Source organism: Phocoena phocoena, chromosome 10 (assembly GCF_963924675.1).
Source record: "Phocoena phocoena chromosome 10, mPhoPho1.1, whole genome shotgun sequence".
NCBI classification, from domain to species: domain Eukaryota; kingdom Metazoa; phylum Chordata; class Mammalia; order Artiodactyla; family Phocoenidae; genus Phocoena; species Phocoena phocoena.
Genome location: NC_089228.1, coordinates 36276016 through 36413223, shown reverse-complemented (window position 1 = coordinate 36413223; position 137208 = coordinate 36276016). Strand labels below are relative to the sequence as shown.

The window sequence follows — 137208 nt, the reverse complement described above, 5'->3', positions numbered from 1 at the left end:
GACAAAGGCGGGAGAAGAACAAAGGTGTCCGAATGGAGGAATGGGCCCCTGCTGACCTCTGGGTGCCGCAGTCTGGAGCGTCCTGGACAGAGTCTCCTGAATGGAGGGCAGGTCCACTCTGGGGCGGTCCAGGCTCTGAAGTGTCAGCCTGAGGTCAAGGGGAGAGGGGATGGGCTGTGAAAGCGGGCAGGGGTCCCCTTCATTCTGCTGAGACTGACCACACATCGGGATGCCACTGTCACTGTGTCTTTGGGGGAGGGGATGGTGGATGGGGTCCAAAGCCTGGACTGAGAACTGGGTAGGGGAAGTCCCCTTTTAGGGAAGAGCATTTGGGGCCCCAAGGGAGGTGGGGAGGATGGTAGGCACAATGGGGAAGAATGAAGGGAGTGGGGAAGCAGGGGATAGGGAGGGGGTGAGTTGGGAAGGAGGCTGCAGGGGGCGGGTCCAGAGCTGCAGCCCCTTAACAGGCCCATCTAAAGCAGAGGCCTCCTGCACATCCCACGATTCTTGGGCTGCCTAATGCAGACCTAATGAAGGATGGAATAATGAACCACTTCCTGCTGCTCCCTCCTGCTGCTAAGTGCTGCTGTGACAGGCAAGGGCACGAGGGAATTCCGCTTGGGCTTGGGCCGCTGCGGCACAAGTCTGTGTTAGTGTTGTGAGGGGCAGGGGAGGTAGGGTGGCCTTGATCAGAACCATCCTATCCCTCTCTAGTCCCAGGCGCAGCACCTCGGGCTGGTCCAGTCTCCTCCCATGCTCAGAGGCACAGGAGGCCGTCCTAAGCTTATGACCAAGGGAAGTTCCCCTTCTCATTCCCACTGGAGACTCCTTATAGAAAGTCCAGCACACCAACATGCTTTGGAGAGCAGGAAGAGGGGAGGGAGCTGTGGGCTTGCCTAAAGCTGTGACAGGGAGAGGAGGAGTCAGCCTCCATCCCACCCTGCGTGGAAGGGTAAGAGCTAGATGCCCTTAGACTCTGCCTAGCCCAACTCCCTCCACCTCCTCAGGGAAGCTGTCCCAGCCCCACCAAGGAGGGCCACATCAACCGGGCTGCCACTGTTCCAGCTACCTCCTCTCGTAGCCTGGAATCCCATAAAAGGAAAGGACCTCCCTCCCTCCCTCCCTTCTTCCCTCCCTCCCTCCCTTCCTTCCTCCCTTCCTCCCTCCCTTCCTTCCTCCCTTCCTCTCTTCCTTCCTCCCTTCCTTCCTCCCTTCCTCCTTTCCTCCCTTCCTCCCTTCCTTCCTCCCTTCCTCCCTCCCTTCCTTCCTCCCTTCCTCCCTTCCTTCCTCCCTTCCTTCCTTCCTCCCTTCCTCCCTTCCTTCCTCCCTTCCTTCCTTCCTTCCTCCCTTCCTCCTTTCCTCCCTCCCTTCCTCCCTTCCTTCCTTCCTTCCTCCCTTCCTTCCTTTCTCCCTTCCTCCCTCCCTCCCTTCTTCCCTTCCTCCCCCCTCCCTCCCTTCCTTCCTCCCTCCCTCCCTTCCTTCATTCCATTTACTTCTAAATAAATGCAAATTTACAGAAGAATTGTCAATAAGAATAGTGTAAGACACCCATATACCATCTAGCCACATCGGCTACTGTTAATATTTTTCCTCACTTGCTCTCCCTTTCTATATATGTATTTGCTCTGTATGTGTGCATAGTTATATGTATTTTTTTCCTGAGCCATTTGAGAGTAAGTTGCAGATGTCATGGATAAAAGGATGGTTTCTTATCTGTTTCTGTCTCCTGGAGCCAGTGTAGGGGAGCCCAGACCATGTTGTGTGGAATGAATGGAGGCCTGGGACAGGCAATGAATGAGTGCGTATCGTCTATTGGGAGCATGAGGCCTGGGAGCTGGAGAGACTTGGCCGAGGCTGCCTTGGGAGTTGGGCCTGTCCAGGGCTAGGCCTCACGTTCCTCTTGTTTTTTCTTTCCTCCAGCCTGGGAGGCAGGGAGCCATTGCCCACCAAAGTGAGCATGTGGTGTTTGCCGGGTGTGGAGCTGCAGCATATGTCTATGGAGGTGGCAGCAGGCGGGTGGGGTGGATCTGGGAGAACAGGGATGCCCACACTGAGGCACCTGGGCACACTCGCCAGACTGGGCACTGCTTGGCTCTGTTGGGTTTGAGAAGACTCAGCTCTTGGAGGCCCCAGCTACAGTGCTGAGGCCTCAAACTCTTGCCTTTGGGACCCTCCCCACAGCCTCATGAGAGACAGGGCAGGGATGGGGGCCCTCGCTTGACAGCTGGTCCATGGTGATAGACTTAGGGAAGGATGAGGGCTCTGGTCATTCTGGACACAACTGTCCCTGACACAGGGCTGGCATTCCTTCTGGTCCCTCAGTACCCCCAAATGGGTTGGACTCCCATCTGGGGCCGTCCTCCAGATGGCTGCTCTCTTCTCTCTCCTAACCCCAACCTGAAGGTTATGGTTAAAAAGTTTGGCATTAAAAAAAAAAATCACACCTTGAAAGATTATCTGATCCCTGAGGCCCTTATGTCCTCTCTCACAGTTGAGGTCCTCCTCCTCCAGGAAGCCTTCCTGACTTCCTCAGGCTGTCTTCCACCTTACATGCCAGCTCTGTTTATTCCTTTGCTGGCTCACACTGGTGCTGTCCCCTGGGCCTAGGGCTTTGCTCGGTCATCAGCCTTTCTCCCTCCTGCTGTCCCAGGCTGGGCATGTAACTATTGTCCTATATAGGTGGATGACAGTGGCTTGGTTAGTCCTTCCTGGACATTGAGTCCCTCTGATGCCACTGTGCCCCGTATATCTGAGATTCCACAAGCTCTGGGCTGGCTGAGGTGGGGGGTGGGCAAGAGGACCCACTGGAGAGAGGTAGAAGGTTATTTAAGACCACTGGCCTGTCAGGGCAAAGGCAGGCCTCCAGCCTGGATCTCTGACCACCTGTCTAGCACCTTCTGCTTTCTCCCCTGGAGCATGGGCAAGCCTGTCCAGGGCAGCGGCCGAGGGTCCTCCCTGAATCCCACCTGGGTGACGGCAGGACCTGCAAAACTGAGGGAAGAATGCCCCCCCTCCCCCCCGAATTTATTAGCCCCAGCCCATCCATGTGAAAGCCTAGGGGACACGGGCTTCCTCTCACCCTGCCCATCCCCCCGAAGAGATTTCAGCCAATTAGCACATACAGTATTTACTTAATTAGGGTAATGACATAATTAGTGCAAGTTGGGCTCCATCACATGGCTTCAACATGCAATTATGAGCCGTCAGCGGGAGGCAACATTGTGAAAATGCTCATTCAGTTTTGGTTCCAGCATGGAGGCCACAGCAGCTGCCTCTGCTTTGGAGGCAGTGGCCGCTGTGTGCGTGAGACGCGGTGACTGTCAGAAGCTGACAGACAGGCGAGGACAGAAGAGTCAGCAGGAGCAGAAAGGCAGTTTCCAGGGCTGATGGCATCCCTGACCAAGCCTCTCCCATCACAGATGGGTACTGCCATCCCCACAGCCAGGGCCCTGGCTAGGCTGGTCTGGCTGAGATCGGGGGCCCGGGCAGTCTAGGCCCCTCTGCCCCCAGGTTCTCTGCCTGAAATACTACCATTAGCCGGCTGTCTCTTCTCTCTTCAGGGTTTTGATGCTCACACCAGCCACTAGCCTATTGGCCCCTCAGAGTGGCTCTTCGAGGCCACAGACTGGAAGGACTGGATTGATTACTGCTATCCTCATTGGACTTGTGGTAAACTGAGGCTTGGGGCAAGGAAGGTGTTAGATCTGATGGTGGCAGTGCTGCTGACCCAAGAGGCAGCCCAACATGGCCAGACACTCCTCGAGCCCAGGCAGCTCCCCCTCAGCTTCAGGAAGGTCTCCTGCCCCATGGCTCTTTCCCCTAGGAGGGGGCAGGGAATCACTGGGGGACCCCCAGAGTCCTGCTCCCTCAGCCTCCCCTGCACTCCCCACCCCCTGCCTCCTTCCACAAGGCCAGGAGGTGGGGCCCTGACCTGCCTGAGACCATCCACAGCCTTCCCCTCAGTGAGTCTCACAGCTTTCCTGGGCAGGGGTCGGGGTGGGGGGTGGGGGGGAAGGAAGTGAGGGAAGATGGGACTCAGTGCCACCATTGTAAAGATGGGCAAGCCGAGGCTCCAGGGCCTCCAAGAGGTGCTGTTAGAGCCAAAATCAGGTCCCAGCAACTCTACTTTCTGTCTGGCTGGGTCACCTGGGCGGATTCTCTCTCTCAGGCCTCAGTATCCCTGTGTGAAGGGAGAGTCTATGATTTCAGACATCCTGACACTGTCCAGAGTCCCCAGGGAGGTACCTAAGGAATGTGACATATTTCTTCCCTCTCTCCAAATTATGTCGTCATAGTTGTCCCTCCTCTTTCTGTCCCACCTGTGCCCTGCATGCGGGTCAGGCCCCTGGGGAGACAGCTCTGACTGGCAATTCCAACTGCCCCAGGCTGGGCCCCCTGCCCTTCTGAACTGGGGAATCCTGTCTGGGAGGCATGGGCTCTGGGGGCCATCCCAAACCTTCCCACTCAGTGGTGCCCCCTCTTATAGGCAATACCCGCAACTGGCTGGACTTAGCTTCCATCCAAGCCCCTCTCTGGGTCTGGAGGCATATGATCAAGGTGAGGCCAACTTGTTTGCTAATTGCTGACTATGGGCCAGCCACCTTGGGCCTGGTTACTGGGGTTAAATGGGGAGCAATGGGCAGGCAAAGATGAGGGTCACTACCTCCAGGAGCTCATGGTCTCAGGGTTCAGACAGACCCAGCCCCAAGGAGTGTCCTCCAAAGGGTAGGCAGAGATAAGTGCCAGGAAGAGCCAAGTTCAAACAAGCAGAGGTCCCAACCCTTTCCCTCACCGGTCAGGAGACACGGCACCTGCAGGGCCTGGGACAGGCAAGAATTTCAGTTCACAGAGGATGTACTTCAGATGGTAGGACCAGTGTGAGCAGAGGCTGGGAGGCCACAGTAGGATGTGGGGATGTCATCTTCAGGTGTGAGGTGTTTGGGTGGGTTCTGGGGAGCTCGAGGAAGGGGCTGGGGACTCTGGCTGTTTGTGGGAGGGTCAAGGCATTCCCTCAACATCCATTCAACAAAAAGTCCTTACTATGTGCCAGGCACATGTTCTAGGCTGGAGATTCAATAGCGACCAAGATGAAATCCTTACCCTCGTGGAACCTATACTCTAGTGGGAGTCAGGAAAATGAGAATAGTGTGGTGCATGGGCGATGCAGAAGATCCTAACAGGGCGATGTGCTAGGGCTAGGGGGGCCCGGGTGTGGCTTCAGCCCCAGCTGAGGCAGGGTGGCCAGAATGATGGGGCTGGGAGAGGGGCGCTCTTCCTGCGGGTCTGGCTTGTGTCCCCTGGCTCACCCCCACTCGCCAACTTTCAGTTTTGAGGTTCACTCCTGGCCTGCAGGCATAACTCCTGGGTGTCCCTTCTGCAGGGAGAAGAGGTGGCTGCCACCACCAAAGCCATCCTCCTGGTCCCGGGCTCTTCCATGCCAAGCACATTAGGGGATAATTAAGTAAAAATAGGCCTTCTGAGCAGTGTAGCTCATTAAGGCCTAATTAAGTTAATTAGTTCCAGGTGTGGGTGGTGAGGCTCAAGTGAGGCAGTCGCTATTTGCTGTAATTGCATTTTCACAGCCACAGTGGTGGCAGTGGTAGCGGTGGTGGCAGAGGCCGTGGCTTCCTCTGAGGCCTGGAAGCCCGCCAGGAGGTCCAGGAGGCTGCCACTGAGCTGAGAGGAGTATGAAGCAGCAGAAGGCTGGCCCGGGACCACCCACAGAGAGCAGTAGCTGGAGTTTCAAGGTCAGCCAAGCCCAGGGAAACCTTCTGCCCTCTCAAACTTGCTTGTTCTCTGCCCAGGGGTTGGGGTTGGGGTTGGGAGCTGTACAAAGCCACCAACAGGCATCCCCCCTCCAGCTGAGCAGCGTGGGTGCACCGCGGCTGGACCTTTGGATTTCCTCACACCCGTGGTGATCCCCAGGAAGACTGTAAAATGGCTTTGCTGAAAGCGAAGATGTGGCTCAGAGGCAGTGGGTGAGACCTCTAGGAATCCACCTAAATCACCCTCTCCCTTCGGCATAAGGCACCAATTCCTGTCCCTTTCTGGCAGATGTGTAGCTGTTAGAGATGCCCCCTCTTTGCAGTTCAGGGTAGGGGGGGGCACACAAATCTGGGGCCTCGGCAGAGGACCTGCTGGCTCAGTCAGTCTCCTGCCCTGGACATCTCCCCGAGCCCACTTCCTGCTCTGGCTTCTACACCCAGCTGACCCCGGGGACCTGCCTGTATAGGACAGCCCTCCCAGCCTTGGCCACACTCTCATTCATTCATCCATTTGTCTCTCGGTCACTGAGCATCTCCTTTGTGTCAGGCAGCAGGGCTGGGGATGCAAGGCTGGGTGAGACAGGCTGGACCCTGCCCCATGGTGCCTTTGGTCTCTCTGAGGAGGCAGACACACACACACACACACACACACACACACACACACACACATATATGTGTTTTTTCTTTTTTCTTTTGGTTGCACTGCATGGCTTGTGGGATTGATCCTGGGCCTTTGGCAGTGAAAGCGCAGAGTCCTAACCACTGGACTGCCAGGGAATTCCCAAGGCAGACATATTAATGGTCATGGCTACACAGTTTTGTCATGGCTGTAGGAGCACAGGGGTGCTTAACCCAGACCTGGGAGGAAAGATGCCTGAGCTGCAGTGAATATGATCCAGGTGAGAAGTGGGCAGGCACCTGATTTTTACCAGGAACTAAAAGGGCCTCTCTCTGGCCAGAGGGCAGCACAAGGTGCCAAGCAGGGAGAGGGAGGGGCCATGGAGGGGTCTAAGAAGGGCTTCTGGGTAGGAGGAACTGGTAACTGCTGGCTGGGAGGCCAGGGAGGTGGTGCCCAGGGCCATGGCTGTGGATCTGGAGAAGAGGGGATTTGAGGGATGTTTAGGAGTAGAACTGATGGGGCTTGGTATGAGGGGTAGGGAAGGAAGAGCTGTCAGTTCCCTAGGGAGGGGACGTGGGAGTGGGACTGAGCTCTGAAATGTCCCCACAGGGCTGGCACTAGGATGAGACAAGTCAAGTGCATGGGATGCAAAATTTGGGGTACTCACTCCCAGTCTTGTGTTTCCACCTGTGCCTTGTCCCTGGTCCTCTGAAACTTCTCACTAAAACAAACTTTGGAAAGTGGAAGCCACTCCTGGAGATGAGAAAACAGGGGGATAGTCTGGGCAGCGTGTCCCCCTCCATCCTTCAACCCCTACCTGGGAGGTGCTGCCTTCTCTGCACCCTCCAGGACTGGGGTGAGGCTGGGATGGATACCTTAGGGTCTCACATGCTTTGGACAGGGACTCTGTTTCCATCCTGATGCCTGAATAACGGGTATCCCATCCAGCTTCTCCTTGCATGCCTCTCATGACAGGTGCTCCCTGCCACCTGGATAGCCCAGTCCCTTGGCTCAGGCCATTGCACAGAATGTTTTACCCTGAGCCCAGATCTGCCTTGCACTGTGTTCTGTGTTCTGCCACCTAACAGTGGCCTCAGCTATGCCCTCCTACCCTCTCCCACCCCTCAGGTGGGTCTGCTGATCCCCTTTCCCAAGCTTAACATTTCTGAGCTTCAGTGTCCTCACCTGTAAAAGGGGAAACAATAATAGCCACCATCTTCCAGGGCTGGTGTGAGGATTAAGTGACATGATGTATAAACCTCATGACACATTCTAGTTCCTCAGTAACAGCTTCCTAACCCATAGTGATAATAAATAACTACAGAGGTGGACATTGTCCTCCTGCTGGCATGGGCCACCAGTGGTGCAGCCTCAGCCCAGGCCCCAACACCCACCTGATGGCCTCAGGTAGCAGACTCTGCTATCGCCCCAGCACATCCAGCACAGATGCAGAGCTAATCCCAGAGGAAGATGTTCACGGGAAGAGGAAGTGACATTTTCTTGAGATGGCCGTGCTGTGTTGAGACGTGGGGTCGGGGCCCTGCTGTTTGGAATCAGTTCTCTGCTCAGTGTTCACTGCATTGCAGGAGAGCCCAAGACCCTCCCCTGTGGCCCTCTGCTCGTCAAGTCTCATTCAGGGGGATCAGTGGTGGCTGAGGAGGGGGGGTGCAGACCCACCCTGACTGAGGTGTCTGCCTGGAGGTGTCTCTGGGGCACATCCCTAGACCCTGTCATGTCTGTGGGGCTGCCCTGGTGGTGGGTGTCTGTCCTGAGCCTAAGGGGCCTGCAGAGAGAGCCCTGAATCCCATGGAAGGTGGAAGACCCTACAGAAGCTCACACCAAACCCTCAAGGTTGTGCTGATCATTGTTGGGGTGCCCAGACTCCTCCCACGAGACTGGGGTGGTAAGCCTGGGGCAGGGGCTTGTAGGAACTCCTGGCTCCTCTCAAAGATCAGAGGAGCCAGCCCAGGAAGAAAGGACAAAAGTTGCTACGGCCTAGTCTCTAAAGCCATCCTGCTCCCCTTCTGTGCCATCCGATGCCTGGAGCCAGGTCCACATCCCAGGAGCACGCTCTGCTTCTCCTCGGGGGTTCCCTGTTGAACATCAGAACTTGTCTCTAGGGGATTCCTGTAGATTTAAGCAGTGGTCATGCTCTCCAAGTCTTGGTGACCTGGGACTTTCAGATTCCTGTGTGAGGCGGGGAGTGCGCCACAGGGGAGGGACCACAGGTGCAAAGGCCTGGAGCAGGGTGGCAGGGTGGACACATGGGGATGCCAAGTCCTCTGGGCAGGCCGAGGTGGTGCTGGGAGTGGAGGATGTGTGATGTTTGTGGGGTGGGCATGGAGCCTGCTTTGTGCAGAGTGCACCTTGCTTCATTCTCACCCCAGCTGTGGGTGGGAGGGCTCTCCATTACTCTCAACACCCCTTGATTTTACAGACTGGGGCTCCAGGAGGAGAAAGGGCTTGCTCATGGTCACACAGCTGGTGGGGCCAGGGTGGCCACAGCCTGCTCCCAGCCCTGTCCAATCCTGGTGGCTAGGCTCCTCCCCATGGGGGTGTCAGGAGAAGGGACAACTGTGGCGCTTGATTTGTTGTTTGGCGTGGGGGCCTAAAGGCTGGAGGTCCTGGATCCCCAGTAGGCCTGCCTCTTCCTCTTGCTCTCTGTGGCGTGATCCAGGCCAAGGCCCAGCTTGGCTCTGTACCTTGGTTTCCTCAGTTATACAGGGAGGTCATCAAATTGTTCAGCCATGGTGCATCAGTGGAGAGGGGTGGTCCATTTATAGATGGGAAAATGAGGCACAGGGAGGGGACAGGAGAGCCTGGGGCCCTGGTCACTCTCAGGCCCACAGACTCAGCCATGAGAGTGTGGTCAGTAGCCAAGGGAGGAAGCTGCAGGGGTTGATGGCCAGCAAACCCAGCTTTTCCAGTTTCCTTTAACGTGCCCTCCAGTCCCCTCTGCCTCGGGTTCACAACTCTACCCCAACTGAATGTGTCTGGAGGCAAGGCCCCTTTCTCTCCACCCCCGAATTATGGCTTGGTCACAAAAGCTGGACCATGACCAAACAAAGGGACAAGGATGAAAGTGCTGGTTGTCATGGCAACCTGGTGGGTTGCTGGGACCCAGGGGAGGGGCTTGGCTGTGTGCCTGAGCCCAGGCATCTGGACAACCTCTGAGCATGAGCCAAGGTGGCCCAGGGGCTCACAGAGATGCCCCTCCTGCTCAGGGCCCACAAGAGCCGGGTGAACAATGACAACATCACCCCCCACGGTGGCACCTGCTCCCTGGGCCTCCCCTGGTGGCCCCATTATCCTGCACCTGCTGCCCCCCACCACACCTGCTCCCCAGCCCAGGCATCCTCCCCAAGGCACTCCCTGCCCATCCCCAGGCCCAGCTGCCTGCTCTGAGGGCCACTCAAGAGGGCCTGTGCAACCGGGAGGGGTAGCAGGGACGGACGTCCCTGGTCAAGGGCAGGGGGTCCAGCTGACAAGCCAGCTCTGCCTTACCAGTAGCATGTATGTCCATGACAAGACCTCCACTCCAGGACCTCAGTCTGCTTACCTATAAAATGGGAGCAACCATTCCTGCCCTCAGGGTCTCCAAGAGTAAGTTCCCTTCTGCTTGGAAGGAGATCTGAGGCCAGGATGTCCCCAGAGCTGGGTCAGGGTGGACAGTTGGAGAGAGAAGAGGGAAGGGGGTTGTCTTGGGTCACACTCTCAGGGCCACCTCTGTTAGACCACGTGGAGACCTGAAAGCCTCCTACACATTTAAGAGTCACTGTGTAGAGGTGGAGATGACATTTCCCAGAGGCCCATCATGGGTACAGGGGAACTGGGCAGGGGACCTATCAGTGCCAGGTTCTTTTTTAAAATATATTTATTTATTTACTTATTTTGGGCTGCATTGGGTCTTTGTTGCTGTGCATGGGCTTTCTCTAGTTGTGGCAAATGGCGGCTACTCTTCCTTGTGGTGTGTGGGCTTCTCATTGTGGTGGCTTCTCTTGTTGCGGAGCACGGGCTCTAGGCGTGTGGGCTTCAGTAGTTGTGGCACACGGGTTTAGTTGCTCTACGGCATGTGGGATCTTCCCAGACCAGGGCTCGAACCCGTGTCCCCTGCATTTGCAGGCGGATTCTTAACCACTGTGCCACCAGGGAAGTCCCTTGATCAGCTTTCCACGTCAACTTAGCTTTTGGAGTAGCTTTAATCGTCCATATGCAGTCAACTGCTTGGCTGGGTTTTGTTTTTTCCTCTTGTTCTACCTGAGTAGAACACACTATTCTGTCAGATCCTGACAGCTCAAACTGGCGATCTGGGATGGGATTTAAAATACCTCAGTAAGTAAAGTCTGGATCTGGAATAAATGAATATTTTGCTCAAAATCCCAGTCCTTCAAGTTCTTCATCAGAACTAAACTTAATCCACATGAATCTCCCTGTTGATCTAATTAATGGAGGGCTTTTCACACCACAGTAACAATCTATAAGTGGAGAGAAACCAAATGGCCCATCTTGAACTCCCAAGTGATCAAACCGACATTCAAATGATGGTTCTATATAATAATGTTTATCAAAGGTCAACTCTATTCTTTGACGTGGAGCAGCTTCCAAAATGTAGATGCATTCCTTGTTTGGTGGATATGAGTCAGGATAATTTGGTGAAGGAAAATGACCTCTGTTGCTGGTTCGAACCCAGATGCCACACTGGGTTGCAGGAATGTGCTTGATTCCAATATTTTGTCCATCTTGGGTCTTTTGGGCCCAGTGCCAGGTTCTTGAGTGGCTTGTTAGGAGTATCAGGGAAAGAGGACACTGGGGCAGGGACCCTCCATGAGGAAAGGATGGCCTGGGGGTCTCTGGTGATCCAACAGCCAGTTCAGGTGGGGACACTGAGATCCTAGGAACGATCTGTATCTGGCTCTCTGATACCACCTCCCCGGCAACCGGATGGTGGAATGGAGGAGGGACAAGGGGACAGGAGGAGTGGGAAGCTCCGCAGGATGCCCCTCCCCATCCTGGAGAGGGAAGGAGATGCCTGTGGTCACTGGTCTTTGTGTCGTCTCCCCCTTCTAGTGTCTCCCTACACCCTGCAGCCCAGCCCCAGGTTCCCATCCTACTCTGCTGTGACCTTGGGTGAGGCCCTCTCCCCTCTTGCCACCTCAGTTTGCCGACCTGGAGTGTGGGAGCAGGTTGCCGAGGAGACTGCCAGCTCCAGCTGCCGCCCTGGGTTTTTGAACACCCCCAGGCCATCGCCACTAAGATGGAGAGGTGTGGCCCCACCTCTCTGATACAAACTTGAACAAACTTATTTTTGCTGACCAGTCAGAGTTTCTTTTTCTTTTTTTTTAAATTTTTTAAAACTGAAGTATAGTTGATTCATAGTATTGTGCTAATCTCTGCTGTACAGCAAAGTGACTCAGTTATATACATATAGACATTCTTTCTTTAAATATTCTTTTCCATTGTTTTATCACAGAATGTATATTTTTAAAAATATTTATTTATTTGGCTGCATTGGGTCTTAGTTGCAGCATGCGGGATCTTCATTGCGACATGCGGGCTTCTCTATTTGCTATCACAGAATATTGAATATAGTTTCCTGTGCCATACAGTAGGACCTTGTTGTTTATCCATCCTATGTATAATAGTTTACATCTGCTTATCCCAAACTCCCTAGTCCTTCCCTCCCCATCTCCCCCTTAGCAACCACAAGTCTGTTCTCTATGTCTGTGAGTCTGTTTCTGTTTTGTAGATAGGTTCATTTGTGCCTTATTTTATTTTATTATAACACTAATTTATTTATTTACTTATTTATAGGCTATGTCAGGTCTTAGTTGCAGCGCGTGGGCTCTTTGTTGCGGTGCATAGGCTCTCTAGTTGTGGCACGTGGGCTTAGTTGCCCCGCAGCATGTGGCATCTTAGTTTCCCGACTAGGGATCGAACTGGCATCCCCTGAATTGCAAAACGGATTCTCAACCAGTGGACCACCAGGGAAGTCCCTGTGCCCTATTTCAGAGTTCACATATAAGCGATATCATATGGTATTTGTCTTTCTCTTTCTGACTTACTTCACTTAGTATGATAATCTCTAGTTCCATCTATGTTGCTGCAAATGGCATTATTTCATTTTTTTTATGGCTGAGTAGTATTCCATTGTGTATATGTACCACATCTTATCTATCCATTCATCTATTGATGGACATTTAGGTTGTTTCCATGTTTTGCCTATTGTGAATAGTGTTGCTATGACTGTTGGAATTTCTTACACACTTCCTCCCAGAGGTCTGGCAAAGGCAAAGCTCTTGCCAAGAATGGAGGTATTTGGGGTAGGGTAACAGTCCTGGTGTACCTCAGACCATTCTGTACAGGAGGCCCAGGTTCAGGGCTGGGCAAGATTTGTGTTCTCCAATATGCAGATGGAAAAACTAAGGCCTGGCAAGAAAAGAGACTTGCCCAGTGAGCCAGCTGCAGAACCCAGGCCTCCTGCCCTGTTCATAGACCTTTTTAGAGGTGGGGAAAAAGTCAGAATGGCAGTCTGGTCCCCAGACTCAGCAAACTCAGGCTCCCAGGAGGGGTGGGATGGGGGTACCTAGTGGGTCACAAGGCTGAGATGATGAGGCCACCCACCCTACAAAGAGATCATTCCACCGATGCTCAATGAGCTGCTTGGGGCCAAGGGGAAATCAGAGGCGCTCAGAGCCTAATTACAATAAGCAGCTTTCTGCAGCTCCTCAGGCCGCACAGAAATGTCTTGTGCAAGATATCACTGTCTTGGGGCTTGTCATCTGGAGCTTTGGCCCAGGCATTTAGGGACTGGTAGGAACAACTCCTGGCTGCCACTCCCGGTGAGCAGACCTTAGCATCCTGGACCTTGTTCACTGGCGTGGTCTGGAATTGCAGGTCAGAGGGAGGAGGTAGGCTGGGGAAGAGGGTGTAAAGTGTGATCATGTGCAGCTGGGCAGATGTTGGTGGCCACCATCTTCAGGGTGATGGCCTGGTGTGATTGCTCTGTCTCCTTAGCATTTCCTATGGGTTCTTGCAGGAGTGATGGAGCTGGCAGGACTGTTGGGAAAAGCAGCACCCCTGGTCCCTACCACACAAGCTCATCTTTCAGTTGGGGGGATGCAGCAGTGACCATTGCATGATTGCCTGCTGAGTGGTACTGACTATGGTCCCCTGAGGAGAATGTGAGCATATTCTGTGGATTGAGGCAATCAGGGAGGGCTTCCTGAGGAGGTGTAGCTTGAGATGAGATGGAAAGTGGTAGATAAACCAAAAGAGGGAGGAGATTCTGTCTGCGAAGCTCCACATGGATGTAGGTGGGAGTGGGATTGGACTGGGGGCTGAGCATTCATGGGTGACTGGTCCTCAATCCTCCAACCCCCCAGGAACTCCTTTCCACTCTTCCTCCCTGAGCTCTGGGCTTTCAAGGTATTGTCTGTCAAGCTGACTGTGTGGATGAAAGGAGAATTAATTTGTCTCCATTTTTATTCATCAGAGAAAATGCTGTCAGAGCTGCTGAGGCCAGCTGGCCAATGGCAGAGAAGGGGAGGATCAGGGGAGGCCTGGGGAGAAGGCGTGCCTCAGACCTTGCCTGGCTCTCTCTCTGATACCCTCCATGCCTGTGACTTGGTTTCTCTAGGCAGCAGCTCAGAGCTCCTGGCCTAGCAAACCAGAGAGAGATCCTGGGGTTCAAGAGGCCAACTGGGGGCAGGTGGAGAGCAGGTAGCTCCAGCTACCCTGTCTGAATGCCTGTCGCCCTCCGTTCTGGCTTGTCAGCCACGTGAAGGGCCCATTCTGCTGCCTGTTCACACAAGGCTTTCATCTCTGCAGCTAGTAAAGCATTCCTCCGGGCCTCAGTGCTGCCAGCAGGAAGGCACAGGGGAGAGGGGAGCCCAGGCCTGCCATGCCCCTCAGACCCCTGGTCCAAAGGCATGGGTCTGGGCCAGGGTGCCCTAAGCAGTCTGTCTGCCCAAGTCGTCCCCCACCCCACCCCCCACCCCGCCGCCAACTCTTTCAGGAAGCCAGTTTCTCCCCATTTCAACAAGAGCAAGACTGGCCTCCCAGCTCATATAGGGCAAAAGACTGCCCTCCCACCACAGGAGGGGTAGGAGCCCAGGGTGGGGTCATGGCTCAGCCCCCTTGTTCCTCTCCCAGGGAACAGGTAGGCATGGTGACTTATAGGGCAGGGCAGGAAGATCAAAGCCTGAACCCATGCCCTGCCATTGCAGAAGATGGCATTTGAAAGTAGGCACTTGAGACTCAGGAGAGCGGGGACTGACCCACAGTCCCCTGCTGAGGAAGGAGGCAGTCACATCCACTGTCCACACCTGTAGAGGGGCAAGGTGGAGCTGGCAGGGCTGCTGGGGAAAGTAGCACCCACTGGTCCCTGCCACTCAAGCCCACCTCCAGTTGAGGAATACAGCAGTAACCATTGCATAGTAGAGGATGAGTGACTCTGTAAGCTAGATCTCCTGAGAGTGGACCCTTTCCACAGTGGCCAGTCCATCTGTCCAGAAGCCATGGTGCCTGTGATGTCACCAACCCACTGTGTTGCTTGGCAACTTTCCAGGATTAGTGCTCTGCCCCGTCATCCCTGACGTCCCCCCATGGGCTGATGTTGCCTTGGCAACTGGATGGGTACTGCAGCTGTTTGGACAGCTGTACCCAGTGTGGGAAGTGGCAGGCAAAAGAGGGGAAGCAGGTGCCTCTCCACAGGCTGATTGGGGTACACAGCCTATCTCCAGACCTATAGAGGAGCCAAGCTGCCCAAAACAGGGCTTTGGGGATCTCTGTCCCCTCGAAGAGCTGTGGCCATTCTTGCCTTCAATCCCCCTCATGCTCTTTCCTTCCTTCTGCTATGGTCACCAAGTACCTATTGTGTGAATGCCAACAAGAAAAGCAAAGTAAACTATGGTTCAGGCTCAGGAAAGGTTTTATCAGCATTGGGTCTTGAAGGATGAATAGGAGTTGGCCAGGAGTGGGAGTTGGTGGAGAGAGATGTTCTGGACAGAGGAAGCAGAAGAAGTCAGTGCAAAGGCTGAATCATTATCTCTAGTCACAGCTTATACCCTGCCTCTGGGTTCTTTGTGGCCTGGTCTCTCTGGCTCTCTCCCACTTAGTAGACATTTTATGGTAGGGACAACGTCCAGTTCAAATCTGGACACTTAGTCCCCAGCACAGGGCTGGCACCAAGTCAGCATTACTAAAATGTCAAATAAAATCGGGCATTTGCATAATGAGCATCAGGTCCTACCACCTCCCCCAACACTAACCTGTGTTACCAAGCCTCATTTTCCCCATCTATGAAATGAGGCCAATTTTGAGAAGGCTCTGAGCAGGGATTCTCAGGTTAAGGTGGAGTGATTTTTACATTTTCTTTGGTTTGTAACCCACCTCTTTTCCTTATAGAAAAATGGAAAGACTGGTGGGTAGAGTGGGCATCTGTATACCTTCAGATCCCCTAATTATCAGCATTGGACCACTTTTGCTTTATCTCCTCTCTCTATATAGTTATCTATGTATAAATTTTGCTGAACCATGTGAAAGGAAGTCCCAGCAGCAGACATCCTGACATTGGTCCTTAAATTCCTTAGTGCACATCAGCTAAAACAAGGACAGTCTTCTGTATAACCACAGTAACATTATCACATCTGAGAAAATTGACAGTAATATCCAGGGCAGGAAGGAGGATCTAAGCCTGAACTCATGCCAGGTCTTGGAGCAGATGGGCACCTGGCGGGGGCGGGGGAGGTTCATCCACTGCCCACCCGGCAGAGGGCTGAGGTGGAGTTGCAGCCCGGCTATGTATGTATGTGTGTGTGTTTAAGCTGAGCCTCCGGGGGAACAGAAACGACCCTTTCCGGTAAATTTCCCCAAGTTTTCTTCCCACGTTGTTTACATAGCTTTGTTTTTTTAAAAACAGGATTCAATCAGAGTTGTCGCACTTTGAAAACAGCATTTGGCTGCTTTGTCTCTTTCTCTAGAAAAGTCTGGGAGGGGAGATGGATAATGGAGCCTGGATTTGAAAGCCTAGACGGCTGACACTTTCCCGCTGGCCCCCAACCCGCCGCTCGGAGGTGGCCCAGCCCTGGGTTGGGGAAGCCGCGTGAGTGAGTGGGGGGGGGAGGAGCCAAGTCAGGAATGTGTAGGGAGGCTAGTGCAGACCAGCGGAGGTTCACTGGCGGAAGCTCCCGCCAGCCTTGCCGGATGGTCCCGCCCCTTAGCAACGGTCCCAGCGTCCCTCCCTAGAAACGGGCAGCCGGACCCCACAACGTGTGCGGTGGAGCCGGTAGGTCGGTGGGCCCAAGGGATGGCGGGGCAAGCGCCTGCAGGAGGACCTCCATAAGTCTCAGAGGGCAAATGCACAGAAAGGAGGACGCCCTCCCGGCCCCGGGTCCACATCCCTGTCCACGAGCCCCCGTGCCGTTTCTCTGCCTTGGCCTGTGGGAAGGGAGTGGGGTGCACTTTTAAACAACCTTGCAGATAAGTCCCATACTGACCACACCCCATGCTGAGAGTGTAGCCCTCTCCCTGTCCTTTCCCATGCAGGGAAAAAGCCAGGATTCTGGTCCTCATCAGTTACCAGTGTCTCCCCTGAGCCCGACCATGTCCAATCTTCTTAGTCCTCAGGGTCCCCATCTGTAAATTGGCAGAGTACTGCTGCATCTGTCTCACAGGGCTTACAGAGATCAACTTCCTTCCTTTACTTACCCCATTCATTCATTCTCACAATCATTCACCACTTTCTAGGCACCTACCATGTGCCAAGCCCATGCCAGTCCCGTGCTAGGTGTCGAGGTTCCAGAGATCAGTGTTACTTGAAAATTGCTGCATTTGAGCACGAACAGAATATGTGAAACAGATAAGGGTGCAGGATCCTTGTTGAATCAGGGGTGGGTGGCTTAGAAGCCCTCCTGCTTAGGCACTCACCTTGCAGAACCTCAGGGCTCCTTGGCACACAGTTTGAGAACCACTGTTATGGTGCTAAGGACAGTGATCTTTGGGTCAGCCAGAGGTGGACACCTCAGTTTCTATTCTGGTTCTGCCACTTCTTCGCTGTGTGTCTTTTCCAAGTTTCTTGACGTCTCTGGATCTTAGTTTCCTTGTTTGTGGATTGGTGATTCTGGTAGTACCTGTAGTGAGGATCAAATACCCTTGTTCATCTGTGTCCATCCAGCCCAGTGCCTGGTGGGTGGTCAGGTCACATGGGGTTGAATGTCAGTGAATCCAACCTGAAGCTTCCTCTGATGCAAACCAAAATGGCTACCAGGTGATCTAACTGGGTCACGGTGTATGATCTTCTTTATGTGTTCTTGGATTCAGTTTGCTAATATTTTGTTGAGAATTTTTGCATCTATATTCATCAGAAATTGCCTGTAATTTTCTTTTTTTGGTGGTGTCTTTGTCTGGTTTTGGTATCAGGGTGATGGTGGCTTCATAGAATGTCTTTTGGGAGTGTTCCCTCCTCTTTTGGAAGAGTTTGAGAAGAATCAGTATAAGTTCTTCTTTGTATGTTTGGTGGAATTCGCCTGTGAAGCCATCTGGTCCTGGACTTTTGTTTGTAGGAAGTTTTTTTGTTTTTAGTTACAGATTCTATTTCATTTCTAATGATCAGTCTGTTCAAATTATCTATTTCTTTTCAATTCAGTTTTGGTGGTCTGTATGTTTCTAGAAAATTGTCCATTTCTTCTAGGTTGCCAAATTTGTTAGCATATAATTATTCATAGTATTCTCTTATGGTTTTTTGTATTTCTGCGGTATCAGTTGATATTTCTCCTTTTTCATTTCTTATTTTGTTTATTTGGGTTCTCTCTTTTTTCTTCTTGGTAAGCCTGGCCAGAGGTTTGTCTCTTTTGTTTACCCTTTCAAAGAACCAGCTCTTGGTTTTATTGATTTCTTCCTATATTTTTTAAATGTTTTATTTATTTTCTCCCTATCTTTAATATTTCTTTCCTTCTGCTGACTTGAGGTTTTGTTTGTTCATCTTTTACTAATTCTTGTAGGTGGTAGATTAGGCTGTTTATTTGAGATTTTTCTTGTTTTTTGAGGAAGGCCTGTATCTCTATGAACTTCCCTCTAAGAACTGCTTTTGCTGCATCCCATAGATTTAGTATGGTTGTGTTTTCATTGTCGTTTGTCTCAAGGTTTTTTTTTTTTTTGCAATACGCGGGCCTCTCACTGTTGTAGCCTCTCCCGCTGCGGAGCACAGGCTCCGGACGCGCAGGCTCAGCGGCCATGGCTCACGGGCCCAGCCGCTCCACGGCATGTGGGATCTTCCTGGACCGGGGCATGAACCCGTGTCCCCTGCATCGGCAGGCAGACTCTCAACCACTGCGCCACCAGGGAAGCCTGTCCCATTGTCTTTTTTAGTAACATGTTGTTTAGTCTTCATGTAATCATTTTTCCTCATTTCTTTTCCTATGATTGATTTCTAATGCCCTTGTGATCAAAGAAGATGCTTGAAATACTTTCTATACTCTTAAATTTGTTGAGGTTAGTTTTGTTCCCTAGTATGTGGTCAGTCCTAGAGAATGTTCCATGTGCACTTGAAAAGAATGTGCATTTTTTTTAATGTAATGTCCTGAAAATATCAAGTCTAACTGTTCTATTGTATCATTTAGGATCTCTGTTGCCTTTTTAAAAAAAAATTATTTATTTTTTATATTTTTTGCTGCGTTGGGTCTTCGTTGCTGTGCACGGGCTTTCTCTAGTTGCAGTGAGCAGGGGCTACTCTTTGTTGTGGTGCATGGGCTTCTCATTGCAGTGGCTTCTCTTGTTGCAGAGCATGGGCTCTAGCTGCATGGGCTTCAGTAGTTGCAGTGTGCAGGCTCAGTAGTTGTGGCAGGCAGGGCTTAGAGTACGTGGACTTCAGTAGTTGTGGCACATGGACTCAGTAGTTGTGGTGCGCAGGCTTCAGTAGTTGTGTCACCTGGGCTCAGTAGTTGTATCTTGCAGGCTCTAGAGTGCAGGCTCAGTAGTTGTGGCTCATGGGCTTAGTTGCTCCGTGGCATGTGGGATCTTCCCAGACCAGGGATCGAACCCATGTCCCCTGCATTGGAAGGTGGATTCTTAACTGTTGCAACACCAGGGAAGTCCCTTCAAATACATTTTCAATCCCCTTTCTTTTCCTTCTGGAATCCCTATTATGTGTAGCTTGGCACACTTTATACTACCTTATATATGTTTTTAATTTGGCTTTGTGTCTACTGTTTCTCTTGAGACTTTTTTTTTTTTAGTTATCTATTTTATACATGTTGGTATATATACGTCAATCCCAATCTCCCAATTCATCCCATTCATTTCCATTATTCTATCTTCCAGATTACTTATTCTTTCTTCTGCATTATTTATTCTGCTATTCATTGCCTTTAGCTCAGCTTTTGTCTTGGCAAATGAATTCTCTAATTTTTCTTGGCTCCTCCTTATAGTTTCTAGTTTTCTAGTCCCTTTTTTAACAGTAATCTGCATTTCTGTTGATAGCATTTCTTAATTCCTTCAGTATTTTCATTACCTCCTTTTTAAACTCGGTGTCTATAAGACTGAAGAGGTCTGTTTCATTGTTTATTCCTTCAGGGGAATTCTCTTGGTCTTTTAACTGGTGGTGGTTCCTCTGCTTCTTCATTTTGCTTATATTTCCCTTACTCCGTGTGTTCAGGAGAAACAATTATCTGCTATAGTCTTGGAGGGCTATTTATATGTGGGAGCGTCCCTGATAGCTTGTGTGGGTTTAATATTTTTTTGGCATGAAGGTTGTTTTTGGTTTGAATGCTTGCCATCTCTTTCCTCAGGGTGTGCTGGTCGTTATCCCCTTGATAGGGGGTATGCAGATGTACAGCCCCCGTGCACGCTCCCAGGAGGGTGGGGACAGAGGTTGGCTCCCAGTGGCGGGACCCTCATTGGTGGTGGCCATGGCAGGCCATGTGCTCCCTGGAAGGAGGACCCTCCACCTACCCCTGGAGTTCGTGTAGGCGGTGCCCTGCCACCACATAGTGAGCCTGGGAGAAAGAAGCTCCTATGGCGGCCCGCCCCGTCTCCTCACAGGGGCAGCCCGCAGCCTTGCCTCTCTGTCGGGCCCAGGCTTCGTCCCTGGACTCCCTCGGTTGTGGCAATCACACCCTGGCCCCCTCAGGCTTTCCTGACACAGCCAATCCCAGTCCTCTCCCTGGTCTGACCTCCAAAGCACAAGCCTCAGCACCCAGCCCCCACCCCCGCCCCCGCCCGCCTCAGTAGATGAGCACCTCAGGCTGGGGAGTGCCAGGTGATGGCCCTGACCGTCTATGCAGATCTCTCTCCGCTTTGTCGTTGCTTGCTGCGTTCTCCCCCAAAGCTCCCACTCTGTCCAGGCTGATCTCCTCACCAGTGAGGGTACTTCCCAGTGTGTGGAAACCTTTCCTTTTTCACAGCTCCCTCCCAGGGGTGCAGGTCCTGTCCTGTTTCCTTTCTCTCATTTTTTCTTTTGTCCTTCCCAGTTATGTGGAGATTTTCTTGCTCTTTTGGAAGTGTAAGGTCTGCCAGCATTCAGTAGATATTCTGTGAGGAACATTCCACATGTAGATGTATTTTTGATGCATTTGTGGGAGAAGGTGAGCTCTACATCCTACTGCTCTGCCATCTTGATCTGATCTCCCTGACTAACTTTTTTATTTTTGCACCAGCATTACACACAAACCTCTTCTTCCTCATACCCTTTTCTAGTTTCTTATAGTGCTCCCCTGACCAAGCGTTTCCCCTGGTGGTGCATTTTGAGGTGGCCAAAAGCAGCAGTGGCTTGGCAAGGGCTTGCTTGCTGCACAATAAAAACTCTGCAAACCCTCATCCTCGGGATGTGCATGCAATCCAGTGGTGCATCTGTTTTTCCCTGTGGGGAGACAAGAGGGTGTCAGTTTCATTAGCTGAGTTGATCCTGAGAGCCAGGGTGTGGATGAATAGCTTTCTTTTGCTGGCAGAGGTATCTGTGGGCCAACAGAGGGTCAGGGTCCCTCTCGGGAGGTGATTTAGTCCTCTGGCTCCTGGGGTAAGGTAAGGGAGATGGGCATGGGTAGGGAGATGGGCATGGGGGATGCAGGGCATGGCTTCAGTAGTTGTGTCACATGGACTCAGTAGTTGTGTCTTGCAGGCTCTAGAGTGCAGGCTCAGTAGTTGTGGCTCATGGGCTTAGTTGCTCCGTGGCATGTGGGATCTTCCCAGACCAGGGATCGAACCCATGTCCCCTGCATTGGAAGGTGGATTCTTAACTGTTGCAACACCAGGGAAGTTCCTTCAAATACATTTTCAATCTCCTTTCTCTTTCTTCTCCTTCTGGAATCCCCAGCCCCACACTGGGAAGAGTCAGGGCAGGGCTTCCCTGGTGGCGCAGTGGTTGAGAGTCCGCCTGCCGATGCAGGGGACACAGGTTCATGACCCGGTCCGGGAAGATCCCACATGCTGCGGAGCGGCTGGGCCCGTGAGCCATGGCCGTTGAGCCTGCGCGTCCGGAGCCTGCACTTCTGGAGCCTGTGCTCCGCAACGGGAGAGGCCACAACAGTGAGAGGCCACAACAGTGAGAGGCCTGCGTACCACAAAAAAAAAAAAAAAAAAAAAGTCAGGGCAGTCCGGCAGGACTGGGTGGGGTGGGGCTGGGGTTGGGGGAATGGGGGTAAGGGGCACTGAGGCTGCAACTGGATGAAAGTTATTTTGGAGAAAACCAAACAGAGCTCTTCACTGAGTGAGTGAACTCTGGGCCTCCCTCTTTATCTCCCCTTGTGAGAAGCCAGGCCTTGCTCTGTAACACAGGGAAGAAGGGTGGGAAAGTACAGAAGGATGCACGGGGTTGGGGACATCTATAGAGTGTTCAACCTCTGACTCTGGGGTCTCATTTCTCACACAGCTTCTAGGGAAGGCCCTGCTGTCTCCTGTCAGGACCTTCCTGGCACTCTGTGTCTGTTCAGATTAGGAGAGTACTCCCTCCCTCCGTTATCCATGCCTGGGGGCTGGGGCTTGTTGTGGGGTGGCAGACTAGGCATCCCTGTATCCTGGTGGCCTTGGGGGATGAGCAGAGGTTGGCAAGGGCCCAGTGACACCAGTATCTTCTAGGAGCTCTGGCTGGGACATCACCCTGAGAAGCAGCATGGAGCAGCAGCCTAACAGAGAAGGCCACAGCCCAGGAAGGACCCCTCAGGGCCCAGAGTGCAGCAGTACTCCTGTGGGCCAAGAGTGTAGTCTGAGAGACCTGGAGCGTAACCTGGGGAGCATTCTTCAGGGACCAGATTCTGGGTCGGAGAAGCTTCCTCCAAGCCCTGACCCCAAGACCCCACCTTTGCACCTGACTGCAGCCCCACCCACGCCCTCAGACTTGGGGCAGCCCCAGAAGTTGCCCCTGACGGGCACTGATAAGAAGTACCCACTGATGAAGCAGCGTGGGTTCTACTCTGACATCCTCAGCCCTGGAAGCTTGGATAAACTTGGGGTGAGTGTGGCAGCCATACCCTACCAAGCCTGAGCCTTCCTTGTGGGTTCTTTTTGCCCTTTCTTCCTTTTATCCATCCATCCATCCACCGATCTGTCTAGCAATTTTCCACCCACTCACCCATCTGCCCATCCTTCTGCCCATCCATCTCTGTCCATTCATTCAACAATTCATTACTGAGCACCTGCTATGTGACAGGCCCTGGGCTAAGCCCCGGTGACAATACACCAGGATTGTCATCCATATGCCTATTGTCATGGGGCAATGGCTTTGGTGGGGAAATACTCCCTCCCCCGGCCCCAGCTCTGGTTGGGGAGGGGGTCCTGGGACAAGGTGGTGTACTGCTGAGATTTACAAGATAGGTATGAATTTGCTGGGTCAGATAGGGGCTGGGGGGAGTGTTCCAGGCAGGGGGAACAGAAGATACAGAGCCTTGAGATCCCTGACAGAGGCCATGGCCCACATGGAGGAGGAGAGTAGAAGTAAGAGGAGAGAGATGGAGGGCAGGGGAAGACGGAGAAGGGATATAACTAGGGGAGAGTTCAAAGAGCCCTGTGCATCCTGGACAGCCTTAGGATGGTTTTAGGCAGGGGAGGGGCCAATAGAGATAGGGCGAGGACCCATTGATACCCACTGTGCCAGAGGTCCCAGAGTGCCCTTGGCAGTGGAGGAATACACAGAGACACCTGCAGGCCTTACAGTACCTCTGTCTTGTGGCTCAGCCCCTGGACACACACCAGGAGTGTTCTCAGAGTGAGGAGGGGGACTGTGCACGACCAGAATGGGGTTGGGCCAGGGGAGTCCCAGGTGGCCACAGCTTGTCACCTCCTGTGGCCTCTGAATGAGGAATTGTGCAAATTCCTCTTCACTGATTCTTCCTCATCCCTGTCCCTGTGCCCCTGGGATGCTCCCTGGTGGGCATGGGGGAGACATCTGGCCTTGGGGGCCCTACCAGATCCTGCCTGTCCTTGGGATGTTTACGCTCCCTCAGGGCTATGGGGTTTGGTTTCAGGAAGTGTGTCGTGGCCCCTTCACGAACCAGGACCTCCTGCGGCAGGCCAACCTTGACAAGTTCACCCCAAGAGGTCAGTGCCCAGGGGGCTGGCTGGGTGGGTGCCTTTAGAAGCAGGGCCTCTGGCCTTAGGGAGATCGTCTCCTCTTGGCTGAGGATTTCAATCTCCTCAACTGTGAATAACAAGAAACAAGGTGCTTTGCAGGGGCCCAGCTCATGGTGAGTGCTCGGTGAAGCACAGCTGCTTAATTGTGACTCTCGGCAGAGCTGTGTGTGACAAGGGCACCGTGGTGTGGTGGGGCTGCTGAGGGCCAGGTCCCCAGTTCCCTCTGCCTGGCTGGGGACAGTAGGACATTGACATGTGTGTTTTCTGGTACGTGGAACGTGGGCTTGGAGGAGGTCAGGACTGTTGTTACCTGGCTCGGGCTGCAGCACCTAGAACAGGGCTTGGAGCAGGAAGGTGCCCAGGATTTCATTGCCAAAGAGGGGAAGGAAGACACTCCTCTCAGGCTCCGTGATGAGTCTTGTAAGGTGTGGGGCAGGTCTGCATGGCGCAGACCAGTCCCCAGTATCAGAGGGGAGGAGAGGGTGGCTCCAAGAAAGGCAGCGAGCTGGTTGGGGCCCTGAGAGGCAGTGAGGCCTTGGGGGCCCTCCTGGCTGGCCAGTGGGCAGGACGCCCTTTCGATCAGGTCCAGAAGCTCCATGGTCCCAGCTGTCTGCCTTTCCACTCTACCCCCAGGAGAGGCCTGGCTCTGTGCTGGCACTGTCCAGATTTGTCTTCTTGAGACCCACAGTCCTCCTGGGGGCCTGTGAATCCCCAAAAGTGGCACAGGAAACATCACATGTACATGCCTCTGTGCAGTGACCTGAGGATCCAGCCTATTGTGGTCAGCAGTTTCACAAGTATCTGTGGCCCAGAAAATGGTTACAAACCACAGATCAAGGGCTGCAGGGGAGCTGGGAATGGGGCTCCTGCTATCCATGGCAGGGGCGGGGGGCAGGGCTGGTCAGCAGCTCTGCGGCCCCACCCAAGTGAGGAAGAACAGCCCGGCAGGGTCACAGGGTGGCGGCAGTCAGGGCTAATGGCCGTCAGAGCTCTTGGCAGAAGGCTACGTGAAGGCCTGGGAAGCCTGCCTAGGGCTCCTGGACCAGCAGGGGCGGGGGCCAGGCTTTGCTGTCCTCACCCTGGCTCCTTCTTGGCTCCTGAGACGCAGGGCCAGGCCCAGGAATTCATGATCCTGGGTGTGGAATGTGTTATGGATCCATAGGCTCAAGAGCAGATGATTAGGAATCTGAAAACTGCCCCTGGGCCAGACCGTTTTGGTAGCGTGGGGTTCCCCAAGCACCTGACAGCTCTGGTAAGAGAGCCGACTTAGCGGCAGGTGGATGGCCTCTGCTCAGCCTCTGGAAGCTTCTGTAGAGCCCCAGTGGGTACCCCCAAGGTAGACCCTCCTCTGGTGTGACTGTATCTTGACCCCAGAGACGTGAGGCCCAAGGAGGGGGTTACTAGGGCCTCCCAGGGGAGTTGTTCGGATCCATCACTGAGCTGTCCAGAGCCCACCCAGGTCCTGGGAAAGGTGGCTCATCCCCGAAGCACTTTCCAGCACTCCCGTCCCTACCACTATGGTCTTGGCTTGTCTGAGACTTTCCTTCCCATTTAACATCCTGAGTCCCGGGAAACTGGAATGTCACCCTATCAATGGGCCTCTCTTCACCAGCTCCCTTGCCCTCAGACCTGGAATGGAAGCCTGTCTAAGGAGGTGTGGCCATTTTGTGACTTGAGGGTCCCCTGGGGGTGGGGTGGTGGTGCCACCCACTCCTACAGTATCCAGGATGTCTTGAGTCTGGAAACAGTCCCAGTGAGTGAATGGCATTCAGACCCCGAGATGCTTGGGAGGGCCTCTGGGGTAGGGATGGCAGGAACCCATCCCAGACATGCAGGGAGCTACCACTTCACCTTCCTATCCAGCTGTAATCCTCACTGGTAGTTTGATTCAGCATCTGGCTTGAGCAAAAGCCGCTGGCACCAGGGCTGTGGGCAGAAAGGAGGGGAATGGTTGAGCATGCTGGCTCTGGGCAGGGCGAGCAGGACCAAAACAGACCTTCTGGAGGCCCTTGTCCTCCAGGCTCGTGACCCCTTGGGAGCCCGGTGCACATCTGGCTTCTCACTGCCACAGGCCAGCTCTGAGCTTCCCATGCCCTGAAGCTGCATGCCTGGTACCTGCCTAGCACTGTGTTTTGGGGGTGTTGGGCCCCACCCTGGGCCCCTGCAGCTCCTGCCCCTGCCCCTGCCCACAGTCAGAACCTTTGAGGTTCCTGAGGACTTCGAGGAGCGCCTGGAGCATCAGCACATCGGGTGTACCACCAAGCTGCTCACCCAGACTGACTTCCCGCTGCAGGCCTACGAGCCCAAGGTGCAGGTGCCCTACCTGGTGCTGCCGGGCCAGTGCCCCCGCAAGATTGAGATTGAGAGGTAGGTATGGTTGCGTGAGCAGTGGGAGGGCCTGCCCTCTGGGAGGTGGCATCCACCCACCTCAAAGAGTGAGGGATAGTAGACAACTAGGTGATCATCCTCATGGCAGAGGTTACTAAGATGGGTCTGTGTGCAAGTGTTCAAATCTTCTAGCCCTTTGGTTTCTTAATAAGAACAAGTTGCTTTCCTTGCTGTGGAATCAGGGAGGGTGACATTTAAGTCAACGTGGTGGAACTGACAGGCAGGATGCAAGGGCAGTTGGAGCCCAGGACACCAGCCCCAGCCACCATTCCACTTCCTGATAAGTCCCAGAAGGGCAGAGGGCCCTGGAGGGGGTCACTGGGCCACACCCCTACTGCCTCAACTCCCTGGGCCCTTGCTGACCCCCATGAGACACCTCACACGCACCAAGCTGTCATGAGATTTCCTTGTCTCCCTCGACCAGGAGGAAGCGGCTGTACCTGAGCCTGGACATTGAGCAGCTGCTGGCCAGCGAGGGCATTGACTCCGACAAGCTCATGCCCAGGCACCCAGACCCCCACCACCCCCAGACCATTGAGCAGGGTCATGACCCGCTGTTCCCCATCTATCTCCCACTGAAGGTGAGTCCAGCTTCCACAGAGGGCCAGTGGTCAGGAGATGGGGGTGCAGGACTCCAGCAGAGGGATCAGACTCAAAAGGGGATCCCATGGCAATCACAAGCACTCACTTGTCAAACAGGACAACTGCATAGTCAGAGTGCTACCCCCACTCCTGGGGTTTCAGGCATCCTAGGCTGGGGCAGGAGGGGCCCCAGGACCCCTGGGACGCTGATTCCCTGCTTCTTCCCTGGGAGCCTGGGAACCCTGTGTACATGAGCTCTGTCCCCACCCCACCCACGGGCACCAAGAAGCAGCCCAGTTGGACTGTGGAGTAGTGTTCAGGCCTCCCTGATTACTGCGTCTGGTGTCACTGGGATGGGGAGACCTGTGGTGGAGGAAGGCACCATTGTAGCCCCTTTGGGGTACCAATGGGGAAACTGAGTCCAGAGGAGAAAGAGGGAGCGTAGCCTGCCCTGGTTTTCACCCACTTCCCTGCCCTTCCTCTCCATGGTCCTGAGTATCTCTTGCCTGGTGGTCCCTATGGGGAGACAGAGTTGCATATCACCCTACTAAAGATGGCCTTCTGACAACCTGAACTTCCATTGTTTCTGAGTTTGGATGGGTGCTCAAGAAAACCCAAGGGCCACCACTTCCCTTGGACCTGAGCTGGGTGATCCTGGCCAGTGGTGGGGGAGAACCCATATCCTGCTCTGAGTCCCCAGATACCCCTCTGCCTGAACCTCAGTGTGGCTTGGTTGGACAGGGTTTCAGAGAGCCAGACTCCACAGACCCCTGTGAACAGCAGAGGAGGCACTCAGGCCCCTGGGCCCCAGTCTTCAGCTTCTGCATCTGGGGAGGAGCCTACTCAGGCACCCCTACCCTCTGGCATGCCCAGCCCACTTGGGTCCACCAGGGGTGAGCCACCTGCTCCCAGCATCTACTGTTTTCTTCCAGGTATTTGACAATGAGGAGTTTGACTGCCGGACTCCCAGTGAGTGGATCAACATGGGCTTGGAGCCAGGGTCTCAGAACAGGAAACCTGTCCCTGGAAAAGCCCTCCTGCCCATCAATGACTTCCTGGGGCATGGTGAGCAGGGCCAGCAAGGGCAGGGGGACAGTATCTTGTCTGCACCATCCTGTCCTGGCAGCCCAGCCACAGACTCCTAGACTGCCCTGGGGCCTCAACCATGGGAGGTGGAGGCCCCACCTTTTGAGGCCTCCCAGCTGGGATACAGGCCAGTGGGCTGGCCGCATAGAAGGAATTGCAGGGACCAGGGATGACATGGGTGGGTGGGCTGCGGAAGGGACAGCTGGATGGTGTCTAATGTTAAAAAAAAAAGGCTTTGATTTATTGGCAATGAAAAATATGCAAGCTTATTAGGCATGTTCAAATGTGTATAAGGGGCACAATTCAAGCCGTTCCATCCTGTGCCCCAGAAACCACATTGCTCCACCTATAACTGTGGCCTCTTGGCTTTCACTTCTGCATGGACAACACACACACTGTAACACACTCACACTCACATACTTGCTTTCAAACACACACGTTCATAAGCCCACTGTCACACTCACCCACCATCCCTCACACACACACACACACACACACACAGCTGTACTCATATGCAAATTTTAAGCACACAAACACACATGCCTACTGTCACCCATTCACAACCACTATCACACCCACATACACATCCCCACACTGATGTTGCACAGACTTGCCAAATCTTGCCCTTGTCTGTGTCTGCCCCTCCTTTGGCCCCAGGTCTGCCCTGGGGGCTGTGGAAGGTCTCTCCAGTTTGTTGCTGTCTGCCAGGCTAACCTTCCACGGTCACCACCCTTGCCTGCCACCATGGCTGGCATGACTGCTCTCTATGTAGGCATCCTAGGAAGGTCTGTGTTATGAGATTGGAGGTGGCTGTCCCCATGTGCAGGGTGAAGGCCTCTCTGCTCCCTGCCCAGTGCATGGATATGCCGCTGTGTAGTGGGGAGTGGGCCCAGTGGGCCAGCGCCCAGGCGGGAGATAGGATTGTGAGAGCCATGCTGGTTTTCAGACTGCTCAGCCTCCAGGGGGCCCACAGCGAGTCCGTTGTGCAAGCTGTAAGTTTATGTTTCAGTTTAAAAACATGTAAATGCTAGAATCAATTTCTTTGAACTAGATAAGAAACCCAGAATGTTCCCTTTACTTTGGACTTAATTACAAAAATAATTTAACTCAATTGTTCCCAGATCTCCAATTCCTGGTGATAAAACCAGAAGGTTTGGGGCTGTATTAACCTTAAATGTACCAGGTAGTGGCTTCCCTGAAGTGCTTCTGCTTGCACTGCTTCATATGGGCCCTGGCCCTCGGTGGCAGCACTAATGGTGGAGCGTTTCTGCCAGACCTCTGCTTTCTGCTAGGGGCTTCTTGTGACATCTTTTCCTTTAAGCTGAGTCAAGACAAGGTCAGCATTTTCAAAAAGGAAACTAATTAGGAAGAGGAGGGAAAAGCAAAACAGAGCCAAAGCTGGTGAGGTATATCCCACAGCAGCCTCCTTTACTTATCTACCTGGCATCAGTCAGTGGGAGCATTTCTTTGGAATTCCAGCCTGGAGAAGATGCATACACAATATGACTTTAAGCTCTGTGAGACACACAAACAAGGTAACAAATCAGAAAGGGCCTGGGGCAAAGGTGCTATTTTAGGCAGAGATGCTTCTACAAGGAGAAGCCACTTGAGCAGGGAACAAGCCAGCATCCAGGTGACCTGGATGAAGACTGTTCCAGGCAGAGGGCACAGCCAATGCTAAGGCCCTGAGGCAGGAGCAAGCTACAAAGTCATAGGAATAGCCAGACATCCAGTGTGGCTGGAGAGGAATGAGTGAGGGAGGCAGTGGCAAGAGGTGAGCTGGAGTAGTCAAAGGCTTTCAGCCCAGGGAGAGGGTGGGAGGCCCATCCTGGCCAAACAGCCCCTGAGGCTCACTTTGAGGCCATTGCAGGGAAGCAGTCTTCTACCCTGCCCTGCCCTGATGGGAGCAGCCCCGGGGCTCAGCTGCTACATGCAGCCTAAGGGCTTCCCTCGGGCCTTGAAGAGGTCCAGTTCAGATGTGGTGAGCTCTACACCTAGATCCTCAACAGGGCTAGACAAACAAGGACTAAGCAAACAAGCCCCTGTTTGCTTGGGGCTTTCCTGCCTCCTGTCCCAGCCCTGCTGGCCTGTGTCTCTCTCTGCCCTGATGGAGTCATGCAGAGCATCAGGGCAGAGAGACCTGCCTGGTTCCCAAGAGTCAAGCTCAGCTGGAAGGAAGTAGGCTCCCCACTCTGCTGCAACCAGAGGGTGGGGGTCAGCATGGTGGGAGAGAGGCCAGACTAGTGACCACTGAGACCTTTCCTAGCATCCACTGCCCACATGCAGGGGCCTTTTCCCACCCTATGGCAGGGAGCACTGATGGGCACCCCTCCTGTTTCAGAGGACCCCAAGAGTCAGAAGCTGACGTACAAATGGTGCGATGTCGGCGTCCTGGACTATGACAAGGAGAAGAAGCTGTACCTAGTGCACAAGACGAATGAGGATGGTTTGGTGCGAGATGAGATGGGGAAGCCCATCCTGAATGGAGGGGTAACGGCTGAAGGTACGAGGTCTCTGCCCCTGCCTCAGGCAGACCCCCAGCTCAGGCCCGGCCTGGCCTGTGACTGAGGCCAACCCCTGCCCAGGGTATAGCCAGCTCGGGTCTGAATGCCCCCTTGCTCTGTTGTCCTGGGGCTGTCTGTCCCCCAACCAGTGAGAACCAGAGGACGCATCACTCAGAGACCCCAGGAAGGGCAATTGGCCATTATTTGATATGCCAACTCTGAGCAGCTGGCAGTGCTGCTTTCAGTGTCATCTTGAGAAGGAGCCTGAGGCCCAACAATTAATGATATCTGCCCTGGGTGTGGCATCAGGAATGGGCAATTGAATGGCCACCCCTGTATAACTCCTTGTCTGTACACAGCTTTTTACAATTTACAAAGCAGTTTCACATCCATCCATGACAACCTGTGACGTGGGCAGTTCAGGGAGTGTTGTCATACCCATTTCACAGATGTGATGGGGTCACTTGCTCAGAGCCGCCATGCATCAGTGGCAGAGCCAGGCTGGAACCCAGTGCTCCTACCCAGAGGGCCCCACTGCATGTTCCTTTCTCCCTCCACCCGACCCCAGGAAGGCCACCCCTCCTGATCTGCCAGTACTGGGTGCCAAGGATCCAGCTTCTCTTCTGTGCTGAGGACCCACGTGTGTTCACACAACGTGTGGTCCAGGCCAACGCCCTGCGCAAGAACACGGAGGCGCTGCTGCTATACAACCTGTATGTGGACTGTATGCCCTCCGAGGGCCAGCGGCTCATCAGTGAGCAGAGCCTGAGCAAGATCAAGCAGTGGGCCATGAGCACACCTCGGATGCGCAAAGGGCCCTCGTGAGTACCTCCCCCAGACCCTTTCCCACACCAGAGCAGCACCTCCTCCAGGGAGCTGTCCAGTGGAAAAGTAGTGCTGCCCAGTGGGGGAGGGGGGATGTTCCCTCCATGCTCATCTGTTTGGGGCTGTCTTGCCCACTGCATTATGGATTTCTTGGGCCCCAAACAATTTCTTGTTCATCTCCAGATCTCTCATATCAATATGGACTCATGGATTCTTAATTTTATTCCAAGGGTTATAATCTGTTACTACCATTTTTAATTTTGATGCTCAAATTGTCCCAGCTTTGGCCAGTGGGAGCCTCTTCAGGCTGATTCCTGTGTCCATTTGATATGTTCTTATTAGTCATTGAGTATACTTTTACTTTCTGGCACAGCAAGAAGTTCCAGGTTCATCTTACTTTCCCAGACCCAGCCCTGAAATCAGCTGTTTTCCCAAGGAACCCTGGTTCCTCTTGGTGGGGAATGGTATTTAGAAGCTAAGATTTTGACATTAAGATGTGCTCATTGCTACTGGGAAATCAATACTTTGAAGTCCTTAGAGCAGATAGATCTAAGATATATGCGTTATTTATTTATTTTATATCATATCATATATTCTTTAAACTTTTTTTTAAATTTATTTTTGAGGCTTCCCTGGTGGCACAGTGGTTGAGGGTCTGCCTGCGATGCAGGGGACACGGGTTCGTGCCCCGGTCCAGGAGGATCCTACATGCCGCGGAGCGGCTGCGCCCGTGAGCCACGGCCGCTGAGCCTGTGCATCCGGAGCCTGTGCTCCACAATGGGAGAGGCCACAACAGTGAGAGGCCCGCGTACCGCAAAAAAAAAAAAAATTATCTTTGACTGCGTTGGGTCTTTGCTGCTGTGCGCAGGCTTTCTCTAGTTGTGGCTAGCAGGGGCTACTCTTCATTGCAGAGCACAGGCTCTAGGCGCTCAGGCTTCAGTAGTTGCAGTGCGTGGGCTTCTCACTGCAGTGGTTTTTCTTGTTGCAGAGCACAGGCTCTAGGCACACAGGCTTCAGTAGTTGCGGCACATGGGCTTAGTCATTGTGGCTTGCGGGCCATAGAGAGCAGGCTCAGTAGTTGTGGCACACGGGCTTAGTTGCTCCGCTGCATGTGGGATTTTCCTGGACCAGGGCTTGAACCCCTGTCCCCTGCATCGGCAGGCGGATTCTTTTTTTTTTTTTTTTTTGGCAGGCGGATTCTTAACCACTGCATCACCAGGGAAGGCCCTCATACCATATATTCTTATATTACATTATGTTACGTATAACCTCCATGCACATGTCTTTATCTATTATATATCTATCTGTTAAAAAACATGAGTTCATACTGATATCTTCATATTGACTTCAAACCACAGGGCTCATTCTCACTTGTACATATTTGGTACTTCTTTTTCTAAAAGAAAATTGGCTTTTATTCCTCATAGTATATTTACTTATTTGCTCAGTCCTGGAATACACAGAAAGTAGTTTCAATTGCTTAATCCATACCCTTCGGAGGAAAAACTTTACAAAGTAATCTTTGATATTTGTTTAGTTTTCTTTTTCTCTTTAAAAAGAGAGGGGGTGCTTCCCTGGTGGTGCAGTGGTTGAGAGTCTGCCTGTCGATGCAGGGGACACGGGTTCGTGTCCCGGTCTGGGGAGATCCCACATGCCACGGAGCAGCTAGGCCCATGAGCCATGGCCACTGAGCCTGCGCGTCCGGAGCCTGTACTCCGCAATGGGAGAGGCCACAACAGTGAGAGGCCCGCGTACCGCAAAAAAGAAAAAAAAAAAAAAAGAGAGAGGGAGTATATAGTCCAAATACTATGTTCAAAAGTTACTTGGTTTAGTTCTTCCCACCCTGCTCAGTGGGATATATTCATTTGATGAATATATATATAGCTTGGTCCGTTTGTTTTATAAATATAAATAAATATCTGTGTATATATATAGAAAATACATGTAAAATATACATATAATATGTGTATTATATTGTAATATATACATATATATTGTTATATATTACATTATATATAATATGTATGTATAAAATTTAGAGAGACTATATATATGTAAATATTTCTTTATGTGTATAATATATACACACATATATAAAACATACTCACTAATATATGTTACTCAAAAAGGTATACTCAGAGATTTGTCCCTCTTCACTCTCATTCATTCTATCCTATCCACATTTCCCATCTTTTCCACTCTGTTCCCACTCATAGGTAACCAATATCACTAGTTTCTGGTTTATTTTTTCTGTATTTCTTTTTGCACAAATGATATTTTCATGTATATTTTCTTATCCCCCTTCTTACATGCAGGGTAGTACACTATAGATATTCTTTTTATTTTGCCTTTTTCATTTACAATACATCCTGGGAATCAATCCTTATCAGTTCACTGAGTCTTCCTTCATTCTTTTTTATAGCTGCACAGTAATCTATTGTGTGGATGTTCCATGTATCATGGTTTATTCAACCATTCTCTAATACATAGACATTTAGGTAATTTCCAGTAGTTTGCAATTACAAACAATGCTACAATGAATAATCTTGTGCACTTGTATATTCATATTGATGGAGGTATAGCTTTATATAGTGTATATTCTGAGAAGAGGAATTGCAAGGTCAAAAGATGAGTACTCACTGTACTTTTGTTAGGTATCACCACATTTTCCTCCATAAGGATTTTGCATGCCCACCAGCAATGTGTGAGCGTGCCTGTTTCCCTACCCCCTTGCCAAGAGTGCGTTGTTATACAATTTAATTTTTTGCCAGTCTGCAAGGTAAGTCTGTAAGTATTATAAATGAGGCTGAATGTCTTTTCAATCTTTTCATATGATTAAGGACAAGTTTTATATCTTTTTGTGACCTGTCCATATTTTTTGCCCATTTTTTTCTCTTAGGTTTTTGGGGTATTTTCCCTCTAATGTTATGAGTTCTTTATATATTAAGGATATTGGTTCTTTTAAAAATTAATTAATTAATTAATTAATTTTTGGCTGCGTTGGGTCTTTGTTACTGCCCGCAGGCTTTCTCTAGTTGTGGCGAGCGGGGTCTACTCTTCGTTGCGGTGTGCGGGCTTCTCACTGTGGTGGCTTCTCTTGTGGAGCACAGGCTCTAGGTGCGTGGGCTTCAGTAGTTGTGGCATATGGGATCAGTAGTTGTGGCTCATGGGCCCTAGAGCACAGGCTCAGTAGTTGTGGCGCACAGGCTTAGTCGCTCTGCGGCATGTGGGATCTTCCCAGACCAGGGATTGAACCATGTTCCTTGCATTGGCAGGTAGATTCTTAACCACTGCACAACCAGGGAAGTCCCAAGGATATTGGTTCATTATCTGTGATGTATGTTGTAAATATTTTCTCCTGGTTTGTCAGTTGTATATTGACTTTTCTTATAGTAATCTTTGCAATATAACTTTAAAAGTACGTAAACAGTTTTATTAATCATTTCTTCTATTGCATCTGGATTTTGAGTCATAGTTAGAAAGTCCTTCCCTATATTGAGGTTTTCTTCTAGAACTTGTATGGTTTCATGTTTTTGCCTTTTATATCCTTGATTCATCCTTATGTATGGTATGTGGTATGGATCCAATTTTATCTTTTTCCAAATGGCTAACTAACATTTATTAAATGGTTTATTATTACCCATCAACATTTATTGAAACCTCCATCTATGACACAGTGATTTGAGAGGCCACCTTTATCATACACTAATTTCCATGTGTACTTGGGTCTATTTCTGGATTTTCTGTTCTATTCCATTGTTCTGTTTGTCCATTTATGCACTCGTACTACAGTTTTTTTTTCTATAATTTTTTAATAGATTTATTTTTATTTATTTATTTTTGGCTGCACTGGGTCTTCGTTGCTGCGTGCGGGCTTTCTCTAGTTGCAGTGAGTGGGGGCTACTCTTGCAGTGTGCGTGCTTCTCGTTGCAGTGGCTTGTGGAGCACGGGCTCTAGGCACGCAGGCTTCAGTAGTTGTGGCTCGTGGTCTCAGTAGTTGTGGTGCACTGGCTTAGTTGCTCTGTGGCATGTGGGATCTTCCCAGACCAGGGATTGAACCCGTGTCGCCTGCATTGGCAGGCGGATTCTTTTTCTTTGTTTGGCAGGCGGATTCTTAACCACTGCGCCGCCAGGGAAGTCCTCGTACTACATACAGTGTTTATTTATTTATTTATTTATTTATTTATGGCTGCACGTGGGCTTTCTCTATTTGCGGTGAGCGGGGGCTACTCTTCATTACGGTGTGAGGGCTTCTCATTGCGGTGGCTTCTCTTGTTGTGGAGCACAGGCTCTAGACACGCAGGCTTCAGTACTGTAGTATGCGGGCTCAGTAGTTGTGGTGCGTGGGCTGTAGAGCACAGGCTCAGTAGTTGTGGTGCACGGGCTTAGTTGCTCCGTGGTATGTGGGATCTTCCCGGACCAGAGTTCGAACTCGTGTCCCCTGCATTGGCAGGTGGATTCTTAACCACTGCTCCACCAGGGAAGTCCATTACAGTTTTTTTATTTTTATTTTTTTGCGGTACGTGGGCCTCTCACTGTTGTGGCCTCTCCCGTTGCGGAGCACAGGCTCTGGACGCACAGGCTCAGCAGCCATGGCTCATGGGCCCAGGTGCTCCGTGGCATGTGGGATCTTCCCGAACTGGGGCACGAACCCACGTCCCCTGCATCGGCAGGCAGACTCTCAACCACTGCGCCACCAGGGAAGCCCCTACAGTTTTAATTATAGATATTTTACAGTAGGTTTTAATGTCTTGTAGGGCCATTATGTATATGGTAAAATATACATAGTATAAAATTCACCATTTTAACTATTTTTAAGTGTACAGCTCAGTGGCATTAAGTACATCCATATTGTTGTCCAACCATCACTACCATCTATTCATAGAATATTCATCATCCCAAAGTGAAACTTTGTACCGATTAAGCTATAAGACCCATTCCCCTCTCCCCCAGCTCCTGGCAACCACCATTCTATTGTACTTTCTGAATTTGACTACCCTAAGTACCTCATATGAGTAGAATCATACATACTTATCCTTTTGCGAATCCTTCCTTCACTTAGCATAATGTCTTTCAGTATCATCCATGTTGTAGCACATGTCAGAATTCTCTTCCTTTTTAAGGCTGAATAATATTCCATTGTACATATATACCACATTTTGTTTATCCATTCATCTGTTGATAGACACTTGATTGCTCACATCTTTTGGCTATTATGAATAATACTGCTGTGAACATGGGTATACAAAGATAACTTCATGTCCCTGCTTTCTGTTCTTTTGGGTATAAACCCAGAAGCAGAATTATTAGATCATATGGTAATTCTATTTGTTGTTGTTTAGTTTTTGTTTCATAATCATAAACTTAACTCTGTAATCCAGCTAGACTTGGAAGGGGATAAGGAAAACTTGGAACCCAAAAAACTGCAGTGAGAGCACAAAGATTATAGGCTATCATGAGCAAATGAGAGAAGGAATGGTCTGGTAGTTAAGATACAATACAAGTCAAATTTATTAGAGTTATCCACAGTCAGAAATGGTGAGCTTCTTGCTGGTCTTGCCAAACATGGACCCAAAGCACTCCATGGTTTTCACAATATTCATGCCCTCTTTCACCTTGCTAAAGACCACGTGCTTGCCACCCAACCACCCAGTCTTGGTAGTGTAGATGAAAAACTGGGAACCATTTATGTGGGTCCACAATTTGCCATGTACAAGATGTGAAGACCCATATGCTTCAGAGTGATGCTTATTATCAAATTTCTCCTTGTAGATAACTTGCTGCCAGTGCCATTATGGCATGTGAAGTCACCACCCTGGTACATAAACCCTGGAATAGTTCTGTGAAAGTAGGGACCTTTATAACCAAATCCTTTCTCCTCAGTGCTCAGAACACTCAAGTTTTCTGCTGTCTATGGAACTTTGTCTGCAAACAGCTCAAATGAGACATGGTCCAAGGCGACATCAACAGCGAATGTCAAAGAACGCTGTGGGGTTGACCATGGTGGGGTAGTGCAGGGTGGCTTCGGGTGGCATTGGTGGTGTCGGCAAAGCCCTATTTTTAATTTTTTGAGAAACCACCAACATGTTTTCCATAGCAGCTGCACCATTTTACATTCCTAGCAGCAGGGCACAAGGGTTCAAATTTCTCCATATCCTCACTGACACTTTCTATTTTCTGGTTTTTTTTTCCCTTAGAGTAGCCATCCTAAAGGATGTGAAGTGGTATCTCCTTGTGATTTTTATTTGCATTTTCCTAATGATTAGTGATGTTAAGCACTTCTTTTCATGTGCTTATTGGCTATTTGTATATTCTTCTTTGGAGAAATGTGTATTCAAATTCTTTTGCCTATATTCAAACCTAGTTGTATTTATTTATTTAGTTAGTTAGTTATGGCTGTGTCGGGTCTTAGTTTTGGCACGTGGGATCTTTCGTTGCAGCGCATGGGCTTCTCTTTAGTTGTGGCACACGGCCTCTCTAGTTGTGGCGCACGGGCTTAGTTGCCCTGTGGCATGTGGGATCTTAGTTCCCTGACCAGGGATCTAACCCGTGTACCCTGCTTTGGAAGGTGGATTCTTAAGCACTGGACCCCCAGGGAAGTCCCCAGTTGTTTTTTTGTTGTTGCGTTTTAGTTCTTTATAGACTTTGGATATTAATCCCTTATCAGATATGTGATTTGAAGATAGTTTCTCCCATTCCATGGGTTGCCTTTTTATTCTGTTGATAGTGTCCTTTGTGTAACTAGGACACAAAGGTTTTCATTTTGGTGAAGTCCAATTTGTCTATTTTTCCTTATTGCTTGTGACTTTGTGTCATGTATAAGAAATCATTACCAAATCCAATGTCGTGAAGCTTTCTTCCATGTGTTCTTTTAAGAATTTTACAGTGTTAGATCTTATGTTCAGATCTTTGATCCATTTTTAGTTAAATTTTGCATATGGTCTTAGGTAAGGGTCCAAGTTCATTCTTTTGCATGTGAATATGCAGTTTTCCCAGGACAATGTGTTGAAAAGGCTGTCTTTTTCCCCATTGAATGATGTTGGAACCCTTGTTGAAAATCATTTGACTATATATATATGAGGTTTTATTTTTGGGCTGTCTTTTCTATTCCATTGGTCTCTCAGTCTGTCTTTATTCCAGTACCACATATTTTGATTACTGTAGGTTTGTAATTAGTTTTGAAACTGAAAAGTGTGAGTCTTCCCACTTTGTTCTTTTTCAAGTTTGTTTTGGCTATTTGGGGGTCCCTTGAGATTCCATATGAATTTTAGGATGAATTTTTCTCTTTCTGCAAAAAAAGTTGTTGGGATTTTGATAGGGATTTTGCACGCTTATTTCCTCATGTGAGCTTTAGTATCAACTTGTCTAGCTGTATTTTTAAAACACTTGGTATTTTTATTGTGATAGCATTATATTTTTAAATTACCTTAGGTATAGCTGACATCTTTGGGATCCTGAATTGTACTATCCAAGAACAAGGAATGTTTGTCCATTTGTTCAAGTCTACTTCTGTATCTTTCAGTAGTGCTTTAAAGATTTTTTCATATAGGTTTTGCATATTTCTAAGTATTTTATCTTCTTTGTTGCTATTATAAATGGGCTTTCTCTACTCTTACATCTATTGATTGATTTCTTTATGCCAATTTACATCCTGTTACCTTCCTAAAATCATTTAATGTTTGAGTTTATCATTGATTCTCTGGGACTTTCTAAGTGCACACTATCTGTAAATAGAGATAGTTTTACTTATTATTTTCCAATTCTTATTCCTCTAATTACTTTCTCTTGTCTAATTGCATTTTCTAATACCTCCAGTACAATATTGAATAGTAGTGGAGACAGTAGGCTTCATTACCTTGTTCCTAATATTAGTGGAAATACCTCTAGTGTTTTTGCCCTAAGAAAAATGCTAGCTTTAGGGTTTTGTTTATTTAATAATGTAGCTGTTGATTTCTATTTTCTTAAATTTTTTTTTTGTCATAGGCTATTTAAGTACCCGTGGAGATAATCATATGTTTGTCTCCTTAGATCTATTCACATGGTGAATTATATTAATTGATTTGCTAATATTGAGACAACCTTGCAATCCTTTAATAAATCCCACTTAGCCATGGTGTATCATTTTTTTTAACATCTTTATTGGAGTATAATTGCTTTATAATGGTGTGTTAGTTTCTGTTTTATAACAAAGCGAATCAGTTATACATATACATGTGTTCCCATATCTCTTCCCTCTTGTGTCTCCCTCCCACCCTCCCTATCCCACCCCTCTAGTGTATCATTTTTAATGTGGTATTAGATTTTGTCCATTAATATGCTATTTAGAACTTTATCATTGATATGTGATATTGGCTTGCAATTTTTTTTGTATTTCTTTATACAGGTTTGAAGCAAAGTTATACTTGCTTCATATAAAGAATTTTGACATTTTCCATCTTTTTCAGTACTCTGGAGCAATTTATGTTGCATTGGGGCTGTGTGGTCATTCTTTTGTAAAACCATTTGGACATGGGGCTTTTCTATAACTTTATTTTTCTACAGATATTTGATCTTTTTAAGCTTTCTTTTTTCTAATGGAGTCAATTTTGGTATACTTTGTTTCTCTAGAAAATTATCCATGTTACCTAGTTTTAAAAATATATTTGCAGGGCTTCCCTGGTGGCACAGTGGTTGAGAGTCTGCCTGCCGATGCAGGGGACACAGGTTCGTGCCCCACTCCGGGAAGATCCCACATGCCGCGGAGCGGCTGGGCCCGTGAGCCATGGCCGCTGAGCCTGTGCATCCGGAGCCTGTGCTCCGCAACGGGAGAGGCCACAACAGTGAGAGGCCCGCGTACCGCAAAAAAAAAAAAAAAAAAAAATATATATATATATTTGCATAGACAACTCTTGTTGTCTTGCTTTGTATGTTGCTTTTGAGACATCTGATGTCAAAGTCCCCTTCTCTTGTAAGTTGTTTGATTTTTTTTTGTCTTGGAGACCTTGGAGAATTTTTTTTTTTTTCATCTTTAAAGTCTAATCATTTTACTAGGGTATGTTCTAGAGTTGATCATTCCGATATTTTTTCCCAAGTACACAATGGGCCTTTTAAATGTATAAATTCAGATATTCTTTTATTTCTGGAAAATATTCTTGAATTGTAGTTTTTTTTTTTTTTTTTTTTTTTTAAACATCTTTATTGGGGTATAATTGCTTTACAATGGTGTGTTAGTTTCTGCTTTACAACAAAGTGAATCAGCTATACATATACATATGTTCCCATATGTCTTCCCTCTTGCGTCTCCCTGTAGTTTTAAATATTAGTTCTGTTCCATTGTTTTGTTTCTCTTCATCAGAGACTCCATACTATCTATCTATCCATTTATCTATCTGTTGTGTTGCTTCTTCTTTGTCTGTTTCTAATTCAACTACTTTTTGATCCTTTTCTGTTCTTTCTTTTTCTAATTTTCATTCTCTTGGTTTTATTCATGACTTTCTTAAATGTATTTTATTAACTTTTTAATTTGACTGTATTATTCTATGGCCAACTTGTAATTTAGCTTTCCTTCATAGGATAATTTAGTTTCTTCCATTTTTTTCCTGAGTCCAATTAAATATCATTTCTTTTCTTCCTGTTATTTGCCTATTTCTATGTTTTATTTTTCATATGCCCAAATACTTTGAAGAGATTTACTTTAGTTTGAAGTGTTGTGTTAGTTTTCTTCTGCTTTGTCTTTTTTTGTGGGGTGTGTGAGAATTTTCATCAATTAAGGTGTTTTTCTTTTTCTTATAGTAGCTTTATATAAATGTAGCCTTTCACCTACCTATTTCATTGATTTGTAAGGATTTACAAGATTTATAGTCCCAGGGCGCCCTCCTCTGTTAGTACAGCAAACTGTTTTTCTTTCTTTCTTTCTTTTTAATAAATGGTCATGTAGGGGGGCGGGTGTTGGGGGGAAGGGTCATGTGTCCTCCAAATTTTTTGTTCTCTCTTGCAGGACTCTACTTTTCACTTTTGTTTCTTTCTCCCTCACCCTCCAATCTCCAAAGGATTCCTCTTCTTTCCTTTTACCTTCCCCCCTCATAAGTCATGCCTTTCAGAGAATCCTACCTTGAACGCATGCAGCTAAATCCCTTCCTTTTAGTAAGTGCTGTGATTTACCAGGACTCTTGTTTTTGCAGTTAGGAGAGACTTTCTCTTTCTGGAAGGATTTTAGGTCCATATGGGGGCTACCATACACCACTCTTCTGCACAGTTTTTCCCAGACTGCCCTTGTTCTCCATGAAGGCTTGCAGCTGGAGTGTGAGTGAGAGTGCACTGGGAGTTGATGTTTATTTTTCTACTTGAAGATAATGTGAGTTTGGACATTCTCTTTATTCTAGTTATGCTAAAGATGTACGTTTTGGGTAGTGCTATTTGTTTTTCTTGCTTTTCTTTTCCTCTTCTCTTTTTTTAAAAAGTATGCTGGGAGAGTTGAATTGATGTGGCCATCATTATCATGGTTGTCCAGAATTCCATTTCTTGAGTTTTATATCATTTAGAGTATCTTTGGCTATAAATTACAAAAATGCTTGGCTCAGATTGGCTTAGAAAACAGGGAAATTCATTTCTTTACATGTAACAAGAAATCTGATGCAGGACATCTCAGGCTTGGACCTCAGGGCTCTGTCTGGTGTCTGCTGGCTTTGTTCTCAGGGAAGATGGCAGCAGCAGTTTCAGAAGCACAAGGTCCAGAGTCCATTGACTCCTGCTGTGGATTAGATTCCCTAGAAATAGAGCCTGTTTCAGGGATTCATGTACAAGTGATTTTTTGGTGCAGTCCTCTCAGGAGAATCTACAAGCAAGTGAAGGAGGCAGGATAAGATGGAGGAAGCATCTAGGCAGAGGTGGGGTTTTAGGAGAAGCTAACCTCTGATCCCACAGGGAATTCTGGAGCATGAATGACACCACAGAGTTTGTCCTGAGGTTGACAGGACAAGGGGGCTTGATTCTATATCTCTGCATCAGTCACTGGTCAGTCACAACTGGGTCCTGTAGCCACTCCTAAACAATTACAGTGGGGACCCAGCCCCACCAGGATCGACGTAGACTAGTTGAGATATACCCCTGGAGCTGGGGATGGTTCATCTTCCCCTGAGTCATGTGAGAAAGGAATAAATCTGGAGCAAAAGTGAGGTGCAGTTAGGAGGCAATGGATATCCATCAGGCGGCCAGCCACGTGTGTGGCAGGTACCTATCTTGTGCCAGGACTGGGGCACAGTGGTGAGCACCCCCAACAAAGGGCTCTCGGTCTAGCCAGGAAGACAGGCAGTGAGAAAGCTGGGTGTCTGGGTTCTGATGGGTACTGTGATGACAGAGCAAGGTAAGGGAATAGAGATGTCTTGGAGGGGCTGCTTTACATCAGGTGGTGAGGAAAGGCCTCGCTGGGGTGAACATTTGAGCTGAGGCCTGCAGTGCAAGGGGAGAAGAGGATTCTGGTTGAGGCAACAACGGTGTCGAAGCTGAGAGGTGGAGACACGTCTGGGGGATGTGAGGAGCAGTAGGGGGTTAATGCAGCCGGAGTGGACCAGAGAGGGCGCTGTAGCCTGGGAGACACTGGAGACGGAGGCCGGACGCCATGAGGCAGGCACAGGAGTTAAGAAGGAACGCGTTCACGGGCCTGCAGTGTGAGAGGAGTCAGGGAAGGGCTTTGAGCAGAGGATCGGCTTGACCATTTACATGTTTAAAATATTTTTTTTTTTCCTGCCAAGTGGAGAATGGGTTTTAAGGGGGCAAGAGGGGGAGGCAGAGAGGTCAGTGAAGAATGGGAAGCAAAATGGGCAGACTCAGGGACTGATGTGATCCTGGGGGCGGGAGGTGGCATAGAAGAGGCACGACGGGTGCTGGTGGCTGGGGGCCAGGTAGGAGGTGTGCCCAGGAATGCAGAAGGGATGCCCCAAACTCATGTCCCCAGAGCCTGGGGCCCAGCTGGCCCACAGTGTTGTGGTGGGGGGGTGGAGCCCCCCTGATTCCGCCTTCTCTGCTCCACATGGGCAGGGTTCTGGAGCACTTCAGCAGCCTTTCGAGAGAAGTGAACCTGGACTACGAGCGCAGCATGAACAAGATCAACTTTGACAAAATCGTCTCCTCCAAGCCCAAGACGTTCTCCTATGTGACCCTGCCTGAGAAAGAGGAGGAGAAGGTGCCCAAGCAAGGTGACGCTGGCTAGACAGAGGCAGGCCCACGGCCACCCACGGCCAGAGCCCCTCCTGCCCCTCCCTCTGGGACCTCCTCTGTCCCCAGCATTCATCACCTTCTTTTCCTACCTGTCTGGAGAGCTGGGGGTTGGGGTTGTGGGGGTGGGGTAGAAGAAGGCTCTTTGATTTATTATTTTTTTAATTTTAATTTTAAAATATTTATTATTTATTTATTTATATGGGCTGTGCCCGGTCTTAGTTGTAGCATGCGGGATCTTTTTAGTCGTGGCATGTGGACTTCTTAGTTGTGGCACGCATGCGGGATCTAGTTCCCCAACCAGGTATCGAACTTGGGCCCCCTGCAGTGGGAGCACAGAATCTTACCCACTGGACCACCAGGGAAGTCCCCGAAGGCTTTTTAAAAAATAGTAGTCTGAGCAGTGCAGAAGTGGCAAGGTAAACATGGACTAGGAAAGCAATTGTCCAGAAGTGGATGAAAAGTGCTCTGATTTTCTGACCTAGGGACATGCAGTCCTTTTCTTCCTCCAGTAGCAAGAGTAGGTTGGCACTGCTGCAGCTCCATTTGACATGTGGCAGACCGAATCTCAGAGCTCCTTGCTTGGAGCTCTCTGATCCCTGCCCCAGCTTCCATGTGTGTGAGGTACCCAGGAAACTGGGGTGGGGTGCAGACCATGGGAACTCCCAGGGGCCTGATGCCCACGTCTTCCTTTCTTGGTGCTCCAGGGCAGGCCCCAGATGGGCCCCAGGGGTTGTGTGCAGGTTGGCTGGGAGGGAGTGAGGAGGGAGCCCATGGTTCTCACTCACCTTCAAGGGGCCTGTGATCCAGAGTGACCTGGAGGGAATTGGTTTACCCACCCCAGAGTGGGCATTTCACTGTGGAGCCTTGGGGTCACCCAGGTAAGCCATGGGGAAAGAGGGGTTCCAGGGACATGGGTGTCTCTTCCAGGGAGGAGGCAGGAGTTGTTCCCTCCATCAATACCTGGTAGATCCACCCTGACCCCTGGTACATCCAAGGCCCATCTGACACTGGCCCTTGACCCCATCCCTGCAGGTCTGGTGAGTGTCCCCCAGTACCCATTTCAGGAACAGAAGGCAGACTTCACCTTCGTGTCCTTGCTCACACGGTCGGAGGTCATCACGGCCCTCAGCAAGGTGCGGGCTGAGTGCAGCAAGGTGACCGCTATGTCCCTCTTCCACTCAAGCCTCTCCAAGTACAGCCGCTTAGAGGAGTTTGAACAAATCCAGTCACAGACCTACTCCCAGGTGCGTGGGCATCCAGGGCACAGAGGGTGATAGCGGGCCAGGGCCTCGGAGCTGATGGACACAGACAGGGGCCCTGGGAAGCCCGGAGTTGATCAGCCGAGAGCCCCTGCTTTCCTTAAAACCAGGCCTTGCCTCTTCCTAGACCTTGCGGGAAGCTGGGGTGGGTGCCAACCGGGTGTTTCATCTTAGAGAGAAAAGGAAAACCAGGCTGGGCTCCCTTTCTAGTCCTTTTCCATCCCAACACTGGTGGCCTCTGAAGCAGACTCCCAGTCTTGGAAAGGGGAGCAGGAACCCCATGCACCCCCATATCTACCTGAGCATGGGAGTGTGAGGGGGAGAGGTGCAGCCTCATGGGAGACAGGCACCAGTGGGCCCAGGAGGAGAGCTCCTTTCTGCTCCACTCTGTGCCTCGATCTCTCTCTCTCTGCCTCATTCTCTGTGTCTCTGTGTCTCTCCCTTGGCTGGAGGGAAAGCCCTGCTTTTGCTGCCCCTCCCTCCCTCATCCCCCCACCTCCAGAAGCCCTGGTCCCTGTGGGTCATAGAGGGTGTTGGTTGGCAGGGCTTGGCAGTAAGTTGGGGTTGTAGGGAGATCCCTTCATGGTCATCTGAGTCTGGAGAGTGCCCGAGCATGGTGGCTGTGGGCAGTGCGCCCCGCAGGCAGCCACGTGATGCCACCTGTGGCCACCGCAGGTGCAGATGTTCCTCAAGGACAGCTGGATCACCACGCTCAAGGTGGTCATGCGCAGCAGCCTGCGTGACATGAGCAAGGGCTGGTACAACCTCTACGAGACCAACTGGGAGGTGTACCTCATGTCGAAGCTGCGCAGGCTGATGGAGCTGCTCAAGTACATGCTGCAGGACACGCTGCGCTCCCTGGTGCAAGACTCTCTCTCCAGCTTCGCGCAGTTCATCAGCGATGCCTGCTGCAGCGTGCTCGACTGCGCCGACGACATGGTCTGGGGCGAAGACTTCATAAACAGCCCCTATAGGTGGGGCTCGGCTGGGCAGAGGCACCTGTCGACACCAGAGCTGTTCCTTGTCAGGTGCCGGCGGCTAGGGCGGTACAGGGTCAGGGGGCCAGGCAGCCAGGGGCAGGGTGCCCAGCACTGCTGGGTCCTGGACACAAGGGTGGGCCTGGCTCCTGCCCTGGTTGCTGGGAAATGTCCCAGCAGCTCTGCCTGGCATGTCTTCTGGTGACTTCCATCTCTGTCACTGAGTTCCTCAGTTGAGAAGTGTTTTTTGAGCACTTGCCATGAACCAGGTGGGGTTCTAGGGGAACAAGAGGGGTGCGGCCCCTGCTCTCACATGGGCACAGACAGCAATCAAAGATACAAACAGATACAGTTATTGCTGATCTCGGCAGGGGCTCTGACATATCCAGGAGAGGGGACGTTGCCAAGCGGGTCAGGGAGGAAGTGGCATCTGAGCCAAGAACTGAGACAGAGGAAACCAGCCATGAGGGGATGGTGGGGAGCGGGCACCAGCTGGAGGGCCTGGAGCCACGGAGGGAAGAGAAAAGTTGGGGCCGTCATGGAAGGAAAGGCCAGTGGCTATGGCTGGAGAGGGAAAGGCAGGGAGGGTTGGTCAGGATGACTCGGGAGAGGTTGCGAGGACCAGGCCAGACCATATAGAGCCTCCTGCGGTCATGGTTGGGGGCTGGATTTATTCTGATTGTGGTCAGCAGCCATCAGAGGGGAGTAACAATCCAAATTATATTCCAAAACCATGCTCTGGGTTTGTGAGGATGAGTGAGGCAGAAGAGAAGTGAGACCAAGGCTCTTACCATTGTCTAGAAAAGGGGTGATGGGGCTGGGTAGGGCAGATTTGGGGCAGTGAATAGGCCGTAGTGCTGGGGAGAGGATGTGTAGGAGGAAGAGGGCAGGGGAGGAGACCAGGCTGACTCCTGGGGTCCACTGAGCCCTGGTGGGAGTCAGGGAACATGGAATGTCTGAAATGCTCATTTGAGGTCAGGGTGGTTGACAATCCAGAGTGCGGGGGAGGCTTGGCTGGGATCTAGGCTTGAAGGTCGTTGCATGTAGTGGGTGTCTGGAGCCAAGGATGGTGGGCTCCCAGGGATAGCATGGACGCCACAAGTGCCCAGGGCCTCTCCAACCTTCCCTGATGACCTCAGGACTGCGTGGAGGTCGTCCTCCCTCTCCCTGGTGCCCATGGGCCTCTGGGCAAGTGGCAGGAATGGAGGAGCCTGTCTGGTTGGTGTGGGTCTTTCTCTCTGGTAACTTGGAGGTTTCTGGGAAGAGGGCAGAGGCAAGTCTCGTGCATGAAGAAGCTCCAGAGCCATAATGCCGGCAGCAAGGGAAGGGACTCGGCTTCCTGTGCGCAGCCCTCTTCAGGCCCCTGCCCACAATCCACCCGACCACTGTCCCTGCAGGCCCCGCAAGAATCCCCTGTTCATCGTGGACCTGGTGCTGGACAGCTCAGGGGTGCACTACAGCACGCCGTTGGAGCAGTTCGAGACTTCTCTGCTCAACCTCTTTGACAAGGGCATCCTGGCCACCCACACGGTGCCCCAGCTGGAGAAGGTACAGCGGCACTTATGCCAGGGTGCTGCCACAGTGTCAGAGCAGTTCAGCTTCATCATGGCTGGCAGTGTGCTCAGCCCTTTAATTCTTGAATAGCTCATTTAGTCCTCACCACAAGCTGAACTGGGTACCATTAACATCCCCATTCTGTAGATGAGGCTTGGAGAAATTTTGCCCAAAGTCATATAGCTGCTAAGGGTCAGACCTGCGATTGGAACTAGGCTCACTCACCCACTCCTGCCACAGCCATGTCTGACCCAGATCCCATCCAGCTCCTGACCTCTCTCTTCCACTCAAGATGTAGACAGAGACTGACCTCCACTCTTGGGACCCCTTCTCAAAGGTCCTCATTTGTCACCACAGCACAGCCTGCTACCCCAGGCCCCACAGCTGCTGTAACTCCAGTCCCCTCTTCTGTCCCTTGCTGGTCAGTCAGAGACATCAGTGACCTGGTTGTCCTGTTGGCCTTGAGCTGAGCCAGGCAAGGTAGAGGAAGATGCTGTCCCTTGGTGGGCCACCTGGGCCTCCCGCCTTGTATTAGTCCACAGCCTCATCTAAGAGATGTGGCAGCAGACCCTCTGCCCTGCCCCCACCATGCTGTCTATGCTCGGCCACGCTGCCGCTCACTCAGTCTTTGGACCACACTCCAACCCTTCTGCCCGCCTGCCCTGTGGCTCATCCAGCTCTGTGCGCCTTCCCACCTTGCCCCACAGCTGGTGATGGAGGACATCTTCATCAGCGGTGACCCCCTGCTGGAGTCGGTGGGGCTTCATGAGCTGCTGGTGGAGGAGCTGCGGGCCGTCATCGCCAATGCTGTGTGCAAGGCCACAATCCCACTGCAGGCCTACGCCAAGGAGTACAGAAAGTACCTGGAACTGAACAACAATGATGTTGGCACCTTCCTCAAGTGCGTGGGTGCGTCAGAGTGTGTCTGCCTGTCTGTGTGACCCCCACTCACCCTCTCACCACCCTCTGCCCCTTGTGGGTGCCCGCTGTCCACAGGGCCTTCCAGACGCAGTGCCCGTCGGCTGAGGAGGTGCGGGAGGTGGTGCTCACCCACCTGCAGGAGAAAGAGATCCTGGACAGCTCGTTGCCCAGCATCATCATCATCGGTCCCTTCTACGTCAACGTCAACAACGTCAAACAGAGCCTGTCCAAGAAGTGCAAGGCCCTGGCCACTTCCATGCTGGACATCCTGGCTAAGAACCTGCACAAGGAGGTGGATGATGTAGGTGCCCACCTGCCCGGGCCCAGAGACCGCACCAGCACACACACCGTGCATATGTAGTGAACTCCCATGAGTGAGGCTCAGGGGTGTCTGCAGACATCCAGGCCAATGGAAGGGTCTGGAAGTCACCCTGCCTCGACCCTGCCTGGGGTCATATGGGAGGTCCCAGGAAGTGGGGGCTTCTATCTTTTCCCCTGGACTTGTAAAGAGCTGGGAACCCCTCACAAAGAACACCCTGAGATCATCATTTCGCAGAGCTGAGGGTGTGCAGGTGCAGGCGGCTGGGGAGGGGGAAACGCACTGCGTGACCTTCAGCTCCCCAGTGTGCTGGAAGGGAGCATCTCTTTTCAGAATGCACCGTAGGATGTGGTGGGGTGGGGGCAGTTCCCTGTTGGGAGATACTGGGACCAAGAAGGAGGAGCAGGCCCCTGGGAAGGCAAGGGAGGGGCACACGGCCTCCCCAGCGCCCTCCCCCTCCTGCCAGATCTGTGAAGAGTTCCGCAGCATCAGCCGCAAGATCTACGAGAAGCCCAACAGCATTGAGGAGCTGGCTGAGCTTCGTGAGTGGATGAAGGGCATCCCCGAGAAGCTGGTGGGGCTGCAGGTGAGGTGGGTACACGGGGGGCTGGGGGCTGGGGACAGGCAGGGGCTGGGAGAGCAGGAGCCGGGAGGCTGGGAGTGAGGTAGACACACAGGGGACAGTTGGCCTCGGAGGGTTATGAGGCTGGGTGCACGATGCAGATTCAGAGCTATGCTGTTTGGGCGGTCAGGAGGGCATGAGTGGGGGGCTGGAGTTTGGAGGTGTGGTGGCCCAGGCCCTTGGAGCCCTGAGCCCAATGCTAGCACCTCCTCCACCACCCCAGGCCTCCCCTCTCTGGAAGAGGGCACCCTCTCCCAAACACCCAACCACTTTGGGGAGCCTGGTCCCAGTTACCCTCCCACCTCCCAGGTACACATAGTTCTCATCAATGCCTATACATGCAGGATCGGATTGTGAAGGTCATGGACGACTACCAAGTCATGGACGAGTTCTTTTACAACCTCAGCACAGATGACTTCAATGACAAGTGAGTGTGAGGTCGATCCTCAATCCAGGCGGGAGGTGGGGGAGGAGGTGCTGAGCCATGGCGGCTGCAGGCTGTGCGGTCACACGGCTCCACGTGGGCCAGGGCCACGTGGCCAGTGGGGCAGAAGGAAATCGTTTGGCCCTCTTGGTCTAGGGACCCTGCTGCCCCCCACTCTGTCTCCATTCTCTATCCCATCATTGGCCTGACACACACATGTTCACTGGGCCTGGGATCCCCTTGTTTGTGGTTGAGGCCCTTGGGGGTCCTTGGGAGCATGGCGAGAAGGCAAAGCCCAGCCTGGTGGGTGGTCCCTGGGGAGGAGCACTTGTCCCCCCCCAGCTCAAGAGCCTCATAGGAAATAGCCTCAGGTTGGGACTGCCTTACTGAGGCCAAGAGACCCCTTGCCCAGCCTGTCTTATAGCCTGGGGCTGGCTCCAGGTTGCCAGGGTCTGGGAGAGACTGGCACTGTCTCCTGGGAACCTTGCCCAGGAGCCCTAAGTCACCTGCTTTATGGGACATCCTGGTGCTCAGGGTGGCCTCCCCCACGATCTGCAGCCCAAGGCCAACTGCAAGCAGAATCTCTGAAGCCCACAGGGTCACCAGGTCAGCCAGGCAGAGGGAGTTGATATGAAGGAAGCTGGTCTGGTGGCCCTGTCTGGTCACCAAGGAAATGCAGGCCAGAGGCTGTCACTTTGCCTCATCTGAGCCGAGGCCCCTTACAGACCTGGGGAACTCAGGATCGCTTCTCTCATTTTGGACACCATTCCCTTCTTGTCCTGTCACTGCTCTGGGCACATTGGGTGTGCATCTCCCTGGAAGCTGCCCACAATCCCAGGGCGGGGACTGCTTTCCCTGCCAGGCAGCCCCACACTGCAGTGGTGGCAGTGGCTGCCTCCAGGCTCACTTCTACCTCCCGGTTGCCTAGCCCCGGCTGCTCCAGCTGCCGTCTGGATCCCCCATTCTCCCCTTCACCCTGGCCTGCACACCCCATGATTTCAGTGTGACATTCCCCCCCATAACCCATCCCTTCCCCATCCAGATGGGCTGCCAGCAACTGGCCTGCTAAGATCCTCGGGCAGATAGAGATGGTACGGCAGCAACATATGGAAGATGAGGAGAAGTTCCGCAAAATCCAGATCATGGATCAGAACAACTTCCAGGAGAAGCTGGAAGGGCTGCAGGTGGGGCTGGGTTGAGAACACACACACACCACACACCACACACACACACACACACACACACACACACACACACACGCGCACACACACACACACACATACACCCCACACAGCTCTCCAGGGCCAGGACTTGCCCCTTGCAGTCAGGAGGTGCTGTGTCAATGTTTGCTGGGCGAGTGAACAAGTAGCTAAAAGAATGAACTGAAAGGCCAGAGAGGTGCCTGGGCAGCAAGTTCCAGGAAATTTCAGAGTAGCAAAGAGCCCCAACCCCTCTGTTGTGTCCTCATGGGCACTGTGTCTCCATCGGACCTTGCTGTGTTACCTTGGGGTGGTCAGCTGCCTGTGATAGGCCAGGAACCTCTCACTCCAGGAGAAAGTCCCCTCAGAACTGGGAGATGTTGATGCTCTGGGGACCTCAGTTTCCCTGGGTGTGCACAGGGATGCGTGGGTATAGGTGGGCCCACAGAGGCATCTGATCCCTTGTTCCTTGGCCTGCAGCTGGTGGTAGCTGGCTTCTCCACCCACGTGGAGATTGCGCGAGCGCATGAGATTGCCAACGAGGTGCGCCGGGTCAAGAAGCAGCTGAAGGACTGCCAGCAGCTGGCGATGCTCTACAACAACCGCGAGCACATCTTTGGCTTGCCCATCACCAACGTAGGCCTCCTCTGGGCTCACTGCCCCCCAGCCCTGAGAAGGGCTCGAGGAGGAGCCCATGGCATTTGCGGCCACGTCTGGAGCCAGCTGCCAAGTAGCAGGGCCCTGGCATTTGGGGTGGGGGGGCAGGACTGAGCAGGCTGCAGAGAAGAGCTTACCCCCGTCTCCTGGCCCCTAGGGCGAGGAGGCTGCCTGGACCCAAGCAGGAGGCTGGAGGCTCAGTGCAGGCCTTGCTCAGCCACTCAGAGCCCAGAGCCCATGGGGGGAAGGAAGAAGGGAGGCCAGGCCTGAGTCCATGGGGACAGGATCAGGGACAGCAGCCAGGAGCAAGGAGGGGCCCCAGAAGGAGCATTGTGGAGAGAGACTGGGGAGCACCCTGACACAGCCCCAGCTTTTCTGCCCCTGCAGTATGACAAGCTCTCCAGGATGGTGAAGGAGTTCCAGCCCTACCTGGACCTCTGGACCACAGCCTCCGACTGGCTGCGCTGGTCGGAGAGCTGGATGAACGACCCCCTGTCAGCCATCGACGCAGAGCAGCTGGAGAAGAACGTCATCGAGTCGTTCAAGACCATGCACAAGTGCGTGAAGCAGTTCAAGGACATCCCAGGTAGGCAGCCCAGCCAGCCCGTCCCCTCCTTCCCTGCCTGTGCCAGCTGCCTCTCACTCCTGCCTGCCCTGCCCGGCAGCCTGCCAGGATGTGGCCTTAGACATCCAGGCCCGCATTGAGGAGTTCAAGCCGTACATCCCGCTGATCCAGGGGCTACGCAACCCTGGCATGAGGACCCAGCACTGGGACATGCTGTCCAATGAGATCAACATTAATGTCAGGCCCAAGGCCAACCTGACCTTCGCCCGCTGCCTTGAGATGAACCTGCAGGACCACACTGAGAGCATCAGCAAGGTGGCCAAGGTGGCTGGCAAGGAGTACGCCATCGAGCAGGTGGGCTGCCACCAGCAGGCCCGCCCTGCCCCACCCACATGCTGCCCAATGGTGTGGGAATGTGACAGTATGGGGCCCCATTCACCAGGCCAAGAGGTTGAGGTGCATCCTATTAAGTGCGTTAATAATGCATATGAAGTGCTTGGCATGGTGTCTACCACCCCTATTATTATTCAGTTATTCCTCTCAAGTTATTCCTCTCTCAGGAAGGTGCTGATAGCATTACCTCATTTAACAGATGAGCAAATTAAGGCGCAGAGAGGTTCAGCAATTGGCCAAGGTGGCATAGCCAATAAGGGCTGGAACTGGGACCAGAGCTCCTAACCAGTGCCTTAGCTGCCTCCCAACATGCTTGTTCATGCATGTTGTACACATACACCACATGTGAGAGCGAGTCAGCCTTGGATTCCGATGAGGGTCCATGGGGGATTTGTTGACCAGACAAGCTGAGAGTTTGCTGAGGGGGCCTGAGTGAAGATCATGGCCGGGTAGAACCTGCCCTTCCCCGCCCAGTGCTGCTCAGTGTGGGCCGGCTCTTTCCCGGGACCCAGCCTTGACTCGTTCCTACTCCAGGCGCTGGACAAGATGGAGAAGGAGTGGTCCACCATCCTGTTCAACGTGATGCCCTACAAGGAGACAGAGACCCACATCCTCAAGAGCCCAGATGAGGCCTCTCAACTGCTTGATGACCACATCGTCATGACCCAGAGCATGACCTTCTCGCCCTACAAGAAGCCCTTCGAGCAACGCATCAACTCCTGGGAGAACAAGCTGAAGTTGACCCAGGTGGGCCCTTTCTGTCCTCCCCTCCCCCATCCCCCCACCCTCACAGCACCCTGTCCCAAGGCTGCTCTTTATGGTGTCTGGGTGGGGCTGGAAGTGGTGGAGTGCCTTGCTGAAGGTTTGCACAGCTCCTGGCTCTCTGCCAGTCCCCTCACAAAGAGGAGGGGGACTAGAATGGGGCTCTCCATCTCAGGTTCGGCTGCTGGAGGAGGCAATTCAGAATGTGCCGGTGGGGCCAGTGTTTGGTCCAAAGCTGCAGCTGAGGAGGGGCATGAGAGCTGCCAGCAGACCCCCAAAGTGATGCCTAGGCTTGGGACAGCTAGGACCTCCAGTCTCAGGACTTTCTGGGCTGGACACCACAAGGCCCTGAGGCTCCTCAAAGTCCCCTCCTACTCGGCCCTGAGCTTCTCACTCGCAGCTTCTCACTTGGAGCTGGCTTGGGGTAAGAGAGCCAGGGCACTAGGGACCGCTGCTCTTTGGGGCTCTCAAGGCCAGTGGCCGGCCCTATCTGCAGAACCCTGAGGTCAGTGCCAGGGCCAGGCCTACTGGTATGATTCTGACAGCCCCATGCTGGGAGCTGTTCAGAAACTTCCAGTGAAGGCCAGAAGCTGAGCGAGGAGGGCCTGCCTGTATGTTCCTTGGGTCACCCAGAGAGGCCTGAGCTCATCAGCATTGTCCCTGGGTCTCCGTCCTTTGCTCACACTGTCCTCTCTACCTGGAGTTCCATCTCCTCCAGGGCTCAGCATCGAGCGGCCCTCATTGATTCCCCCACACCTGAATGCAAGGTATTCCCATCGAGGCCCTTGGTCGGTGCCTCTTACAGAACCCATCACACACACTGGGCCCTTGGTGATTCAGAGGCAGAACTGGCTGTTTAGAGGATTGTGGGCTCCTCAAGGGCAGGGACCACACCCTCCTCTGTTTCCTCTGGAGCCCACATGGACTTGACCTGGGCCTGACACAGGCTGGCCACAGCACACTGTTTCATGAAGAAGAGAATGAACAAATGAATGAATGGGTTTGCACTGATAGGAAATGGCAAGAGATGAATTTGGAAAGGGGAATCTGGAGGCAGAGGGGAAAGTGGCTTGAAGAGGTCTCACTCTTGGACTGATGTTTCACAGAGTATTTTAGGGGATCTCAAGCTCAAGTCCCAGTACACCTCAAAGAATCGAGGGGTCATAGACCCAGAGTCCTCCCAGGAGAGGAGACTGGCTTGGTCTTCCATGCACTGGGCTCTTTCCTTGTTACTTTAGGGTTTGCTAGTTGGGGCGTGGTTCTCTCATAGGAAGACTGGCTCCCCTGGCTCTGTTGGAGGATTGGGCATCCTGTGGGGGCTTTGCGGTTTCTCTGGAGGGCAGACATCCATGCAGCCTCTTTGCTCCCAGGAGTACCGTGGCTGACAGCGCCATCTAGAAATTTTCCCGTGGACACTGGCTCTGGTGCCCAGTGCTCTGCCTAGAACTCTAGTGGGATAGAATGTCTAGGTCATGGGGGACAGGACCCAACTTGGACCCCAGGCCCTGACAGTCCATGCCCTGTCCAGGAGGTGCTAGAGGAGTGGCTGAACTGTCAGCGGGCTTGGCTCTACCTGGAACCCATCTTCAGCTCTGAGGACATCAACCGGCAGTTGCCGGTAGAGAGCAAGCGCTACCAGACCATGGAGCGGATCTGGAGGAAGATCATGAAGAATGCCTACGAGAACCGGGAGGCGAGCTCACCCGGGGATGGGAGGGGGAAGCTGGGACTACCGGGGAGCCTCCTGGTCTTGTCTCTACTGAACAAGAAAGACTGGAGGACAAGTCCAAGGCTTTGGTCTTGGCCCGTGTCCCCCTGGGTGGGCTCCCCAGTCTTGAGAGACATTCCTCAGAAACACAGCAGTTGATGGTTTTCCCCTTGGAGATTTTCAGTCCACAGTAGTATTTTTATTATTTAATTAAATTAATTAATTAACTTTATTTGTGGTACGCGGGCCTCTCACTGTTGTGGCCTCTCCCGTTGTGGAGCACAGGCTCCGGGCACGCAGGCTCAGCACCCATGGCTCACGGGCCTAGCCGCTCCGCGGCATGTGGGATCTTCCCGGACCAGGGCACGAACCCGTGTCCCCTGCATTGGCAGGCGGACTCTCAACCACTGCGCCACCAGGGAAGCCCCACATTAGTATTTTTAAAGACCCTGACAAGTCCTACAGCAAATCAAATTACTTGGCTTTGGTTAACCCTATTTATTTTGATCATAGACCTCTTTTCTGTGGGGCTGACAGGGGTGATGGAGGCAGCCCCTGGCTCGGGGCAATTTTCCTGCCCCCGTTTCTTCACGGGCCCCACTGAAGGTCTCTACGTGGCAGGCATGGGTCCTCTGTGAGCCCACCTTGCTGTTTCCCAGTCAGACCGCTCTTACTTCCAGTTTCTCTCTGACCCGGGCCATCCAGGTGATCAATGTGTGCTCTGACCAGAGGCTGTTGGACAGCCTGCGGGACTGCAACAAGCTGCTGGACATGGTGCAGAAGGGCCTCAGCAAGTACTTGGAGACCAAGAGGAGCGCCTTCCCCAGGTGGGCACCATTGGCCCATGCCCACTCTGTCAGTGCCTGCCCACGAGGCTGGGGCCCCAGTGCCCCTCCAGGCTGGGGTGCAGGGATGTCAGTGGTACTGGGGCAGCTGGGACCCAGTGGCTGCCTGACCCACTCCCTCACCCCTGTTCCCCTGGCAGATTCTATTTCCTGTCTGATGATGAGCTACTCGAGATCTTGTCCCAGACGAAGGACCCCACAGCTGTGCAGCCCCACCTACGCAAGTGCTTTGAGAACATCGCCCATGTGGGTAACTGGGCCAAGGGCTCAGGGCCAGGAGCACTGGGGCACCTTCCCAGGGAGCACACCTCTTCTCTCACCTCAAGTCTCTTTAGCAGGAAATGAGGTGGCAAGTGAGATTCCTGGCTCTTAGAGACATACCTGGGGCCTGTGGGAGGAAGGTCAGCTGCAGAGCCCTTGGCTCAGGGTTGGGGGACCCTTGCTCCCAGCTCACCCAGGGGATCCCTGGCCCCTGCCATACACTGAGGTTCTGGCTAGGCTGAGAAACCCATGAGGACAGAGGCTCCTGACTCTCCTTCTCCTCATCTTCGTCTATGAGGGAGGCCACACAGGCTTGCGCAGGAGGGGGACATGCAGGGCAGGCTTAGTCCCCTTCCCCAAGTGGGCTGTGCCACAGCTGGGGACAAGGCAGTCCCATCTTGCCCACAAGCAGTCAGGGAAGGCCCAGCCAAGGTGGAGCTCTCTTCCAAATGTGAGAGCCACCTTCTGAAGGTGGAGGGCACAGGCAGGGTCAGCGCTGGGGCTCTGGTGGGCAGGGCTTCTGGGCACACTGAGGGTAACCCCACTCTTAACTGCCCCCTGCCCACAGCTGCTCTTCCAGGAGGACCTGGAGATCACACATATGTACTCGGCAGAGGGTGAGGAGGTGCAGTTGTCCTTCTCCATCTACCCATCCAGCAACGTGGAGGACTGGCTGCGGGAGGTGGAACACAGCATGAAGGCCAGTGTGCGGGACATCATCGAGAGAGCCATCAAGGCCTACCCCACAGTGAGCCACGCCTCCCCTCCCAGCACAGCCTCCCAACCTACTCGTTCTTCCGTTTGCTCCTTTCTCAGTGCCTCTGTGCTCTATCACGGGGGCTGGGCTACCTGTCTACCTCATCCTCAGTCAGCCAGAGTGTCTCTGGGGGCAAAGGGTCCTTGGGGCCCACTCAGGGAGGAATCTGAAAACAACCTCTAAAAAGTGAGAGTGGCTCCTAGTGATAATCAGTTGCTGTGGTTACGTTTCGTGCACTCACTGTGTGCCAGGCCCTGGGATGGGACTTCACCCCCATTACCTCTCTCAGCCCCACAATCAGTGGCTAGCCTGGGTGTTAAGCCTTATCCTACAAAGTAGCCGAGAGATGTTTCCTGCCCAAAGGGCATGTGATTCATAGGTGGCAGTCAGGATTTGAACCCAGGACTGTGTGTTCCCCAATCCTGGGCTCCCACCCCTCTGCTTCCAGGTCTCCTCTGCAGAGGAAGTAATGACTCTGCCCAGCCCTGAGAGGCCCAGAGCTTAATGGCTTCTCTGCTTTCGAGGTGGAATTAACAACCTGAGACCAGAAGCACAGATGACATTTAAGGGAAAAACAGTGTGCAGGGTCGGGGCTGGCAGCTTCCTGGGTCAGCCCCGTCTGTGTTATCGTCCCAGATACTCAGGACTCAGTGGGTTCTGAACTGGCCTGGCCAGGTGACCATAGCCGGGTGCCAGACCTACTGGACCATGGAGGTGGAAGAGGCTCTGGAGGCCAGCAACCTCAGTACCCAGCTGTTCCCCCAGCTTGCCCGGCAGGTGAGACTCAAGGGGGTCACCATCTGCTCCCCACAAACACCCCACACCCTGGGAGAGCCCAGGCCTTCCAGGAGCTTTGTTGTGTACTGATCCTGGAAGAGGCCTGTTGTTGGAGCCAAAGAGTAGAAAGTCAGACACCCTTGAAATGAGTGTCTCATGACCAGCCACAAGTGGGAGGTATTGGGGCTCTGAGGGGAGCTCTGAGGACAGGCGGATGCCCCTCACCCTAAGGTCACAGTGGGAGCCTCCTCCTGAAGCCCTCCTGGGCTACCCCGCAGCCTGCGCTCACTCTGTGCACTAGCTCCTCACCACACTCCTTCCTCAAGCTCCTCGCCAGGCCCCACCACCTCACCTGGCCCTTGACACCATAAGCTGCAGGGAGGCAGATGCCATGCATGTGCCTCCATTTTTATCACTTCCCTGCCAGACTTCCCATGTGACCAGTGCCCTGCCTGCCCTCCCCCTGCCTGGTCACTGCACCCCACCCATCCCAGACCATCAGAAGCCCCCAGAAAAGAGGGGTGGTTCCTGGTGGAAGCCCACCCTCTGAACAAGGGAGGGGAAGCCTGCCTGCAGTGTGGCCCTGCCCATTCCTGATGGTGTCCCCTGACTCCTGCAGCTCAGTGACCTGGTGGCACTGGTGCGGGGGAAGCTGTCCCCCATGCAACGAGCTGTGCTGTCAGCACTAATCGTCATCGAGGTCCACGCCAAGGATGTGGTGAACAAGCTGATTGAGGAGAAAGTGGTCAGTGTGAATGACTTCGAGTGGATCTCACAGCTGAGGTGAGGAGGCAGGCGGTGTGGCCACGTCCAGGGCCAGAGCAGCAGCAGGAGGGGTCAAGGGATGTGGGGAGTCAACTACAATAGGGTGGTCCCAGCCCTCGGGGCCCTGGGGCAAGTTGGGCGCCTAGATGACTTCACTCCCCAAAATAACCGCCTCTCCCCTACCACATACCCTGCACAATGGACCGTGGTCCACATGGCCTGGGAACCTATCTCCCTGCAAAACCAGGTACTACTGGATGAATAACAACCTGTACATCCGGGTCGTGAATGCCAAGTTCATCTATGGCTACGAGTACCTAGGCAACAGTGGGAGGCTGGTGATCACGCCCCTCACGGACAGGTGAGTGCCCCCCTCCCCACGTACCCTCCCACACTGGGCCCCTCCCTCCAGTTCTGACTGGCCCAGGAGTCCAGGACCCACAAGGCACAGTCAGTCCATCAAAGGTTAGTAGCTCAGCTTTCGGGTTTAAAACTGGCTCTGCCTGTCATGGGCTGGGCGACCTTGGGCAGGTGGCTCAACGCCCCCTATGCCTCAGTTTCCTCTGCAGCTTCCTCAGGGTGGTTATGAGAGTTTTGTGAGCTGATGTGTAAAGCTCTTAGCACCTGTGTGGTGCTGGGTAAGCATCTAATGGGTGTGGGCTTTACTGATTTTATCAGTCAGATCCTCCTTTCAACACGAGAGAGGAATTGATTTTGAGAGAAACAATGGGCGAGTCCCTTGACAAAGTGAACACTTCTCTTCTAAAGCAATCAGTTGTTTCCTCTGGCTGTCTGTATTTAGTAGCAGCTGGATTTTCAAATTGGGTTTTGAGGAAAGGAAGGGAAGAGTGGCCACAGGTCAGCCATCCTGGCAGGTCCCTGAGCCAAGCGCTGCAGGGCCATGGGGTGGGGGAGCACTGGCCAGGTGGACGAGGGCTCCAGTCCTGACCCTGGCAGCCAGGGCTGGGCCTGCCTGGGGCCCTGAGAACAGGGAGGAGCAGGAGCTGCCCCTCCACAGGGCCCAAGACGGTGGGGGATGGGGGCTGTCTCTCCTCATGCCTTTGGAACTCCTGAGGAAGGTGCACAGCCCACACCCATCTCCTCTCACTCCCACAGGTGCTACCTGACCCTGACTGGGGCCCTGCACCTCAAGTTTGGGGGTGCGCCAGCTGGCCCAGCTGGCACAGGGAAAACTGAGACCACAAAAGACCTGGGCAAGGCCTTGGCCATCCAGACCGTTGTGTTCAACTGCTCTGACCAGCTCGACGTCATGGCCATGGGCAAGTTCTTCAAGGGCCTAGCCAGGTAAGGCTTGGTGTGCAGGTGGCACAGACAGGGCAAGAAGGCTGAGCTCTCCCGGGACATTGCCGAGAGGAGCCTCACGGTTTGGTGGAGGGGAGGGGATGGGATAACAGGAGTCAAAGGCTCGGCCCCTGGCGGCCACTGGGACGGGGTGGTGGGCGGTGGGATTGTGGCTGAGCTGACAGAGAGCGCCACTGAGGGCTTCCTCCCCAGCAGAGTCAGCGGGGGCCCCTGGAGGTGCCAGGTGGCTCTGAACTCATATCCCCCCTCAACATTCTCCCCTCAGTGCTGGGGCCTGGGCCTGCTTCGATGAGTTCAATCGCATCGATATCGAGGTGCTGTCTGTGGTGGCGCAGCAGATCACCACCATCCAGAAGGCACAGCAACAGCGGGTGAGCCTCCCGGGGGCCACCCCTGTCCACGCCCCCCGCAACTGACCACGTTTTTCCTTCAGCTATACCCGTCCCGCCCATGCCGCCTTACAGCCCCCCACACTGGTGGGGTGAGAAGCCAGGTGCTCAGGCCTGCCCTAAACCCAGCCTCTCTCATCTCACAGGGGACTGGGGTCCCCCCAACCCCAGAAGAGCTGTCTCTGGGGGACTTCTGAAGCCAGTCGGGGAGCCCCATATCCTTACCCCACTCTGGGTACAGCTCCTAGGCCAAGCTGCAGTAGATGAAGCGGTCCCTCCCCACATCCTGACCGTTATGGAAAGTCCCAACCATTTGTCCTTCTAGTTTTGTTCAGGGTGGTCAGAGGTCTTCTCCTGGGGATAAGAGCTGGGAGGCTGGCAGGTGTCCCAACCCCAGTAAGGCGTGGGTCCTAGTAAGGGCTGAGTTTGCCCAGGTCTAAGGAGAATCAGTGTTGGGAAATGGGGGTGGAAGAAGATATGTGAAGGGAAGGGGAGCGGGACCTGGGAGGCCACGGGTAGCCAGTGGGATCAGAGGTCTTAGGCCAGATCCTGAGAGAGGAGCCAACCCATGGTCAGGGGTCCAGTCCAGGCTGACCAGTTATAGTCAGGACAGGGACATCAAGAAGGGATGAGGGGGAACATCCAGAGGATGGGGCAGGTGAGCCAACCCCTCCCTACCCCTGTAGGTGGACCGCTTCATGTTTGAAGGTGTTGAGATCCCACTTGTGCAGTCCTGCGCTGTGTTTATCACCATGAACCCGGGATACGCTGGTCGCACGGAGCTGCCCGATAACCTGAAGGTGAGTTCGGACCTAGGTTTGTCCAGGAGGCTGCTCAGGGTATTGGGAAGCACCAGAGCTGTGGCCTGGGCTCAGAGATGCTAAAGCACTTATGCAAGTACACACAGCTGCTGGATATCAGGGACTGTGCTTCCCCATCGCAGCCCTCCTGCCCAGGGGCCCTGAAGCCCACCCCCAGCCATGGAGAGGAGGGCCCAGGCTTGTCCTCAGGGCTTGGGAGAAGGTAAGGGGCAGGTTCAAGTCAACACAAAGGACCGGTTTCTAACGGGCAGAGGGATCCACTCATAGGGGCATATAAGCCTCAGCTGTGGTAGGCGCAGTGGAGGGAGGATCCAAGCGTTGGTGGGGGAGGAGGGCAGTGAAGCTTCCTTCAGAGGACCAGACAGTCCAGAGAGCAGGTGGTGCTCTGGGAGGGGAGGTTGGCCTCTCCATTCACACGGACACCATGTGCCCCAGGCACTGTTCCGGCCTGTAGCCATGATGGTTCCAGATTACACCATGATCGCTGAGATCTCCCTCTACTCCTTTGGCTTCAACGAGGCCAATGTGCTGGCCAAGAAGATCACGACCACCTTCAAGCTATCCTCCGAGCAGCTCAGTTCCCAGGTGAGGTCATGCCCTAACCAGGTTCCAGGGTCTGAGAGCTGCTGCCTTCCCCTAGCAACCCTAGGAGATAGGTATTACATCCCCATTTCTCAGCTGAGAACACTGAGGTCCTAAGTAGGCAGGAGCCTGGCCAGGCTCATGTGGTGCACAGGGGGGCTGGAGCAGGAGCCGGGAACAGATGCCCACCTGGGCCAGTTCAGGTGCAAGCGAGGGTCAGCCAGTAAGAGACCAAGAGCCACACAATCCAAGGCTGGATAGCAAGTGCACCTAGGTCTCGTGGGACCAGAGTGGGACAACCAGCACCCCCTCCACCCGAACCTCCCAACACCAGGGCCTTCCCCTCAGTGAGCTGAGCCCAGGTTCTAGGGCACATACTGTTGGTATAGGCACCAGCACTGGCGGATGAGCTTTCCTGTTTGACTCCAGTCTCAGGCAGGCTCCCCCTTTGCAGTGGCAGAGATGAGCCCTAGCTCTGGGCTTACATGGTCCCAGCTTAGTTTCTTAATGGTTCCAAAAAAGTCCCTGGTGTCACCCTAATGGGCCCTCTTTAGGTGACCTGCTCATGTATGAACACCCATCACTGTGGCTTGGGAGACCATACTGCCTTTGACCAGGTGGGGCCCACCAAAACCCATGGGCTAGAGGAGCATTCTGTTACTGGGAAAAACAGCAGCTGTCCACAGAGTGCACCATAGGTGCCAGTGCCTCCACACACCCTTCTTTCTAACCATCCACTTTCAACAATGTACCCCCTCAATAGAGCAGCTATCCCCACATTGTTCTGGAAATGCAATCAACCCTTCCCAAATGCTGATGACCCAAAGCCAAGCCCAGTCTCTTCATCCAGCTCCAAGTCCAAGATTTCTGGGAAATGTGCTGGTCTGTGGGTCAGGTCCAGATGTAGCTTCCTGGTCTGGCACCATGAGGCAAAATGATAAGTTTAACTATTTCCAACACACCTGCTATATAATGGAGAGAAACAGAACCAGAGGCAAAAGCGGGGAAAGCCAAGGTAGTACGGCCGAAAGGGTGGGTCTGGAGAGATATGATGAATGTTAGAAGGAAGCTTAAAGGCCATCGAGGCAAGTCTGCTTGTGGCACAGATGGGAAACTCTTTCATCCCCTTTTGAACAAAACTTGAGTGCCTCCCTGCCCTTGGCGCTGTGCTGGGACTACAGGGATTGAGCCATGACCAAGGCAGACTCCTCACTCTCAGGGGCCAAGAGGCAAGCAGGGGTGCAGGATAGGTAACCTGGTAAGGGGAGTGGGCCACTGGGGCAGTGAAGTAGAGGGCACCACAGGAACCCAAAGTGGGGTACCTGGCCCAGGCTGGGGAATGCAGGTGGGTGCGGATGGCCTGCAGGGGAAGTGACACCAGCTATGAGCTAGGCGATGAGGCACGGCCAGGTGTCAGGTGGGAGACAGTGTTCCAGACAAAAGACCCAAGAGGGACAATGCTCACCCACACCTCCTCCTGTATGGTGGTGACAGGATCACTATGACTTCGGGATGAGAGCTGTGAAGACTGTGATCTCAGCTGCCGGGAACCTTAAGCGAGAAAACCCCAGCATGGATGAGGTGAGCTGCATCCAAAGAGGTGTCTGGGGAGTGGGGCTCTAGGGAGGCTCTGGAGCAGCTAGAGGGGTGTCTGACCTGGGCCTCTGCTGCAGGAGCTGATTTGCCTCCGGGCCATCCGAGACGTGAATGTGCCCAAGTTCCTGCAGGAGGACCTCAAGCTCTTCTCTGGGATCGTGTCTGACCTGTTCCCCACCATCAAGGAGGAGGTGACTGACTACGGCATCCTAGACGAGGCCATACGCAAGGCCTGTGAGAAGAACAACCTCAAGGACGTGGATGGTGAGCCCCTGGCCCTACCGTCCTGTGGTGCCAGAGGAGGGCTGGGTCCAGCCCCCCCAGGTTGCAGTCCAGCCTCAGGGTCCTTCCCGCCTGGCCAGGCATGCGGCAGGCTGGGGCTCTCTGCCCCTATCTCCGCTGGGACACTTCAGGTGGTGGGAGTCTAGGGAAAAACTCTCCTTCACTCTCACATCAACACTTCTGACACCAGATGTATGGGGTTTTACCCCACGCTCATCAATTCTCGAACACAGCTGTGTTCTACAATTCAATTCAATCCTGACATTAATCAGAGTTAGCATAGACCCCACAGGTTACGGGCTCAGTCCCACAAGACTGCCCCCACTTCAGATACTAGTCACAAGTACTGGCTCCCCAGGTTACCCACAACCTCTGTCCTATTTGGCTACAAATCAGAGGTTCCCATGATCCCGCCCCCCTCCGGCTTGATCATTTGCTAGAACAGCTCAAAGAACTCAGGGAAACACGAACGCTTGCTGATTTATTATATAATAAAGGATGTGATAAAAAGGATACAGATGAACAGCGGGATGAAGAGATACATAGGGCGAGGTCTGTCCCTGTGGAGTGGGGGTGAGTCACCTTCCCAGCCCGTGGATGTGTTCACCAATCCAGAAGTTCTCCAAACCCTTACTTTTGGGATCTTTTTCTGAGGATTCATCATGCAGGCATGGTCACTTATTAACTCCACTTTCAGACCCTCTCCCATCTCCGGAGAATGAGGGTGGGCCTGAAAGTTCCAAGCTTCTTCCGGTGACCAGTCCCCTCCCAGGAGTTCACCACCAAGAGTTGCCTCATTAGAACATAAGATGTTCCTAACACTTGGGAAATTACACAGTTAGGAGTTCTGTGTCAGGAACCAGAGACTAAATATTGAAACTTGAAGGTTCTCCAAGCACCCCTATTTACAAGGGTTTGAGGAGCTCTGCATCAGGAACCAGGAACAGAGATTGCCTATTATTTCACAGTGGGGAAGCAGGTGCTGCCCTTCCTCCCCGTGGAGGAGCAGTCACAGCTTGGACCACACCCTTGGCCTTGTTACTCCTTGACAGAGGCTCTCCTCTGCCTCATCCTCACCTGCTTGGGGTGGGAATGGGGTTTGATGTCTGGGTTGGGGGAAGATGATGAGCCCATCCACACCCCTGCCCTTCACTGTTCTTCATTAAATATGCGGCCCTAAGCACCCCCCAGGCCTGCTGAGGCCCCAGCAGGCAAGTTGAATGAAGCCTCAAACTCTTCTCTCCCTCACGGCCTTGGGGCAGCTTTGCCAGCACCAAATAACTGGATCTTGTTCCTTTGGCAGGGGCCCCCAGACCTGCATCGCTCTCCTGGACCCCTCTTCTTGGGCTAAAGTGATGTGCTCATTCCCCGCCTGTGTGGGTCTGGCCTGCCACTGCAGCAGGCAGCTGCCCCTACAGCTCTGGTCTTGGTCAGTCAGAGACCCTGACCGACACCGGATCTTTTATTTATTTATTTATTATTTATTTTTGGCTGCATTAGGTGTTTGTTGCTGCACGTGGGCTTTCTCTAGTTGTGGTGAGCGGGGGCTACTCTTCTTTCAGGTGTGCGGGCTTCTCATTGCTGTGACTTCTCTTGTTGCAGAGCATGGGCTCTAGGCACGTGGGCTTCAGTAGTTGTGGCATGCAGGCTCAGTAGTTGTGGCTCACGGGCTCTGGAGCACAGGCTCAGTAGTTGTGGTGCCAGGGCTCGAACCCGTGTCCCCTGCATTGGCAGGCAGATTCTTTTTTTTTTTTTAAAGTTATTTTTAGCATTCAGGATTTCTTTTTTTTTAAATTTATTTATTTATTTTTGGCTGTGTTGGGTCTTCGTTTCTGTGCGAGGGCTTTCTCTAGTTGCGGCGAGCAGGGGCCACTGTTCATCGCGGTGCGTGGGCCTCTCAATGTTGCGGCCTCTCTTGTTGTGGAACACAAGCTCCAGACATGCATGCTCAGTAGTTGTGGCTCGCAGGCCTAGTTGCTCTGCGGCATGTGGGATCTTCCCAGACCAGGGCTCGAACCCGTGTCCCCTGCATTGGCAGGCAGATTCTCAACCACTGCACCACCAGGGGAGCCCGGCAGGTGGATTCTTAATCACTGTGCCACTAGGGAAGCCCCTGACCCTGGATCTTGTCCCTGGGATTTTGCCTCATGTTGGCCAGCACTTCCCTGGGGCCGTGCTCTCAGTAAGCTGGATGGTAGCTTTGGAACTGAAGTTGATTTTGAGGCCTGTGACAGTTCCTCATTGAGCAAGCCTGTGCCAGCTGGACACCCAACCAGTGGATGTTAGGGAGTAATAGTCACAATGGAAATAATGGCTGGCCATTAGCAGAGAATTCCTGCTCTGTGCCAGGCTGTGTGCTCAGGGCTTCACCTGCCTCTACCTATGAGGTAGGTACTACTGCCATCCCCATTTTACAGATGAGGAAACTGAGGTGCAGGGAGTGAGGTAACCCATCACAGGTCACACAGCAAGCTAGTGTCAGGACCAGGATCTAAGCCCCCACTCTGATCCCTTGGCTCCCTGCCATGTCCTTCCAGGATTCCTGATCAAGTGTATCCAGCTGTATGAGACCACGGTGGTGCGGCACGGCCTCATGCTCGTTGGGCCCACGGGCTCTGGCAAGAGTAACGTAAGTGTTCCCTGTGCTATACAGTAGGTCCCTGTTGGTTATCTATTTTAAATACAGCAGTGTGTACATGTCAGTACATGTACATGTCAGTTCCAAACTCCCAATCTATCCCTCCCCCCACCCTTTTCCCCTGGCAACCATAAGTTTGCTCTCTATACTCCAGTATAAAATAAAAATTAAAAAAAAAAAAAGACTAATATAAGTGGAGCCTAGCTGGGCAGCCCAGTACCCAGACAGTGGACCTGAGGGTAGAGCAGCCTCAACAGGGGTCTTGGCCCCCACTTGCGCCTCCTTGGCCTTTAGAATACCATCCTGCCGTGGCCCACAACCCACTTCAGCCCTTCTCTCCAGCGAGCTTGGAGGCTTACTCTTGGCTGGCCCTTCTCCACAGTGTTACAGAGTCCTGGCAGCTGCCATGACGTCACTGAAAGGGCAGCCATCCATCAGCGGCGGTGTGTACGAGGCCGTCAACTACTATGTGCTCAACCCCAAGTCCATCACAATGGGCCAGCTGTACGGGGAGTTTGACCTGCTCACCCATGAGTGGTGAGTGGCCCGGGACTCCTCCAGTGACTGCCCTGCTCCCAGACCTTTGCAGGCTATGGGTCGTGGGCCGCCTCCCTCCCTGAGCCAAGTGGAAGGTCGGGAACTCTGGCTTTGGAGCCCAAATGCCTGGGACTCTACCCACCACTGCACTTGCTCACTGAGTGACCCACCTCACCCCCTGGGCCTTTGTCCCTCATCTGCAAAGTGGGGGAAAAAATGACACCATTATTATGGAAGATGGCTGGGACAGTGTAGCACATGCTGAGCTCTCAGTACATGTTGACTTTTGTTAGTACCCACGAGAGGCTGGTGGTCTCTCTTGGGGCCTCTGCTCCTGGGCTCAGATGTGCATTTTAGGGGAAGTGCACCAAACTGGGAGAGATGTCAGCACCTGAGGGTTTTCTCCAGGGCTATTCTGTCTCTCCAGAGAAGTCTCCAGTCTCCTGCTGGGGTGTCTTCTTGGTCCCAGTGTTCTGGAACCCAGTGGAGGATGGGCACTGAAGAGGGGCGGTCACCCATCTTTCTGAATGTGGGCCTGTCCAGCTTCCCCCATTTCTGGTAAAGGGCCTCACCCATGCCTACTCCAGGCTCTTGTGTGGTTAGGTGAGGGCCTGGGGATCAGACCAGAAAAATGCCCTCCTACCCACCCCCTTCCCTGGCATTTGGTGCCTCTGAAGTCTGAGGCTTCTTGGGTTCTCTGGCAGGGACTAGATATATCTCATGACCCTGCTTTCTCTGCGAGGTCATTTACCCCTTCTCCACCTCTGTCCATCTTCCGGGACTGTGTGGACCTCTGTTTCTGTGTTGCCTCCTCCCTCATCTTCCTTTTCTTTCTTTTTTTTCTTAAATTCCAGGACACTATAGTTTTTTTTTGTTGTTGTTTGTTTGTTTTTTGTAAATTTATTTATTTTTGGCTGTGTTGGGTCTTCGTTGCAGTGTGCAGGCTTCTCATTGTGGTGGCTTCTCTTGTTGTGGAGCGTGGGTTCTAGGCGTGTGGGCTTCAGTAGTTGTGGCACGCAGGCTCAGTAGTTGGGGCTCATGGACTGTAGTGTGCAGGCTCAGTAGCTGTGGCGCACAGGCTTAGTTGCTCCGAGGCATGTGGGATTTTCCCAGACCAGGGCTCGAACCTGTGTCCCCTGCATTGGCAGGCGGATTCTCAACCACTGCGCCACTGGGAAAGTCCCCTCATCTTCCTTTTCTTTTGGGGATATTACTTTTCATTCTCCTTTAATAGAACTTTAGTGAGGACTCAGCAGGGAGAGAATATAAGCACACATTTTCATTATATTTATTATACCAAAAAGTCCCATTTTCCCTACTATAATTTTTAAATGAATGAAGATATTTAAGAAAAAACAAAAGCAGAGCAGGGCCAGCATGGATCCAGGTTTCCCTGGGAGCCAGCTGTGCTTGCCGCCCTGCCTCCCCTGCACCTACAGCCCTCTCCTCCCTGGTGGCTGCAGGACAGATGGGATTTTCTCCTCCCTCATCCGGGTGGGGGCCATCACCTCTGACACCAACAAGAAGTGGTACGTGTTCGATGGGCCGGTAGACGCTGTCTGGATTGAGAACATGAACACGGTGCTGGACGACAACAAGAAGCTGTGCCTCAGCTCCGGGGAGATAATCAAGCTCACAGAGGTGTGTCCGCCTGTCTGCTCACTCTGCTCTCCTTCGCAGCCAGGTGGGCCCAGGGCACACCACGCTAGCCAAGCCTCATCCCCCTCCACCCTTCCCTCTTGGGGCCACAGCGCCATCCCCATCCCCAGGCTCCTGTACTGCAGGCACGTCCTACACAGCTGCTCAGTGCTGCCCTTTCGGCAGACCCACTTTCTGTGATGCTCCGAGCCCAGGGCCAGGACAACTACCCCAGCTCCTGGTTGATGCTGTGCCTCCCAGGCCTATTTGCAGTCATATCGGCCGATTCTGGGTTAGGCATACTGGCAACGTGCCTGGAGTCTGGAGAACATAGGAACAGCTGCCTGGTGGGAAGTGTGGGGCAGTTCTTAGAGAAGGAGGGGTATTGCCTGAGCCTAAGAGCAGCCAGTCTCTTGAGTCCTTCTGAGAACACCTGGATGTCAGTGTGACCCTGTGTCCATGTACACAGGTGCGGGGCTTTGGAGCAGAGCACACAGCTCCCATCGGATATCCCCAGGGCTCTAGGGACCCCAAAATGCCCTGACCCGAGGCTGGCCAGAGGGCTCCCAGGAATCTCCTTAGACTCCTTCTTGGCTTCTGGGGAGGGCTGTGTTATCAGCTGAGGGCCAAAGGGTTCCTGCATTTGCCCCCACCCCAGTCCTGTTCCTGGCCCAGCGCCTGCCCCATGGCCTGCCCACGGTTGCAGGATGGGCAACACCTCCCCATGGCCCCGCAGCCCTTTCCCCTGCTGTGGAGGCTGGCGGCTGGCCCACTCACGCAGTTCATCTTGGCACCAGGCGATGACCATGATGTTTGAGGTGCAGGACCTGGCAGTGGCCTCCCCAGCCACAGTATCCCGCTGTGGTATGGTGTACCTGGAGCCCAGCATCCTGGGGCTCATGCCCTTTGTCGAGTGCTGGCTGAGGCATCTCCCTGCTTTACTCAAGCCCTTTGAGGAGCAGTTCAAGGCCCTCTTTGTCAGCTTCCTGGAGGTGAGTGAGACTACAGTGTGCCGGCCCAGATGGGGCAGCCGGGTGCTATGGCCACCAGCCACAAGAGCTGGGTGTCTATCCCTTGTAGGGGTCCATCACTTTCATCCGGTCCTCAGTGAAGGAGGTGATCACCTCAACCAACAGCAACCTGACCATGAGTCTCCTCAAGCTGCTGGACTGCTTCTTCAAGCCCTTCCTGCCTAAAGGGGTACGGCTCTGAGCAGTGGGCTGGGGGCCTTCTCTCCTCATCTGAGGGCCCTGAATCCCAAGTCCAGCTTTCTGGAAGACAGAATCAGATTGGCTCACATGGGTCATGGGACACCCCGACCAGTCTGCTGCAGACGCAAAACTACGGCAGAGGCCAAGGGATGGCCCCCACCCCCTGGCTTCCTCAGGCCACTTAGTTCTGTCCCCGCCTCTGTCCCCAGGGCCTCAAGAAAATACCTCCCAAAAAGCTGAGTCGCATCCCAGAGCTGATCGAGCCCTGGTTCATCTTCTCCCTGATCTGGAGTGTGGGTGCCACAGGGGACAGCGCCAGTCGCATCAGCTTCAGCCACTGGCTCAGGATCAAGATGAAGACAGAAAACGTGAGAGGCGGCAGCCCCTGGGCTGGGGTCCAAGGTCTGGGATGCATACGCTGAATGCTGGGTGTTTTGGGGCCATCCCCCAGGCCCCGGCCCCCAGAAACAAGTAGCCACGCAAGCCACCGGGTCTCACCGCCTGGTTTTCCCCCTGGTCCTTCACAGCTGACCTTGCTCTTTCCGGAGGAGGGGCTGGTGTTTGATTACAGGCTGGAGGACGGCGGCATCAGCAGCGCCACTGACGATGAGGACGATGATGAGGGCAAGCAGGTGACTGCAGACCTGCCCAGGGAGGGCCCCACTGGGTGGCGGCTGTCCTCCTCGATGAATAGTGACTGCAGAGAAGAGGCTGCATTGACGGTCACAGGTCTCAGGCTGGGGTTATTTGCATCATCTCCTGAATCCTCACAGACCCACAGCATGGTTATTATTGTGCCCATTTCCCAAACAAGGAAATTGAGGCTCAGAACTGTCGCACCCAGCTAGTCGGTGGCAGAGCTGGACTTGAACCTGGGACTGGGAGATGTCAGAGTGCCTCCCTTCCCAACCATACACACTACTTCCCCTGTGTTGATGCTGAGCCCAGGTATTAATCAACTCAGTTCTACTTAAAAGCCCCATTTGCCCAGGGGCTGGGCTCCTCAGGGGTGGGGGAGTAAGCCCCTATGGCCTGTCTTGATGTCCCCATTTCTCCTCTTAGCTAGCGAGGGTCCCATTAGCCTACCCTCATGGGATCAGGACTCCAGCCCAGAAGGAAGAGGGGCCAGAGAGGCATCTATAGAGATGTTTACTGCACAGGGTCCTGCTGGGGGTCTCACGGGGCACGTTTGAGTCTAGCCATCAGTACCGTTCCCAATGGGACATGTGGGTTTGACCACAGTGAACACCCCCATCAAGGGAGGTCTGCAAGTTGAGTCAGGGCTGTGGGTGAAGGGATGCATGCAGGTGGGGAGGGTGGGGGAGAGAGGGCCAGGTGACCTCTCAGCGTCTAGGCGATGCCAGCCCCATGGTTCTGGCCCTCACATGCTTGGGTAGCCTAAACTAAACAGCAGAGACCTTTGCATTCTGGGTTGTCCAGTTCCCAGAGTACTTCCTTCATGCAGAGGCCCAGAGACTGGCCCCACTGAGGTAGCTGGATGCAGGGAAGCCTTCACTTGGGCAGCTGTGTGCAGAGAGCCCCCCATTCCTGGAGGTTTGTTCTGGGAGTCCCCCACCCTGTGTGGAGAGTGGGCACAGGGATTCCTGTTTCTGTCAGAAGCAGCCCTTCACCTGGACCCTCTTGCTGAGTCCCAGCAGTGCCGCTCCTTGCCCTCCTGGTGCACTTGGCCAAGGGTGAGACGGGGAGAAGGTTCCAGGCCCACCCTGTGCCACCTGTGGTTCCAGGTTGCCTGGGTGAAGTGGATGGACTCCTCAGCTTCGTTCACCATGATGCCAGATACCAACTACTGCAACATCATCGTGCCAACCATGGACACCATCCAGATGTCCTACCTGCTAGATATGCTACTCACCAACCACAAGCCCGTGAGTGCCCCTGCCATGCCCTGCTTCACCCCACACTTCCAAGGCCTAGGTCAGGAGCGGCTGGCTCCCACACTGACAGGGCGGCAGCTCGTGCTGCATGCTGGGCCCTGTGAGAGCGCTCTGACCCTGTGTCCCCTGCTCTCCTAGGTGCTGTGCATCGGGCCGACGGGCACAGGGAAGACCCTCACCATCTCCAACAAGCTTCTCAAGAACCTGCCGCTGGAATACATCAGCCACTTCCTCACCTTCTCTGCCCGCACCTCAGCCAACCAAACCCAGGACCTCATCGACAGCAAGCTGGATAAGAGGCAGGCACCCTGGTTCCTTCCTGGGTCCGATGTCCCCCAGCCTGGCTCGGCCAGCTGCTGTCACCCCTCCCCTCCCGGGTGGCCCTTGGGCTCCCTTGCAAACTGCTCTGGAGCCTTCTTCCATCAGGAATTCCCACCGAGCCCTTCTGTGGGTGCTCTCCCTGGGCTGAGCACTCGGGCGGGGCTTGTTATCTATCTGCCTAGAGGCAAGACTCAGAGCAGCCAGGTGTGATGTCCCAGGATGCTCAGAATGGGACAAGGAGTTGCTCAAGAGGCTCAGCAATTCGGGGGAGCCTGAAGTTAGTGAGGGCTTCCCAGAGGTGAAGCTGCCATCCTGCCACCCTGGATTCCCTGAGGACCTGGTACCCGTGGGTGCTGGGCTTACACAGCCCCATCCCACAGGCGGAAGGGTGTGTTCGGGCCGCCCCTGGGGCGCAACTTCATCTTCTTCATCGATGACTTGAACATGCCGGCCTTGGAGACATATGGCGCCCAGCCGCCCATTGAGCTTTTGCGCCAGTGGATGGACCACGGTGGCTGGTATGACCGCAAGATCATCGGTGCGTGCTGGCCGCCTGGGGCAGCGGGGTGGGGCTGGGTGTGCTGGGCAGGGCCAGGGCCTCACCCATTAGGCACAGTAGGCACAGGACCTGGGCCCACAGGACTCACAGAGAGTCCATGGAAGTGTTTTAATGTCTTTTAAAATCAAGGGGGGGCGGGCTTCCCTGGTGGCGCAGTGGTTGAGAGTCCGCCTGCCGATGCAGGGGACATGGGTTCGTGCCCCGATCCGGGAAGATCCCACATGCCGCGGAGCGGCTGGGCCCGTGAGCGAGCCATGGCCGCTGAGCCTGCGCATCCGGGGCCTGTGCTCCGCAATGGGAGAGGTCACGACAGTGAGAGGCCTGCGTACCGAAAAAAAAAAAAATCAAGGGGAAAATGAACTTCTAGGTCAAAGAACATTTAAAATGCATAATATTAATGTATTTGTCTATGTACCAATACTGCGGTAAATTATATTTTTTAATATATATATTTTTTAATGGAGGAGGAGGCCCAAGAAGGCAAAAGTGCCCAGGGCCTACAGAAGTCTTAATGTAGCCCTGGGCAGGGCCTTCTAACTTCCTGCCCTGACTCCAGGAGCCTTCAAGAGCCTGGTGGACATCAACTTTGTCTGTGCCATGGGTCCCCCCGGTGGAGGCAGGAATGCTATCACTCCACGACTGACCCGCCACTTCAACTACCTGTCCTTTGCTGAGATGGATGAGGTCAGCAAGAAGCGCATCTTCTCCACCATCCTGGGCAGTTGGATGGGTGAGTATCGGGCAGGAGTGGGGTAGGAGGCCACAGGCTAGGGCAGAAGCCCCGGCCAGGTAAGCCACACCAAGGACAGCTGGGCAGCACTGGGAAGGGCCGAGTGGCTGAACCACTGACATCAGCCCTGGCTTCACCCCTTACTCAGCTATGTTACCTTTGGCCAATTCATGAACCTCTCTGAGCCTCAGTTTCTTCATCTGAAATGGGTGATAATATCAGTGCCCAACACCCCGAGTTGTGAAGGTTAAATAAGACACTGCATGTAGAGTATCTAGCAAGAAGCCCGGCATGTGGTAACTGTGGAATATATGATTTATACATATGTATACATGTATTTTCATCCGTATAAGTACACGCATATATGGTAGAAAGGCTAGTGAAAGGATGTTACTTTTGTAAATCAGGAAGTGCCACCAAGATAGAATGGACAAAATGGCCCTGATCTTCCATGGAGCTTGAAGAAAAGTCTGTTCCAGGATGCAGTTTCCCCCAACCAGTCCACTTCTTACATAACACACACTCTGACCTTTGAACTCCACTTGGCACTGTGCCAGGTGGTGGGTGATGGGAGTCAGGCCTTCCCTCCTCTGGCCTGGCCTGCCCTGCCCTCAGGGGCTATAGACCAGAACTCGCCCCATGCCCAGCTTGGAGGTGGGGGCCATGTGGCTCTGAGGAGGGGGGTGATGGTCAGTGGCTGCTCTGGGGCTGCCCAGCTGAGCACAACCGTTCAAGGTGGGCAGCAAGGGACCCACCTAACTCTGAGCCCCGTGTCTCTCCCTCAACCTTCTAGATGGACTCCTTGGAGAAAAGAGTTACCGGGAGCCCGTGCGTAAGTGCAGGCCTGGGCAGGGCCTGGGAAGGCCTGGATGGGGCAGGGGCACTGGTTCCAGGGGGAGCCCTGGACTCCAGTTGGATGTCGTTGAGGCCGGGTCCCAGGGGCCACAGTGAACCATCCTCAGACTCCTGAGGGGACCTCGGGCCACTGCTAGAGCAAAGGTTGCCCAGCACCGACGGCCTGCATGGCTCATTCACCGTTACATGGCCGGTCAGTCTTTCAGTGCCCGGGTGAGTGTCCGACCCATAGTAGAAGCAAGGTGAATGCACGTTGAATGAATGAATAAGGAATCCAACAAAGTCCCACCCTGTGTGAAGAAGCAGAGGCTCTGAGGAGAGGGCATGAGCCTGGAGCCAGGAGCAACCTGAGTTCGTGTCAGGCGTCCCCCGTGTGGCAGCAGATCTGCTGCTCATTGCAGCAGGGTGACTGGCCGCTCCAGACCTCCTCAGGCCTCCGTGTCCACTGCTGACCTGCACCCAGGCCTCCCTGGGCCCTGTCTTCTCTCCTGTTCCTGGGAATAGATTTCCCTGCTCCCGTATGAGGCCAAGCCCTCCTCTTAGGCCTGAGTCCCATCCCCTATTATCTGCTTGACAGCCACTGACATCAGTGTTCTCTTCTCCACTGGGCCATTCCATCAGCAAAGACACGCCCCGATTTCTCCCATCTTAAGAACAAAACACAAAACAAGCCCCTCTCTTGTCCCCTCCCTACCCCCTCCCCCAGCCTTGGCTCCATTTCTCTGTCACCTTGAGAGCAAAACGCTCCAAGAGCGTTTTCTCCTCCTGCGGGCACCAGCCCTCCCTCGCACTTTCTCTTGAGCCCCACCAGTCCCCGGAGTGGGCTCTTGTCACCAGCAGCCTCGCAGCGTCCAGACCAAAGGTCAGCTGGGTCTTCACCTTTCCCGGGCTGTCAGCTGTCTGTGGGGGTCACCCCTCCTCCTCCCAGTCACCTTCCTAGGTGGACGGGGGGCTTACTCTCAGCCTCTACTCCCTCTAAACACACTCTTCTGGGACATCATCATCCTGCCCTGGTGATAAGCCCCTTAGTGCGGATGCCGCTGAGTCTGTGTGTTCAGTCCAGACCTCTTGCCTGAACCTCGGACCGATGTCTCCTCTCCTCTTGAATGTCCACTGGGCGTCTCAGGCTGAACATGTCCAAACCCGAGCCCCTGACCCACCAGCACCTGGTGCTCCATTCTTCTCAGCTGATGGCCACTGTGTCCTTCCACTCGCTCAGGACAAGGGCCTTGGCACCATCCGGACTTGCTCGCTCTCTTTGTCTCTCTCTCAGCAGGTTCTGCTGCCTCTCCCTCCAGAACCCCCCCGAATTGCGCTGCTCAGCACCCCAGCCCTCACTCATAGGCCACTGCAGCAGCCCCCCGACACGCCGGTCTCCCTGATTCTGTCTTCACCCCCTGCATCTGTCTGGAGGTCTATCCATCCTCCCCTTGCAGTCAGAGGGACCCATTCAAACGCTGAATCAGATCACATTCCTCCTCTGCTCAACCATCTCATGCAGACTAGAGCCCAGGTCCTGGCAGTGGTGGGCACCCCTCATCACTGTCTGCTCTCACCACCCCCTTGCTAAGTCCTTAACCCCCCCAGACATGCCTGCCTCAGGGCCTTCGCCCTGGCCACGCCCTCTCTGGAACACCTTCTCCAGTTCTGAACCTGCTTGGCACCTCAAGGCTTCGGGTCTCTGCTCAAGTGCCCTCCTCCGCAAGGCCTCCCCAGCATTTATGTCATATCCCCCAACGCTGGCTCTCCCCAAACCTCTCTCGACACATTTTCCATCCCCAGTTTACTGTCCCCCAAAGAAAGTCAACTTTTTGGGGGTGAGGAGCGTGTCTGCTGGGGCTACCCTCTGTGCCCAGCACCTAGAACAGTCCCTGTGTTAATGGATGAGCCCGCTTTGGGGCTAGTGAGTCATCCTGCCCCTTCTTTGCTTTCTTCCCTCTTCTGGGGGCTCCCTCTGCCCCAAATTCCCACTGACAGAATTTTGGTTCCCAGCAAAGAATTGCATTGTTTTCAAAGCACAAGCAAATAGGTTATGTTAGTGGTGAAAATGCAAGGGGGTGATAAGCCCCCAAGGTCATGGCTGAGCCCCAGGCCTCCACGTCCACTGTGGTGCACTCCTGAACCCCGTGTGGGCCATGCAACCCTCCCCATGCACAGCTCAGAGTGGCACGTTTCAGGTCTGGCCCCATTAGTGTTCTCAATTCCATGAATGTGTCGCAGTGCCCCAATATATGGACAGGCTATATCAGTGATAAGGATGTAAAAGGGGGGGAGCTCCGAGTGAGAGATTCCTCACCCCATGGTGGGGGATACCAGGAAAACCTTGCTGGGGAAGTAGCATCGGAGAGGGCTGCAGAGTGGGCAGAATCCAAGCATGCAGGCTGGGGAAGGGTATGTGCAGAGAACACAGCACCGGATCTGCAAGGGCTATGACCCAGGGCCACTCTCCTGTTTCCACAGCCGGTGCCCCCAACATTTCCCACTTCACGGATCCCCTCGTGGAAGCCACCATCATGGTGTACTCCACCATCACCTCCCAGCTGCTGCCCACCCCAGCCAAATCCCACTACACTTTCAACCTGAGGGATCTCTCCAAGGTCTTCCAGGGCATGCTCATGGCCGACCCGGCCAAGGTTGAGGTGAGGACTGGTGGGCCCCCTCCCCAGTGTCCAGTAGTGGAGTGCCCACACTGCCCTCACAGTCCTCCCTGGTTTTAGGCCTTCCTACCCAAACACTCCTCAGCCTTCATCTGGCCAGGTTCTCGGGCAGGGGGTGGAGCTGGGGACACGGCAACAGGTACCAAGCCCCCAGGAGCCCTGCCTTCATGCAGCTGAGTCCTATCTTGCAGGTGAAATCCACGCCTAGAATGCTGGCTGTGATGGGATCACACAAAAGCAGGAGCCGGGGCATGGCAAGGGAGGGAGGGTTCCTGGTGGAAGCCCTGTGTGTGAGAAGATTGAGGGGAAGAGTGAATGGTACCAGGTGGAAGGAGCAGGACTACAGCACGGAGCAGTGTCAGCTGTGCTGGGCAGGCTCTGGGGGCTGCAGGGGCAGAGAGTCCTGAAGGTGATGGGAGCTGGGGGGTGGGTAGGGGCACATTTGCACTTTGGGATGGGGAATGGATGGGTCAGTGTGTGGGCCCAGCGTCAAGGGCATAGTGTGAATAGGACAGATGCCAGCCCTGGCCCTGCCTAGCTATAGCCAAAGGAGTCGAGAGAAGAGCTTTGGGGCTTCCTGAGGGCGGTCCTGTCACCCAGGGAGAGGCAGGGAGGTCAGCATGGAGGTGGCAGCAGGATTGGGGTAGAGTCAGAGGGCGCTTTGGAGTCAAGTGAGTGGTTAGACGTGAGGTGTCAGGAAGGTATAAGGAGAATCGGGCATTCCTCTCAGGCTTGGGGTTTGGGAGCTGTGGGGACCCTAAGAGGGGAGAAGCTAATTGAGCTGGGAGCCCCACAGGCACAGCTGCGCCTGGAGCTGGGGGTGGAGAGGCCCAGGCGTCAGCATGTGGACTCCACGCTCTGTGGAGACAGCAGACACCCAGGGCCCTGGCAGGGTCTTGGTAGGAGAGCCAGGTCCAGGTGCTTCGAGAGGTGGCTGAGGGTGCGGGGCCGAGACCGGGCCCTGACGCTGGGGCGGCCGCAGGACAAGGTGCAACTGCTGCGCCTGTGGTACCACGAGAGCTGCCGTGTGTTCCGCGACCGCCTGGTGAACGAGGAGGACCGCAGTTGGTTTGACAAGCTCCTGGAGAGCTGCATGGAGCAGTGGGAGGTGGCCTTCGAAGAGGTCTGCCCCTTCCAGCCCATCCTCTATGGGGACTTCATGTCGCCAGGCTCCGACGTCAAGTCCTATGAGCTCATCACCAGCAAGAAGAAGGTGAAGGGGCCTGCTGGGGACCTACCCCTGACCCACAACCCCTGACCCCCGAGACCCCAGCCCTCTGCAGCCACTGCTAAGAGACCACCATGCTCTGACCGGAGGGTCGGACACTGGTCTGGAAGGCCAGCTCAGGGACTTCAGGCCAGAAGTTGCTTCTCTGAGTCCCATCTCCTCGCCTGTCAAATGGGCACAGTAGGCCCCCCTTGGCCCTTTCCTGAGGACAAGCCTAAGGTTCAACTGAGACAGGCTCTGTAAGCAGGAACACACTATGCCCATTTGAGGGACTAGCATCCCACCCACAGAGCCGCGGCAGGGCCCTGGGCACCGCGAGTCTTGAGTCAAGACCCCAGGGTGGCAGGATGAAGCTGGAGTGCGGGGGCCTCCTGTTGGTGTCTTCACACAGACCCTCTCCTAGCTGCCAGGAGCTCCCATGGGGCCCCAGGTCGGTACATCCTGTTGAGCTCTCAAGGCAGTAGGTCTCTGACCCGACCCTCAGGCCTTGGTGTGTCCAGCGGGTCAGGCCTCATCCAGGCAGACCTGGCATCTTAAGGCCAACATCCCTCTGTGCACAGAGGAGCAGGGCTGGCTGGGGGGATGGGGTGTTGTGCTCCCTTGTGGGGGGGCACAGTGCACGGGGACAGAGGGAGGACCCAGCTCTCCCCGTGCCCCCCCACCCCCCGCTGCCAGATGATGCAGGTGATTGAGGAGTACATGGAGGACTACAACCAGATCAGCACAGCCAAGCTGAGGCTGGTCCTCTTCATGGATGCCGTGAGCCACGTCTGCCGCATCAGCCGCACCCTGCGCCAGGCGCTGGGCAACGCGCTCCTGCTGGGTGTGGGCGGCAGTGGCCGCAGGTCCCTCACGAGACTGGCCTCGCACATGTGAGGGCCCCCAGGCGTGGTGGGCAGTGGGCGGCCGGTGGCAGACTCAGTTCCATTCGCGTTCTTCCACATGTTCTATGCTGAGGCAGACGCACCTGGCCCTGGGAGGGTAACCTGGGGTCCAAGGAGAGACAGCAGCAGTGCCCTGTGATGCTGCAGGGATGGGGGAGGGGTAGCTGCAGGTATCCAGGAGAGATTCCTAGAGGAGGTGGCCATGGACCTTCTCTTCTAATCAAGGATGGGAGGATGGAAGGGAAGGGCATTCCAGGCCGAGAGAGCAGCCTCAGCAAATGTCTGGAGGCAAGAGAGCAGGTTCAGGGTTGGGGGAGTCAGCAGGTCTTCCCAGGATGGGAGCAGATGGCTGGGGTGGGAGCTCTTGGCCTCAAGCTCTGGCATGCCTCCACCCAACCACCTGTCTCCAGGGCCGAGTATGAGTGCTTCCAGATTGAGCTGTCCAAGAACTATGGCATGACCGAGTGGCGTGATGATGTCAAGAAGGTCTTGCTCAAGGCTGGCCTGCACAGCCTGCCCATCACCTTCCTGTTCTCAGATACCCAGGTGCCACCACACGGGCAGTGAGCGGGATCCAGGGTGGGTTGGATACAACCCACCCCAGTGTGGCATCCTGGAAGGTGGTCAGTCCTTCATGCCCACATCACTGGCAGTTGGGGTGGATCTTGGGAGGAATAGCTGGGACCAGCGGGAGGGGGCCAAACCTAGCCTGTCAGGGCTGGTGGGGGGCATAGATCATTACTATGCCCCGAGGGTAAAGAAGGCCCCTGGCACTATGGCTGACCACAAGCAGCACCACACTCACTGGCCAACGGCTTCCTACCTCAAGGACCACAGGACTTGTGCCTGAGGTGCTGTGACTATGGCCCCCTTCTTGGGGCTGCTCCGTCTGGAGCTCCCTAGATGAGGCCTCGCCCCAGGTCTGAGAGAAGGAGAGGTTGTGGGTCCAGGGTCTCAAGACAAACAGGGCAGTGCTTAAACCTGACTGGTGGTCAGGACTGGGCCGAAGCTGAAGCCCTGGAAGGCTCCCAGCCCTACTCCTATCCCCCAGGCTCCCCTTACATAGTCAGGCAAGTGAGGGTGCCCTCTGGCACTGACTAGGCCCTGGCCATATGAGATGGGCAAGGACCCGTTTCTCCCTGTGGCCTGGTTTTCTCCTGTGAGTAAACTGAGATGTAGAGAGGCCTGGCAAGAGAGGAGGAAGACACCACATCTCCCACCCAGGACCCAGGGCCCTTCCACAGCCCAGCAGTGATGTTCAGAGTCTCTGCTGTAGGGCAGGCCTGGGTGTGAGTCCTGGACCACAACTTGTGAGGTCACTTGGTGACCCTGGGCTTCTCTGAGCCTTAGTGGCATGGTCTGTGGAATGGGGCTCCTGTGAAGGTCCAGTGAGACCATGGTCATGGAGCCCAACACCCAGGGGCCATCATCAAGACTCAGCTCCTCCATCCCCATCTTCCCCCCAGATCAAGGACGAGTCCTTCCTAGAGGACATTAACAATGTCCTGAACTCAGGTGACATTCCCAACCTCTACAACACGGATGAGCAGGACCAGATTGTCAACACCATGCGGCCCTACGTCCAGGAGCAGGGCCTGCAGCCCATGAAGACCAACCTCATGGCTGCCTACACCGAGCGTGTGCGCAGCAGCATCCACCTGGTGCTGTGCATGAGGTACAGGTGGCCACTGCAACCTTGCAGGGACAGTGGTTTTAGGTGGGGGAGCACCTGGGCCTGCCACAAGGGGAAGTGGCCTGGGCCTGGCCACCATGCCATTGGGTCCAGACTGCCATGTCACAGGGCTGTGAAATGACCCTGGGTCCTGGGTTCCTGGGGGGTGTAAGTCAGTGTCTCAGGGCCTCATTTGGACCCCCACCTCCCCAGCCCCATTGGAGAGGTCTTCCGAGCTCACCTAAGGCAATTCCCCTCCCTGGTCAACTGCTGTACCATCGACTGGTTTAATGAGTGGCCGGCAGAAGCCCTGGAGTCTGTGGCCACCATGTTCCTGAACGAGATCCCAGAGCTAGACGCTACCCCCAAAGTAATTGAAGGACTGGTAGGTATCTTGGTGAGGAGCAAGACCTTGAGGGGGACTGTGTAGGTTTGGGCTTGGGGTCTCCAAGGCCTGGGTAAGATTCCCAGGCCCACCACTGATGGGAAGCCTTTGGGCAGACAGCTTTATCTGTCTGAGCCTCAGTTTCCTCACCTGTATAATGGGAATGCCACAAGGTTGTCACGGTGACGCAGGAGGCTGGGCACACAGTTACACAGTCACTGTTTATCTTATTCTCTGAGGGCTCCACGGAAACTTTCTTTAAAGAGTCGCCTGATATGGGGACTTCCCTGGCAGTCCAGGGAAGATTTCACCTTCCACTGCAGGGGGTGAGTGTTCAATCCCTGGTCGGGGAGCTAAGATCCCACATGCCTTGGCGACAAAAAACCAAAACGTAAAACAGAAGCAATATTGTAACAAATTCAGTAAAGAGTTTTTTTAAAAAAATGGTCTACATTAACAAACAAACAAAGAGCCCCCTGATACAACCCAGAGACTACAGATGGGGTGGGGGGTAGATTTGTCTGGTCCAGCCTGAGACAGTGATGGTCACCTGGGGGCCAAGAGCTAGGGTGAGCCCATTTCTGCCCAGCTGTGCTGAGGCCTTGGGCCCTCCCTCCCCACATCTACAGCCTCCGAGAGGGGCCCCACCTTAGGGCTTTCTGAGAGAGGCAGGTCATAGGGGCTGTGATAAGAGCACTGGGCCAAGAGCTGGGACACACCTGGGTCCAAGTTCAAAGTGAACTCTGCCCTTGACAACTGTGTGAACTCGGAAAAGCCCCTTGATTTCTCTGGGTCGTGGGATTTTTCGTCTGCAGAATAGGTGACCTTTACCTGGAGGTCGTGAGGATCATAGGAGAGAGTGAGTGTGAGGGCCGTTGAGGTTCCTGCACGTGGCTCCCTCCCCAGAACCAGGCTTCAGTGGCTTCAAGGGCACCCTGGTGCCCCATCTTTGCTGGGGGCTCTACAAGACTGGCATCAGTGGTCTGCTCCCTCACAGATTCAGGTTTGTGTGTATATCCACCAGTCGGTGGCCAAGAAGTGTGTCGAGTATCTGGCCGAGCTGGCCCGCCACAACTATGTGACCCCCAAGAGCTACCTGGAGCTGCTCAATATTTTCTCCATTCTCATCGGGCAGAAGAAACAGGAGCTGAAAACTGCTAGGAACCGCATGAAGAGTGGCCTCGACAAGGTGGGCTGGGGTGGGGCCTTGTGGGCAACGTATAGCTGCCCGTGGTTCTGCCCATGCAGTCTCAGTCCTGACCCCGGAGGCCCAGCCTGGCCTTTCAGTTGGCAGCCCACAGTGTTTAAATGGGTGGCTTCCTCCCTCACCAAAAGAGCTGCTGGCCAAGGGCAAGGCCAAAGCAGTTCACCCCAAATATTTTTAGGGGACTGCTCCCTTCCTCTGGGGTCCACTGGGCAACCTGGGGGCCACTGAAGCTGCTGGCCACAGCCTCTCGTGAATGAGGGCGGCCCTGCAGGGACCTCTCCCCTGCTCCCTCCAGGCCTAACTCACTCTCTGGTCCCCATCACACCGTCACACCAGATTTCCTCTCTGTGCCCCCCGCCTCCCACCCCGCAGCTGCTGAGCACTTCGGAGGACGTGGCCAAGATGCAGGAAGAGCTGGAGATTATGCGCCCCTTGCTGGAGGAGGCTGCCAAGGAGACCACGCTCACCATGGAGCAGATCAAGGTTGGAAGTGCTCCTGGCCCCCTCCCTGACGGCTGACCATGTCTGAGGATGCTCGGCATCCCCATGCAACCACAAGATCCCTAGCTGCCCGGCCTCACAGTTTGCTTAGCCTCTTGGTGCCCAGTTCCCTCATTCAGTCATGTGTTCATTCAACAAATGCTTGCTCAGAACCTATTCTATGCCAAGCGCTGCACTGGGCAGAGGATATGGTGATGAGCAAGACAGACAAATCCAAACCCAATAATCACAACACGGACTGAGCAGCAGGGCAGCCACAGGTAGCGGTGCACAGTCTGCCTGAGTCTCCCTCTAAGATCCTCTGAGTCTACAAGAGGGCCCACATTTGAGGACCGGTCCTCACAGCAGCCTCCGCAGGTTTGCATATTCATGATGGCAGCTTTCTGGCAGAAACAATCATGTCCTGCTCTACAAAGGCAGTGGTATTGAAAATTTTTCCAGCAGATGGAAAGAAAGTGACTTGTGGGAGGGGAGTGCCTTTCTCTGTTCTGCATGGAGGTGCCCTGTGGGTTTAGGGGGCCCTGCCCATGGGGTAGTTATGCTCAAGCATGTAAAGCCCTGAGCCCCATGCCAGGCCCATGATGAGCACTCAGGATTGGAAGGGGTTCCTAGCACTCCCGGGTCTCCATGGGCTGTCACAGCCGAGATGGTCCTTAGAGAATGGGGCATCCCAACCCTCATTTCCTTCCACCTGGGGAGACTGAGACACAGAGAGGAGAAAGGGGAGGAGGGCACACCTGTCCCTGACACGGGCCATCCCTGGGCCCTCCCTACTTCTGGTCCCTAGGTGGACACAACCATTGCTGAGGAGTCCCGGAATTCAGTGCAAGCAGAGGAGATCAAGGCCAATGAGAAGGCCAGGAAGGCACAAGGTATTGCTGACGATGCCCAGAAGGATCTGGATGAGGCTCTGCCCACCCTGGATGCAGCCCTGGCCAGTTTGCGCAACCTCAACAAGAATGATGTGACCGAGGTGGGTGGCTAGGCACCCCCAGGCTTTTCTTGACATCCCTCCCTGGAGCCCTCTTGGGTCCTGGCCCCTAGGCCCTCCCTCTACACATCCCTTGAGGGTCATATGTCAAGAGATGAGGGCAGAACTAGGGCTTGAATCCAGCTGCCTGCCCTTACCTCCTTGTATCAGCGCCCAGGGCCCGGGCAGGTGCATGAGGAGGGCTTTGGGCCTTGAGAAATGAACGTACAGGACCTCGTGGCCAGGCCTGGGTATACGGGGGAGCAGTAGTTGCCATAGGCCAAGGCAGACCTTGGGGGATCCCCGGGTGTGCCCTTGGTCTGTAGTGGTAGGGACTTGGCTGGTGGGGCCCACCTTGTCTGGTGGCTGTCCCTGCCTGGAGGTACCGTACCACTCTGTGATGGACCTCCCCCTTCCCCACTCTTGGCCTGGCCCACAGGTGCGTGCCATGCAGCGACCACCCCCAGGTGTGAAGCTGGTCATAGAAGCTGTGTGCATCATGAAGGGCATCAAGCCCAAGAAGGTCCCTGGAGAGAAGCCTGGCTCTAAGGTGGATGACTACTGGGAGCCAGGCAAGGGGCTGCTGCAAGACCCCGGCCGCTTCCTGGAGAGCCTCTTCAAGTTTGACAAAGTGAGCGTGCCAGGCACCCAGCCAGCTGGGAGTGAGTGAGGGCAGGACCCAGCTGGGCAGAGAAGTGAGGAGAACCGGCGCTGGGGCCTCCATCCTATCTCACTCTGCCTGCAACACACACAGCCCTGTGGCCACAGAGCTGATGGGACCAGATCCTGGCACAGAGGAGCTCTCCAGCTGGTGGGGGAAACAGACGGACCAACCAACAGATGGATGTTGAGGAAATCAGGACCTGGGAAGGCTCCTATGCCCATAGGACATCACCCACAGTCACTCCAAGGCCCCGCAGCCTGGAGATTCTCTCTCCTGCTCTTTTTTTCCTGAAACCCCCATGGCACTGGCCAAGACCTTCCCTGGCTGCTCAGTCATCGCCTCTCCCTCAGCCTTAACACCTGAGGTTTAGTGCCTGTCTGTCTCTGGATTTCTCTGCCTTCCTGTCTCTCTGGGGTTCTCAGTATCCATGGGCATGCTCTCTCACGGGGCTGCTTAGGGTTAGGTCAGCCTGGAGCCTGCAGCCCTCTTGGAGGGCCCCTTTCCAGCCCAGAAATTAGTCCCACGCGGGCCGCTCCCCCCCTCCCCCACCATGTGTCAGTGTTGGAGCCCTGGGCACGTCCCAGACTGCACTGGGAGCGCAGAGACAATGGCCCATCTCAGTGACAGCTGGACTCTATGGGCTTCCCCATCCCTCTAACTGAGCCCAAATCAGGAGGCTCACGGCCAGCACTCAGGTTCCCCTGGTCCCAAGCTCTGACCTCTGGGGGCTCATGAACAGTACAGATTCCTGGGCTCATCCTGAATTACAGAGCTGGATTCTCCCAGGGTAGGACAAGTGCTCCAAGAGTATGGTGAACTCTTGGGGTAGGGATTATTACATTTGAACGTGAGCCGGGTTGGGCATCAGAACCACTCACTCGTCTCCACATCAGCCAAGAAGGAGCCCTTGTCTCTAAATGGGTTTTAAATGGGGCCTGCATATTATCAGGTCTTCATTTTTAAAAATTTTTAATATTTATTTATTTATTTAGGCTGCGCCGGGTCTTAGTTGCAGCATGCGGGACCTTCGTTGCGGCATGCGGGATCTTTTTAGTTGTGGTGTGTGGACTTCTTAGTTGCGGCATGCATGCGGGATCTGATTCCCAGACCAGGGATTAAACCCGGGCCCCCTGCATTGGGAGCGTGGAGTCTTACTCTCTGGACCACCAGGGAAGTCCCTGTATTATCAGATCTTGAGGTTGTGTCATTTCTTGAGAAAGAAAAATCTCTGATCATGTTATTTGAAATCCTAGAATACAGAAGATCCTCTTCTGGCCAGCTTTTGTGGGTTGTGTCTATTCCCTAGGGAGGACACCTGTACTGAGGCCTACATGGGGCATAGCGGCAGGAGCAGGATGCCCCTCAGCCCTGCAGAGCCTTCTCTGTCCTCCCTGGGAAGCAGCCCCCTGAGCCCATGGTTCCCATCCCCAGGACAACATTGGAGAGGCGGTGATCAAAGCCATCCAGCCATACATCGACAATGAAGAGTTCCAGCCGGCCGCCATCGCCAAGGTGTCCAAGGCCTGCACCTCCATCTGCCAGTGGGTGCGCGCCATGCACAAGTACCACTTCGTGGCCAAGGCCGTGGAGCCCAAGCGGGTGAGGGCTGGGTAGACCTAGGGGGCAGGGGAGAGGGCGTGGGCTCCTCTGGGCACCAGGAAAGCTGGTCCTGCGTCCTCTGCCTGCAGCAAGCCCTGCGGGAGGCCCAGGATGACCTGGAGGTGACACAGAGGATCCTGGAGGAGGCGAAGCAGCGCCTGCACAAGGTGGAGGATGGCATTGCCATGATGCAGGCCAAGTACCAAGACTGCATTGCTAAGAAGGAGGAACTGGAGCTGAAGTGTGAGCAGTGCGAGCAGCGGCTGGGCCGCGCCGACAAGGTGTGAGGGCCTGTGGTGTGGCCTGCCCCCGACAGGCTGGAAGGGCCCGGGTGGTAGGGGGGGTCCCAGGGTGGCTGTCCACACCCCCCACACCGGCCACCTCGGGGACTGCGCCAGGCAGGGACACCCAGGCCCCCGGCCCAGCCTCCCAGAACCCACCCCATGGGCTGTCCTTGCAGCTCATCAACGGGCTGTCGGACGAGAGGGTGCGCTGGCAGGATACGGTGGAGAACCTGGAACACACGCTCGACAACATCTTCGGGGACGTGCTGGTGGCTGCAGGCTTTGTGGCCTACCTGGGCCCCTTCACGGTAAGGAACCCCTGGCCCCACCTTGAGGCCTCACCTCCATGAGGGGTGGCCTGAGGGGCGGCTCTTCTCTCATTCATTCAACAAGCACTTCTCAGGCGCCCCGTCTGAGCCAGGTGCTGTTCCAGGCACTGGGGATATGGCAGCTCACAAAACAGCCAGAAAACCTGCTCCGGTGGGGCTGGCCTTCTAGAGGGAAGTGTGAGTTCACACTGCCGTGCTTGCTGTGTGCCTCTCATTCAATCCTCACAGCTGCCCTGATGGGTGGGCATTGTTGTTCTTATGCTGGTTCCACAGATAAGGGGCTGAGGATTGTGGAGGCTGATGATGTTCCCCAAAGTGGGGCTAGAACTCAGGCCTCCGTCTCCATGTCTGAGCTCTGACCTCTGCACAACTGCTGAGCGCTGGGGTGCAGGGGGAAGTGGGAGGGCATCGCGGCTGTCTCAGTGGGGTGGCCCTGAGTCTGGCATCTCCCCAGGGCCAGTACCGCACGGTGCTCTACGACAGCTGGGTCAAGCAGCTCACGACTCACCATGTCCCACACACCTCCGAGCCCACGCTAATCGGGACTCTGGGGAACCCCGTGAAGATCCGCTCGTGGCAGGTGCCCACCCCGGGGGGCTGGAGCAACTGGGCTGGGCCTGCAGTGTGGTCGGGCTGGGCCAGGAGCCTCCCGCCTCCCTCCCACCCTCTTTCCTGGGTCTGCTTAGAGATGCGTCTCCTGAGCCCGCCCGGGGCCAGTCAGAGGCTGGTGGGTAGGAGAGGAGAAAGCCGAGCGAGTGGTACAGATGCTGGGCAGAGAGGTCAAGGGGTGCTTATGAGAGTGGGACTGGGGTGGGAGAGCAGTGTCCAGAGTGAGGGTTACGAGATCGTGTCCGAGCTAGACCCTGGAGGACAGGTAGAGTTGGCGCAAGGAGAGAACCAAGAGGCTCAGGCAGGGGCTGAGCGTGAACACAGTGCGGGAGGGCTGATGGGCTTTACTGGCTCCGTGAAGATGGTCTGACTGAGCAAGGACTCAACAGGCATGAGGAACAACGGGCCCAGCGAAGGAGGGTGTTGGGAGCCAGCCAATAGGAGGGAGACCAGTCCTGGGGGCTGAGACCTCAGGACTGCCCTTCACCCTCAAGAGGGTGCAGTAAGAAGAAGGGAAACACAGCCAAAGCACAAGGTTGGGAGTGGCTGATGTCCCAGCTGAGCCTGCTGTGTGAGACCCCCGACCCAGCCCAGTCCCCCACAGGTTGCTGGCCTCCCCAACGACACACTGTCAGTGGAGAATGGGGTCATCAACCAGTTCTCCCAGCGCTGGACCCACTTCATTGACCCTCAGAGCCAGGCTAACAAATGGATCAAGAACATGGTGAGCCTACCCACCGGGTGCCACCACCCCACCCAGCAGGGCTTAGCAGGTGCAGGGGGAGTAGCTGAGCCTCAGGCTGGTTCTCAGCCCCCGCGGCCCCCACCTGCCCCCTGTGCCCACAGGAGAAGGACAGCGGGCTGGATGTGTTCAAGCTGAGCGACCGTGACTTCCTGCGCAGCATGGAGAATGCCATCCGCTTTGGCAAGCCCTGCCTTCTAGAGAACGTGGGCGAGGAGCTGGATCCCGCCCTGGAGCCCGTGCTGCTCAAGCAGGTGGGCCTGCAGCAGTGGGGGTGGGGGCGGCCCCCTTCCCCTGCCTCACTGGTGAAGCCCAAGCCACAGCGCTTGCCCATCCCACCTGCCACAGACATACAAGCAGCAGGGGAACAAGGTGCTAAAGCTGGGAGACACGGTGATCCCCTACCACGAGGACTTCAGGATGTACATCACCACCAAGCTGCCCAACCCACACTACACGCCCGAGATCTCCACCAAGCTCACCCTCATCAACTTCACCCTGTCTCCCAGGTGAGCCCTTGGTCCCTGGGACCCCCAGCATCAGCTCTGCCTCAGCCTGCCTGGCTGCCTCCTCCCACCCCCAGGCAGAGACTCAGTGGGTTTCCCCCTGAGGCCCCGCCAGCTTCCTCCCAGGCACTCTGCATTTCAGGTCTTTCTAGCCCCTCCACCAACTCCCTTTACTTGCCACCGTTTCCACCTGAGAAACCCCACCCTCAGATCATCCTGATCCCTGGTCAGGAACCCCTCCCCCAGCCTCCCTGGCCAGCACTAGCCCCACCTCATCCGGATACCCTTGCCCCACAGCCCTTGCTGAGCCCTTGTGTACTCACCCCCAGAGCTGTCCTGGAGCCCTGTGGGGGGCATACTCTGGCTCCCTGCACCCAAGCCGTTTCCTGCCCTTGCTGCCCTAAGCCCAGGCACTATAGCTTTTGCTGACCACCCACAGAGAGTGCTAAGGCCTCCATGCCAGTGGCCACTATGAACCTCTCCACAGACAAGGGGGTGAAAACATCCTTAAGTCCTGTCCCTCCCCATCACCCCCAGCCCCCTCCTGCTGAGAGGGAGTTTTTCAGACCCCAGCAACTCACATGTTCAACTGACTGGCCCCTGCTGGGATTCCAAGCTGCCACCTGAGGTCTCACTGAGAACTGGTCACTTTGAAGCCAGGCTCTGCCTTAGCCCTGCAGCCTGAGACAGAGGCCAGGCCTTCCAGGCTGACACCAACAGGGATGCTAGGCTCTTTGGAGCCCCAGGAGCACAGGTACATAGGTCAGCAGGCTCCAGGCTGGCCCTCCAGGGCCCACCAGGTGTCACAGACATAATGTCCCCTGCCCCTGGCAGTGGCCTAGAGGACCAGCTGCTGGGCCAGGTAGTGGCTGAGGAGCGGCCTGACCTTGAGGAAGCCAAGAACCAGCTGATTGTCAATAATGCCAAGATGCGCCAGGAGCTGAAGGACATTGAAGACCAGATCCTGTACCGGCTCAGCTCCTCTGAGGGCAACCCTGTGGATGACATGGAGCTCATCAAGGTGCTGGAGGCTTCCAAGATGAAGGCTGCTGAGATCCAGGTCAGCAACTGCCGGCCCACCCCTGCCTGCCTCTCCCCACCTGCCCCAGGCCTGCCCCCTATCGCCACCCACCTCTGCCTGGTGCCCTTTGACAACCTACCTGGGCCTGACCAGCACGCCCTGTACTGCACCCCCAGGCCAAGGTCAGGATTGCAGAGCAGACAGAGAAGGACATTGACCTCACGCGCATGGAGTACATTCCCGTGGCCGTCCGTACCCAGATCCTCTTCTTCTGCGTGTCTGACTTGGCCAACGTGGACCCCATGTACCAGTACTCCCTCGAGTGGTTTCTCAACATCTTCCTCTCAGGCATCGCCAACTCAGAGAGGGCAGGTAGCCCTGGCACAGATGCACATGTTGACACAAACACCAGGCTCTACCCTGGCACAGGTGTGACACACCTGGATGCATTTCCACAGCGGGCACACACACGTAGACTCACACCCACGTCCACTCATACACATCCTCGTCAGACTTACACTACGTAAGAACACACGCCCCTCCTACGCTCCTCGGAGCAAATGCCCCAAGCGGGTGCCCAGACTGCCCCTTTGGCTACTGGGGAGATGGGCTGGGCTGGGCTGGGCCCCAGGGATCTTGCTTCCCTCCCTTCTCCCTGCACTGCCATCACCCCTCTGCCCTGCAGACAACCTAAAGAAGCGCATCGCCAACATCAACCGCTACCTGACCTACAACCTCTACAGCAGTGTCTGCCGCAGCCTCTTCGAGAAGCACAAGCTGATGTTCGCCTTCCTTTTGTGTGCCCGCATCATGATGAACCAGGGCAAGATCGACCAGGTGCGTGATCGACCAGGAGGGGCGGCCAGGTCCTTGCTTGAAAACAGCCAGGAGGCTCTGGGTTAACTATGGCCCAGCAGCTCCTGTGCACATGTCTTCTCAGAGCCTTGAGCGTGCTGGTGAGCACAGACAGTCCTGAGCCTCCCAGCTCATGGTCTCATGAGCCCCAGGTATTTCCTGGTGCGTTGGAAAGCACTGAAAGTCACAGGCACCACTGCTTGAGCCCTCAATGTGTGCCAGGTGCTGGGATCACAGCCACCCTCTGACCTACCCCCACAAAACCCCTGGAAAGCAGAGTTCTGATTCTTCCTACTTTCCAAGTGAGGAAACAGAGGCTCAGAGGTCAAATCCTTTGCCTAAGGTCACACAGCCAGGGAAAGGGAAAGAGGTGACACTAACCCAGACCTGTGCAACTGCCACCCCTAAGGGGAACTCCATTTCTCTGGCTGAGGATGGTAGGGGAGGCACTGCTAGGTGGGGCGCTGGAGACAGGCCTCAGGGCCTGGGCACTAGCCTCCCCTGTCCCTTGCCAGAGCGAGTGGCGCTACCTCCTGTCCGGGGGCTCTGTCCCTGTCATGAGTGAGAACCCTGCCCCGGACTGGCTGTCAGACCGGGCCTGGCGAGACATCCTGGCACTCTCCAACCTGCCGGCCTTCTCCTCCTTCGCCCTTGACTTCATGAAGCATCTGTCGGAATTCCAGGCCATCTTTGATAGCCCTGAGCCCCACCGGTGAGCTGGGACCCGGGGCACAGCAGGGTGGGCACATCCAGGGGCTGAGACCCAGGAACAGGCTTGCCCTGGAGCCTTCTCTGAGGGGCCACACAGGGTTGCCCTGCAACTGTGACTACATCTCTTCCATGCCCCCGGCCATGTACCCCTGGACACCCCATTCTCCCCTGCTGTCCAGCAAGCAGAGACCCTGTGGCCAGTGCCCTCCCACAGGTTGGCTCTCAGGGGGACGTGGGCACTGTTGCAGGGAGCCCTTGCCTGGCATCTGGGACCAGTACCTGGACCAGTTCCAGAAGCTGCTGGTCCTCCGCTGCCTACGTGGGGACAAGGTTACCAATGCCATGCAGGACTTCGTGGCCACCAACCTGGAGCCACGCTTCATTGAGCCCCAGGCAAGTGCTGTCAGCCAGCACCTGGGCTAATCCCCACCCTGGGTCCCAGGATCCGAGCTGCACCTGGACAGACCACTTTGCAGCCTTGGTCAGGCCAGGACCCCTAACCACCCCAAAAAGCTCTGAGAGGTTCCAGGTCCCACCAGGAAGCCCCTCTGGGACTACTCTGGGGGCCCCAGGACCCCCCTACCTTGCCCTGGTCGCCTGCCCCTGAGGAGAACCTCTAGGTGGCCCCAGCATCTCTCCCTGCCCTGCAGACAGCCAATCTGTCATTGGTGTTCAAAGACTCCAACTCCACCACGCCCCTCATCTTCGTGCTATCGCCTGGCACTGACCCGGCTGCCGACCTCTACAAGTTTGCTGAAGAAATGAAGTTCTCCAAGAAGCTCTCTGCCATCTCCCTGGGCCAGGGCCAGGTAAGGGCAAGGGGGTGGGGGAGAAGGGAGCTGGTGGGCTGGGCCAGCTGGTCCCCCACCACTCAGCACTCCTGTCCCCACAGGGCCCTCGGGCGGAAGCCATGATGCGCAGCTCCATAGAGAGGGGCAAGTGGGTCTTCTTTCAGAACTGCCACCTGGCACCGAGCTGGATGCCAGTCCTGGAGCGCCTCATTGAGCACATCAATCCCGACAAGGTACACCGAGGGAATACAGTACATCCGTCCAGGACTGATAAGGCTAAATGAGATCGTCCCACAGAGCACTCAGCCCAGCCACCAGCACACAGTGGGCGCTCAGGAAGTGACATATGTAACACATATCAACTAGATTAATCTTCCCAGTGGCCCCCTCAAGTAACTGCTACCAGTGACTCGCCCAAGCCCACCCAGCACAGACGGGTGACCCTGGAACTTGCTGAAGCCCATGTTCTTTACCAGTGGTCCGTGCAGCCTGGTCTGGCCCAGCCCAACCCAGGGGTGGAGTCAGGCTGAGGGTGGCTCAGGGTCCTCGGGTAGGAGGGAGCCTGGTGTTGGGGCAGCCACCAGGTACGGGTCTCAATGCTCACGTGGAGCGTGGCCACCAGGTGCACCGGGACTTCCGCCTGTGGCTCACCAGCCTGCCCAGCAACAAGTTCCCAGTGTCCATCCTACAGAATGGCTCCAAGATGACCATTGAGCCGCCACGCGGGGTCAAGGCCAACCTGCTCAAGTCTTACAGCAGCCTCAGTGATGACTTCCTCAACTCCTGTCACAAGGTGAGACACACTTGGCACGTGCACCCCCAACCTGCCCCATCTCCATCCCCACCCTTCACACCCCTCCGCCCCGCCCCCACCTCTGGCAGGTGATGGAGTTCAAGTCCTTGCTGCTGTCTCTGTGTTTGTTCCATGGGAATGCCCTGGAGCGTCGTAAGTTTGGGCCCCTGGGCTTCAACATACCCTACGAGTTCACAGACGGGGACCTACGCATCTGCATCAGCCAGCTCAAGATGTTCCTGGACGAGTATGACCACATCCCCTACAAGGTGGGCTGGGGATGGGCTGAGGGCGGGGAGCTGGGCGCCTGTGGGGGCCTGACCTACCCACCCCGTAGGTCCTCAAGTACACGGCAGGGGAGATCAACTACGGGGGCCGCGTCACTGACGACTGGGACCGCCGCTGCGTCATGAACGTCCTGGAGGACTTCTACAGCCCCGCCGTGCTCTTCCCCGAGCACAGCTACAGTGCCTCGGGCGTCTACCACCAGATCCAACCCACCTACGACCTCAACGTGAGCACACACCGGGGCTATGCTTTAGGCAGCCTGCCAGGCTGGGGTCCTGGGGTGCCGTGAACACCTGGGTGCCGGAAGACTTGGCCCCAACCGGCCAGTAGCTCCTTTTCATTGATTGATCCATCCCACAAAGATAGCCCTGGAGCTCAGGTTCTGTGGGCAGAGGCCAGCTCCCGCCTCTCAGCCCCTGCCCAAGAGGACTTTGTGAGGCTGGGAGGGGCCGGGCAGCTCCTCTGAGGCTGCCAGGTGAGGCAGTGAGGTGGGAAGCAGCCCAGACCACAGTCAGGGAGGGCTCCCTGAGGAAATGATGCTTCAGCTAAGATGTGTGAGGAGCAGGCAGGTGCTAGGTGGAGCACACCAGAGTGTGGGTCAGCAGTGTAAAGGGCCTGTGGCAGGAGGGGTTGTGACAGGTTTTGAGCAGCTGAATGAAGAAGCAGGGAGCTAGGCAGCAGGGAGAAGTGGGCTAGGAGGGAGCAGAGGCCATGGAGTCCTGAGGGTAAGAGGGACATGCGTAAAGCTTGCAACCAGGGGTGATGAGTAGTGGATGCGCTCAATTGGAGGGCTGTCCCGCAGGCTGGAGGTAGAGCAGGGCAGGGGCTTCAGTCGCAGCGCTCCTACCCTGCAGGGCTACCTCTCCTACATCAAGAGCCTTCCACTCAACGACATGCCTGAGATCTTTGGCCTGCATGACAATGCCAATATCACCTGTGCCCAGAATGAGACCTACACCCTGCTTGGCACCATCATCCAGCTGCAACCCAAATCATCCTCTGAAGGCGGCCAGCACCGGGAGGAGGTTAGTGGCAGCAGGGGAAAGGGCCCACTGGTTGGGCAGGACCAGTCTCCTATCCACCATCATGCCTGTTCCCCTGTGGGAAGGAACTCTGTGCATGTAGAATTCTTTGCGCCCACAGATAGTGGAGGATGTGGCCCAGAACATTCTGCTCAAGGTGCCTGAGCCCATCAGCTTGCAGCGGGTGATGACCAAGTACCCTGTGCTGTATGAGGAGTCAATGAACACGGTGCTAGTACAGGAGGTCACTCGGTAATCCCCTGCCACCCCCAGCCCTGAGTCAGCAGGCCACTGGGCTGTAGAGTAATGACAGTAAAAGCTACACCAAGTGCTATAAACCCGTTCTCTAACTCAGCCACATTTTTATTCCATTTTACAGATGAGTAAACCAAGGCCCAAAAAGGTTACATGACTTGTCTAAGGTCATACATTTACTAACAGCCAGAGCCGGAACTGGTACTCAGGCCACTCGACCCCACTCTATGCTCTTAGCCCCTATGTTCTGCCATTGGTTTTTTGTCTACTGCCTACAACTGGGGAGTGCGGATATGGCCACACGGCCCCAGACCACTGCCTTCCTCCTTGCCACTGCCTCCATAGGTACAACCGGCTGCTGCAAGTGATCACACAGACACTGAGAGACCTGCTCACAGCACTCAAAGGGCTGGTGGTGATGTCCTTGCAGCTGGAGCTGATGGCTGCCAGCCTATACAACAACACTGTGCCCGAGCTCTGGAACGCCAAGGCCTACCCATCACTCAAGCCACTGTCCTTATGGGTCATGGACCTGCTGCAGCGCCTGGACTTCCTGCAGACCTGGATCTCCAAGGGCATCCCAGCCGTCTTCTGGATCAGCGGCTTCTTCTTCCCCCAGGCTTTCCTGACAGGCACCCTGCAAAACTATGCCCGCAAGTCTATCATCTCCATCGACACCATCTCCTTCGACTTCAAGGTCTGGACTCAGCCAGGGCCAGGTCAGGTGACAGGCTGGGATGTGGCCCAGGTAGAAGGAGCACGGAGGCCACAGCTGGCTGGCAGAATCAGGGGAGCCCCTGAGAGGGGGTTGGGGGACAGGGAGAGCCAGAAGAGACCATAAGCCCCAGGGAAATCCCTAGGGGCAGAGCACAGACTGTAGGCTACCAGCTGAAACAGCAGGTGAAGGGGGGAGGCAGGCAGAGCCCTCAGGAGGGAGCTTGTGCCTCCTGACCCAAATCCTAACCGAGATTCTGGGTGTTTATATGTGAGGGGGCATCTGTGTGCCCGACCACAGGTGATGCGCCAGTCGGTATCAGAGCTCAAGACAAGACCCAAAGAGGGGTGCTTCATCCATGGGCTGTTCCTGGAAGGTGCCCGATGGGACCCTCTGGCCTTCCAGCTGGCTGAGTCTCGGCCCAAGGAGCTATACACAGAGATGGCCGTTATCTGGCTCCTGCCAACGCCCAACCGCAAGGTCCAGAACCAGGACTTCTACCTGTGCCCCATCTACAAGACACTGACCCGTGCTGGTATGGGGCCCAGGGTGGGGAGCCTACACCACAGGTGGGGGCCCAGGGTTGGGCCAGTTAGGCTGACCCAGGTTAGCTGAACAGGATGGCTGACAGAGGTCAGTCAGCACTCACTCCTGAGACTGACTAGGCCAGGACAGAGCTGGGCCAGTAGTAGGCAAGGTGATGCCCAGGGGCTGGGCCCAGTCTGTGGGGAGTGGCCCCTGAGCTCACCATCCTCTTGCTTCCCTTAGCAGACCCACCTTGGGTCCTGGGAGGCCCAGCCTGCCAATGGAGGTTCAGAGGGGGTAACTGAGGCCTGGAGAGGTGGGGTGGGCCTGGGCTGGGTCCACAGGGAATGAGCAGGGGCGTCAACTCTCCCATTCCCATCCTCAATTGTCAGTGCAGTAACTTAGGGCAGGGCTGAGCCTTGGCCACACTCCCCAGACAGGCTTCCTCTTGGGTCAGGTCCCCTTCCTTGTCCCAAGCTCAGTTTGCCAAGTCCACTGCCTTTCTTTATACCCTGTTCCTGCCCTAGCTGAAGCAGACAACTTAACCTTCCCCCTTCTTGCCTGCTCTAGGAACACTATCAACCACAGGCCACTCCACAAACTACGTCATTGCTGTGGAGATCCCTACCGACCAGCCCCAGCGACACTGGGTAAAGCGTGGTGTGGCCCTCATCTGTGCCCTGGACTACTAGACCCAGACAGAAGGGCTGGGGCCATTAAAGCTGCATTTCCTAAACAGTCCAGCTGAGCCTTAGCTGCTTACACCAGGCCCCCTCTGTAGAACCCACTGCCAGGGAAACGGTGCGGGTGAGAGGCTACAGGGGCCTCAAGAGAAAATGTGGTTAGCAGGGGGAAGAGTGGCACAGTTGGCAGCCTTTACCTGCAACAAGGGAAGAGAGGTGAGCCTTGCAAGGTCCCAGGGCCCCTCCAGGGACTACACACCAGGCAGGACTAGAGACAGGTGCCACCTCCACTGAGTCCCAACACCTCTCCAGGTTGCAAAGCCACGGCCCTCTCCTCCCACACTACACCTTGCACACAACTCCTCAGGTTCCACAGCCCACCCGAAGCCCCTCCTCAGTTCAGACCCTAAGTCCCAGGCCTAGGGTCCCAAGAACCTCTGCCCCAGAAGGCTGAATGCCCGAGAATGCACTCCCCGCCTTACCTCTTCGGTCACACACAGGGCCCTGGGCCCAGGTCTGGTTAGGTCCTCACTCCCACCACAGCCCTGGCCTACAAACCTCAGGCCAGCAAGCACAGGAGGACTAATTTTTTAGGAGAGTTTTATTCACTCATTGGTCCAATATTTACAGGGGCCAGAGGCGTCGGGCTATGCTTAGCGCAGAGGCAGCTGCCATGCCTGCCCGCTGCCCCCCCACCCCGGTCACTATGTACACATAAGGGGCCCGCCTGGATCACCTTCAAAGCCACCTAGAAGAGGCCATGGGGCTATGTTTGGGGCCTGAGCTCCAGAGGCAGTGCTGGGCCCACCAGCCGTCGGCATCAGGCCCTCTGGGAACATGGGGCTCCAACTGGTTGTCTTGGTCCTATTGTCCCCATTGTCCCCCACCCTGAGTGCCTTGCAGAAGCTGAGAAAGCTGGCATGGCAGGGAGAGCTGAGTGGTGCCAGCTTCCTGCAAGCAGCCCTGTCTCTGCTGTCTCTAAGAAGAGGGAGACATGGTAATACTGAGGGGCAGGCAGAGGCTCCTCTGAGCCCAGGAGCCCAAAGCAGGCCCCTTGCCAGGGCCACAACACTGAAGACAAAGAGCCCAGGGCCTTGCCACAGAGAGCAGTCTTATCAAGCCTGGCCAAAGCCAGGCCACCAAACAGCTCAAACACTCCTCTCTGCCCGGGCCATGGGACCCAAGCAGGCTGCTCACCCCACCTCCGCTGGAATACCCCACTCCCAGTCTAGCCCAGCAGCCAGGTCCCTGAGTTTGGAGCTCTCCCAGGAGGAACGGAGAGCAGACCTGGCTTTCTCGCCACAGGGACAACTGGGGCCAGAGCAGCAGGGCCCCCAGCTGTGACCCTGCAGGAGTGACCCAGGCCCTCCAGGATGACAGCTGTTAGGAGAGAACTCAGAGTCAGGAAGCTGACTATGTTAACACAGTGGTGGCAAGATGGGTTAGAGCCCAGAAAAATAGACGTCTCTGTAGGTAAAATATATATTCTGCTGCCCAGGCAGAAAGGCCAGGTCCTGCCACTCCACAGCCGGCTGTGGAGGGAGCTGCAGCACCTCCCTGTGCCCCAGCTCCTGCTTCCAGAGCATGACGGGGCAGCCCTGCCCTGGCAGGCACTGGGGTACCGTGCAGAGAATCCTGGCCTGGCTCCCATTCCCAGGGTCTGGGCTCTCTGACTGGAACTATTCAGTAATACTGGGAAGAGGGGGAGTGGGGCAGGGGAGGGCCCTGGTGAGGGCCGTGTGGCAAGAGTGAGCGGCAGGGTCAGGGCCAGCAGTCCTCACTGGCGCTTGGCCTTGTAGGGGCGTGAGCGTTTCCGCCGGTCAGGCTTCCGCTGCTTGTGGAGTCGGCCAATGCTGACCCCCTGGCGCCGCCGCACCGAGATGTTCTGCTCCACCAGGTTGGCCAGCATGCCTGTGGAGAGGCGCAGGCCCTTGAGCGGGTGGCTGGATGCCCAGCAGCCACCCGCTCAACGGGCCACAGCCTCCGGTCAGAAGCTGAGGGTCTCTCGGCCCTCCCTGAGACTACAGTCTGCTCAAGCCCCAGCAGAGGCCTGAAGGAGGGGGCCTGAGGGCCAGGGCTCTGAGCAGGGCATGCCAGGTAAGGTGCAGCAGCGAGACCCCTCACCTTCCTGAGCCAGCATGGAGATGAAGGTGCAGATGAACTCATCGTAGTTGTGTGTTCTTCTCTGGTCGTCGATCTGTGGGAGAGAAGAGTGAGGACATGAGGACGCTGCAGCCATCTCCCCAGAGCAGCCACCAGCTGACCCCAGCAGGTCGCACCTCTGGGAAGACAGGTGGGCAGAGGACCAGGCAGCTGGAGAGAGGGCCCACCTTGAACTTCTTCCTCTTCTCCACCTCTTCCTTGAGGCAGGCCTCGTAGTTTGCAATCTCAGCCTCCACACACTTCAGCAGTGCCAGCAGCTCCTGCCAAAACCCAACAATTGCACCCGTGGTAGGGGGGCTGGCCAGCACCAAAGCCCCACTACCAGCAGGCAGCCAGAGGCAAGGATGAGCAGCCAGAGTCCCGGGAGCCTACTGAGGCCCCAGCCACCACCCGACCCAGACAGGCTTCCTGGCACCTGGCTTCAGCCACCACCCTTCACACCGAAATACCAACTAGGAACCCAGCACCTGGGCAGCAGTGCCCTAGGCCCTTCCCTTGTCAGTATTAGAAGAGAAAGGTGCAGAGGGGCTCACCTTGGGTGAGTACTTCTCCCCGCTCAAGGGCTCACTAGGCCTGACCAGCCCAGGCTTCTCTCTGCTATCCACAGCTTCCACCACCTCCTTCTCCTCTGGGCTACCAGACCCCTGGCTGCCTTGGCTCGGTCTGATGGAAGGTGAGGAACCCTTCCCACTCTCTGGGAAGAGAAGGCACGAGAAGACCCATCAGAGTGCAGGACACGTGGTGGTCACTTGGCCGCCTCCCTCCTCAGTATGCCACTGGGAGGCCAGTGAGCCAGCCCAAGGCCCACCTGTCAGTGCCAGGGGACTCAGCACACCGTCCTCAGCCAGGTGCAGCAGGCCCGTGCTGATGACAGGACCCAGGTCGCGTACAGCACGATTGTAGCGTATGCAGTCAACACGCAGCAGGCTGTCGTCCTCTCCAAAAAGCACCTTGGAGATGTGGGAGGTGACGGGGCTAGAGGGCCGCGTGGGGTTGGCCGAGCGGATAGGCGAGCGTAGTGGCGAATTGAAAGCGCTGCCGATCTCAGAGGCTGTGTCAGTGCTCTCATTGCTGGGGGTGGGCGAGGGCTGTGAGTGCGTGGGAACTGCCACAGCTGGACTCCCGGCCCCGCTGCTCGTCTTGATGGACAGAGGAATTGAGAGGTCTTTCTGGGACTCTTTGAGCTTCTCGGCCAAGACGTTGATGGTGTTGGGCTGCAGCACCGACAGCTGCCCATCCCCAGAGCCACTCAATGGCCCTGGTTTCCCCGGCCCCTTTCGCTTATACCTGTGGGGCCCAAGGAAAGGTAAGCCAAGGGAATGGGCCAGGTGACCACGTTCAGCAACGCCCAGAATGACCTGAACACATCTTGGCCTCCAGGGACTGACCCTGAAGCTCCAGCAGCCTGACCTGGCCATGCCAAGGCTGGCACACTGAGCTTCGACAGCTGCAGCCAGGTGTCCTCAAAGGACACCTCCTCTATTCCAGCTGTCTCACTTCTGGCCTTTTGCCAATGCCAGTTCTTCCAGCAAAGATATCCCCCACCCCATCTCTCAAGGCCTAGACAAAAGGCCTTGATGTCTGGTTAAATGTGCACAGCCCTCGCCCAAGCCCTCCAAAAATTTCTTGGGACCTGGAGTCGGCCCCTTCACGTCAGCCTCCCCGGAGCCCTGCACTCAGCAGGCATTCAGCATTATCTGCTGAAGGGCATTTTCTGGGCTGGAAGATTCAAGATAGGATCTGCAGCACTCAGCCTCCAGCCTTACAGAGCTGGGGCTAACCTGATGGCGGAGTTGGTGTTCTGCACGTCATCCTCCTCGTCATCCTCGTAGTCGTCCTCGTCATCTGAGTACTGCTGGGGTGGGCGGACTGGAACTCGGCTGCGGCCCACACCTGCTGCCAGGTCTTCCTCCTCCTGGGGCAGAGACCCAGGGCGGCCATGAGCCAGGCTGGACACAGCAGCCACAGCCAGGGAGCCAACATGGCTCTCCGGGTTCAGTCCACTGATTCCTTCCAGGTGCTCCAGAGCCCACCCACACTACCTGCCTACATAGGGCTTCTAAGAGAAACAGAGTGCCCTGAAACACCTGCATTTATTTTGCCAGTAGAACCCAACCCACAGAGCTGAATCCAACCCCATGCCCTAAACATTTAGCCCCACAGCCATGAGACTGAGTTTAAAGTCAGAGGAGCTCTCTCTGCCTCCCTCAACCCCTGCCATCGTAGGGGCTTCTGAGAATCAGACAGAGGAACCTGGTTACCTAGGCCCCGACAGAAGGCAAACACCAATGAATCACCTGAGGAAAGTACCTGTTGCAACCTCTCAAAAGAATCCTGGAGGGAATCCTCCCAGCTTACCTGCATGGGGGACTTGGCATAGTTGTGATTGTCCAGAAAGGCTGGCAGCCGCTGGACAATAGGAGTGGGGTTTGGGGGAACCCCATTGATGCTGCTCCCTGGAGGCTTCACCACCAGCTTGGGTTTGCTGGGAGGGCTGTGGGTCGGGGCTTGTGGGCACGAACCAGCCACCTCCTCCGCACCATCTGAGAGGGCAAGGGGCATGGGCAGGACTTTCAGCCAGGCCCTCAAGAAAAGCTGTTCTCAGCCCACTGTCTCCCCAGTCCTGGGGCACAGTACTGCTCCCCTTCCCTTCTCAGAGAAGAACAGCAGAGACAGCTGATGGGTGGAGTCAGCAAGCTCTAAGTCATGGGGCCACAGTGAGAAAGGAAAAGGATGAGATGAAAAAAAGGCAGAAAGAAAAAAACTTCTAGAGAAGCTAGAAAGGGAATATACATTAAGGAGAAGGCTTGGGGGACTGTGGTAATGGCAGCCCTTTTCAGGTGCCTTTGTTTAGGGAGGGACTGCTCTTCCTCCATGTTCCGAGGGGAGAGGGCTGTAGGTACCAGGCTTCAGACCTCCTGCAGGAGCCTCTGAACCACTGCCCAAGTGCCTCCACAGAAAAAGACCTGCTCTGCTTGGGGTGGCTCTGAGGCCCATGAGAGGCTCCAATACCTGTGTGGGTGCCCTCAGAGGCCGCTGGGGCCCTGCTTGTTTCCAGGCCCAGAGGGGACTTGCTGCTGACTGCTTTGGTCTCTTCAGGCAACTGTGACTCTTGAGACTTGTGGGTCTGAATCAGCTCTGGCTGCGTTACCCTAATCAGCTGAAATCAAAATCCAAGGTGCGGAGGAGTGAAGGCAGACCCTAGCTTCTACCTTGGACTGCTAAGGGCCTTGGCTCTACTCACTCACTTAAAGGGAAATAACAACAGTCAAACCTCCTTTCAGAGGCTATTCTCCCCCTCCCCATGCCAAGTCCCATCACCTTTCCCACAAAGGGAGCAAAGGAAAGGAGTGGTTAATTGAAGCCCAGATCCACAATACAGAGTAATGTGGGAATCAGACAGAGATGCCCCAGTGGAGGGAAGGAGTGGGTGGCTGGGCTAGGCAGGGCCTGGGCAGGAGGGGTACCCACCTGCTGCAGGGCCTCCAGTACTGTCTGACGGTTCACCTTCAGAACGTGCAGCCTGGCCTCATACTTGATCCTGCGGTCGGGCACCACCGCCATCAGGTTGAAGCGGATGTCATGGTAGGGCTCCCTGCAGTCACAGCCGTGGCCGTGAGAGCAGCTCTCACCCTGGCCCCGCCATCAGGTTGAGGCAGATCTCCTGGCAGGGCTCCCTGAAGTCACACCTGCAGCCACAGGTACAGGCCCCACCCCAACAGGCGGGCAGTAGCTGGCCATGCACACCAGGCACCTGAGCTGGTGCCTTCCAACAAGCTGCGTGAGGGGCCTGTCAGGAAGTGAGCCAGCACACGTGGGCCACCCGGGGCTCCACCAGGGCCTGCCCCTCCCCAGGCTATCCTGAAGCAGGCCACACGCAGCCTGAGTGGGAAATAGGGCAAGGAGTTGGGAGCACAAGATCTAATCCTGATCTTGCTAGATTCATCACGTGGCCTTGCACAAGCCATCTGGCCTCTCTCTGCCTTGGTTCCCTCTTCTGTGTCCCTCCCAATGGGGGCACAGCTCCAGAAGGTAGGGCAGGCTCAGGGCCCTTACCCTGCAGTGGCGAGGCCGATACGCTCCATGATGACCCTCCGGGCCTTGTCTGTCCACTCCTCATCCTCCCCCCAAGGCCCTGGGGAAACCAAGACAAGGAGTCAGTAGGTAGGAAGCCTGGAGCTCGGGCAGGCCAGGAGTTGGAAGGATGATGGAGAGAAGGTGACCCAGAGAATCAGGGGCTAGGTGGACAATGCAGTACAGGGTGCCATCCTGCCAGAACCACGTCTTCAAGACACCCCTGCCACGCCCCACCACTGGGTCCCAAGTGCTTGAGGACCTTGAGCCCCACCTCCTTAGGAGGTAAGCAGAGAAATCCAATGGGCCCCCAGCTCAGAGTGCCTACCATGGTCAATGGGGTAAACCTTCAGCCCATCCAGCTCAAAAAGCCGGCCTGTGATAGGCACATAGCTGACAAAGTGGAATGCCTCCATGGTCCGCACAGCACTAAGGCCATTCTGCTTCTCGGGGAGATGGCGTGGCTCCGGCCTGGGGAAGGACACAGTCAGTGCCCAGAATGGTACAACCCCCTTCCTTGCCCCCACCCCCATCAGTTCCCACAGCTCCCACACACCTGGCATGGCTATTATGTGCCTTGGCCAACTCTGGAGCATTGCCAATCGCATATCCTTTGCTCTAGAGGGAAGAAAATAAGGCCACATCAGAGCAACTTCTCAGGCGGGCCTCGGGTGGGAAACAGAGCTCAGGAGAGCAGGCCTGGGGGCATTCCAGGAACTTGAAGAAGCACAGGTGGCCTCTCCTGAAGGCCTAGTGGGGGCAGAAAAGAGCTCTGGAGCCCCCAAAAGATGGGCTGTACTGGCCTTGCACAGTAATCAGTGGACACTGGAGAACAACATTGCCTGATAAAGTCCTAATAAGGTGTCACTTAAGGAACGTTCCTCTCTTCCCTAGGTCTATCTCCTTTTCTGACAATTGGGCCTTAAAAAAAAGTTGACTTACACAATTAATTTACAGGTCAAATATAATGTAAATATCATTTGAAAAAGCCTCATAGTGCCAAATGCCGTGTAGTGGCATAATCAGTGGTAGATCTGGTGGTCACATCTGCCTAGTCAGCTGAGTCAGGATTAAGGCACTGTGGCCTACCTCAGGGCTGAAGCCTTTGGTGAAGTCCTTCATGCGACTCAGGGTGGGCCCCAGGTCCACATTGCTGCAGTTCAGGAGCACGCTCAGCAGGGCATGAGTGGCACAAGAGTTGGGGATCAGCTGTGAAACAAAGAACAGTCACCCATCCACAGCATCCCTCACCCCAAGCCCATACTCATCAGGAATGGGGACTCAGAGAGGGACAGTCATGTCTGGACAATCCTCATCAACTCCCCTCATCTTTACCCAACATTTGTTCACTCAACTAAGTACCCATCAGGAGTCTGGGGACATGGAGAATGGACTCAGACAGCATCCTGCTCTAAAGAGACTCCCTTTTTTAGTGAATAAGAGCTCAGTTCCTTCTGCCTTTCCCCACTTCCACTTTCCAAGCGAAGAAAACAGCAGCATCCCACCCTCCAGAAAGAACACAGAGCCCAGCAGACCTGGTGGGCAAAGAACATGTTATTCACAATATCATCATCAATCACAGATGTATCATCCACCAAGGTAGAGACCTTGCGACGGGATCGGCGCTCTTCGATCCATTTGAACAGGAAGATGAATCCATACACGGGGCTGGGGAAAGTAAGGGACAGAGCTAGACCAGTCAAGTGGGGGAAGGCAATCTGCATTCCCTTTCCTCTCCCCTATTCCTTTGCACTGTGTTACCACTCAGGTGCCCTTCCTGTGATCCCACCTCTCCCTTGGCTTCTTCCCAACGCTGCCCAAAGTGGCCCTGCGCCCTCGCACCCCAGAAGCCCACTGCAGGCAGAGTCAAGCATCAGCCTCTGGCTGTGATGCTCCAGGAGTCACCCAGTATCCTTATGAAGTCTATGGTTCTGGGATAAGAAAAGCTGGAACGATGGCTCAGGACCAGGTAGGAACAGAAGGTAAGACGAGAACAATAAATGTGATGAGGAATTTAAACACTAATTCTCACTTGTGAAGCCCAGGGCCTGGGCCCCAGTGCAATCAGGGAAGTTAATGAACACCCATATCAGTCCGTTCTTTCCTGAAGGGAAAGAAGCAGACTTCTCCGTTTAGTCACTGTAGCAGTGCCTCCACACCTCTATTCTGTAGGACCATCAAGACAAGACCCTGACCTTGGTCACCCAGGAGAGTCCTTGTCAGATGCCACAAGCCAACCAATCAATATGAGACCCCTGTGTGGGGATTAAAACCACTGGCACATGGGCACAGTAAAGCAGTCATTAATAAATTACAGCTGCACAAAAGGCACAGTGTGACCCGAGTCAAGAGCAGGGGGTTTCTGGCTGGAAGGCCACACAGAAAGCAGATGAATTTAATCCAAGAGATGGTTAGAATTTGTATTGAGGGGAAGAGGCTACCACATAAAGGGAAGTGTTGAGGGAAAACTGGGAGAAACAAAAGCACAGCACCAGCTTCATCAGGAAGGCACCCAAAGAGGAGGGATGCTTCCTTATACAAGATTTTACAATTTGGAGCCTCTGATACTACCTCCCTTGAGGAGCACTCTCTCCCGGATCCCTCCCTAGCCCTCGGGGTGTAAGGGGCGACCGAAGCCACGCCGCGTGCCAAGCCACTCACCCCTGGCATTTGCTCTGAAGGTCATAGATCTCCTCCACCTGCACCCCTTTGACACCTGCGATCAGGTAAGGAAAGAAGTCGGGAAGGGTAGCCTCTGGCTGTGGAGCGAGGGCCCAGGAGTGGGCCCCCACAGCCTGGTTCCGGCGCGTAGGAGAGGCTCTTACCGAAATCTTCCACCAGGAGGGTGAAGAGGCCTGGGTGGGGCGACAAGAGGAGCGGGTAGTGGTCAGAAAGGCGCGTCTCGGACCCACCCGGCCTCCCCAGCTCCGGGCCTGCCCGGTCCCCTCCTCACCAGGGTCGCTCTCCAGCTCCAGCCAGCCCTTATTCATCTTCCCGCGGGGCGGCCCCTCAGCGCCATGTCCAGGCCCTCCCGACCCCCCGCCGCCCCCCGCCGGGAGCCCCCGCCGCCCCCGGGGCCCCTAGCCCCACACACAGACAACGGGCCCCGTCGCGTCACCCGCCCGCGCCGGCGGCACTACGTCACCTCTGCGCGACGATCCCCGCCCCGCCTCTGGCCTCGTCTTCTGCAGTTTCGACTCCAGAAGCCGGCGAACTCGCGCGGGAGTGCAGGGCGAGAGGACGGGGCGGAGCTAGACCGCGGGTGGCGCGAGAAGGGGCGGGGCAGGCGCGCGGCCGTTAGCGCGCTACCGTTAGCGGTCCCATTCTACGCAACCGTCAGCGTAGCTGTGCTCCCCGGGGCTGCAGTCTCTGTGGGTCGCAGTCCGCGTGACTCAGTCCCCGTTTGCGTTGTCACTCCCTTCGCCGGTGCAGTCCCGCGCGGGGCGGCGGCCCGTGAGGTAGCTACCACGGCTTGCGGCAACGGATAAAGCTCCGGGACAGCGGCGCCCTGGGCGATAGCTGGGCGGGCGGCCCCGGCCGGGAGCGGCCGCCCGTGTGCCACCGTGAGGAGTGAGCGGCTGAGGCGACCTCCGGCCCGGCCTCGCACCAGCAGCCCGGCAGGCGCGACATGAGCCTGGTCTGGCATCCGCGGGATGCTCCTTGAGCCCCTTCTTCGGCTGTTACCTCCGGGGGATGGTTGTGGCCACGCCGACTCGTATTTTCCAAATAAATCATTGTTTATTCTTGCGGTGGCGGGGCCGAACACGCTTATTTATTTTTAACTTTCTTAACAAGTTTTACCCAGCACTTACCCAGTGAAACAACTCGGTAATCGTTTCAAGGGAGCATCCGCTCGGTTAGGAAATCTCAGACTGAGCAGCTTGTGGAAGCCAGCATTTGCAACGTCCTCCTCGCATGCTTTGAAGATCCTTGCGTCTTCCTGTAACTACCACTGTGCGCAGGATCCCGCTCAAGGAACGTCTTGCTCCAGCGATTCAAAGAACTGACGTTTCAAGGTTTTATTTCTGTTGCTAGATCTGGATTTCCCCAATGACTCGGAACTGTTCAGTAGCCAGCTAAAGTGGATCCCCTAGTGCACGCCCTTCTCTCTCCTCTTCCAGCTTGTCCAAGTGCTTTTGTTGAGTAAAAAGCCATCAAATGTCATTACCAATGCAAGTGCAACTCATGGGTTAGAAGAGGAGATGGAGCCTTAGTTTGCAGAACAGCTAGTTGCCAGAGTAGTTACGTTCATGCAGAGTAGTTGACAGTCCCTAAAGATGTTCATGCTCTCCAGCTGTGGTCTGAGGACATGGGTACTGGAGTGTGTGTCCCTGGACTGACTTAATTCACTCAGTTCTAAGAAATGCTATCCTTCTCCTCTCCCCTGACTTGACACAGTCCTTCCTTCAGAAGAGTGCTTTTTATTTCTTTTGTCCCCCTTCCCATTCAGGGATTTCCCCCTTAACCAATGAAAACTGAATTTATAGCCAGCTGACATTGGTCGGGGGAGGAGTGGCAGGGTGTCTTTTCCACTTCTGGGCCTTTTAACCTTGGTTCACATCTAGAGGAAGGCTGAGAATAGGCCAGACCTCAGTGATCATCTGAGCCTGGTGAAAAGAAGCAATAGGAGCCAAGGGGTGATTTGTCAGGGTTATATCTTGGCTCTCACTAGAGGGAGTTCTCGCTTTAGGCAGCCAGAATCTCACAGGCTCCTTTTCCTAGGAAAGAACTACCTAATCTAGCTTTTCCTGGGTGGAATTAAGGAACTTAAACTTGGGGCAGAAGGAGGCATTTTTCCTGAGTGCTACCTCATACATTTAGTAGGCACAAAGAGAACAAAGAACCAGTTAGCCAGTTCAAACAATAGTTCCAAGTTCTCATACTGCTGTGGTGTATCAGTAACTGTGATCTTGAGCAAGTGCCTCTGTGTGACCTCTCTGTGCCTCAGTGTCATCTTGAAAATAGGGATAAAATGGTACCTATTGCCAGGGGGTTTTTCGAGTTAAATGTAAAATGCCCAGAACAGTTCTGGGCATGATTTAATAATTATTGGCTATTACTGGCATTGATACTGGGCGTGTCGCTTTTATTCTGTCACATGGATGGGGAGGTGAAGCGCACTGTTGCTTTGACCCTGTGGAACTTGATAACCAAATGTAGAATTAATTGCTGACTTGTTTATATTTATAGCTGGAAGAGCCGGTACTGTTCTCATTATAGTATAGAAGAATTCAAGATAGGCAGCAGCAAATGAAGACTATAAAAGGAAAGAAGAAGGAACATCAAAGATTGAGGTAGAGTAGGCAACTTAAGAGAGTTTGGGAGAAATTGTCCAATGGCCTGTAGTATATGCTTCATTTTTTGTCCCCTTTGCTTGGTCTTGGAGGCTAAGGTTGGTTAGTGTTGAAGCATATACCAGTGGTCCCTGGGAAGCTGCCCAGTAACCTATCCTCCCAGGGATGTCCCTACTGGCAAAGTCCTGGCTGTGGAGCCCTTCTGCCTAGAGTCATATCCTGGCTCTAACACTTGCTGTCTAGGTGGCCTGGGACAGGTTATTTCATTTCTTTAGGCCTCAGTTTCCTCATCTGGAAAATGCATAATAATAGCAGCCACTTTTTAGAACATTCTGTAGATTCACTGAGCTAATACATATAAAGAGCCAAGAATATTGCCTAGCAATAGGAAATTCTTAATCAATTTTAGTATCATTTTATTATGCCTTGTGAACATGGTACCACCTGAGATTCAGGGTAGGTGACAGGAGAAACAGTAAAAGAATAAAAGGGGGTTTGTTCTTGCATTCATTCAGTCAACACAGGCAATAGAGGCACTAGAACAGAAAGATGGCTATGATCTCACTTAATTCACATAATTCCATGGGCATGTTTTGTGCTTTCAAAAAATATGAAAGGGAAGAAGAAAACTGATGTCTTAGTCTTTAGCTATTTTGGTCCTTCATCAGACCCATGGATAGCATTTTGAGGGAAATGTTACAAGAGATGCCAACAGGATCCTCAAAGACTACCTTGTACTTTTTCCATCTCTTGTATAGAAAATCTGCCAGGACAAGGAGAGTAACCCAGAGGAAGCCTTCTTCAGGGCCTGGTAAGAAAGACTGGAGGTTCTGTTTGGCTGCTGCCTCCCGACCTCAGCAAAGGCCACTTGTGTAGGGCAGCAAACTTGCTCTTCTCACTGTCAGTTCCTTCCCAGAATCTCTAAGATCCTGAAGAACTCAGAGACTGTAATTTTTAAATGTCATGTCCAAAGTTCAAGGAACAAGTTAATTAAAGCCACTTGAGATAAAAGTATATCTTTTATCTCAGTGAGCAGTTGCAGCCAACTCCGTCAGATGTGGCTAAAATTATATGAAAACCTAACTGATATCAAATAACACTTCATCCCAACCTCCTCCTTGTCAAAATGACCCTCTTCCCAGTACTGTACTCCTCCTTGTACTTAGATCGTTATGCTCCCAAAATGAATTCCTAACATCCTTTCTTCCAGTTTGCCGGCTATGCTTTCAAGAACCTGGGGATCCCGAAAAATTAGGGGAATTTCTTCAGAAAGACAATCTCAGTGTGCATTATTTCTGTCTTGTGAGTATAAGGCCCCCTTTGCTTTGAATGTCCTATGGCTTTGCTGTACAAAGTGCTGTCCTATGTGCTCTGTTTTTGCATCCAGCCTCAGATCCTTTGCCCTGTTTGCTTGTTTTTCTTAATGGCTTTTTTCTTTTAAAATCTAATTTTTGAAAAGTAATGTGTGTACCTGGTGTAAAATCCTAACAGTATAAAGTATGTACAATAGAAAGTCTCTTCCCCTAGTAGTATTCCCAGTCCTTCTCCCTCTCCCCAGCAGCAAATTCTACCAACAGTTCTTCCAGCTATTTTTTCCTGATATTCTTTTAAAATTAAGTATAGTTTGTATGCTATAGAATGTACCCATTTAAGAATACAGTTTGATGAGTTTTGATAAACTCATATATCATGGGGATATAAAGTATGTCCCCATGTAAACACTACCCCCATCAAAATAATTATTTCCATCAGGCCAGAAATTCCCTCCTACCCTCTTCCAGTCAGTTCCCTCAGAGGTGATCACTGTTCTGATCCGTAGGTTACTTTTGCCTATTCTTATACTTCATATAAATGAAACCATACAATTTGTACTCTTTTGTGTCTGGCTTCTTTCACTCAACACAGTGTTTTGAAGACTGATCCATGTTGCATGCGTCGGTAGCTTGTGCCTTTTTATTGTGTAGTTATATTCTGTTGTATGAATATATTATAATTTGCTTATTTATCCACCTGCTGACGGACATTTGAATTGTTTTCATTTGGGGGCTATTATGAATAAAGCTGCTATGCATATTCACGTACAATTTTTTGCGTGAAAACATGTTTTCACTTCTCTTGGGCAAATGTCTAGGAGTGAAATTACTAACTATGTTTAACTTTGTGTGAAGTTGACAGATCACTTTCCAAAGTGGTTGTACCAGTTTACAATCCCACTAGCAATTTATGAGATTTCTGTTTGCACAATATTCGTGTCCCAATTTGTTGTTGTTAGTCTTTTTAATTTTAGCCATTCTACCAAGTGTGTTTTGGTATCTGATTGCTGTTCTAATTTGCATTTTTCTGATGACCTAAAATGTTGAGCTTCTCTTTGTGTGCTTATTGGCCATTCACATGTTTCCGTTTGTGAAGTGTAGGTACAAATAATTTGTCCATTTTAGAAGTTGAGTTGTTTTGGGATTTCCCTGGCAGTCCAGTGGTCAAGACTCCGCACTTCCATTGCCAGGGGCACAGGTATATTCTGGCTACAAATCCTTTTTCAAAGATGTGTGTTTTTACTATTTTCTCCCAGTCTGTGATTTGCCTTTTAATTTTATTTTTCAAATGAGTTGGTTTCATTCCAGGTGATGCAGAATTCAGGATAGAACAAGGACTTAGGAACACACTTTGGCAGGATTCTGTGCTGGGTTTATGCGGATCTCATAGCTAAGGTAGAAAATGGCTGAGAAAAACTATAGACAAGATGAGCCACTGTATGATTTTCTTTTTTTTTTACAAAAATTTATTCTTAAATGTACAAAAGGTTCCAAGCTATGGCTATAGGTGGTGACAGATGTTATGGCAGGGAATCCAGATGTTTAAACAGGAATGGAATCATCATTGCCTCAGGCACAAGGAACAGCTTACTTTTTAAAAATTTTATTTTACTTATTTTTTGGCCACGCTGTGCAGCTTGTGGGATCTTAGTTCCCTGGCCAGACATCGAACCCAGGCCCATGGCAGTGAAAGCGCCAAGTCTTAACCACTGGACCACCAAGGAATTCCAGGAACAGCTTACTTTTTGCCAGATTTCTTAATTCCACCTGTGGCCAGGGGGCCTTTCCCCGCAGCCTTCCCTTTTAGCTCCTCGAGCTTCTTCTGCTCCTCCTCCTTTTTCTGCTTGAGTACCTTATCTTCCTTGCCCATCTCCTTGGCTTGCTTCTTGGGCTGCTTCAAGGACTTCTTCTTGCCACCTTCATGGCCCAACATGGTGCCTGCTGCCCCTTCCCCCTGCCTTTTTATTTTCTTAATGATGTCTTTCGAAGAACAAAAGTTTTTAATTTTGATGAAGTCCAGTTTATCTGTTTTTCCTTTTATGGTTAGTGCTTGTTTGTGTGTCCCAAGAAATCTTTGCCTACCCATTGAATTACCTCAGTGCCTTTGTCAAAATCAGTTGACCATGTATCTGTGGATCTGGATGATTTATTTTATGTCATAGATCTGTGTGTTGATCCTTACCAATACCACACTGTTTTGATTATTGTGGCTTTACAGCATCTTGAAATTAAGTCTTGTTCTGCAGTCTTTTCCAAGATTGCTTTGGCTATCGGGTGCTTTCCTTTTCCATATACATTTTATATTTAGTTTGTCAATTTTTCGTTTAAAAAAAAGCCTGTTGGGATAGTGATAGGGATTGCATTGAATTTATGGATCAATTTGGGAAGAATTGACAAACAATATTGAATCTTCCAGTCCATGGACATGATATATTTCCCCATTAATTTGTGTCTTTTAAAATTTATCTCAGCAATTTTTTTTTTAGTGAAGAAGTCTTGCACAAATTTTGTTAAATGTATTCCTAAATATTTTGTGATTTCTATGCTATTATAAATGGTATTTTAAAATTTCATTTCAAGTTTGTTGCTGGTGTACAGAAATGCAGTTTATTTTTGTACATTGATTTTGTATCTGCAATCTTGTTAAATTCACTTATTAGTTCAGTAGTTTTTATTTTTTAATTTTTTTGAAAATGCCTTAGGATTTCCTGTGTACACAATCACGTGTGAATAAAGGCAGTTCTTTCTTTCCAATCTTTATGTCTTTTAATTCTTCTTCTTGCCTTATTGTAATAGCTGGGAACTTCAATCTAGTGTTGAAAAGAAGTTGTATGAGTGAATATTGTGTCTTGTTCCTAACATTAGAGGACAGCATCCAATTTTTCACCACTAAATATGATGTCAGCTGTAGGTTTTTCTTAGATGCTTTTTATCAGATTGGAGAAGTTCCCTTTTATTTCTGGTTTGCTGAGGGTATTATGAATGTGTGCTGAATTTGTCAGATGCTTTTTCTGCATCTGTTGAGATGATCATGATTTTTCTTCTTTATTTTGTGAATGTGATTTGTTACATTGATTGAATACTTTAATGTTAAACTAATCTTGCATTTCTGGTACAAATTCTGCCTGGTCATGATGTATAATCCTTTTTATATGGTGCTGGATTCAATATTTTGTTTCATTTTTGTATCTATGTTCATGAGAAAAATTGGTGTGTGCTTTTACACTCCTGTAAGTTCTGTCTTGTTTTGGTGTCAGGTCTTGTTTAATTTCAATGCATTTATAAGCATATACATTTTCAACATAAAATAAACATACTATACACAGTGTTTTGTATTTTACTTTTTTTTACCTCATATATTTATGGAGCTGTTTCCATATAGAACACTTTTTTAATAGCTAATTGGTGTTCCATGGTACAGGTGTACCAAAAAGTATTAAACTCCTGTTAAAGGACATTTAGATTATTTTTAATCTTTCACTACTGATTTTTCTGTTTGTAGAAATTATACATGTTCATTGTAGAAAATATTAATAACACTTAAAAGGACTCATATAGTCCTAAAGCCTTGAGAGACTGTTAACATAGATATGTTTTAGGCCTAATTGGGATATAATTCAAGCATCCTCAAGTCATCCAACCTTGTAGGCTCACTTTTTCTATAATGTTAAAATAAGATAACCTCAGCCCCCATTACATATTACATGTAACTGCTGCAGTAGGTCCAGCACCCTCCTTAATATTTTTGGAAGCTTCTTGGGGTGGGGCTCAGGTATGACATTCTTCCAAAGTATGTACACGTTCATTGTTCATGGGTACCTAACAGTTTAGCTTCTTTTCCCTTGATTTCCCATTCTAGACTCTGCTTTGGGGGCTTTTCAGAAACAAAAGGTCCTTTAAAGTATGTTTTTAAAGAAAAGTTCAATTCCTCCCCTTCCCCTATAAGGCAGAAGGACTACAGTCAGGAGATTTGAAAGCCCTGTTTCCCTTTCTGTGGAGAATACACTCTGAGAAGAGTATTTACTCTGTACTGAGGGGCAGTACAGCGGGAGAGTGAGAGTGTGGGTTCTGTGGGCTCACATGTGAAGGCGACTCTGCTGCCTCCTTTCTGGGTGACCCCAGCCGGGTCACTTGCTGCGCTACACCTCAGTGGCCTCTAAGATGAGGATCACAATGGCATCTGTATCACAGGGTTGTGGTGAGCAGACAATGAGTCACTACACAGGGAATGTTTCTCCAAAGTCCTCAGCACACAAAAGCAGTGCTCAGTGAATGAAAGGCCGAGTAGCACAAAGGTGGGTAAGAGCCCAGGTTCTGGGCTCTTGATCCTGTCACGTTATTTCTCCTATAAAATGGGGATGATGATAGTACCTACCTCTTAAGGTTGTTACAAGGATTAAATGAGTTAATACTTGAAAAGCACTTAGAGCACCCAACACTTACGCTATGTAAGGGCTTGTTAAGTAAATAAATTACCCTGTAAATGCATATATATTCCACCAAGCTCTGTTTCTCAGCTCTCTTACCCTGTCATCACCCACTGCACTGTTTCACTGATCATCAGTGTTGACAGCCTGGTTCTGCTGACCTTCTAGATCCTATCTAGCAAGCTGCCTCAGAGGGGCCAGTCCAATAGAGGTTTCTATGGATTCCTGCCTGAGGACATCAAAAAGGAGGCATCCCGGGCCTCTAGGAAGGTTAGAATCCCCTGAAATGGGGGCCTTGGGGTAGGCCTCTTCTCATACTCCTCTCATCATCCCTGTTTCTATTCTTTTCCCTAGTTGCTAGTTTAAAAGTCAGAGGACTCTTGAATTTCCCACTGGTCCTTCTCTTAAGTTCCATGCTTCTCTAGGGTATAGTATCCTAAGTGAGGAGAGGGAGCAACGTCCTGAGAAAGCCAATAAGAATTCAGTGCTGCTTGGAGCTCAGCTTCGGCATGCCCTAGAGCTTCTAGGTCCACTGAGGAAGAAGAATGGCTGTTGCTTCAAAAAATTTCCATTCCGTAGAATGATGTGACACAGAATGTCTGTCTGTTTTGGGGCCCTGAGCACTGCCTGGGATCTCATTTGCAGATCTGCTTTGTGTGCAAGAAAAAGGGAGCTACCATCAACTGCCAGAAGGATCAGTGCCTCAGGAGCTTCCATTTTCCTTGTGCCCAGGAAAGGGGTTGCCTTTCACAATTTTTTGGAGAGTACAAGTGAGTGATAAAGGAGGAAAGTTGGGCTGCCCTTTTGCAATTTGTTATTTAGCATCTAATGAAATCAGAGTCCAGTTCTCACGGGCCTGTTTTGATTCACCAGAGAATTTGTCCCTCCATTCAATAATGAGAAACAGTATCTTGACTTGGTGATTTCACAGGGGTTGCTTCTTGCTTCCCATCCCCTCCTTAAATTACAAACAGCTGGGGTTCTTAGCTGCTCAGAACTAAGTGGGGCTTTCAGGAGCAGGAGGCTGTGGAGACAGTCCCGGGAGCTTTGCTCGGTGGGAAAGCAGCTATGAGAAGGAATGTGGCTGTTCTTCGCCCTGCTCCTCCTCCTCCCCCATTAGCGTGGAGGTTCAGTGGACACTGGCCTGGGTGGTTGATTGCCCTTCCTAGGCCGGGCAGCTGGAAAACTGCATCAGTGACAAACCAGAAACCAAGTCTATTTACTCTACCACAGATCATTTTGTGGGAAACATCGCCCAACACAGGACATCCGATGGGAGAATGTGGGGGAGGAAAGCTGTGTCTTGTGCTGCGAAGACTTAGCCCAAGCAAGTGTTGAAAACATCCAGAGTCCGTGCTGTAGCCAAACTATCTACCACCGCAAGTGCATACAGGTGGGGCTTTCCCTGGACTGGGGACCCTCCACAATGGCCCAGTTCTGAGCACCCTGGGAATGCGCAGGCAATCTCAGCTTTTGTGCTCTGTGCTGCAGGCCTGTATACAGGACTGATTCGAGAGGAAAGTTAGCCTGGTCTCTGGGTATCCTTGACCTGTAGGACTTTATCATAAGATTTAGACTGAACAAAATCCTCAGGATGGCTGGAGCGAATGAGTTTATCCTAGAATGAGTCAAGTAGCCTCAAAATCAGCCATGCTTCCTGGGATTGAAGGAAAGGGAAATGTGTATTCTTGGTACCTGACCCCTACTGGGTCGAGCACTGCCAGGCCCCATGACTGGAGATGACAGCTGAGGCACTCCTGGGCACTCTCTTGAGCTTTTGGTCCCTGGTCTGACGCCTGGATTTGCAGCCCTCTCCTCAGCCCATCCATATTCCTTGTCCTGTAACCCTTAGTCAAGCTCTCCTAGCAACATCCTCTTTGTGAGACGAGGGTGCAGGGTGGGAAGAGTGTGTGCAAAGACAGTGTTTTTACAAACACTATCTTCCATGTTTATCTTACAGAAATATGCCCACACGTCAGCAAAGCATTTCTTCAAATGTCCACATTGCAACAATCGAGAAGAATTTCCTCAAGAAATGCTAAGAATGGGAATTCATATTCCAGACAGGTAGTAGAAACTTTATAGCAGGAATTGAGCCCGGAAGTGGGTTACCTAGGTTTCTAGAGAGAAGGTGAGTGTGAAGATAGTTCAGAGAATGAGGAAGCAGCAGAAGCACTGATGTACAGTGAAGAGGGAAGGGTGGAGGGAGAGCTTTTCAATTATAAAAAGACATGGGGGGAGGGTGAAGCAGGGGTGGTGGGCATGTTTCTGAAAAAGGTGCTTTGGGGGTCAGAATTCCTTGGGTTCTTGAATTCCAGTGTGGAACTAAGGAACACCTGTGTTCCACTTATCTGCTTCACCCCTCTCCCACTGCCAGGCCACTAGCCCCGCCTTGCTGAAAGTATTCAGGCAATCAGTTGAACTTCTTTGTTCTGTTGAACAAAGGTTTTACCACCCGATTATATGTCCTTTACTCACTGTTTCTTCTCCCACTGCAGAGACGCTGCCTGGGAACTTGAGCCAGGGGCTTTCTCGGAGTTGTATGAGCGCTATCAGCATTGTGATGCCCCCATCTGTGTGTATGAACAAGGCAGAGACAGCTTTGAGGATGAAGGGTAGGAAAAGCCTCATAGCCAGAACGATCTCTCATCAGGGCCATCTTAGATCTTGCACAGTTATCAAGCGCAAGAAATTTACTTTTGTCTGCAGACCTCAGGATGAACATAGCTGCTGAGTCCCATCCTTAATCAGCTCAGGACTCACTCATGTACAAGTGAACAGGTCTCTCTGCAGGGTCTACTCTCCTTGTGCCCCATGGAGAGACACTCAGGGCCAGTTCCTTCCACGATCTACCTTGCGAGTGGCTGTGCCTGACGGCAGGTCTTGGGATCAGCACTCAGCCACATCTCCGTCACGGGTAAAATGTGTAGTAAAGATACCTAGGGAGCCCTCATCAAAGGCCTGGCCTGCAGCAAACATTCCAAGAGTGGTAGTGAGTGTTAAATTTGTCCCACAACCCTCCCTTGGCTCTTCCTATAGGAGGTGGAGCCTCATTCTGTGTGCTACATGTGGGTCCCACGGAACCCATAGGGACTGCTCCTCTCTCAGATCCAGCTGTAAGAAATGGGAGTGCGAGGAGTGTGCGCCTGCTGCTGAAGCCACAGGTGGGGCTGGAGGGGTCGTCTAGTCTCAGAACTGGGGTGGGGGTCAGGGGTCCGGGGGACTTATGGTGCCTGGGAAAGGAGGAGGGTGTGCTATCAGATGGGAACTTTTAGTTGGTACTTTAGTTTGGGGAGGAAATCGGCTAGGGAGGGGCATAAGGACCTGTGCCTGGGAGAGAGACAGAGGGTCGAGTTTGCCTCTCCCACCTTTCTTTCACCACAGACTACACACCTGAAAACTCAGGTGACATCCCCTGTTGCAACAGCACTTTCCACTCCAGGGGGCATTTTTGCAGAGACACCAGCCTGGAAGAGAATCCGGGCCCTTCTTCGACTGACTGACCAGGCTCTTCCTCATTAGAAAAACCAGAGTCCTCTGGTTGCAGGACGAGGGGCCACTCCTGGCGATCCAAGGGTGTCAAAATCACTAAGAGCTGCAAAAAGTCCAAGTAACAGTTTCTGATTAGTCGCTGCCAAGCACATTTGAGTACAAAGCTGTGTTCCTCCATCAGGTTTGGGGGAGGGAGCACTTTGGCACTGTGAGTCAAGGAAAGGGGGCTAGCAGTGAGACTCTGAACCAAAGAAAGAGAAGTCCCAGGGGAACTTGAGTTCAGAGCAGAGTCCTGATGCCAACCACAGGATGCATTTGTGGCTTTGAGAGCACCTCTGCTCTTTCTGCCTGATTCCCAGAGGGCCTTTTCTACTCTTCTTTTTCCACCAAGATTATTCCACCTTGATCTTGTTCTCATATACCTCTTCTGACTTCACCCACGTTTGTTATTATACAAATAAAAGTTTTCTCTCCATTGGTGTCTCCTTATGCATTCACTCTGGAATTTATCTAGCATACTAAGGAATCTGGAGGGTAGAGTGAAGGAATAGGAAAATGCACCTTTCTACTCTATAAAATTCAGTGAATTAAGTATAGAACTTTCAACTTAGACATGTTGCTTTGGAGGGAAGTATTTTGCAGATAAATCGACTTTGCGGGGACAGAAATTTCATCGTTGTGCAAATAAACACACAGGATCTCATCAGGAAAGTGAGCCAGCAAAGGAGAACACACTGGACTGAGAATAGGCCACTATTGCAAGGCTTGGCGCCCTGGACTCAAAGGCCAGGGACTGCCGTGCTCACGTGAGACAGAAGGGGCTCCACTCACTCCAGGCAGCCTGGTCTTTAGCATACCTTCCTAACCCTAACATACCTCCACTCAAACCCTCCTGTCTGGTGGCTCGGGCATTTCTAGCTCAGGTAAGGGGGCCATGCCAGGACATTAGGCAAGACAGCTAGGACAGAAACCTGGCAGAAGGTCTTGGGATAAATTGAATAGAACATTTATTTGTTTTTAATGATTTTGTGGGATTTGGATTAGTGGGGGAAACTCAGGACCATTGCCAGGTGCCGAGTTCGCAGGGTCTCACTGCGAACTTGGTTTAAATGTTGCTGACCCCCGGAGACTTACATCTGAATGTGCACAGTGATTTGGATTTGACCAGATTTATTTGGAATCACAAGGAGGCGGTGGGGGTCAAAATAATACTTTAAAAAGAAATCAAGAAATACTAAAGGGATTATAATGAAAAATACTCTCTTGACTCATCCTTCACTACCCCCAGTCCTATTCCCTAAAGGCAACTACTCTCCACATTTTTTAGCCATTTCTTGATATATTAATCTTAGACATTTTTGACGTACTATCATATTACATAAAGATCTAGCACCTTTAAAACCTTCCCATGTTCATTCCTTCCATCTTTTATAATTGCATCACAATTTTTGTTAAATTAACCTTCAGTGCTGAGTCAAGTGGTACACTATGACTATTTTTCCTCACCTGTACATTTTTTTAAAAATTTATTTATTTTTGCTGTGTTGGGTCTTCATTGCTGCGCGTGGGCTTTCTCTAGTTGCGGCGAGTAGGGGCTACTCTTCATTGCAGTGCATGGGCTCCTCATTGCGGTGGCTTCTCTTGTTGCAGAGCATGGGCTCTAGGGTGCGCGGGCTTCAGTAGTTGTGGCACTCAGGCTCAGTAGTTGTGGCTCACGGGCTCTAGAGCGGAGGCTCAGTAGTTGCGGCACACGGGCTTAGTTGCTCCACGGCATGTGGGATCTTCCCGGACCAGGGCTCAAATCCGTGTCCCCCGCATCGGGAGGCTGATTCTTAACCACTGTGCCACCAGGGAAGTCCTCCTGTTCATTGTTTATTCCCTTTTTTAAAAAATAAATTCATTTACTTTATTTTTGGCTGCGTTGGGTCTTCATTGCTGCACGCAGGCTTTCTCTAATTGCGGCGAGTGGGGGCTACTCTTCATTGCAGTGCGCGGGCTTCTCATTGCGGTGGTTTCTCTTGTTGCGGAGCACAGGCTCTAGGCATATGGGCTTCAGTAGTTGTGGCACGTGGGCTCAGTAGTTGTGGCTCGCGGGCTGTAGTGCACAGGCTCCGTAGTTGTGGTGCACGGGCTTAGTTGCTCCGTGGCATGTGGGATCTTCCCAGACCAGGGCTCAAACCCGTGTCCCCTGTATTGGCAGGCAGATTCTTAACCACTGCGCCACCAGGGAAGCCCTGGTCAGGTGTTTTGTAGAGTGCCCCTCAATTGGGATTTGTCTGATGTTTTTCTTTTCTTTTCTTTTTAAAAGTTATTTTTGGCTGCATTGGGTCTTTGTTGCTGCAGTCTGGCTTTCTCTAGTTGCGGAGAGCAGGGGCTACTCTTTGTTGAGGTGCACGGGCTTCTCATTGCAGTGGCTTCTCTTGTTGCCGAGCACAGGCTCTAGGCGCGTGGACTTCAGTGGTTGTGCCTCACGGGCTCTAGAGCACAGGCTCAGTAGTTGTGGCACACAGGCTTAGTTGCTCCGTGGCATGTGGGATCTTCCCGGACCAGGGCTCGAACCCGTGTCCCCTGCATTGGCAGGCGGATTCTTAACCACTGAACCACCAGGGAAGTCCTTGATGTTTTTCTTATGATTAGACTGGAGTTATGGGTTTGAGGGAGGAAGACCACCCAGGTAAAGTGCCATTTTCATCGCATCAAATTGAAGTTACATACAATCAACATGACTTATCACTGTTGATGTTGATCTTGGTCATCTGGCCAAGTTAGTGTTTGCCAAGTTTTTCCAGAAAAAGTTACTCCTTTTCCCCCTTTATGTACTGTAAATTTTGGAAAGAAGCCACTCTGTTCAGCCCACAATTAATGAGTGGGAATTTATGCCCCCTCCCTTTTTAAGGACAGATTATCTACATGTATTATTTGGAATTCTTCAGCATGGGAGATTTACCTATCCTCTCCCACGTATTTATTTATTCAACCATTTATATCAGTGTGGACTCATGGATATGTATATTATACTTTGGTTTATAATCCAATACTACTTTATTTTGTTGCTCAGATTGTTCTAGCTTTGGCCATTGGGACTCCTATTCCTTTTCACATACTACCATTATTGTGTGTTTCATTTTGGTTTGGTTTGGTTTGGTTTTGAGCACTTATTTACTTTTTGGCACTACAAGATGCCCCAGGCTCATCTTGTATATTTTATTTAATTAATTAATTAATTAATTTATTTTTGCGGTATGCAGGCCTCTCACTGTTGTGGCCTCTCCCATTGCAGAGCACACGCTCCGGACGCGCAGGCTCAGCGGCCATGGCTCACAGGCCCAGCCTCTCTGCGGCATATGGGATCTTCCCGGACCGGGGCACGAACCTGTGTCCCCTGCATCGGCAGGCGGACTCTCAACCACGGCGTCACCAGGGAAGCCCTCATCTTGTATATTTTAAATACCTGTTTTCACAAATGATGTGTCTATTAGAATCAATTACCATTTTATAACCTAGGACCTAGAACATATAGTTCACTTGGGGAGGGTAGGAATAGACATCAAATAAAAATTCCCCAAAGCACCTGCTCCGCTTCCTCTAATTCTTACCTTTGTGGGAACCATGAACTAGGGCGAGAAACCTCAGAATCTCCTTGTGTTTCCTTTTCTGCTCAACCACCCTTTTTCTGGTCAATCTGACTATTTTTCAAATGTTTGCCTTCCTCTCCATCCCACTGCCAGTGTTGAGCTCAGACCACTGTGCCTCACAGGACTGCAGCAAAAGCCTTCTCTCTGCATGGTTTCCTATATCCACTTGCTTTGCTTGGCATATCCATCCTTAACCCTTCTGTTAATTGCCATAAAACATCTGCTAGCTCTTTACTTAGGATGGCCCCCGCAGAGATGGACATCTAAGCCCTTCCATGGGCACTCTGCCATGGCTACCCTGAAATACTGGGCCCTGAGCATGAGCTTTGCAGTCTGGAGAGCCATAACCTCTATCCTCAGCCTGATGGATCCAGCATAAGGGCCACTTCTTCATCCCTAGGCACTCTCCCTGAGCTCTGCTTATACCCCTATTATAGCCTATGTCATTCTCCATCTGGTCCCATAATTGTCTCTCCCTCTAGATTGGAAGCCCCTTATGGGAAGGGACCTTTCTGTCTTATTAACCTTTCTCCCCCTCATGGTGTCTGGCTCGGGACCCCACATGCAGAGGCAGTTTGATGTCTGCTGAATTGTTGGATGTGCTCAAACCCTGCGTTCATAAGCCTGATGTTTTACTGTCAAACACCAGAGGGCACTGTGAGCATGTTGAGGAAGAAGATTATAACCCTTTAGGTGTGGAAGGTTGCGAAGGGCTTATGAAAACTTGCTTCTATTTGGGGATTGCACAGGACTTACTGCTATTCACTTGTTCTTAACACATCCATTCAAGTTTATCCATGAGTTGTGCTCCTGTTATATCTAGAGGTTAGTATAGATGTTACTAATGACACTTCTATCATAGGTCAGGTCCTCAGATAGGACTGCCTTCATGGTCTCCCAGACCCAAAGTGATCCTCCTAACCCCAGCTGCCCTCCTCTCACCCCTAAAAATGGGGACTGCCAGTCCCAAGGGGAATGGGTAATATGATTCTGTTCCTCTTCTGCCCTACCCTCCTGCTGCACACACACACACACACACACACACACACACACACTCCCTCTCTCTCTCTCTCTCTCTCTCTCTCTCTCTCTGTCTCTCTCTCTGACATCAGGGACTTTGGTTGGTGGTTCAAAGGCTCTAACTTCCTGTTGGCAGGGCAGGAGGTTGCTATGAGAAACAGCACCTCCATTGGCCCTGACCCCAGGGACACAGCGTCAGCTCCCTGTGTGCTTCCAGGCTGACTGGAGGTGAATTGCAGCATCACAAGGGCTCCTAGGTATGAGAAGGCTCCCTAACAGACTAAGCCAGGGAGCCCCATTCCAGAGGCGTTGGCTATTTGCAAGGGTCTCATGCCTTGTACATTTTTTCCAAAAAGCAACATGGCAATTGCAGGCCATAAACCAAAGAGTTGATGTTTTTCAGAAAATAATCTCACTTTTCCCTAGCAAACCACCTCTAGCCCTGGGGTCTCTGAGCAGTGTGACAGCATGAGGCCTCCACAGAGGGAGTGAAGCCCAGGAGCTTCTCCCCCTTGTCTTTGGTATAAACTTGTTCCTTGGGCCTGCCCTGAAGTACACCTCTAATAAACAGGAAGACATCTGCGCCATCAATGTCTGTCCCTCACAGAGCATCTGAGACCTGTCTGGGCCATCAAAGCCATCCCCAGCCCCCAGGAGCATTCTGGAAGGGAACCTAGTCTCTCCAGAAACAATTCCCCATTGTGTCCCCTCACTTAGAAATCATAGATATGTTAACAGGCCCTTATATTTAGGCAGGTCCTGCCCTGGCTTTGTGCTAGTGTGTTGTTTTTTCTTCCTTGAACAATGGTCCTTTCCAGTAGGGCCAGCCGTTCACACCATTGTCTGAGACCCTTGGACTACAGGAAACAGCACCAGATTCTTATCAGCTGGCGGGGGTGGGGTGGGGAGGGGGCAGAGTGAACAGATGAGGTCATGCCCATAAAGCAAGCTGCTGGTCTGCCATGTCATTCTTCTATACCTTTATCTGTGAGAGCAGAGACCCCTTGTCCTTCTAACAGGCAAATCTGGGCTTTAAGTGTCTCTTAATACTGTCTCCTCCATTTGATGGCAGACACTTGGACTCTGCTTTAGGTCTCTTGATTCACTTTGGAATCCTCTCCAGCCCACAACTGTCCCCTTGCCCTGGTCTTCCCTCTCTGCCCAATGGGATGTTCTTGGCGGTGAAACACACCCCATTGGGATGGATTAGGGTGTGCCCCAGTCATCCTCGTCCCTGGGGGAAAGGGGTCAAGACTGGTCACCTGAGTCCTCCTCATAGCAGAATCCCTGAGTACAAGCTACTATTTGACTGCTGGAGGCCTGGTGTGAGGGTGAAGGTGGGCATCCCTTTCAAGGGCTCCCTGGAGACTGTGCAGCATTTCCAATCCTCGGTGGAGAATGATTTTTTTAAAGGCATCATTGAGGAACCAGGAGTTTCCTTAATGAAAATCCAGCAGGGAAAGTGAAAGGCTTCATTAGGACACAGCCTCTAAGGAAGAGGGGGCCAGCAGTGGTACCCAAACAAAGGCGGGCTGGGGCTGGGCAGTGGGAAGTGGACACAGGGCCACAGCTGCTGTTACTTCATCTCCTGTGCACCAGGAGGGTGGGTGAGTCTTGAAGAGGAGCCAGGGTGGGGGTCCAACAATACTTGAGCTCTTTAGCAGGTATTATATCCAAACCTAGCCCGCCCCCCCCCCCACTCATTCCTTCTTTCTGCACACCAGGGCCAAGTTTGTAATCTCAGAAATCCCTGGGGGTTTGATCCTGGTGTGTGTTGAACTTTCTCCTTGCCAGAGCCCCTGCAGACTAATACTTGGGTGAGGCTGGGGTTAATCCTTAACTTGGGTGAAAATTGGTCTGTTTCTGAGCAACTGTCTGCTACTTATAAGGAGATGTGGCTAGCTGGAGACACCTCAGTTTGCTGGACTGCAGAGGCACGAGAGAGTTCTCTGCGACCTACCTGGCTTTAGCTGCATCTGGGGCCATTGTGAGCCCACAGAAAAGATAACCTGGCAGGAGACAGACCTGCCTCCTGATGGCTGCTGCCTGCCCACTTCTGAAGCTGGAGGATTCTATGGGTCTCTGGGACCTGACCCAGGCTTAGCTGAATGAAAGGGAAGCACAGAAGCCATTTGAGAAAGTGAAAAGGGCTGTTTTCTGCCCTTATTCTGCCCCTACCCTGCCCCTCACCTTTCCTTAGAAACTAGTCTTTTGGACTGCAGGACAGCCACAAGCTTGGGGTGAATCCCAGCCCTCCACAGTGGATGATGCCAGACACAGGAGGAGCAGGAAATGGGCTGGGGAGGCAGGCTGGGTGTGGGAGAACAGGAGCCAGAGGCAGGGCAGAGTCCAAGCCCAAGGGACAGCAGACTGGCAGCTTGACAGCCCTGGCCCTGGGGTGGCAGGTCCTGCTCTGGTGCCAGCCATGGGAAACCAAGATGTGGCTATTCCATCTGCGAAGTCAGGGGCTCCAGAGTTTGCAGGCTTAGAAGGCAGAGATTAAATGTAAAGGGAGGGAATTAATCTAACCAGCATTTTCCCAAAGTATGCTCTTCAAAACATTAGAAACATGAGGTGGTAACTGCTCCATGGGAAAAAAAAAGGATATAGGGCCACATGTTTTGGAGGATCATGTAGCACATAGTAGGCATGCCAATTAATGAGAAATCATTGTGAGCTCCTCAGGGATTTCACAGGGCAAGCAAGCAGGCAGTGCACAGCTCTGTAGGGGCTAAGGGGAGAGAAATCCCATGTTTATTTGGCCATTGTCGAGGATCTCATGAGACAGTTGTTCCAAAGGACAACTTTTGACTAGCCCCTTTCTCGAAGCCCCTTTCCAGTTCTAAACCTGTTTGGGAAATCATGAAACAGGACCAAAGACCAGGGGAAGTATGAGACTTAGAGGAAAAAGCTGGGAGAGGAAGATAGAGTGAAATCCCTGAGGCAGGAAATAGGGCTGGAGATGAGGGTGGTGGTGAGGGGCTGGGGGAAGTCCATGCCCAAGGGGTCTTCAGGGTGTGGGGGGTGGTGATGTGGGAGCAGAGGCACCGTGTACCCCAGGAGAGAAGAGGGCTCTGAGGTTGCATTCACACAGCCTCCCAGCCCAGCACTCCATACCAAATGGTGCTCTGATGATGCTTCTCAGATGGGTGGTGATTGCCCGAGGCCGGGCAACAGGGTTTCACTTTCTGTGAGGCCTGGGTGCTTGTGCAGGGTCCAGGAGGTGAAGGCAGGGGTCCTGCTCCAGGGCCTGGGCTGCAAGATGGGACTGATGACTGTTAAGCCCCCTAGTCCATAGCACAGATTGAGGAGGCCATCCAAGCAAGAGGCTAATCTCTGTGGTGAGGTGGGGTGATGTCCCTCCCATCTTTAAAGCATCCCTGCCTTTACCCATCTCCCTCCAGCACCAGTGGAGTCTGCTCTTTGGGCAGGAGCATGATGTCACTGGGGGAGTGGGGCTGGGGGAGAGGCGTCTCCTGCATCCTGCCCCGCAGGCCAGACTCTGGGGCTCCCCCTCCTCTGCCAAAGCTGCAGCTCCCACAGCACAGCCTGGCCCCCCAGGCAAGAGCACAGTGGTCTTAATATATGTTGGTATGTGGCTGATGAAGACAGGCACCAGGCCAAGTGTCACTATCACAAAGTCAAGTGTTATTGTGAAAAAGGAGCAGTGCTGCCTAGGTGCCCAGCTGCCCTTCGCCAGCATTTTTTACCCCTGGCTCAAGGTTTTCCTGAAGTTCCAAGAAGTCTCAGAAGCCCGCGGGACAGGATTTTCCTAATTTAATAAGCAATCTCAGCTTCATAGGCAAAGCCCTCTGACTCCTTCCTTCCTCTGATACCCATCTCCTTCCCGTCTAGAAAATGCCACCCAGGGTGGTTTCTCCCTCCTGGAAAGGACAGGGAAAGCCCCTCATTTCCAGCTCACACAAATGGCATCAGTTAATTTAGTACAGAAATTCACAGATACAATAATGGTAATAATTATGTGATATAAGTATTAACTTCATTCCTTTCCTTGCAGGTTGTGTGGAAAACCCCTGTGCTATCCTCACCAGCTCTCAGGGGTGGTGACGATAAAAAGAACAATAGTAATTATGAGAAGCGTACTTTGAAGACAGAGAAACCACAAGGCTCATCTCAACATATGAATACAAAAATAGAATTCACACATAGAAGCATTTCCAGGAGTGAATAACACACGGTACCGTGGAAGCGGGGCGGGGGTGGGGTATGGACCAGTAGAAGCTGTCCATAATTTTCCAAGCGCAGGTGTTCCTTGTTCAGGATTTTTAACTCCTTCTCCCGCTGTTTTCCAGAGTAACTTCCCCAGGGGACCCAGCCTAGCGGCCAGTGCAGAGCCTGGGATAGAGGGGCAGAGCTGGCTGCAGCTCTGACACCCATTCCTGGGGCTCTGCGCTGTCTCCCCACCCTCTCCCATGGCCTCTCTCTCCTCCTCCCCTCCACGGTCCTCCTCCTCTGCTTTTACGTGCTGACATCCCAGCCACAGCTACCCCAGGCCAGAGGCTTCCCAAAGTGCTGTCAGGTTAACCTCAGTGCTTCTGGTTCACTCACTGTGCAAAGATGGGAAGAGGGGCCTTTTTCAGACTCCAGTTCTCTAGAGGTGGTAGGGGCTGGCGGGGGGGCGGGAAGGAGTGCGGGGGTGGCTCGGATAAAATCCAAGGCAGACAGAGTCTGGGTTTGAGTTCAGTGGGGCAGGAAGCCCTGTCTTGCTTTTTATCTGTTTTTTCCTCCTTCCTTCATCTTGGTTTTTAATGGAGGGAATCTCAAACCTGATGCTCTTGTCTCCCTCCTGTCGGTTTTGTGCGTCACTGACTTGTTCACATGCAGGCTGGGAACAACTTTTCATTTAGTCCTCCTCCTCCTCCTCCTCCATGCTCCCCAGCCCAAGAAACACATTACTACTGATGGCAAAAACACCTCCCTACATGCCCAGACACATTGCGTCCTGGCCACCTGATCCAGCAGCACCCCCCAAGAACCAGCAGGACTTAGAAGCTTCCCCCTACATTTTTTTTCCCTTAAAAGAAAGAAAGGCTTCATAAATGAACCGTCCGTGACAAACCCTTATTTAGCAGAAACCAAAGATCCCAGGGTGGGAAACATCTGGCTCCTGGGCTAATTGATGCCTTCTGGAGTCCTTGAGAATGCCCGCCCCTGGGTCCCATAGGCGGTCCTAGGGTCTCCCACCCTCTCCCCATCTCAAAAGCCTCAGTCTTAAAAAAAAAAAAAAAAAAGCCTCAGTCTTCTGTGGCCTCCCAGGCAAAGCCCTGCCCCTTGTCCTGACCTACCAGCTGCAGCTTGCTCCCAGAGCTGCCACATCCCCACCCTCCCAGGCTGTGGGTCAGCTTGCATTGCCCCGGGAAAAACAGCCCACTCCTCAAAACACCCCACACTTCCCCAGCTCCCCTCTCCCTATCTCTAGTCCACAGAGTTGGGGGATAACATTCTCCTAGAATTCACCCCCTCCCTGCTCATCAACATGGAGACCCTGATGCTGGGGAGGGGCAATCCCATCACGGGGTGTGGGCATCCCAGGAAACCTGGCCTGGCTGCTCCGAGACCCGATGAAGGGATGTCAGGCTGGGAGGTCCAGACCATCCCCAGGTCCCAGGGAGCTCTAGTAGTCTATGCTTCTGTGATTCTGAGATGCAGAAGAGGGGTTGTGGAGTGGCAGGGAACTACCAAGATATCAGGGCACAAAGTGTGAGGGGGTCTTGCTGTTCCACCTTCTCAGCGCCTCCACTTTCCCTCCCCACCTCGGTCAGGGTAGGTCTTCTTAGCAGGTACTAGCTTAGAGGCAACTTCCACCCCCCTCAGCTGCCTGAGGGCCCGCTGCCCAGACACCTCCTCAGCTGCACCCACACACCCAGTCTAAGGGTCACTCAGGATGGCCATTGTTCTGCAGGCTGGGTAAAAATCACCAGCCCTCTTGCCTCCGGCACAAGTGGAAATGTGTTCTGGAGGCCTCATTCAAGAACAAATAGCAGGCCCACTGGAGTTGCCAGCAGCCCGAGGGTGCTGGCTCCAGCCTGGGACTGAGAGCACAGAGAGCGGCAAGGAACAGGCCCAGGACATAAGGCCCTCCATCAGGCCCCAGCCTATCCTGTGGGTTGCCTGGTAGGGGTCTGGGGGCAGAGATTCCCATCTCTAAGAGGCAATCAGGCATGTTGGCCCCCTCTGCCCTAGCTGGGTGGGTGGGAGAGGCTGGGGGCTGCTGCTGGCCACTTGGCCCATCCCGACCACGCCCTCCTCCTCACTCTTCTATGTGGCCTCCACCTCCCGGGGTGTCCGATTACGCTCGGCTTGCACCCGGCTCTTTACCTTCTTGCCTAGTTCCAGCCCCACCCAGCTCTTGCCCTTGGCCTGTTTGCTGCGGCCTCGGCTGCGGGAGGGGCACCACACACGCTCACAGTACTCATCCACCCGGGGCAGGTTGGCAAAGCCGATGAGCTGCAGGATGTCCTTATACCAGGCCTTGGAGGGGGTGGAGGCCGGGCCTCCTTGGGCTGCAGGCTCCTCTGGCCTCGGCTCCCAGGGGAACAGAGTGTCAAGCTGTGCAGCCGTGATCACCTCCAGAGCCAGGCGGACCACCACCTGGGAGAAGCCGTGCTCCAGCGTCTTGCAGGTGTAGGTGCCCGCATCCAGGCGGTTGAGCCTGCGGAACAGCAGCCCCTGTTCCGTTTGCAGGACGCGCTCATCTGTCTTCACCTGTTGGGGGTGTGGGAGGGCGTGAGGGCGCCTGGAGCAGGGCCTGCACCATCAGCTTCTCTGCCCCTGCTTTTCCAAATTTGCCATCTCAGGGCTCGTTCTCCCCTTCCCAGCAGCTTGGCCGGCTCAGCATCCTCGACCGTGAGCTAATTGCAGGCAAGGACTCACCTTCCCATAATCCAGGACAGGGCCTTCTCAAAGCTTTGACTGACTGGTTTCTCCCCTACTCAGAGCTCTGGATCCCCTGTCTTGGCCTTGGGGGGCCCTGGCACATATTCCCAGGGAACAGAGGGTTAAAGAGTATTTATGGGCTTTTACTCAGGGGGGCTATACCCCCAGACCAAGGACAAGAGCTCCCCTCCACTCTACACACACACACACACACACACACACAGAGCCCTCCCTGTCTTGGTCTGCATTGCCCACTCCCCCAACAGTGTAGGGCCCACAGCCCCATCACAGGTGGAACACGGTTCCGATCCAGCCCTGTCTCTGGCCTGGACCCTGTCTGGGCTTTAGTCCGCACATGTGTACTTTGAGGCAGCACTGCTTGGGTGGTGAGTGTTGTGTAACTCCATCTCATCGCTCCCCTGCCCCTTCCCCACTGGGGGAGACTTCTCAGTGCCCAGCCCAACAGCTGGCCCAAGGCTGGCCTCCTCCAGTTCTCAAGCTGGAAGGAGAGCCCCTCCTGTAATCAACCCACTCCCTCCTCTTCCCTACCCGTGGGAGTGGCTTGCGAATGGTTCTTCACCCTGCCCCCACCCACACCCAGCCTCAGGCCCCAGACTGAAGCCATCTCTGGGCTTGACAGACTTTTCTGGATGGGGGAGGAGAGGGCCTAGGCAGACAGCTGGACTCCAGGGAGGACGTGTGGGGCCAGGCAGTGTGTGAGTGTGTGTGTGTGGTAGAGGTGTGTGTGCAAGGGCCAGTGATCAGGGGCCCAGGCCTAAGGCAGAGGAGGACCAAGAACCCCTGGGGAAGAGACCCCTTTGAAGATGAGCCATATGTGTAAGCATGGGGGCCTTCCTGACCAGCCTAGACCCCTTCCCTCTCTTCTATCTCTGCTACCCCGCTCTCAGACAGAGCCTAGCTCAGTGCCCAGGAGTCTGTGGGCTCCCTGTCACTGGAGAAGTTCTACCACATCTGGCCTGGGTGTTCCCAGATGGCAGGAACAGGGGCACCTCCTTCCAGGCACCCCAGGGGCTTTAATACGTACTTTTCTTAAGTTGATCTTGGCAAGTTCCCCCCAGAGTTCATGGAGGGGTATGACCTCAGGACACAGGCAGGCTGGAGCCAGGGTCCTTGCTCACCTGGTCAGGCCTCTTGTTCCCTGGCCTCTGTAAGAACCAGCGCACAGCGGCCTGGGGGTACTTGGGCAGGCACTCCAGGAAGGTGCTGTTGTGCTCTGTGCCGTAGATTGTGGTGGTCGCCACAAGTCCCGCAGTCTCCTCTGGAAGGATTTGGAGGTGGGCTCAGCTCAGGAACTATAGGACCCCTGGGACCACCCACTGACTCCCTCAGTCCAGGAGCCCCCATGAATGCGACAGGGACCTAGGTGTCTACTGATCCCTAAGCCGCTCACTCTGCCTAAAGACCCTAACCTATATGCTGACAGGAGCTGCCCACCTACGGAAACTGTGGACTGCCTGTTACTACAAGAACGGCCTGAGGTCATACTTCACAGGGGTCAAGCCCAGGCCACAGGGGTGAGTGGGGGCCCTGTGAGAGCCCAGCTGGCGCCCCCATGCCCGCTGCCACTCACCCTCCTGGCTCTGGCCCAGGCACTGCAGGGCAGGGTTGCCATGCCGGATGTCCTGCCGGCGGAACCGGCGCTTGCTGGTGCCGGGCCGGTAGCGGGTACAGGAGGCACCATCCCAGGCACAGTACGGGTCCCGGGCCAGGCAGCACTCTGCACAGGCACTGCCATAAGTCTCACACTGGTGCAGCTGCAGCCGGGCCACGCCCAGCCTCGAGCCCACATACAGCATTTGCTGGGAGGAACATAGGCAGAGCCCGAGGTGAGCCTGTGCTCTGCCTGGAAGCAGCTAGGCTCTCAGCTCCCTTGGCTTTCCTGAGACCCCTGACATTTGCAAGAGTCTTCCAGAACCTCTTGAGTGCACTCCCAGAAGAAAAAATGTTTATCACCCACCTGATCTACGTCAGATCCTATGTTAGGACGTGGAGGGAATGGGGCACACCTGGGCTCTTTTCTCTAAGGGGTTTCTCCAGACCCTCCCGGCAGCATACCTTTGCCCTCTACCCCAATGGCCTTTATCCTGTCTTGCCCCTGACTTTGGAGGTGAGTTCTGCTTTAAGCAATCCCAGTACAAAAGTCGAGATTTACCCAAAGATGAACTGGGGCAGATAAACTTGGGGAGATTTTGCCACTTGCAAAAGGACACACAGCAGGCCACTAAAATCTATTTGATTTAAAATCTGCATCTTGTTTTCAAGCATGTTTTTGTCTCCCCTGAGGAAATGGCCTTTGTGGATCTCCCCTTATCTGAACACATGCTCACTTACTCCGGGCCTCCCACTCCCACTGGTTTCATGCGTGGGAATCTCGGCTCCCAGCTGAACTCTCAACCCTCATTGCAGGGCTTAATCAGGCAGCCCCAGGGCCTGCTGTGACTCAGCTTTCCATCAGACAACAGCAGTGCTCAGGGAAACTTCAGGAGACAGGTGGAGAGGAAGGAGGAGTGGGGAGAGATGGCAGCTACTCTTACCCTTTTGACGGAGATCTCCATCTCAGTGATGGGTGTTGGCACCTGGGAAAGAAGGAAGACCTCCCCTGCGTCCCTGTTTTCAGCCTCTTCCAGACTCTGGGTGGAAACCATCTTTTTCCCAGGTCAGTGCACTCCCTGGCAACTAAGGCCAGACAGTCTCTCCTACGTTAGAAAGGTCCTCTCTCCCTGGCTGGCCTCCAAGGCTTGGCTACAAGCACAAACCTCTGGGGTCTCCTCCCACAGTCCTGTTCCCCAGCAATGAGGCAGCTGTCCCAGATCACCCATCCCATGTGGGGAAGCACAACAGTTCCCCAAACACAGATGATCCCCTGTCTGACTCTATAGAGGGGTCAACAGAACCCCTTGGGGACTTGGGGTGTCAGCTGCCCCTCAGTGCAACTTGGCAGCCCCTGGCAGGGCTTTGTCAAGGGGTGATCGCCTTGGCCATCCTTCACTGGGCCCCCCAGCTCTCAGCTCACAGACTGCGTCTCCAGGCCCTGCAGTCATTTCAAAGCATCGGCAAGGCCTCTGCAGTAGTGAGCGTCATCACTTTCACTCCCCACTGGCCGCAGGTTCAGTACAGCAGGCCCATCTCCCTCCTGTACTTTGCTCCTGCTTTCTCGTAGCCAGGCCTAGACGCAGGGACGGGGCTTGAGGGGACCCTTCCCATCAGTTGCCCCCACTCACCTTAAACACCTGGAGCTCCTCCAGAACCACCTCCTCAGGTTCATCAGGGCCCCCCACCTGGAGGGCAATGACCTTGAGCACGGAGCCTGAGTCTGGGGCAGGGGAGGAGGTGTCAGTGGGAGAGGAAGGGGCAGCATAGGTCCTCACACACCTCCCCTGCCCGGCCACCCCACTCAGCCCACCCACCCGTCCCCAGGAAGATGACGTCATAGGACCCGTCCTCTGCCTCCACGCGGTCCACCACGATCTGACGCAGCTGCTGGGCAAGGTGGGTTTTGACGAGGACGGGGCGACCTCGCCGAGGACGCACTGGCTGGAACATAAGTGGGTGGGCTCGGGCAAACTGCAGCACCTCATCCGGGTAGTCCTTGGTGCTGCCAAAGGGTCGTCCTGGCTGTGCGGTCATCTTGCTGGGGCACTGTGGGCAGCAGCAAAGGGAGTGCCTGAAGCTTCCTGTGATGTCACATTCCCCACCCCAGTCTGTTTCTAGGCTCCACTGGCTGGGCACGCCAACCTCAGAGGGACCACTTGTGGACCCTTCATGCTGTAGGAGAGACTCCTTAGTGTGGTCTGGGCTCTGCTCCCATCCTCACCCCACCCAGCCCAGCTGCTCTGGAGCCCCAGCTCAGCCGCTGCCTTGGGGCTGCATGCAGACACAGGCCTGTCCTCAGGCAGAGCCCCTCCTGGCATCTACTCAGCCCTCTTCCCTGCCCTGGTCCCAGGCAGATACTTACCACACCAGGACGGGGAAAGGGTACCTTGCCCGCATAGGCCCCCCACTGGTGCTGGGGACCATCTTGGTGGGCAAAGGGCCCCTTGAAGACCTCCCAGATATCAGCCATGTGGTACACGCAGACGGCATAGCCCTGGAACACAGCACTGCCAAGGGCGGACAGGGACAGTCAGGCCAGGGAGGCTGTCAGAGGCGGGAAGGGGGCAGCCTGGTTCCACAGGTAGGACAGAGGATGATGGTGCCTGCAGTCAGCAGAGACCAGAAAACGAGGACCCCCAGGCAGAGAGTACAGCCACGGAGTCACCGAGTCAGGGACAGAGACGGGGACCCATGGCGAGGCCGGACGTGAAGGCAGGGGCTCAACAGGGGAGGCTGCAGTGCAGAGACGGGGCCGGGGTGGAGGGGAGGGGAGGCCGTGTGCCCACCTGACTGTGCTGAACAGAGCGTACACCTCCAGGCTCTTCCCTGAATTGGGCCACAGCAGGAACACGTCCTCTGGAGACAGAAGGCCACGACCAATGCCCGCCACTCACTGGCTCTGAGCCCTCCCCAGCCCTCACCCAGCCTGTCCTGGCCATGCCCTTACCCAGCTGGTCAAAGTGGGTCTCGGCACCTCCAGGGCCAGGCACGGAGCAGAGCAGCCTGGCCTTGAGGAAGGTGCTCCATTTGCTCACCAGCACCCGCTGGCCGCCTGCGTCATTCTGGGGAGTGGGGGCCAGTCAGCCTTGTGTCCCAAGGACAGGCCCCGCCTCCTGTTCCTCCACCCTCACCCTTGTGGGGGAGGCATGGATATCGGCTCTACACCCTCGCCTCAGTTTGCCTACTGCTGCAGTTTGGGACAGGTCTGGGAAGGCACATACGGCCAGGATGTGAACCTCACTGTCCCTGCCACAGCTCTCACCACACAGACGCGGCCCACGCGGCTGACAGTGACACGGCCCGGGCCTCCGTCAGGTGCAGGGACTGTCTCCGAGAAGAAGAAGTACACCTTGTCATCGTCCTGGTCGGAGTTGTCAGGGATCCGGGTGGCCATCACAAACCTGGGCTCTGTGAGTTAACACAGTGAAGCTGGTGGGGGCCTCACAGAGGAGGACAGGGTTGGGGGTGAGCCAGTGAGGAGGGGAAGAGGTGCAGGGACCCCACTGGAGGCTGGAGTCCCAGGCAGTGAGTGGGGATGGGCTGCCCCTCTGGTCCCCACTCCAGCGTCAGCTCTCCCACCTCCCTGCCAGTGCCAGGGGCAGACCCCAGCCAGCCTTGCCCTCAGCAGAACCCTGGGCTCACCGTGCAGGAGGTTCTGGTCAGAGTCAGAACGCAAGGCCGGTCGGGGACCCCCACTCCGGAAGATCATGGCTTCACGCCCCAGGAAGTCGGCATTGAGGCCCGTGTACAGCTCCCCTCCTAGGGTGAGGGTAGGGTCAGGGGAGGAGGGCCAGGCCCTGTACCCAGACCCCATCTCATCCCAGTGACATTGGCCGGCTCCCACCCTTGTCATGCCCGCCCTGGCCTGGGCATCACCCACCTACAAAGGTGCTGGCGAAGGGACGGCTGGGCTCGTGTGGGCACCTCCCCCGCCCACTTTCCACACTGCGGGGCTCCAGACGGAGCACATGCTGGGGAGAGGGAGGGAGGGAGGAGAGGCGTCACCTAGGAAAGCAGAGCCAGCCCCAACCGGGGCTGCTGCCCATCGCTTGCGGCTGGAGAGTGGGGGTGGGCGGAAGGCGCCCTCATTCAGGACCTTGCCAGCAGGGTCAGCTCCCTGGCACAAAGGTGCCTTTCAGGCTCTGACCCCTCTGCCCTGACCCAGGCTCAATGGGGAGCGTTCAGACAACAGGGAGGAAATGTCACTGCTTCCCAGTCCCTTGCAGGGCCGCCCCGGCTCACCTCTCCACGATGCCCAACGGCAATGAGAGCGCAGGTTGGCTGGAAGGCACCAGTGCCACAGGCCAGCAGGTGGGTCCGGTTGTGGGGCTGCAGCACCCGCACAAAGTTGGCACACTCCACCTAGGGGGAGGAGGGGGGTGGGAGGATGATCTAGGGCAGGTGGGGGGGGGGTAGATTCTTCAGCACCATCAGGAGCTTTCAAGATCTGCTTAAAGTGGCCCCAGAACAGGCACCTGGGGAGCAGCACCAGGCTCTCCTGGGGATCAGGGACTGGGTGTTGGTCATGGTGGGGGGCAGTCACTCCTGACATCACTCACCGAAGGATCTCTTCCCTTGTGAACACACTCCTCCCTTTGTCCGGGCTGCGGTGGCCACAGCACCTGAAACACAGCCTGTATGACCCCTGACCTCATAGCCTCAGTTGACCCAGCTGGCCTCCCATCTGGAGTTGCCCAGCTCTCAGACAGAGACGCTTCCCGGTCAGTCCGGCTCACCTCCCGGGGATCCAGCCATGCCTGGTCCAGCCGCAGTGAGTAGATGGCATCGCGGCCGCCCAGAAACAGGCGGTCCCGGTACTCGTCCAGGTAGAGGGCCCGAAGGTCCAGGGAGCCCCGGGGACCCAGAAAGACGGCAGAGCGGTTGGCAGAAAGGAGGTCTAGGAGGGAAGGAGGGAGGGGGTCAGGGCCTGCTGCTCAGCCCACTTTTCTAGCCCATCTGTGGAGGTGGAGTGTCCCAGCTGTGCATTCACCGTCCCTGCCCCCACTCATATCTGGAAAATGTTTCCATGCAAGGGGTGCTGGAGGGCTTCAGGGAAATGACTCCTGGGGGTGGGTGGGACAGGGGCTCTGAGCCCCTCACGCAGCCCAGCCTACCCAGGGGCCTGCCCCCTACACCTTCACTCCGTGGCCCCCTGATATTCAGTTAACATCTCCTTCCCCCTGGCCCATCTGTGCTCTACCCAGTCCCTAGGGAAGATGGCCCCACTGGCATAACTTATGGCAGCAAGCTGGGTGAAGTGCTGGGAGAGCCTGGAGGAAGGGTGGGTGGTCTGAGAAGCGTGCAAGGCTGACTCAGTGGGACCAGCAGATGGACAGGGGAGAGCGTTTCATCAGAGGGAGCACCTGGCTAAGGCCTGGGTGTGGGAGAGGCCAGGTATGGCCAGGTGGATCTCTAGGCTCTGGTCCAGCGATATGGCTAAAGAGGGTTTTCTCTTCCATAGACGCTGCCCACCAGGCCCCAGGGATGGGGGTGGCTCTCTGGGGATGGTGACCCCAGGAGGTGGGGATCCTGAAGTAGGTCCTTGGGGTCCAGCTAGGTGGCTGGAGATGATGGGTGGGCAAGGGCAGAGCAGCAGGATGTGGTGGGAAGGGGCGATGGCCACCACTGGGAAGGTGAGGTATCCAAGCCCAAAAGGTCATCCTCTCTATCCCCAAACACTCACTCTAACCCCAAACTCATTAACAGCCTCTTCCAGGAAGCCCTCCATGCCTGACAGTACTTTGGAGGAGATTTGCCCTATTTGAACCTTTTCTTGTAGCCAGACTTAGCCCAAAGCCACAGCCCCAGGGCAGGACCACATTCCACAACCGCCAACCCCCCCACCCCCGCCGTGACTCCCTTCAGACTCTCCAGAGTGGAGCCATGTCTCCTGCCTCCGACTCTCCAGAGAAGGCCTGGGTCTCCCTCCTTGGACTGGGGTTCCTGGGGGAAGGTGATCACCCCTCTGGTTTCCCCAGGAAGAAGAATCTGTGGAGAGCCTTTGTCTCATCTGATTCAGAAGAGGCCTGTGCCAGCTGCAGCACAACATATCAGGTTAGATCTGCAGAGGAACCTCCTGGGCCAGGATGGGCAAAGAAGGGAGGCTACAAAGAGCCTAGTGGATGGAGGGGAAGAGGAAAGGCCAGCATTGCAAAGTGGGCTGCAAGAGGCAGGAGGGGGAACAGTGCTGGGGCATAGGGTGAGGGACCACACTTCAGGGCGGACGAGAGGGACAGGATGCTGCCCTCTTCTCCACTGTCTGCCCTGGGCAAGGGGCCCAGCTGAGAGCAGACAGATGCTCCAGACCTGCCCTCTCTGCCCCCTCCCCATCTCTCTCTGCCCATCTCTGCTGAGGTCTCTCTCCTTTTCTCAGCAGTCCCCTCAGTTTCTCCCCCAGTGTGTCTCTGTCTCTCCCACCTCCACCCTGGCCATGTCTTCCAGGACCTGTCCCCCTCCCCCTGCCTTTCTCCCAGGCTCCTGCCTCTGGTGGCCAGCGGGGAGCACATGCCAGGGAGTGACTGTAAAGTCCTTCCCACAGCCTGTGCTGGGAGTGACTGCATCCCTCCTGCTATCAGAACAGACTGCCCTGGGCTGGCTGGGGTCCCATAGCTGGGGTATGGCAGGGTCTGGGGCTCCCAGGGACACACACACAAACAGGGTGTGCACTGCCCTACCTCGGTAGGAGAGCCGCAAGCGAGGCATGCTGGGGCCAGGGCTGAGGCTGCCGCCGCGGAGCAGGAGGCCCCACAGGAGGCAGCAGATGGCCCAGGCTGAGGGGGCCATGCGGGAGAACTGGGGCACCAAGCTGCTTGTAGAGCTGCCCTGGGTCCTGCCGCTGCCGCTGCTGCTGGTTGTAGTTTGCTCCGTAGCCGCCAGGCCTGCCACTTATAAGGCAACAGCTCCACCCCGTCCCAGGCCAGGAAGGCGGGGAGGAAGAGGGAGGGAGCAAGTGCCCTGCCATCCACCTGCAGCCTCTCATTCCACCTCGGCTGGCCCAGCTGATGCCTCTGTGTCAGAATAGCTAGTTCCCCATTTTGGGAGACTCCTTCCCAGCTGCGCTGTGGGTGGTTTATACAGAAATGTCCACAAACCCAAGTCCCTAAGCTCTAGCAAAATGTCAAGGGGGGAAATAGCTTGGAAGGGAAATCAGAGGTTGATGGGCTGGGTGGGGGGTTCTAGCTGGGCTCTCTTTTGCTCCTTGCCCCTCTGGTGCCCATGAAAGAGACCCCCACAGACTGATTCTGGGCCCTGGGCCCTGACACCAAGGGCCCAGCCCCCTGAAGTCTTGGTCAGGCTCCCCAGTTCCCCAGGCAGGGCCCGAATGCCTGGGGGGAGTCATTCCAGCCCAAGGGGCTGGATGGGGGGCTTGAGGTCTGGCCACACTTCACAGATCTGCAATTGGCAATAGATGAATGCCCAGACTTCTCCACCCTTGGTGTCTTGGATCAATGGGCCCAGCCAAAGGCATCTTGTGCCATCTAATGGACAAAGTAGGAACTGCAGGAGGTCCCACAGCTGCCGGCTGTCTCAGGCCTGTCCGTGTCTGGCCTCCAGGCCCCATCCCAGCCCACTGGGGCAGGGAACAGGATTCACCCTGTGCCAGAGAAGCCCTGCTTCCCTCAGTCTCTAGTCCTCACTGAGCCCCAGGGCCCAGAGCATCACCAGGGAAGTGGTGCGTTCTTCCCAAGGGTGAAGGGTGGGTGCTCACGCCCCAACTC

At 53.9% G+C, this 137208-nt stretch overlaps 5 protein-coding genes and 2 pseudogenes across 7 annotated transcripts; 2 read left to right on the top strand and 5 right to left on the bottom strand.

Moving 5' to 3' along the window:
• LOC136129546 (neuropilin and tolloid-like protein 2) overlaps nucleotides 1-11628 on the bottom strand; it is a 12595-nt pseudogene extending 967 nt beyond the window's left edge.
• Nucleotides 11629-22486: 10858 nt separating this feature from the next.
• On the top strand, nucleotides 22487-95570 carry DNAH1 (dynein axonemal heavy chain 1). The gene is made up of 77 exons (XM_065885906.1): nucleotides 22487-22825; nucleotides 23838-23910; nucleotides 26136-26310; nucleotides 26756-26912; nucleotides 27846-27978; nucleotides 30341-30502; nucleotides 31072-31324; nucleotides 43344-43501; nucleotides 44556-44767; nucleotides 45458-45756; nucleotides 47157-47307; nucleotides 48021-48214; nucleotides 48310-48535; nucleotides 49020-49139; nucleotides 49520-49602; nucleotides 50642-50783; nucleotides 51279-51434; nucleotides 51843-52041; nucleotides 52121-52374; nucleotides 52948-53160; nucleotides 54704-54868; nucleotides 55589-55710; nucleotides 55869-55974; nucleotides 56558-56737; nucleotides 57383-57523; nucleotides 58143-58306; nucleotides 58536-58649; nucleotides 59405-59593; nucleotides 59877-59982; nucleotides 60687-60800; nucleotides 61257-61406; nucleotides 62898-62984; nucleotides 63077-63263; nucleotides 65819-65910; nucleotides 66302-66456; nucleotides 67920-68097; nucleotides 68892-69086; nucleotides 69175-69294; nucleotides 69515-69673; nucleotides 69833-69937; nucleotides 71051-71191; nucleotides 71339-71499; nucleotides 71902-72059; nucleotides 72637-72810; nucleotides 73604-73642; nucleotides 76126-76304; nucleotides 77305-77535; nucleotides 78226-78422; nucleotides 78845-78980; nucleotides 79901-80109; nucleotides 80320-80491; nucleotides 81489-81680; nucleotides 82071-82181; nucleotides 82987-83172; nucleotides 83609-83800; nucleotides 85265-85432; nucleotides 85522-85713; nucleotides 85893-86024; nucleotides 86500-86625; nucleotides 87259-87378; nucleotides 87501-87650; nucleotides 87745-87905; nucleotides 88737-88962; nucleotides 89100-89295; nucleotides 89609-89760; nucleotides 90294-90490; nucleotides 90738-90882; nucleotides 91140-91298; nucleotides 91382-91513; nucleotides 91903-92073; nucleotides 92163-92342; nucleotides 92411-92587; nucleotides 93216-93386; nucleotides 93505-93635; nucleotides 93984-94335; nucleotides 94654-94888; nucleotides 95449-95570. The coding sequence occupies exons 1-77, from the start codon at nucleotides 22487-22489 to the stop codon at nucleotides 95568-95570; spliced, it is 12801 nt and encodes a 4266-aa protein (XP_065741978.1).
• Nucleotides 36848-37330, bottom strand: LOC136129302 (peptidyl-prolyl cis-trans isomerase A pseudogene; annotated as a pseudogene).
• Nucleotides 95571-96153: 583 nt separating the features above from the next.
• BAP1 (BRCA1 associated protein 1) lies at nucleotides 96154-104818 on the bottom strand. 2 transcript variants are annotated; one of them, XM_065885211.1, is made up of 17 exons: nucleotides 104752-104818; nucleotides 104624-104653; nucleotides 104460-104514; nucleotides 103334-103466; nucleotides 102888-103007; nucleotides 102355-102416; nucleotides 102127-102269; nucleotides 101781-101859; nucleotides 101196-101265; nucleotides 100737-100884; nucleotides 100083-100267; nucleotides 99506-99639; nucleotides 98533-99011; nucleotides 98258-98418; nucleotides 97892-97984; nucleotides 97686-97758; nucleotides 96154-97472 (listed from the first exon to the last, which is right to left on the bottom strand). In XM_065885211.1, the coding sequence occupies exons 1-17, from the start codon at nucleotides 104786-104788 to the stop codon at nucleotides 97339-97341; spliced, it is 2136 nt and encodes a 711-aa protein (XP_065741283.1). In that variant the 5' UTR covers nucleotides 104789-104818; the 3' UTR covers nucleotides 96154-97338. The 2 variants fall into 2 exon arrangements, with proteins under 2 accessions (XP_065741283.1, XP_065741282.1); XM_065885210.1 differs by having other exon boundaries at nucleotides 97339-97472; nucleotides 101196-101319; nucleotides 104752-104788.
• A 344-nt stretch (nucleotides 104819-105162) lies between these two features.
• Nucleotides 105163-116799, top strand: PHF7 (PHD finger protein 7). Of its 2 annotated transcripts, XM_065885263.1 has the most exons (11): nucleotides 105163-105814; nucleotides 106989-107092; nucleotides 107851-107903; nucleotides 108303-108394; nucleotides 113001-113102; nucleotides 113478-113602; nucleotides 114066-114225; nucleotides 114793-114899; nucleotides 115331-115447; nucleotides 115872-115996; nucleotides 116217-116799. In XM_065885263.1, the coding sequence occupies exons 2-11, from the start codon at nucleotides 107049-107051 to the stop codon at nucleotides 116333-116335; spliced, it is 1044 nt and encodes a 347-aa protein (XP_065741335.1). In that variant the 5' UTR covers nucleotides 105163-105814; nucleotides 106989-107048; the 3' UTR covers nucleotides 116336-116799. The 2 variants fall into 2 exon arrangements, with proteins under 2 accessions (XP_065741335.1, XP_065741336.1); XM_065885264.1 differs by lacking the exons at nucleotides 105163-105814; nucleotides 115331-115447 and having other exon boundaries at nucleotides 107049-107092; nucleotides 116217-116335.
• Nucleotides 110144-110338, bottom strand: LOC136129146 (translation machinery-associated protein 7-like). Its single transcript, XM_065885265.1, has one exon. It carries the CDS (start codon nucleotides 110336-110338, stop codon nucleotides 110144-110146), a length of 195 nt encoding a protein of 64 aa, XP_065741337.1.
• A 10459-nt stretch (nucleotides 116800-127258) lies between the features above and the next one.
• On the bottom strand, nucleotides 127259-136273 carry SEMA3G (semaphorin 3G). Its single transcript, XM_065886091.1, has 16 exons — nucleotides 136165-136273; nucleotides 134227-134387; nucleotides 134050-134112; nucleotides 133733-133852; nucleotides 133371-133461; nucleotides 133133-133249; nucleotides 132753-132898; nucleotides 132438-132552; nucleotides 132277-132346; nucleotides 131853-131997; nucleotides 131305-131536; nucleotides 131119-131210; nucleotides 130432-130473; nucleotides 129468-129696; nucleotides 129016-129155; nucleotides 127259-127705 (listed from the first exon to the last, which is right to left on the bottom strand). Exons 1-16 carry the CDS (start codon nucleotides 136271-136273, stop codon nucleotides 127259-127261), a joined length of 2319 nt encoding a protein of 772 aa, XP_065742163.1.
• Nucleotides 136274-137208: the final 935 nt, after the last annotated feature.

Bases quoted from the DNA above. Each gene is read 5' to 3' on its own strand.
- PHF7 (XM_065885263.1), top strand. From the start codon at position 107,049: ATGAAGACTATAAAAGGAAAGAAGAAGGAACATCAAAGATTGAG. The intron at 107,093-107,850 runs GTAGAGTAGGCA...TCTCTTGTATAG, and splicing joins AAGGAACATCAAAGATTGAG to AAAATCTGCCAGGACAAGGA. The intron at 113,603-114,065 runs GTGAGTGATAAA...ACTCTACCACAG, and splicing joins CAATTTTTTGGAGAGTACAA to ATCATTTTGTGGGAAACATC.
- BAP1 (XM_065885210.1), bottom strand. From the start codon at position 104,788: ATGAATAAGGGCTGGCTGGAGCTGGAGAGCGACCCTG. The intron at 101,320-101,780 runs GTAAGGGCCCTG...CTGTGACTGCAG, and splicing joins ATCGGCCTCGCCACTGCAGG to GGAGCCCTACCATGACATCC. The intron at 100,268-100,736 runs GTATTGGAGCCT...TTGCCCTCTCAG, and splicing joins CTCTGAGGGCACCCACACAG to ATGGTGCGGAGGAGGTGGCT.
- DNAH1 (XM_065885906.1), top strand. From the start codon at position 22,487: ATGGAGCAGCAGCCTAACAGAGAAGGCCACAGCCCAGGAAGGACCCCT. The intron at 30,503-31,071 runs GTACGAGGTCTC...ACCCGACCCCAG, and splicing joins TGGAGGGGTAACGGCTGAAG to GAAGGCCACCCCTCCTGATC. The intron at 45,757-47,156 runs GTGGGGCTCGGC...CTGTCCCTGCAG, and splicing joins TTCATAAACAGCCCCTATAG to GCCCCGCAAGAATCCCCTGT.
- SEMA3G (XM_065886091.1), bottom strand. From the start codon at position 136,273: ATGGCCCCCTCAGCCTGGGCCATCTGCTGCCTCCTGTGGGGCCTCCTG. The intron at 134,113-134,226 runs GTGAGCCGGACT...GCTGTGTTTCAG, and splicing joins CATGGCTGGATCCCCGGGAG to GTGCTGTGGCCACCGCAGCC. The intron at 127,706-129,015 runs GTGAGCAAGGAC...CACCCCCAACAG, and splicing joins GGAACAAGAGGCCTGACCAG to GTGAAGACAGATGAGCGCGT.
- LOC136129146 (XM_065885265.1), bottom strand. From the start codon at position 110,338: ATGTTGGGCCATGAAGGTGGCAAGAAGAAGTCCTTGAAGCAGCCCAAG.